Raw genomic sequence first — 144,179 nt, 5'->3', positions numbered from 1 at the left:
CAGTGTTGAACAGGAGAACCTGTGAAAATTGATTTACTACCACCATAGCTGGCATTGCAAGTACTCACTATTGGCCAAGTGCCATCCTGCATATTTTACCTCCTTAAGCCTCGTAACTATCCTGTGAGGTAGATACAATTACTGTCTCTATTTTACAAACAAGGAAACTAAGGCAGAACAATTGCTTTGCTCAAGGTCACACAGCTGGTAAGTAACATTCAAACTCAGGCCCTCTGCCTCCAGGCCTGTGTTCCTAACACGATACTGTCTGCCTCCAAATGGAGAAGATACTTCAGAAGAGGGAAAGTTGTATACATGAAGATGTCCAATACACAGTTACTTTTAATAAGTTAAAAATAACCTTAAAAAGAAGTTGAAAATAACCTAAACATCCAACAGTTGGAGAGTGATGAGCTACATAGACAATAAATCAGTGGAATATGAGTCAAACTATTAAAACGATAATTGTAATGATTCTGTTGGCAGTGTGGAAAGTTGTGACATATGTGAAAAACAATGCGAGGGCATTCATCTCCAGTGTGATTTAACCATGACTAGAAGAAGACTTCAGAAAATGAAATCAGTGTATTAAAACGGGGATATATGATTTTCTTCAGGTTTTTTTTTTTATTGTCACACTACTGTTTGCGCAATGAATAAAAAAAAATTGTGTCCTTAATCTTTATAATTCTATAACTAGTAGTCTGTGGCCAGCAAAGATTTCTGGTAACCTTATGTTCCCTCCATCCTCAGTATCTAATAAAAGTTTTTATACTGTTTCTCCCCTTTTTTTATGCCTTGGACATAAGGTAGGTGAGAAACAATAGAAGGAATAGCAGTAAACGACAGTGTTAAGATAGAATAATAAAGTTTTACCTTGAAAGTTGCCAAATAATATATTCCCTAGTTTTGGTAAATATTTTATATGCAAACAAATATACAAAAAGCATTCTTTGTAGCTTACTAGCTCATCTTAGGTATCATTTTTCACAGTTTATGGACTGGGCAGGAAGGTTACTTGCTCTAAATCAGAGTAAGAATAGAGGGAGCTCTACCCTCCTTCCTTCTTCCATTCACCTTCAATCTACCTTCACTCCAGTGTGGAATTTTTTTTTTTTTAAGATTTTATTTTTCCTTTTTCTCCCCAAAGCCCCCCAGTACATAGTTGTATATTTTTAGTTGTGGGTCCTCCTAGTTGTGGCATGTGGGATGCCACCTCAGCATGGCCTGCCGAGCGGTGCCAGGTCCGTTCCCAGGATCCAAACTGGTGAAACCCTGGGCCACTGAAGTGGAGCACGCAAACTTAACTACTCAGCCATGCGGCTGGGCCCCTGGAATCTTCTTAATCCTTTTCTGAGCTGAGTCTTCATAGCTGTTAAAAAAGAAATGGCTGCACACCCATGTTCATTGCAGCATTATTCACAATAGCCAAGTGGTAGAAGCAACCTAATGTCCATCAACAGATGAATGGATAAAGAAATATACATACAATGGAATGTTATTGAGCCATAAAAAAGAAGGAAATCCTGTCACATGCTAGAGCATGGATAAACCTTGAGGACATTATGCTAAGTGAAATATGCCAGTCACAAAAAGATAAATAGAGTCATGCACTGCAGAATGACATTTCAGTCAATGACAGACCACGTGGGACAGTGGTCCCATAAGATTAGTAGCATATAGCCTAGGTGTGTATTAGGCTACACAATATACATTTGTGGAAGTACACTCTAATGTTCGCACAACAACAAAATCACCTGACGCATTTCTCAGAATGTATCCCCATTGTGAAGCAATGCAAGACTGTGCGTGTGATTCCACTTATATCTAAAGGCGGTATGTAAAGGAGTAAGACTCATAGAAAGTAGAATGTGTTGCCAGGTGCTGGGAGGGAGGGGGAAACGGGGAGATGTTCAGTGCATATAGTGTTTCAGTTTTATAAGATGAAAAAATTGTAGAGATCTGTGCACAACAACATGCATATAGTTAACGCTACTTATTTATCTCCTTGCTCAAGATTTTGTAAACCTTTGCTTTTTAGTTTCGATGGGAGGGCTCCTTTCAATGTTTTTTGTAAGACAGGCCTAGTGGCAATGAACTCCCTTGGCTTTTGTTTATCTGGGAAAGCTTTTATTTCTCCATCACATTTGGAGGATAGTTTCACTGAGTAGAGTATTCTTGGCTGAAAGTTTTTGTCTTTCAGTATTTTGGACATATCATTCCATTCTCTCCTAGTCTGTAAGGTTTTTGCTGAGAAATCCACTGAAGGCCTGATAGGGGTTCCTTTGTAGGTTATTTTCTTTTGCCTTGCTGCCCTTAATATTTTTTCTTTATCATTGGCTTTTGCCAGTTTTAATAGTATATGCCTTGGAGAAGGTCTTTTTGCATTAATGTAATTAGGAGTTCTAGATGCTTTATGTACTCGTAAGTCCGGTTTCTTCCCCAGGTTTGGGAAGTTCTCAGCTCTTATTTCTTTGAACAAGTTCTCTGCTCCTTTCTCCCACTCTTCTCCCTCTGGAATACCTATAGTCCTTATGTTGCTTTTCCTAGTTGAGTCAGATATTTCTTGAAGAATTTCTTCATTTTTTGAAAATCTTAGTTCTCCTCCATCCTGAAGCGTTTCTATACTTCTTTCCTCTGAATCATTAATTCTGTCCTCCATAGTGTCAGCTCTATTTTTATGGATTCTAGATTATTTTTTATCTCATTGTGTTCTTCATATCCAGAATTTGTTTGGTTGTTGTTTTAGAGTTTCAGTCTCTTTGGTGAAGTATGCCTTCTGCTCATTAATTTTATTCCTGAGCTCACTGAACTGCCTTTCTGAGTTTTCTTGTAACTTGTTGAGTTTCTTTATAACTATTTTGAATTCTCTGTCATTTAGACTGTAAATTTCTGTGAGTTCAGGATTGGTTTCTGGAGACTTGTCATTTTCTTTCTGTTCTGAAGTGTTAATGTATTTCTTCACGGTGTTTGATGAATTGATCCTTTGCTGGCGCATTTGTGGTAGTATCAGGTCACAGGTTCTACCTGCCACCATGGCAGGGGGGAGTAGGGGGGCAGCAGGAGCTGTTTTCTGATCCCACCCTGTCTGCTGGAAGTTGTGCTGGTAGGGCTGCTCTGAGTTTGCGCACTGGCTGCAGCCACTTGGCAGGTCATGCACATATGCACAGGCTGGGCCTCTGTGCTCCACTGGTAGGTCACTCTGGTACAGGATCACTGCACTTGGCAGGGGACCAGCCAAGGTGATGTGCTAGGTGGGAGGGAAGGGGTGCCTTCTTTTGGGTGTATGTGCCAGCTCTGCACTTATGGGCAGTTCAGCTGAGCTGCTGCACTTGGTGGGGGCTCTTTTGTAGGGCCTAAACTGCACCACTCAGTAGGGAGCATTCCCATGGGTGGGGCCACTGTGGCATGGTGGGTGCTCCCACAGGCCAGGCTACCACTCAGAAAGCATACATGCACAGGCCAGGCTGCCCCCGCCTCCTCTTACAGTTGTGCTGGCCACTGTATAAGGACCCACAATCTAGATCACTGCTGCCAGGGAGGGGGAGGGGTCTACTCACCCAGTTCCACTGCTTGCTGGGGATCCAGTCCCCCCACCTGCAGATGTATGACTGTGGATCTCTCAGATGTCCTATCGTGCTGTGTAGGGAATCCTCTGTTGGTTAGTGAATGTCCATCCAATTGTAATTTATGGGAGAGACAAAAGGAACAACTCACTGTGCCATGATGCTATTGCTCCCTTAACACTGCATATTGTGCTCTCAAAAATGGTTACAATGGTAAATTTTATGTTTTTTTTTACCACATTGAAAAGAAAAGAAATGACCACTTCTACTAGCACCAGCCTTTATATGTGCAGAATAAGACCACCACTTGAATTCTGTCCCCTTAATCCTTCCCGTATGGGTTTGAGCAGTGTAATTCATCATCTCTTTCCCTTCTTGACATGTCTGGGAACGTCTTTGCTCTGAGGCCCTCCAGCTATGCCATGGTCTTAGTCTTCCATGAGCTTAAGTTCCTCCTTCCCTAATAAGGAAGAAAATGGATGTGAAACCAGCAGTGAGATCATTCTTCACTAGATCCAAAGAAATCAGATAAGTGAAAGGCAACTTGTCAGCTATTAAGTGGCTAAATCTCCACTCCTTAACCAGCATGCCATGTCCGGAAGAGCTGCAGTCAGTCACTGTAGCCCACGCGAGAGTCAAGATCAGGTGTGTGGCCTTAGTGCCCAGCAGTAATGCAGCAGTACCTTTCAGAGCCACTAGATGGCCCCCATGCTCCACACCTGACTTCCTTACCTCGCTGGAATTGCAGACAAGCCAAACCTCACCTCCCCACTTTGTGCTAATCACTAGCAGATCAACAGTGGTGGAGAGTACAGCATTTACTTTTTCAAATGGCTTATTCTCATTTTCAGCATCATTCTTACTTTGTCCTTATTTTGTTACAGGTGTTCTCTCCTAACCAAACTTAGGTTCCTTCAGGCTGAAGCTGCATTGTATCTACAGTGATGGGAAAAGAAACTGAAAGCACTGAGACAGTTGGTAGGAAGAGAGAGAAAGGGAGAGAATGGATGTTTATTGAGGAGCCAGACAAGGGAAAAAAATTTAAGGTCAGGGCTAGGACCCTGTGCCCAGGATTAGAGGCACAAGTAGTAAGGACAAGAAGCAGATTGAATAGGAATTCAGTTGGAAGAGGAAACTCAGGGGATGATAAGCCATTGGCAGCCACATTGACACACATGTGGCAGCCCCCCTGAGGTGTCATCCTCGTGCCCTGTCTCAGCACCAGCACTCAGACCTGGGTCACTTCAGGGCCAAGCCACAAAATTCAGCAAGCCACTAATGAAGCTTTGAGGACATGTTCATAGGGGCACAGGCCAGAGTGATGTGTCATCATGGCCACAGTGCAGCCTGGACCCGGCAGATGACCCTTGTGAGGATTCCAAAGTCTGTGACTAATGCTAATTAACCCTGATTCATTGTAGCACTGAGCACAAAGAGGTCATTGTCTCCGCTGAATCAAGTGGGGAAACTGAGGTGTGGAGTGGGGAAGCAGCTTGGCTCCATTAGTCAGTGGCACCAGGCCACGAGTTTATCACTGTCTTGCCCAAATGCCCGTGAAGCTGCCCTTGATAACCAGGAGTAAACACTTCCAACAGGGCTGCCCTGGGAGGAGAGGGACCTTGCCTCAGTGCCGTTTCCACAGGAGGTAGAGCCACAGAACTAGAAACTCCCAGGTGCAAAGACTACTTGGCTTAACCCTCTCCCCTCCCCCCGCTTCTACAATGAGGAATCTGAAGGCTAGAGTCAGGGAGTGACAGCCGGGATCACACAGAGGATGTCGTGCCTGGGCCGGGCCTAGAATCCTGAGGTTCCGTGCGCGGTCCTCTTGCGCTACAGCCCTGATGACAGTGCAAGAGAGGCAGTATCCCGTGAGAGTTACGAGTGCTGGCTCCAGATCCAGTACTCTGGGTTCAAATCCTGGCTTCACTGGTTACAAGCTGTGTGCTTCTGAGGCGGCTACCCCATGCCTCAGTTTTTCCATCTCTAAAATGAGGATAATGATAGTAGCTATGACATAGGGATGTTTTGAGAAGTAAATGAGGTATGTGAGTGCTTAGAACAGTGTCTGGCACATAGTACTCAGTAAATAATAGCTATTTTTTTAGTATTATTTAAATAAGTCAGGTATGACAATCCTTAGCTGCACACCTGGCCACTCAGCTACCCTGTTGGCTTCAGCCCAATCGTCTCTCTGGTCAAGTTTCTCCTGTCTGCCTCGTCTTTTGGGTCTCCTGCGGGAAGGGAGCACTGAAACAATAGGTTGGGATCAGGAGCGAGGGCTGTACCAGAGTTTCTTCACCATATTGCCCCTGCTCTGAGTAGGGCTCTTTTAGCCCAGCAGCCTCCGTGACATCATCAGACTGTTGGTTCAGCTCCAAGCCCAGCTCTGGAAGCATCAGGAAACATCTTGGGCAACAAGACACAGACCAAGACAACCACATTCCTGCCGGTCTCCTTGGGCCCTGGCTCCGGGCCTGGCAAGCCCACCCTCAGAAGATGGTGGTACAATGACGACAGGAAAGCTAATTACCGTCATCACCCTGCTGGGTTGAGATCACTGGTTTGTTTGTCCAGCACAGCTCACCTGAGTCATCCATCCTGTAACGTGTAGCCACCTGGGCCTGGAGGTGGATGAGCAGGCTGCCAGGAGGTCGTGCCGAGCCTGGCGCGTGCCGGCACTTCCTGCTTATTCTCCCCTCAGAAAGCAAGTCGAGGCATTTTGGCTCCAGAGACACAGCTCCAAACCGACTGGAGCTTGGCTGGGGCTTGACAACAGGCCAGGGGCCATTCCGGGGCGAGCAGAACCAGAGTAGAGGCCTCAGAACCTTTGGAAAATCACTTCCCTGGATCAGAGACGAAACCAAGAGGTAGAGAATGGACAGGGCAACAGCTTCCTCCCCCTCCACGCCACCTACCACACTATTGAGCACTCCCTTTGCCCACTCAGGGGCCCTTCCCAGGCCAACCCTCCAGGACAGCAGTGATCTGGGCTCAACTGCCACTAGCTCACCCTGGGGTTTTTCCAAAGTAAAATGAGGAAGAAAATACGTGTGATATTTCACCAAAAAAAATTCTAAAATTACAATAGAATTAGAAAATACTTTTTCAAACAGGTGGAAAAAATGGGAATGAAAGTCCCCTACTCTCTCTCTGACTCCCTGGGTGAGGGAAAAAAGAAGAATGTGCCAGAGGAGAAAAGACGGGGGTCCCTTCGGCGAGACTGGGAGGGAGAAGTTGACAGCGGTGAGGTGATTTCCACTGTAGGGACTGTCTGTGGCACAGCTGGTAAAGGGGAACTGGAGAAGGCCAAGTGGGGACCCCTGTGGGTGGGACTGAAGACACTGGAAGCAGTGTTTTAAAACAATCCCCTAGGCCTGGGAATGTGGCTCTCTCCTCCTCCAAGAAAGAGAGCTAAGGAGCCCCATCGAATGAAGCACTGGCCGGGAGGCCAGCTTCCCCCGCGCCTGGGGACCTGGGAGAAGGATTGCGTCAGGCCTCGCCTCCCCACAGCTGCACTGTTGCTTGTCTCCCTCTCCCCCTGTAGCTTCCCAAGTAATTGGAGGCTTGGCGGTGGCACCCTCTGCTTTACAATGTGTGCCCCATTAAAGCCTCAGCATTCCTGTGGCCACTCGTGGCCCCTCGTGCTTCCTAGTTTGGCAGGAAGTGAGGCTGACTACAGACTATCTCCTGAGGGAAGGGAGAGGCAAGAGGGTGGAGGAAGACCTAGTTCTGGCCTTGCTCTCTGGAACGTGACCTCAGTGTCATGGTGACGGGCTTTCTGGTTAACCTGCCGACCTAGGGTGACTCTCAGCTCCGACCCTTTGTAAAGGGTATTGTGGGTCCTGGTGGGCAGGGCGCAGTCCAGGCCTTCACATAACAGAGGTCAGCCAGGGTGGTCCCAGCACTCTTCATCCATTAAACAAGGCCTGGTGGCTTGACTCTCCCAGGACGGGCCCTGAACCCCGTGACTCCAGAAGACTTCTTCCTCACCACATATGCTGAGGGAAAAATTGGGGCATGTGGTCTAACAAGTGGGACTGAGTTCGTGAAAACAATATGACCATTTAAAGATGGGACCTGTCCTAGAAAACTCGGGACCCAGAATCTGTGCATGCCCAGTGCTCTGCACACAGAAGGCAGTGTGGTGCAGGGGGCACCAGAACTGGAATAGGGAGCCTGGCTGTCCCAGTGCCCCCACTGTGGCTCAGTCACACTGGTGACCTTCAGCAAGTCAGTCTCCATTTTAGTCTGTCTGTCTAGTGGAGTAGTAATAAATATCTGACTTCTTTAGAACAACTCACTGATGAGGCCAAAAAAAAGTTAGAAAGTCTATTGTAAGCACACACACACTCACACCATATGAGATGTGACAGATTATGTAAGGACTTGATTTGGGGATGGGAGGTGCTACCACGGGGGTGGAGGGGTGGGAACAGTGGCTGGTATCTGAGTCAAGAACAGGGAAAGAGCAGAAGTGAGAGATGGGGGTGGAAAGTCAAGGACCAAGGAAAAAGCCCTAACAAATCAGGCAGAGATGCTCCGGGGCTGTGGTTTGGAGGAAAGAGGGGAATCAGGTGGTGACGGGGAAGAGAACGTTCTTTCCCTCAGTGGCTGACGTCTCCCGCCCCTTCTGGGATGCCTGCCGGCCTGCAGTCAGTACCTGGCCTGCCAACTGAGGAACAGGATGTTTGGGCTCTGGGGCTGTGCCCTGCCTCTGAACCGCTGCCCATGGGGCCAGAAGCAAGCCACAGAGGCCTACAGACTGTCGTGAATGCCAGAACTGGCACTAAGTCTGGGAAATGGGTCGCCACGTCAAGGTTTTTGGCCCATCCTAGGCAAGTACAGCAAACTTTTGAGAACTCTATCTGATTTTTCCCCCTGGACTGCCCAAGCAGGAAATTAGTGGCACTCAGGGTCCCCAGATCTTTTGGGAAGTCCCAAAGGGTGCTTCACATGTGTCCACAAGCAAGTGTGTCATGGGGCATCTTACATCAGGTTCTCTGTCTCCGGCTTCGGCTCCCACTGGTTGGCCTCACACACCCCTAAGCCACTTGAGGGAGCCACAGCTGCCATGCTTTTGGGTGTCCTGAGGAGTTGGGTTCCCAGTCTATGTGAGGATGATAACCTCCTCGTCAATTCAGTGCCAGATGTTGTCATTTGCACCCCAAAGCTGGAGTGCACAGTCGAAGTCTCCCAAAGCCGTCTGTGAACAGTTTGGTTAACTCTGGCCCTTACCCTCAGACCACGGGGGCCTGACCCGAGACCAAGGACCTGAGCGGGAGGGGATGCCTGCCTGGTCAGCCATCTTCTCCACTGAGGTCCTCCTGCGGCCCTTTTCCTTTGGCACCCTACAGCTGCCATAGCTTCTTGGAACCAGGAGGCATCCAACGTCTCCATTTCAGAAGAAGCTGTTCCTTTATGTTTCCATATCTCCAAGATCAAGTTTAGTGCTTTTTCCTGAAACAAAGGAACTGGGAGCTCTCAGGGTCCGCGGAAGCTTTATACCGGAAGAGCTTCCCAATGAGACATCGGTTTTGATTGTCCCCTTGGGCTCTGAAAATCTTAGCACTAGTTTCAGCACGGCACAACATTACATAAGGGTATGAGGAATAAAGAAGAAGACATAGGCAATGAGGTGTTGAAAAATGTGAACTCTTCTGTAAGATAACCTTTGATCTCTCAGAACTTCGGAAATGCTTCATCTACCCTCTGCCACGCAGCTCTTCCCCAGCGCTGGATCCCCCGGCACAGAGAAGGTGCCCAGGAAAGGCTCGTTACATAAATGAACACATAGATCTTCATAGCTGGAGCGGGGGTTTGGAGGCAGAGCTAGCTTTGCCTTGTAACCCTCGGGTGGGGACCAGGGCTTCCATTCTGGTACCCTGAGGAACCTGCTTTGATAGGGGTCTGGAAGACAGGATTTGCCCCGCTCTTGATGAGAAGAGGGCAGACCAGTGTAGGAGCTGGAGGCGGAAATTACCAAGGGCTGGAAAGGGGAAATTGGGGGCTATGTTTAGGCTGAGAAATGAAGAGGGAGACCATGTGCCTCAGCAAGTATATGGCCTGACACCGATAACATTTAAAAAAATTGACGTAACACACACTCCTGTAGGTCCTCTGCATCTCCTTTGATATTCTCAACACGGGACAGGTGGATGAGAAAACTTAGATGCAAGCGCTTGGGTTTATTTTTTATTAAAATAAGGGTAACTAACCTTGTAAGGAGTTTATCCTTCACAAAGCCTTACATGTGCATCATCTCATCTGACCCTATAACAACTCCATAGAATTAGGTAGACAGACATTAGTCTCAACTTCCTTTTACAGATGAGGAGAGTGAGAATTGCAGAGTCAGCAATTAGAGTGAAGACTCTAACCTGGGTCTATCCAGCTCAGGGCCCTGGACTCTTTCTACTATATTTTACTTTTCATTGATTGCATTAAAACACTACAACAGGAAATTAAAGAAATAGTTTTGAAAGCACTAGTAAAACATAAAGCTTTATGTATACAAAAAGTATTTTTTTAATTGTGGTACAGCATATGATCAGGGCTACACCTGATCCATAGGAAGTCTTTCTAGCAGAGCATGAGCTGTTTGTATGGTGAACAGCCTGCCCAACTGTACATGGTGAATCTTTAGGGAAGGTAGCAATAGATTTGAAGTCACAAAATCTGAGGTTTAGTTCCAGTTCTGCCCCTGTTAGCTTTGTAACACTAAGCATGCCTCTCTGAACTTTAGTTTCCACATCTATAAAACGTAGATATTGGCCAGCCCCGGTGGCCTACTGCTTAATTTTGGCGTGCTCCGCTTTGGAGGCCCAGGTTTGGTTCCTGGGCATGGACGTACACCACTTGTCTGTCAGTGGCCATGCTGTGGCGGTGGCTCACATATAAAAAAATAGGAAGATTGGCAACAGATGTTAGCTCAGGGTGAATTTTCCTCAGCAAAAACAAAACAAAACAAACTTAGACATTACTTATGCTATTACCTTTATCACAGCATTATGAGATTTAAGTAAGGTAAGATACTATATGAATGTTGTTTTACAGATGAGGAAAAACTTGTCCCAGTATTTAAGTAAACATATATATATATATATATATATATATAGTGATCCATAAACTATAACTGTTTTGTTTTGTTTTTTTTTTGCCTTTTGTTCCTATTTTGGTTTACAGTGAGGGGAATGTTGGTGATGGGCATATTTCCTTTAGTTTTCTAGGATAGCAGGCTAGGCATCATCCACTCAGCACCCATTTCCCCTTCTTCCTTCCTAAAAGGACTCAGCTTTTCTTGGATGTGGGAGTAGGCTTGTGTCTCTAACCCCCAGCATTGGGAGGTGTGGGCTGTACAGTCTCAGATCTGTTGAGGGTGTGTGTTTCCCATGTGGGCAGAGATGAATGGGTGGCCCTCACCCACTTCAGGGCTGGGATTGTGCAGGGTGGGTGTCTGAGGGCCCGCATGGTCTGGGCCTCGCTTCCCCTTCATTCATCAAAGGATGACAATCAGGGTTTGGGTCTGAGCTCATAGAGAGGAGAAGACTGAGAGAGGAGCATTTTGGAGGGGGAGTCAAGTTTGAATTCAATCATAGATAACTTTGAGATACTCATTAGAAATCCTTGGCAAGACATCACGAAAGCACTGAGGACCATGGGCTTCACCATTCTGTTCTCTTTACTTTTCTATACACTTGAATTTTTTAGTAAAAATTTAAAAGAAAAAGAAAAGGGAGAAAGCAGCTCAGCCTCTGAGTCTGGAACTCCAGGAAGAGTTTGGGTTAGAGCTGTAAACTAGGAGGTCGTCTGAGTACACCTGGTATTAATGTCCTGGCCTGGAGAAGGTCACCCAGGAGAATCAAGGAATCAAGCCCTGGGAACCCTGGTATGTAAAAGTCAAGAAGAGGTGCTGGCCCCATGGCCGAGTGGTTAAGTTCCCGCGCTCCGCTGCAGGCAGCCCAGTATTTCGTTGGTTCGAATCCTGGGCACAGACATGGCACCGCTCATCAAACCATGCTGAGGCAGCGTCCCACATGCCACAACTAGAAGGACCCACAATGAAGAATATACAACTATGTACCGGGGGGCTTTGGGGAGAAAAGGAAAAAAATAAAATCTTTAAAAAATAAATAAATAAATAAAAATAAAAGTCAAGAAGATAACAGGTGGGGGGACATGGGACATGAAGCGGGCTTGTTCTGAAAGACAGGTGATGAAGGAGTTTTAAGAAGGGAGTAACCTACATTGTCAGGAGCTCCTGACCGCTTGAATAAGATGAGAACTGAGGGGCTGGCCCGGTGGCCAAATGGTTAAGTTTGCGCGCTCCGCTGCAGCAGTCCTGGGTTTCGCTGGTTTGGATCCTGGGCACAGACATGGCGCCTCTTGTCAGGCCATGTTGAGGCGGCATCCCACATGCCACAACTAGAAGGACCCACAACTAAAATATACAACTATGTACCAGGGGGATTTGGGGAGATAAAGCAGAAACAAAAAAAAGATGAGAACTGAGAATTGACTATGGCCCTGGCAAGCTGGAGATTGTGGTTTCAGTGGCGTGATGGGGGCAAAGTCCTGATTGGAAGGGATTAGAAAGACCAGTGAGGAGTGGTGAGAAATGGAGACTTGTATAGGTGACACTATTGATGGGTTTTTGCTGTAAAGAGAAGCAGATTGGTAGCTGGAAGAGGACTTTGCCTGTATTTGTTGCAAGACAAAAGATACTACCAAATGTCTTTATAGTCAGTAGTCTCAACGATGTCCTTTAAAGTTTTTGTTTCCTTAGTGCAGGATCTAATTCAGGAGGACATATTACAGTTAATTGTCATATCTATTTAGTCTCATTTAATCTGTAACCATTTCTTAGCCTTTTTTTGTTTTTGTCTGCTTTTTCCTCCCTACGTAGTTGAGGAAAAATCCCCTCAGTACGTAGTTGTATATTTTAGTTGTGGGTCCTTCTAGTTGTGGCATGTGGGATGCTGCCTCATTGTGGCCTGATGAGCGGTGCCATGTCCATGACCAGGATCCGAACCGGTGATACCCTGGGCCTCCGAAGTGGAGGGTGCAAACTTAACCACTTGGCCACGGGACCAGCCCTCAGCCTTTTTTTCTTTTGTGTTTCATGATTTCATGACCCTTTTTAACAGTCCAGTTATTTTATAGAAAGTCCCTCATTTTGGTTTGTCTGATGTTTCCTCATGATTAGATTCAGGTTGCATATTTATGACTGGAATATTACATTAGTGACGTGCTGTCCTTCTCAGGGTACTATAATTGGAGACACATGGCGTCTGTTTGCCTCACAGTGAGACGTTAGTTTTGATCACTTAGTTAATGTGTTGACTGGTTCCTCTACTGTATGGTTCTTAAAATCCTTTTGTAATTAGTAAGTAACTTGTGGGGAGATAGTTTGAGACTATACACAAATATCCTCTTGCTCATCAAACCCCCCTCCCCCATTTAGCATCGACTGACCACTCTTGCTTGAACCAATTTTTACTATGATGGGGTTTTTTTGTTTTTGTTTTTTGGTTACTTGTGGCCCAAAGCTTTCTAACCAACACATCTTATAAAATGTTTGGTATGAAAAATGCAACCTTGTCCTTTGGAACTAAAGAGAAAAGGAAATTTTTGCCTTCTAAGCCAGGCTAGGGAGGGGCTCGGCTCTCCAACTGGGTGGCTGCATGACAGTGTCAGTTTCTGTCTGGCTGAAGGCCTGGGACCCTCTGGTAAATAAGGGCCAGAGAGCATTGCAGCTGTGAGTGGGGCTCAGTCTGGGGTGTTGCCCCCCAAGCTCTCGGTTTTCTTTATAAGAAGGTTTCTTCCAATTTTTCCTTCCCTAGCCCAGAATTTTTGCCCAAGTCTTTGCCTGCATTTCCAACAGCCTCCTAGATGTCCTGTTGTCACCTCAGACTCAATATGACCAAAAGTCACTTCTATCAGTGTCTCATAATTATCTCTGTCTTTCAGGCTGGAAGCCTCAGGGTCATCTTTGGTGTTTGAGGTCTCTTCCTCTCTTGCCACCATCAGTCAGTCCCCAAATCCTGTTGCCTCATCCCTCCTGCATCTCTCGCAGCCTCATGTGTTTCCTTCCCCACCTGGACTGCACTCCCCTGGCCCCTGCCCTCTTGACATCCTGTCTAGACTGCTGTCCGGGATGGCGCTGCCTCCAGACTGCACCTGCTCTAACCCATCTTGCACACACTCCTGCCGGATGAAGAACTTCAAAATGCTGCTTTTACCAAGCCACCGTCGTTCTCAGAATCCTTCAACGACTCCCCATTACCTGTGTAACTGGGGCTTTCTCAGTCTGATTTCAACAGCCTTTGTAAGTTTAAATTCCTTGAGAAGAGTCTGCTCTGGCCAGGCTGGTCCACATATAAACTTCCTGAACTAACCATACTCCATCTGGCCTCCATGCCTGTGCCTTCCTTTCTCCCAGGAGTGGACTGCCTTTCCCTGTGTCTCTCTCCCTGTCTAGATTGTGTCCACTCTTTAAGACTTAGCTCTAGAGGCCGGCCCCATGGCCAAGTGGTTAAGCTTGTGTTCTTCACTTTGGCGGCCCAGAGTTTCACCGGTTCGGGTCCTAGGAGCGGACATGGCACAACTCCTCAGGCCATGCTGAGGTAGCATCCCACATGGCACAACCAGAAGGACCTGCAACTAGCGTATACAACTACGTACTGGGGTGCTTTGGGGTGAAGAAGAAGAAAAAGAAAGACTCAGCTCTAATCTTAACTTCACACCAGCTCACATGATTCATTGCTCTAAACTCCTATAGTGTTTATTGCCTGTAACACACACATTTATTTCTTGCTCACTTATCATCTTGCAACGTATTTGCTCTACCACAGTGATTAAGAATGTAGTGCTGGGGGCCGGCCCGGTGGCGCAGCGGTTAAGTGCGCACATTCCGCTTTGGTGGCCTGGGGTTCACCAGTTCAGGTTCTGGGTGCGGACATAGCACCGCTTGGCAAGCCATGCTGAGGTAGGCATCCCCACATATAAAGTAGAGGGAGATGAGCACAGGTGTTAGCTCAAGGTCAGTCTTCCTCAGCAAAAAGAGGAGAATTGGCAGCAAATATTGACTCAGAGCTAATCTTCAAAAAAAAAAAAAAAAGAATTAAAAGCAGAGACTCAAACAGATACTTGCACATCAATGTCCATGGTAGCATTCTTCACAATGATGAAAAGGTGGGAACAACCCAAATGTCTACCAACTGATGAATGGATAACAAAATGTGGTCCATCCACACAGTGGAATACTAGTCAGCCTTAAAAGGACTGATATTGTGATACATGCTGTAACACGTGTGAGCCTTGAAAACATTATACTAAGTGGAAGAAGCCAGACAGAAATGCACAAATATTGTACGACTCCTCTTGTATGAGGTATCTAGAATAGGCAAATTCGTAGAGACGGAAAGTAGGATGGAGGCTACCAGGAGTTGGGGGAAGTAGAAGTGGGGAGTTACTTTTTAATGGGTACAGAGTTTCTATTTTGGATGATGAAAAACTTCTGGAAATGAACAGTGGTGATAGTTGTACAACATTGTGAATGTACATAATGCCACTAAATTGTACACTTAAAAATGGTTAAAATGGTAAATTTTGTGTTATGTATATTTTACCACAATTTAAGCCCTCTCCCCCAAATGCTTAGAACAATACTTGGCATATAGTAAGCATTCAATGGTTCTTAGCTATTATCATCATCCCTCATGTTACTGTCTTTGTTAAAGCTTAATAGCTGTCAAAGGGAGAAGGTGGCTCTGGTTTGGGGATCACTGTGGTCCAAGTTTTCATCAGCAACACGCTTACAAACCTACGTCCAGGCAGAATGCTTGTGCATCTGGCTGATTGTGTTCATTTTCATTTCCCTGCGCAGGTAACCATCTGCAATCTCTGAGGATACCCCACAGGCATACACTGCCTGTCTTCCTTTGCTGGATACAGCTCCTGTTATTTCTTGGTGTATCATTTCATTCAATCATTCAACAAGCATTTATGCAGCACTTACAGTGGGTCAGGCCTTGTGCTGGGTGCTGGGGATACAACGGTGGGCAAGTGGACATCTGCCCTCCAGAGCACACAGCCTGGTGGACAAAAGGGGAACACAAGGCAGCGAGACTGGTTTTCTAGCAAACATGCAGAATTGAGACAGCCAGAGGAGTCCTTCCTCCAAAAATCCCAATAGGAGATGGTACCCTTCCGCCCGCCTCTGACAAAGCTGCCACTGCTCAGGTTGTGTATGTTTCGGTTTGTTTTTTAGCTTTTCTCATGAAATAGCTTTTAGAGCCTCTGGCACATTCTTTTGAATAACTTCGGTGGTGGCAAAGCTATGAGTGGTGTGCAGCAGATCTGACTTTCAGAAATACTGTTAAAAGACATTCATAGTTAAATCTGACAAATAATTTGTGTGATACAGCTGGGTAATAACATTGTGAGTAGAAAAATAAAAAAGCCAAACGTGACTCTCTGGAGACTGATTCTTCTCATGCTCCAAAACTGCCCCTGGAAGCAACTCCAAAAGTGGAGAGCCAGGAATGTTTGGAGGCACAGCAGCACGGCTAGTTAGCCTTCCAAAGGTGAAAAGGGCGACACTTATTTGGATGGGAAGTTCCAGAGAATGGCTGGGTTATTACCCTCCACAACCTTTGAGTTCCTCTTAAACTTCAGAGCCTCTGGTTCTATTTTTGTATAAAAACGATCTCATTACTTTGTAGTTTTGCACTCCCAGGAGGAGGGAGAGGCCTCAGGCAGCATCTTCCCAACCCCCCGTCTGTGCCAACCACATCGAGGACAGTTTAGGGCCAGGGTGATGGCCCAGCCTTGGGTGCTGGCGCCTGGATTCAAATCCCAGCTCTGTCCGTCACCAGCAGTGACCTAGGACAAATTATTTAGCCTCTCTCTACCCCAGTGCCCTCATCTTTGGAGTAGGAATAATAATAATTGTGACTACCTTGTAACCACTGCATAAGATAGTTGTGAAAATTAAATGAGTTAGGACACTGTGAGGCGTTGAGAATGGTGCCTGGCACATGGTCAGGCTCGGTAAGTGATGAGTAATTTTCCAACAACATTATTAGTTCTTCAGGAGCAAGGACCAGCCATGCTCTTTTGTGTCTCATAGTTCTTAGCAGGGAGCTATCAACAGGGTACGTGCTCAATAAAAACTTATTCCAGAATAAAGCAAGAGCTCTGCGTCCTGACATGCACATCTACTTAGACGGACACCAGCCCAATGCCCGCTCCCTTCCTCTTGGGTACTTTCACTGTGACGGTGTCTCCCCTTCCGCCTTGGTTCTCTGTGGAATGAAGACTCAGGGGCAGTTCTCTGCTCTCTGGCAGGCGGACAGCCGTGGGGGCTGGGAGCAGGGTGAGGCAGGGGTGGGGTGGGAGCAGGAAGCAGACGCCCCTCTATTTTAAGCACTTGCTTCAGCTGTTCCATGGGGACATCCTATCACAATTTAAAATAGAGCCCTCCTGGTGGCCAGGGCAAGCTAACAAGGCCCACTAGGGCCCAACGGACCCAACGTGGCAGTGGGGCTGAACTCTGCAGCGTGTGCCCAGACTGCTGCTCTGGAGAATAGTGACTTTGTTTTGGGTTCAAATGGTAGCTACCTGATGCATGGGGAGCTGGTAGGGTTGGTGCTAAAAAGAAGGCTGTGGTTCCCAGAGGCCTCTCCATCTCACAGGAGGGCCTCAGGGTCCCTAACCAGCTGGCTTCTTGCTGGCTTGGTTCTATTTTTAGACACCCATGGTAGGTTGGATTATCTCCAGTCCTGAACAGACTCCCAAGCCACCAGCAGAGTTTTCGGTAACTCAGGGCATATCTGTCCCTTCCCCAACTGACCAGAAAGCAGAAAAAGTAAAGGTCACAGTAAAGGGTAGCAGGTCAACGTCCAGCTGCCTCTTGGAGGGGGCAGGTCTTGGCCCGAGGTGACCGTCTGCTCTTCATGCTTGATCTGGTCGAAACAGTTTCAGGCCCAACTGTAACTAAACAGAGAGGTGGTCAGTCTCCCAAGCCTTCTGCCCCTCAAGGGCCTGACTCCAGGCCTCGTCCTAGCCCTAGGCCTCTGACAGCTGAATCCCTTCCCTTCCCCTGCCTTCCTCAGTCAGACTGCTGCTCAGCAGGCCCGAGTCAGGCAGGTCTCAAAACACAGTGGCTGGTCAAAACCACCTGGATGGCTTGGAAAAAATACAGATGCCTGGGCCCCACGTTACACCCATTAAATCAGAGTCTATGCGGTGGAGCCGGGCATCTGAATTATTTTAACAAGGTTCCAGGTGACTGATTCACACCAAACTCAGAGTCAATGCCCTCATCAGTCAGGTTCTCTTTGATCCTCACTTCCTTGTTTGATTGAAACTGGAAACCCCTGAGGCTCACACGGGAGTCATATACAATTTCTGCCTCTCTAAAAAGGAAGCTTTCGGGACCAGCCCTGTGGCCGAGTGGTTAAGTTCTCATGCTCCGCTTTGACGGCCTGGAGTTCACCGGTTCGGATCCTGGGCACGGACATGGCACCGCTCATCTGGCCATTCTGAGGCGGCGCTCCAAACAGCACAAACGGAAGGGCCTGCAACTAGAATACACAACTATGTACTGGGGGACTTCAGGGAGAAGAAAAAAAAAATGAAGAAGATTGGCAACAGTTGTTAGCTCAGGTGCCAATCTTTAAAAAAAAAAAGCTTCTGTTGAAATTATGCAGACACCAGGTCTTCAAAATGAAGGACTTCCTATTTGCCTAGGATTGGCATTTCTCACATACCAGACTCTGCTTTTTAAATATAAAATATGAGGATTATTATCAAGAGTAACAGGGTCAGGAGAGGTGGCTTGGTATAGTTCGTTTATGCAAGAAGTGTTTCTTGAGCAGCTATTCTAAGCCAGACGTGATTCCAGGTCCTAGGGATATAGCACAGAACAGGCCACACTGCGTCTCTACCCTCACGAAGCTGACATTCTGGTGAGACAGACTGTCAACAAACAAGCAAATGAGTAAATAAGATAATTTTAGACAGGAAGTGAATCAGGACATTCTTAAGCACGAGTAGCAGAAGATCCCAACTGAACCAGCTTATGTGATAAGGGGATTGCTCAGCCCCCTGTTAGGAACTGAGTTGTCCCCCCGAATTCAAATGTAGAGGTCCTAACCCCCAGGACTTCAGAATATGGCTGTGTTTGGAGATAGCGCCTTTAAAGAGGTGAGTACATCAAAACAAGGTCATTAACCCGGATCGAATATGACTGTTGTCTTACAAGAAGAGATCAGGACACAGACAAGTGCAGAGGGAAGGTCATGTGAAGACACAGGGAGAAGACACCATCTGCAAGCCGAGGAGGGAGAGGCCTCGGAAGGAAGCAACTCTGCTGACCCTTTGATCTCAAACTTCCAGCCTCCAGAACTGTGAGAAATGAATCTCTGTTGCTGAAGTCACCCAGTCCATGGTACTTTGTCATGGCAGCCCCAGCAGACTAAGACACCCACCCAGCAAGAACTGAGGTCACACAGCACCAGGCTCAATAAACTCAGGGACTCAATGGTTTCATCAAAGACCCAGGTCCCTTTCGTCCTTCTGCTCTGCCAACTTCGGCCTGGTCCTCAGCTCCTCACATGGTTGTACGTTGACTCTTAAAGTTCCAGGCTTCCCGCTCAGGCAGGACAACATTCCCTGGAAGGAAAGAGGGACTGTTTCCTGCCATGTACCCCCTTTTCAGAAAAATAAACCTTTCTCCCAGCAGTCCCCCAACAGATTCCCCTCACATTTCATTGGCCAGAATGTCATCACATGCCCAGTCCCAAACCAAACATGGCAAAGGCACTGGGAGCACCATAGTTGGCTGCGAGTAATTAGGATGCCCTCCTGAGATGAGTGGTGAGGAGGAATGGTCACTGAACAAGATCAGAGTTCTGGTGGCAAGGCAGGAGGGGAAATGGCACTGGGGAGGCAGCCAACAGCGTCTGCCCTGAAGAGCTCTGCAGAAAATAAAAGCGGGCTGATGTGATAAAGAGTGGTGGAGGTGGGGTGAAGGTGACAGTGTTCGACTGGGAGCTCGGGGAAGGCCTATCTGAGAAGGTGACATTCCAGCTGATCCCTTATTGATAGGAGGGAGCCAACGAGAAAAAACTGGGGCACAAAGCATTCCAGGCAGTGGAACTGCACAGGCCCAGGGGCGGAAATAATCTGGGGTGTTCCGGCATCAGAGAGAAGTTGAACTGCAGACCTCTAACAAGACCTTCCCTCCTCTCCTCTCCCCTTTCTTCCTCTCCTCCCTCTTTGCCTCAGTCTACCTTCCTGAAAAATGGGGCTTAATGAAGATTGTCAGTCACCTCCATGTGCCCGAGTCATCACCAGGGGTGGACACCAATTTAGCTGCTGCCACAAGCATGTCACAAGATCGGAAAGCCATGGAACAACCAGGCAGATGTTCTCTTCCCAGAGGGATGGGAAAACTCCAAATGGAAGCCTGTTCAAGTGTCCTGGTGAGCAAGTACCACGGAGCTTTGGGCTTCTCTACTGTGGGAGAATTGACAGAGTTTGAAGAAGAGGTGTCTACAAAGAAGGCATGTGCCTCGGGTACATTGAGAAACATGTGCCAGGTCCTCTGGGAAAGTAAATTTCATACACTGGCTGCCTGCATCCCCCTCCATCTCATTCACATCACTTCTGCCTGGGCAGGGAGTCAGTGTGAGTGCGGGGAGCCGACCCCAGGCTCTCAGCAGAAGTCAGGAGTATATATGTGGCATCAGGGGAGAGGCATAACCTCACCAAATGTCAGGCTGGCAGGGACATCAGAGGTTATATGTCTATCTGCTTCATCCATTATTTTTCTTTTTTCACTTAAAAATATTTCTTTGTATTCTCATTATTCAAAATTGAGCATAAAGCGGTCATAAACAGAGTAAAGAAGGTAAAGTCCCATTGGCACATTGGCACAACCCCTTTGGAAGATAACTGTACCTCACCACGTTGAGCGTGTCCACACCCTGTGGCCCAGCAATTCCATTCCTCGGTATGCACCCAGAGAAACTTGTATACACTTGCACAGAAGATGTGTGCAGGAACACTCATGGCAGCTTTGTTCCTAGGAGTGCAAACTGGAAACCATGCAAATGCCATCAAAAAGAGAATACCTATGTAAATTGGCATATTCACACAACGGATCACTATGCGTCAATGACACGGATGAATGACACCTGCACTCATGAGCATGGATGAACCTTACAGTGCACTATTGAGTGATAAAAGCTAGCCAGGAAATACAGTATGATTCCAATTACACAAAGTTCAAAAATAATCAAGTATTGTTTAAGCATACATGGATATGTGGGAAACTATAAAGAAAGTGGAGGGAAGAGGTTCTCACTGGGTGGAGGAAAAGGGATGCATCTGGGAAGGGGCAGCCAGCGGCACGAGATATTGGTGGTGCGCTCTTTCTTAGGCTGGAGAGAAGGCACGTTGGTAGTCATTTCATAAAATTATTCTTTAAAGAACTGCTTCTGGGAAGATGGAGTAGACAAACTTACCCCTATTCCTCCTGCTACCATAACTAAAAGCCCTGGGCATTAAATGTAAAAGAAATATAAGAAAACCTTGAGGGGCCAGCCCCGTGGCCAAGTGGTTAAGTTCACACACTCCACTTTGGCGGCCTGGGGTTTCACCAGTTCAGATCCTGGGCACGGACATGGCACCGCTCATCAGGCCACGGTAAGGTGGTGTCCCACATGTCACAGCTAGAAGGACCCACAACTAAAATATACAACTATGTACTAGGTGGCTTTTGGGAGAAGAAGAAGAAACAACAAAAAAAAGAGACTTTGAAATGTGGAGAGAAGGTGGCAAGCTGGGTAGAGACTTCTGGTCCCAAAGAATGACACCCTGGTGAGTTCCCTGGATCTTCTCTTTCCTCAGATGTCCCAGAGACAGAGCTGAAGAAGCCAGCAACCCAGAAACATGAAAGGGTGCAAACAAAAGTCCCAACAAAAGCCCGCTCTCTCTAGTCAAAAGAGCAGGAAAGGGACATCCTAGTAGGATAGAAAACTTTTAGATAATAACCACCACTCCAGGGCAACACTCCAGCCCTCAGTCCGGGGGAGGAGAATGTTTCAGAATGTTCTTTTGGTGACAAGGCACAGATTTTTTCAAGAGAGGGGAAAGGAGGAGTGTCTGAAAGAGGAACTCAGGAGAAACCCAACCAGGCCAGAAGCTGAGGGAGCCCTCTTTCTTTTCCCCCCAAATCTCACAGCATCTCTGTCTCTCGCCCAGTCTGCTCTGTCTTGCCCCACCCCTGGCCCTGCGGCCCCAGCCTTTTCATGGTCCCAGCTCAAACATGACCCCCAGTGGCTCTCCCACTCTGTGACTGCTCTACATGATGGCAATTCTTGAGACAGTCTTTCTTTCAGCCTCAGTCCCTGCGGCCAATTGGCTCAGTCTCTCAATTTTCCAGTTTCAAACTTCCAACACAGAAATATGACCGGTTTACTTTTTTGAGGCAGCTGCAAGTCACAGGTTGCTGGGCAGCATACAGAATGCCGTACTTGGTTCAGTATCCAGCTCCGGCCCAATTAATTGTGGGCACGGGTAGCAGAGTCTTATCTGAAACATGGCTCCTTCAGTGCCTGTGAGAGCAGGCATTTCCTCAGAAAGGGACACAGAAGGATCAGTCCTTGAAATATACCAAGTATAGAGATAAACAAGTAAACACATAAATTACAGTAAACTACAGCTGGTGCCAAACCATGAGCCAAGGTCTAGGTGAATCCAGGCCTGGGATTTGGGAAAAGTTTCACCGAGGAAAAGATAATCTGAAGGAGGAGGAGGTGTTTGCAAGGAAAATATGGAAAGGAGGGCATTCTGGAGGGAGGAATATATGGGCAAATGGAAGCTGCAGTAAAAGGTCATGGCCTGTTCAGGGCAGAGAGAGAAGCTCAGGAAGACTGGATGCAAGTGTGTGGGTGGCAGAGACGGGGGAGGGAGGCTGGAAAGATAAGGTGGCATCAGACTGCAAATGACTGTGCGCTGAGCTAGGAAGTAGAGGTCTTATCCCATAGGGAATGGGAGCCAGCCTACATTTATTAAGCAAGGAGGTGAAATGATCCGATGATTTCTACAGTCAGGCTCCACGTTGCACGTAGAATCGCCACTTCCTGCCATGACTGGGCTCTGCTACTAGATCAGGGCTCCTGCACTGGGCTCTTTATCCCACTGGAAAATGGTCTTTCTTTTGGTGTGGGAGCCTTCTGTCCCCTCCCTCAAACCCATCAGAAATATCTACACAAGTCTCCAATTGTGGAGGGGATCCTAGTAGATAACCAGGAGGAGAGATTCACAGGACTTTTGACCTGAGGGATGGGCACCCCATCTTTAGGAAGACGGTGAGCTTGGTAGCAGTGTAAAGGTTAGATTAGAGGGGAGCTTGGAAGAAGAGGGGTCGGTTAGGGAGCTGCTATAAAAGGTGCAATCCAGGCAAGAGGTAAGGAAGACCCAACCCAGGCTAGCGGGAGGGAGGGTTGACAGGCATTCCCCAGGTGGAATCCACGGCACTTGATAACTGATGGGGTGAGGGTGAGGCGGAGGGGAGAGGCATCAAACCTGGGTGGGTGGGAAGATAGGGTGCTGGAACACACACAGGGGACATGGGAGAAGGAGCAGGTTTGGGAGGAAGGTGGCGGACAGGGCTCTGAGCATGTCGTCTGGAGACTTCTAACTGGCAGTTAGAAATGTGGACCTGGCACTCAAGGAAGAAGTCTTCTCCTTTGCACCGCCTGCCCACTTCAATCCATTCTACATGTTCAACAAAGATGTTACAGTTCATTTCCTCTGTGAGTGTAATCATGGCTGGCCACCTCAGTACCCTCCAGGTTGTGACGTCATTTCAGATCCTTCACTTAAGCTAACGTCTGGACCTGGTCTCTGCCCAGGCGTGATTGTCATTCTTTACCTTATCTTTCAAAATCTCTCTCAACCTTCAAGGCTTTTCTGTTCAGTCAGCTCAGAGTACTCACTCATATCCTCCCAAATTACCTGAGTGACTCGCCTTTCTGTGACCCTTCTCTTGAGTAATAGTCCTGTAGCTGAGGTGAGGAGCTCTTCCTTTGGCCCAGAGGATGAGTCTCTCTCAGCCCTCAGGAGAAAGGAAAGGAAGGAGCAAGTTTAGAGGGTAGAGGTGGGAGTACCTGGGACTCTAATTCCCTCTGCCTCTAGCTGGTCTTGAAACCTGCACCCCTTGCCTCCCTTAAGTCCATGATGGAGATGTCTCTGATGCTTGGGCAGAAGTTCCACCTTGAAAGGCTCTACTCTACCACCTCCCTTGCTCACAAGGAATTCACACACACACACCTGGGATGTGAAAGGAGGTTATAGCAGCTCTTAAATCAGGTTCTCCAGTCAAGATTGGGAGATGGAAATAAGCGTTGCTCCCCCCTACCCCAGGCCCCTATTAAGACTCTGTGCTTTTGTTGCTTTTACCTTTGGTGCCTTCCCGTGGCAGAGATATCTCCCGACCTCCCTGTCCTCTCCCTCCCCACGCCTTCTGTAAGCTTCTCCAGCCCTAGAGGTCCATTCCACACAACTGATTCTGAGGAGGCTCAGTGTCTTCGTCAGCTTAGGCTGCTAGAACAAGGTGCCATAGACTGGGTGACTTAACATTTACTTCTTATGGTTGTGGGGGCTTGGAAGTCCAAGATCAAGGCACTAGCACATCGGGTGTCTGTTGAGGGCCCTCTTCCTGGTTTGCAGATGGTCACCTTCTTGCTGTATCCTCATATGGCAGAGAGAGAGTGCTCTGGTCTCTACTTCTTATGAGGGCACTCATCAAGGGGCCCCATCCTCATGACCTCATCTAAAGCTAATTACCTCCCAAAGGTCCCACCTCCACATACCATTACATTATGGTTTAGGGCTTCAACATATGGATTTGGGGTAGACACAAACTTTCAGTCCACAGCACTCAGGCTGCTAGGTTGAGCATGGGAGGAGAGCAGGGTTGCAAATACTGGTGCTCTAGTCATATTCTATGTGCAAATTTGTTATCTCTGCACTTATTTCTAAAACCATATAATAACCTGCCTTCAATTTTTCATCACAAGATTGAAAACTCCTTGAACACAGGTAATTATGTCTAAAGTAAATACGGTCATGGGCCACATAATGATATTTCGGTCAACAGACTGCACATATGATGATGGTCCCATAAGATTAGTACCTAGGTGTGTAGTAGGTTATACCATCTAGGTTTGTGTAAGTGCACTCTGTGATGTTCACACAATGACACATTTATTCCCATCATTAAGCAATGCATGACTGTACATTTGAAAAGCCGAGTACACGGTCACCTCTCAACATCTAAGTGGACGGAGATCTGGGTCATGGCCTTGTTGGCCCTTGCTGACTCACGTGTGCCCACAGTGGGAAGATCTAGGCTCAGATCGGCTCTGCCACTCATAGTACGTGGTGGGCAATCCACTTTCTCTCCTCATCTAAAAAATTAGCATAAATAACACCTGTCTTGCCTTTTCACAGGATTCCTGTGAAAATTAAATATGGATATATTTGTAAGAGCCCTTTGTAAAGTGTGTAAAGTCCTATACAGCATGAGAGAGTGTGATCATAATTTGGGCCACCAGCACTAGAAAGGCAAAGTTCCGCAGTCTTCCATCTCTTTAGGGTTGTATGGATACCCTGTGTGACTCGGTCCTGACTCCATCCGGAGTGTCTGTTTGCCTATTTTCTCAGCTTGCTAATGATCCAAGGCAGTACCAGCCTGGCTAGTGTTTGGCTGGAGCCTGAGAGAGAGACAAACAGAGAGATACAGGGAGAATGAGGAACTGAGGCGGAGAGGAATGGGCAGCCTGCACCTGGCTTCAGGGCTGGCACTTTTCAGGGTGGGTATCTGAGGACCTGCATGACCTGGGAGTTGCTTACCCTTCATTCAACAAAGAATGACCGTCAGGGTTTGGGTCTGAGTTCACGGAGAGAGGGCTCATGGTTAGCTTTGAGATACTCATTTGGGAGAGGTCCTGGGTTACCTGACCTACCTCCAGACCATATGGCCTATGGGGTGTGGAACCTCCTCTGTCTCTCCTCCCTCCCTGCACTCCAGCCACACGGAACTGCCAGGAGTTCACTAACTCGTGCTAGGCTCTCTCTAACGTCTTCAGACCATTGTGTCCCCTCCTTCCCTTTAATTGTCCGGCTTCTTCTTCCTTGAATACCTCCTCCCCCACCCGGAATCCTGACTTAACTGGGCTCACTTATCTCTTCTTAAGTCTCAGCTAAATGATTGCCTTCTCCAGGAAGCCCTCCCTGAATTCCTCATTTTAGCGTACGTGTCTGGACTGAGCATCCCACACATGTAGCAGTTATGATGGCTCAGCAACGATGAGGGCACCAATTAGGCTACTTTAAAAAAATGTTCTTGGCATTAATTAGAATCAACTCAAGCCCACCCACTTGGATTGGAGAGAAGTTCAATATTAACTGTTCCAGAGATGGGTTCCACTCCCTTGGATCATCACTCAACCCTGGAATGCTTGGAAAGGGTCCCCCAGGCTCCCAGTCCTCCAACAGAAAGAGGCCCTGGTGGGCTCTCCTGTTTCTGCTCTGTGAGCCAGAGCTGTGCTTCACACCCTGTTCCTGACGTCTCTCCGTCATTGCTGTCCCATGGGACCCTGCAGCCGCCCAGTCCAGCTCCCTGCTCAGAGTTGGAGGACTTCCTCCATGGAGGCCAGCTCCACAGCGTCCCCATCCCTCCCAAGGCCCCAAGGCTTCTACCAACCTAGTTCTTCCCAGGACTTGAGGCTCTCCTGGGGTCTGGCTGCTGCCCCTTTCCAACCCCCTGAACATCACACCCCTTTCTTAGATGATAAAATCCAATCTCACTGATAGATTACACGATTGACCCTCACCACCTCCTGTCATCACCTCCTGGAGGTAAAGACTTCCCTGGAATCAGAATGAAAGCCTGCCTAACATTCTGGGAGGGGAAAAATTGCCTTTGATTTTTCTCCTAAGGCATCTACAGCAGCAAAGCAAACACAAGCTGATTCTCAATAGATTACTCTGCTTCATATAGCGTGCATTTATATTTCATCCTGACCAAAAAATGAAAAAGAAAGAGAGTTCACCTCTTCTGTAATTATGTATGTTTCAGTCTCCCTAATAGCCTTAGAAATATCTTGAGGACAGGTACCCCATATTACAAATCTTTATATTCCCAAGATGAGTACATATAAATGTTGGGTACATGAACAAATTGCCTGTGGAATGCAGAACCCTCAGTACAATACTGTTCCCACTGGCCCTGTTACAAGGCTTAAATACCAAAGCCTCTGTCTAGCATTCTTTTTTACCAACAAAGAGTTCCTGATTTTCAGTGTGATAGCAGTTCGTCCTTCTAGACTAGGGACAAGTTTGTATAAGATGGAATGTTTGTACTGGAATTTTCTATCCTATGTGGCCAAATCTTGGCCAGTTTATGAAGATCAGTTCCCTGGTCAGTCAATAGACTGTACCTGCCTGACTCCAGGCAGTTAATAGCCAAAGTGTTAATAATTTAGCAAATACAGACTTGAGAACATTTTCACCCAAGGAAAGCAATGGAAGGTCATTTGTGTAATTGGGCAGGTTTTTCGTTTGTTCGTTTGCTTAAGAGTGTGTGTGTGGCGGGTGAGGGGGTGAGTTGTTTTGTTTTTGTTATGCTTTGTTTTGTTTTGTGCTCACTCCATTAAAACTTTGGCTTCAGGGTGTTAATAAAACTGATCAAATAATAAACAGCTGAGTCAGCACTGCCCCAGAAACCGAGGTACCACGGGATGAAATGTTTCCACCTGTGCTGAAAATGAACCTATTAGCACGACTGACCACCGCAGGTAGGGTTATTCCATTCCGGAAGGCACGCAGCCAAAGGAGGGCTCCTTGGCACACTCTTCTTAGCACGCTTCTTCAAGATCTCCTTCCTTTCTCCTAGAAACAGAGAAGGGCTTGCAAACATACTCAGTCAGCTCAATAACACACAAATCGTTATCCCTCAGAGAGAGAAATTTAATTCCAGTGATCTGTGTGTGGGAGCTCAATGGACACCAGTCAAAACCCAACAGGGTGTGAGAGAAAGGTATCTAATAACCAACCAATTTTGGAGAAATAATCTCCAAAACAAGTCGTACCCAACACATTTATAGATTCCTTTTTTTTTCTCCCTGACTTAATTACTGATCTGATAGACAGTTGGAATGCAGTGCGAAGCAAAGCCTCGGACTATAATCGGAAATATTCCTCTCTTGATGCTAAATCAGCCCCACTCAGGTTAGACGCCCACTCAGGGCGGCTGAGGGGAGGATGAGCACCATCGGGGGCTGCCAGTGGAAGACTCCCGATGGAAGGGAGATGTAAGAAACCAGTTCACGGTGGGGACACCGTGTATCTGTCAGAGACGGAATCCAATGGTGAGGGAATGGAGCAGAACAGGGAAATGGGAAGAGGATGGGGACTAATCCGGGGCATTGAATGCCTCTGTGCCGCAGGAATCCCCAAGAGCTACCTTAGATGGCAAGGAAGGCCGGGAGAAGAATTCTCCACATAAACCTGGGCGACGGCCACCTGAGATAGAACTGGAGAAAGGGGCCTAGTGAAATGAGAAAGGGGTGAGGGACACCATCTAAGCATTGATTAACAAATTGTTTGGGCTGGCTGGTGGCATAGTGGTTAAGTTTGTCTGCTCCACTTCAGTGGCCCAGGGTTCCAGGGTTCAGATCCCAGGCACGGACATACACACTGCTCATCAAGCCAAGCTGTGGCAGCAGCCCACGTACAAAATAGAGGAAGATGGGCACAGATGTTAGATCAGCAACAATCTTCCTCAAGAAAAAAAAACAAACAAATCATTACTGAGCACTTGACTATGTATGCCGGTGACTCTGTTATCTGGTGTATGGAAAGATCTGGTTTTCACCCTCATGGAGTTCTATTCCTGTGAGAGAGATGGACAGCAATCAAGTCATTCCATAAAGGCGATCATGAACTTTGACATTCCACAAATATTCTAGTCTCCTGGTACTGGCCAGGGCCATGACTTGGGTTCCACTCTGTGTATGGTCCAGCTCCAACCAAAGATAGAGTCAGCCCTAACACAACATTCTGGAGAACTCAGAGGACATCTCCTTTTCTCCCTCAACATTCCAGAAAGGCAAAGTGTTGTTAATGAACAAAATTAAGTTCATTTTTGGGGGAAAGGGGTGTGGACGATTTATTCAAATATTACTGCTGGTAGCTGTACTTGTTTTCCTTCTGAAAATCAAGAATCTTACAATACCCTTAATACCCTTTGCCCAGGAGTTCCACTTTATTTGTAATTTATCCTAAGAAATTTTTAAAAATTAGAGTCTTACATATAAGTATGCAGTGTGAATTAGAACAAGAAAAAAAAAGGGATGCAACAAGTATCCATGAACTGATCATCAGTTAAACACATCTTGGTCCATCCGTATGATGGAAGAATTTGCAACAGCTAAAAACAATGATGGGAACAGGTGCATATGATAAGTGAAGAAAAGTTAATACAAACTCATATACACAATATGCTTCAACTAGGTAAAAACACGTGAACATAGAAACGAACATATGCCCAATATTAAGGAAGTTTTCTGTGAGAGGTGGGATTGTGGATGACTGTTATTTTCTTTACATGTTCTAAATTTCCCCCACTGGGAAGATATTACTTTTAAAATCAGAAAAGGGTTATTACCACTGAAATATAATCATTTCATGCCTATGAGAGCTGTGGTTGAGTTTTGATTTGAATTCTAAATTTTTCTTCTGTTTTCCTGCCAGTCTCTCTTTGTTGTCATTTGAGGAACTAAGGGCCTGCAAGGTAGGGGTGAGCGTTTGGTTCAGTAAGCTCTGAGGGGCCTCCCAGCACCCCTCGGAAATAGCTCCTCCCCGAGCCTTGGAGGCTCTGTGAGGGAGAGGCAGGCACACAGGTGAACGTAGGGACCTCAGGAGGAAGTGAATGGCTCTGAGGCTAGGGGGCAGTGGGGGAGGGCAGCTGAGGCAGGGAACTAACTGTCGGGGGGGTGCGGAGCAAGCAGAGAGGCCTCTGGAAACTTTGTCTGGCACCTTCCCTGCGCTGAAGACAGGCATTCCCAACAGCTACTGCACCCCTTTTCCTCCCTTTCAAGGTGGGGGAGGAATATTTGAGAATTTGGGGTAACCTAGAAGTCAGGAGTTTAATAAGAGAACTATCAAGGGTGATAGGCAAGTCCTGCCTGGGTCTGGATTGGACAAAGTGTTGTACCCAACTGGTCATCATTGGTAACCAGTACCAGCCTTGTTGGTAGGAAGAGGCCAGGTCAATGGTGGGGAGGCCCTTAGTGGATTTCAGAAGCTCCTGGGTAAAGGATGTTGGAGGTTTATCCCTGTTTGTGCACTGGTCAAAAATCCTAGGCAAGGAGGTAGTTTAGCCAATGTAGCACATACTAGGATCCTTTCATGCTGCAAGAGTGTTCCCTGTCTTATTCAGCGCCAGTGAACACTAGAAAGTTTCCTCTTCAAGAGTTCAAAATTCAAGCAGCCCAGAGGCGAGCAGAGCAGCAAGCAAGAGCACAGGCCCCTGTGCGCATCCCACAGCGAACAGCTGGAAGGTGAGGACTAGGGGCCTCCTGGGGACACTGAGGATAATCTATTTAGAGGTGGGAGGAGAAGGGAAATGGCCTCAAGGGACCAGAAAGTCTACCACTAACATCAGGAGAGGCAGAGACAGAGCCTCTGAGGTGAAGAGATACAAACAATGAAGGAAAGGAGAAGGATCTTTCCGGGGCCAGAGTGGAAAGGCCTGAGGGGAAAACTTGGAACATTCCACTGTCCTTCCTCTGGCATGTCCAATTATTCTCTCTTGTCGCCCTGTTCTAACTGGTCTCTCTACTCACATAAATCGGGTTTCCCACCTATTTCTCCATAAAGGACCCCAGGAAGACCCGGGTTGTCTTAATTTTCTTTCATTGATTCACAGATTCATTCAACATATATCCCTCTGACGTGTTTCTTATGTCAATACTTCCCAAACATTTTCAATTAGCAGGCCACTTCAGAGCAGGCAAAATATCCCTTATCAAAAGCGTGATTTATCACAGTGCTTCCCAGACTTTGTCACATCGTGGTGCACGTACTATTTGTGTGACACATGGGGTCAACTGACAGCTTAAGGCTGGAAGCAGTCAGCAGGCGCCAGCTGCTCCAGGGCTGCAGGGTCCATCTCTCCTCCACACACCTGTAACCCACTTCTCGGCACACTATTAGGAACCCCCGATCTAACTCTTGGGGCCTAGCCACTAAAAAAAGACCAAAAATTCCCTAGAATTAATAAATGGAAGGCATGTCTGTCAGTGACACAATGATGACCTAAACTATATGTCTTAAATATTGTGGACACATTTTAAATTTATGCCCATAGCAAAATATGGACATTTTAATATGATGCTGTCATCACTATTACTTGCGTTATTCCTATGTCGTCCCTGCCTGCCCGCTATGCCTGGACAACACTGGGAGAGCCACTGGCTAGAGGCAGCATGCTCTGGGTCATGGAAAGACTTGGTGGTCTCTAGATGTCTATTCTAGTCTGGGGGGGTCGGGGGTAGGTACAAGGGCTCACTTTCATTATTGTAAGACCTATAACAATATCCTCCCCAACTACCGCAGGTTCTGAACCAAATGAGAACAAGGCTTAGGAATCAGATAAAAGGAGATGAAAATACAGCTTTATTACTGATAAAGCTGGTTTGGAAAAAATGTGGCTGGTACCTATATCCAAACGGGCTTCCTACGTTTTCCTCCCAGAATTAAACTTACCCACAAAGACTTCAGTAATACAGCTAGATAACTGCAGAGCAACCCCCCACCCCCATCCTTCCTGCTAAGACTGGTGGCTCGCCCCATGGAGTGTGAGGATTAAAGTAATTTTTCCAATAGCGTTCCCTCCCAGAGAAGCAAGCAGAAGTTTCTATTTAATGGGGCAACGTAGGAATGCAGGGTGATGAAAATAGCCCAAGGAACCTTTGAAGGATTAGAAACCCTTCACCTTCGAGTAAATACGTAAGTTTGTCTGTCTCGGCTTCCTAGAAAAAAGAGCTGGAGGCAAAACCTAAGGATTAATGCTTCACTGGGGAGGTTGCAAATACAGGGCAGCAAGAGTGAGGAAAAGAGAGGTGAGGCGGGGAAGGAAGGAAAGCAAATAGAAAGTTGTGTGTTATCAAACTGGCAACGGCCTGACAAGGAGGTGCACGTAGTTGTTCACTCACTCACTTGGGATGTCTCCAGGGATTGCAAGAGTGAGTTGGGGAGAAAGAAACCGAGTGAGCAGTTGCCAGCTCCTCCCAGTCCCTTTTTGATCAAAGTTTACCCCACGGGTTTAAGTCCTCCTGTCTGGATTGTGTGAGCAGCTGCTAGGAGGCCAGAGGCTCCTGGAGTCCAGATCAGCTGGACTTGGGTGCTGCAGCTGCTGTGCCCTCGCTCCCCTAGGGGAGGTAGAGACAGCGCCTGAGCAAGATGGAGCGGTGACAGCAGCTACGACTGTAGGGTCGAAGAAAGAAGCCAGTGCTGCCGCCTTTCTAGCTGGGAGGCAGGGCAAGACCAGGCAAGATTGAGGCTTAAGAAGGGGTGGGACTTAGCCATACTAGGAAGGTGTATAAACTGGGTCCAGCTCACTAACTTAGAAAAAAAAACTGTCTTGATTCTGAGTTTGCTCACGCCTATGATGATGTGGGCAGTCGTAGTTTGATGATGTGGGCAAATGTAGTTTGACCGCAACTTTGGTAAGGACTGGTTAATAAAAAAACAATGTGAGTTGAGCGATATGTTGGGCTCTCACCTCGTGATGAAATGATGCAACTGTCTGCAAGGGCCCAGAGGCCTTGCAAGTTTGAACTAGGCCTGCAACTGTGCAGAAGGCCTGGGTCACCGGGCTAACAGTGGACTAGGTAGCCAAAAGCAATGCATTGGAACAGCACCATTTTTATTTATTTTTAATTTTTTTCAAGCTGTATATGGTTTTATTATTATCTATTGAGATATAATTCACATACCCTGAAAATCACTCTTTTAAAATGTACACTTCGGTTGTTTTATTCACAAGGTTGTGCAACCAGCAGCACAGTTAATTTTAGAACATTATCATTACCCCAAAAAGAAATCCCATACCTATTAGCAGTCACTTCCCATTTCCTACTCCCCTCAGGAAACCACTAATCTACTTTCTATCTCTATGAATTTGCCTATTCAGGACATTTCATATAAGTGGAATCATACCATATGTGGCCTATTGTGACTGGCTTCTTTCATGTAGCCTGTTTTAAAATTTCATCCATGTTGTAGCATGTATCCCCACTTCATTCCTTTTTATAGTGATTATATTCCATTATATGGATATATCACATTTATTTTTCCAGTCATCAATTAGTGGACATTTGGGTTGTTACACTTTTTAGCTATTATGAATAATGCTGCTATGAACATGCATATACAAGTTTTGTGCTTTCATTTCTCTTGGGTACACACCTAAAATGGAATTGCTGAGTCAGACATTAACGCCATGTTTAACTTTTTGAGGAACTGCCAGACCGTTTTCCAAAGTGGCTGCACCATTTTGTTTTCCCACCAGCAGTCTCTAAGGATTCTAATTTCTACACATCCTCACCAACACTTATTGTCTGTCTTTCCGATTATAGACACTCTAGTGGGTGAAAAGTGGTACCTCATTGTGATTTTGATTTGCATTTCCCTAATGACAAATGATGTTGAGCACCTTTCATGTGTTTATTGGCCATGGAGAAATTTTTATTCAAATCCTTTGCCCATTTTTTAAATTGGGTTATTTATCTATTTATTGTTGAATTGTAAGAATTCTTTGTATATTCTGGATAGTAGGAGCTTGTCAGATATATGTTTGCAAATACTTTCTCCACTCTGTGGGTTGTCTTTTCACTTCCTTGATGTGTCCTTTGAAGTACAAGACTTTAAAAAGTTTTAAATATGTTGATGCATATCTTTTTATTACTTTGTGTATGCATATATCAATGTGTACTTTTTAAATTGAAATATAATTGACATATAACATTATATTAGTTTCAGGTGTACAACATAGTGATTTGAGATACATATGTGTGTATATATATATACATATACATATAAATATATGTATACATATATACCTATCTCAAGAAGAATGGGACTGAATCAAACCAATCATTATAGAGTTTGGTAACAATCCTCTTCCCTCCCATTGCCCACCATCATGGGCCAGTCAGCTGAGGGCACATTTCCTGGATCCTTTCCATGTGACCACTGGAGTAAGGCCAAGGCAGCCAGCGTGCCCTGGGGAAAACCAAACAGCCTCTTGAGACACTGGGAGAAAGTCAGAAGGGGAGAAATTTAGGAAGGAAAAGGAACCAGGAGTCCCAGTTTCTCGCTTGAGCTTTCTTTTTCTTTGGTCACTAAGCAAATTGATACATCTCACTTTTCCCTAATGCTACTCTGTTTATCCTCCAGCAAAATTAGCAGAAGAGACCTAGCTGGCATCGAGAAGAATAAGAACAATTTGGTTAAGTCTTTTCAGACTTGACCAAAATGTTTTAAAGGTCCTGTTGATGTAAGCTATCCCAAGTGTAACCTTCCTGGTATGAGCCAGTTCCCCAACCCCCCCCCACCCCCCCGCCCCCAGTCTATCAGGGGAGAACAGATGAATTCCCCAGGTGCTCTGTGACAGCTGGGATTGGAATTCAGAACCCCAGATTTTGAGGCCCTCCCCATCAGGGCCACAGACTCCCGGTTCCTTCCTAGAGAGCCAGATCGGAGTTCTGGATGCAGAAGCCCTGACTCCACACATTCTGCCTTTTAAGTGCAGATGGCTCTTTTAAGCACAGAAAGTACAAAGATGAATAAGACAATTCTACTCACAGTGCAGTAGGGAAGCTGGACCGGAAACGAGTAGCCACTCCAACCACGTGACACCCACAAAATAGAAGTGCTGTGTACACATGGAACCTGGAAGGCTGCCCTTGACTCCAGTAGATGGTCTCAGATGGGCAGCTGTGTTTGCCCTCACAGGGGACCTTGACCTGCAACAGCCTCACAGACCGGAGGATAAGGCTAGCCCCACGTTCGGTGGGACAAAATTGGACTCTGCCCTAGGGAGGGAAAAATAGGACATTTATTGGAAAGAAAAGTTGTGGTTCTTGTCAGTCAGCAGACTCGAAGATAACAGGCCTTTTCACTAAAGCAGGTGAAGCTTCCTTCTGTCCATTCCTCAACCCCTCTGCTGGTTCAAAGGCAGGAGAGGACAGAGGAGAGAAGATGGAAGAGGAGGGAACAGGATGTTTGGTCAACATTTGTTTTTCTGTGATCGGGAGCAACCAGGAAGATAGGACTTTTTTTTTTTAATAATATCTTTATTGAGCTATCATTCACATACCATACAATTCGCTAAAAGTGTACAATTCAGTAGGTTTTCGTATATTCACAGAGTTGCGCAACCATCACCACAATCAATTTTAGAACATGTTCATCACCTCAAAAAGAAACCCTGCACCCCTTAGCAGTCACACTCCATTCTTCCTATTCCCCAAGCCCTAGGCAACTGTCAGTCTACCTTCTGTCTCTATAGATAGTCCTATTCGGGACATTTGATATAAAAGGAATCATAAAATATGTGGTCTTTTGTGACTGGCTTATTTCTCTTTACATAATATTTTCAAGGCTCATCCATGCTGTAGCATGTATCAGTATTTCATTTCTTTTTATTGCTAAGTAATATTCCATTGTATGGATATACCACACTTTATTTATCCATTCATCAGTTGATGGGCATTGGGTTGTTTCCACTTCTTGGCATTATGAATAATACTGATTACAAACATTTGTGTACAAATTTTTGCATGGAAGAGTAAGACTTTTCAGTTAGTCATTATCAATCATTTATTAACTTCCTACTGTGTACATAGCACAGGGATGGGAGTAGGGGTGAGGGAGGGGATGCAGGAGGTCCAAGACCCAAAGAACTATAAATATAAAATGTAATTCCCCAACTGTCCTCTGACTAGTTGGGGGAGCCAGACTAAGCTTTTAAGAAATATTTAAATAACTAATGATAATCATTACTATTTATTCAGTGTTTATTTAATTCTGGCGATCAGGCCACAGTGGTCCTGCCCTGTTTTGCAGAGGAAACTGAAGCACAGAGAAGTTGAGCAGCTTGCCCAAGGTCACGCAACGGGGGAGGGGCAAGCCAGGATTCAAACTAAGACAGTCTTTCCCAGAGCCTCATTCTTTTTCAAAAAGCATATAACGGACATTTCAAACACACAGGAAATTAGAGAGAATAGTATAATAAACTCAGTATATCCATCATGCAGCTCCGATAATTATCACTATATGGCCAATCAGTGCTAATCATAACTATCACGCTGCACTGACCTCTGTAAGCAATCAAACGCCAAAATGAGTGGTAGCAGGCATAGTTCTGGTTACTCATTCAACATATATTTCTTGAGCACCAACTATGTGCCAGGCACTGTTTCAGTTGCTGAAGATTCAGCAGTGAACCAAGTGAACCAAACCTCTCTCCTATATATATGTACAAATGATCGATCATGTAATGAAATATCAGGAGGTAAATGCTATACCAAGAATGAAACGCAAAGGGGAAAGAGACCCTTTGCAGTCACAGAGAGAGCTGGAAGTTGGTCATCACCTTAACCAAGTGACGAACATTAGCTTCACTGATAGAGGGATAACCTGGCATGATGTGCCTCTTTTTTTTTTTTTCTTTTGAGGAAGATTAGCCCTGAGCTAACATCCACTGCCAATCCTCCTCTTTTTGCTGAGGAAGACTGGCCCTGAGCTAACATCTGTGCCCACCTTCCTCTACTTTCTATGTGGGAAGCCTGCCTCAGCATGGCTTGCCAAGCGGTACCATGTCCACATCTGGGATCCGAACCAGTGCACCCCGGGACGCTGCAGCAGACCGTGTGAACTTAACCGCTGTGCCACCCGGCTGGCCCCTGAGGCGCCTCTTCAAGTGAACAATATGAAGTGCCCAACCTCAACCTATGAAGCACTGTGTCTTTGCCCAAAACATTTATCCTAAATGTAATGAGGACTTTAGACCCTGTTTCCAGTTTACAGGAAATATACAAGATAGAGGAAAGCGTTAAATGACACTACCAAGAAACCATCAGACAACGACAGACTGGAAGACCTTCCTCAAGACAACTGGCTTTGTTACTTCAAAAAATCAATGCCACGGGAAAGTGAAAAAACTGTGTGTGTGTATGGGGGGCTGTTCTAGATTACAGTAGATTAAAGAGATATAAAATCAAAATACATTATGTGAATCTTCAATGGATTCTGACTCAAAAAAAGTGATAGAGGGGGCAATTAAGAACATCTAATTATGGACTGCAAATTAGAGGATATTACAGAATCATTGTTCATTTTCTTATGTGTGATAATGATATGATTATAAAGGAAAATGTCCTTAAGTATGTAGGTGAAGTGTCATGCAGTCTGAAGGTTCTTTTCTTTTCTTTTTGGTGAGGAAGACTGGCCCCGAGCTAATGCGTTGCCAATTTTCCTCATTTTGCTTGAGGAGGATTGCTGCTGAGCTAACATCTGTGCCAACCTTCCTCTACTTTGTATGTGGGACACTGCCATAGCATGGCTTAAGTATGTAGGTCCATGCTCAGGATGCAAACCCGAGAACCCTGGGGCTGCTGAAACAGAGCCCATGAACTCAACCCCTATGCCCTGGGGCTGGCCCTGAAGGTTATTTTCAAAAGGTTTAGCAAAAAAAAAAAAAAGTCCACACGCTCACACACACGGCTACATGCAAGTAAAGCAAATATGGTAACATGTTAACAATTGTTAAATCTGATTGGTGGGTATTTGGGTGGTCATTGTACTATTCTCTCAACTTTTCAGCATATTTAAACATTTCCAAAATAAAAATCTTTTAAAAATGACGAAAAAACTAAAGCAAAGTAACGAGATCAAAGTAAGGGATGTACCTTTTAAAAAATACATTTTTCTGGGTGGCCCAGGAAAGCATCTTTGAAGACAGGACATTTGAATAAAGACCTGAGTGCAGAAGGGAGGGAGTTGGCCATGAGGACCCACGGGAAGGGCATTCCAGGAAGAGGGAACAGCCAGCACAGAGGCCCTGAAGTGGGAACCAGCTTGGTGTGTCCAGGGCCACAAACTTGGAGAGTGGGCGAGGGGATGTGAGGGAGGCAGCAAATGAAGTTGAAAACGTACCCTTACCCCCAAATTATACAGTATCACAGAGGCCGCAGAGCTGAGATTTTAGTCTGAGTTTAAGGATGACCCACTGAAGGACTATGAGTGGGAAGTGACTTGGACTGAAATATATTTTAAAACATCTCTCTGGCTCCTGGGTGGAGAATGGACTGTGAGGTGAGGGTGGGGGCCTGGCGGGCAAGAGTGGAAGCAGAGAGGCTAATAAATAGGATTTATTGCAGAGAGGGTGGTGCTCAGATTAGGTGACAGACGTGGGGAGGAGGGCTCAGGTTTGGGAAATATGTCGAGGGGAGTTCTCGTGGAGTTTGCTGATGGACTGGGTGTGAGGATGAGGAGGAAAACAGTCAAGCGAGACCCCAAGGACAATTTGAGCAACTGCCTTTTGCTGAGATGGGAGCACTGGAGGGGAGGCACAGACTTTTGTTTTTCAGAAGAACATTAATTTGGTTTAGAATGGCCTGGAATTTGAGTTGGGCCTTAAAGACAATGAGTTCAATTAAATGTTTCCTTTGAGTTAAACAGAGGGACACAGCAGATGGCAAGTGGCACGGGTTCCGAAGTTGGGGACCTGGACCCGAATCCTGACCCTGCCGTTTACTGGCTATGTGACCTTGGGCAAATTCCTTAACTTCTTTGAAACTGAGGTTCTTCATCCATAAAACAGGCCCAGTAACCTCCGTCCTGCCAGGTTGTTGGGTTGTAAGTAACACAGCTTGGCACAGGGCCTGGCACAGAGCAGGTGCTCAGTGTACAAGGTTTCCTGCCTCTCCCTGGAGACCATCAGGCAGAACTACCTGTGAGCTTCAAGGGGCTGCTTTAAGATGTTAATCTCCTTGCCTTTCTAATCTCCTTGCCTCCTTTCTTCCTTTTATTCATTCAGACTTGAGCACTTACTGTGTACCACATGCTGTTCTAGGTGTTGGATGTATAGCAATGAATGAAACAGACAAAATCCCTGTCTTCATAGAGCTTGCATACTGCTGGAGAAAGAAGAGGACAGATAACTAAGTAAAATACAGTATGTAGCATGTGAGATGGTGGTTAGTCCTAAGGAGAAAAGCAGAACAGGGAAGGGGAAAAAAAGGTGCTGGGGTAGAGTTGGGACTGCAACTTTAAATAGGGTGTTCAGGGAAGGTTCTTACTAACAGTTCTGCAAAGACCTAAAGAAGATGAGGGAGTAAGCCATGGGATTAGGTGAAGCATATTTCAGGCTAAGAGAGTGGCAAGTGCAAAGGTCCTGGGGCAGGAGCATGGTTGGTGTACTTGAGGAGCAGCAAGAAGGCCAGTGTAGCTAGAAAGGAGTGAGGGAAAAGGGTAGAGGCAGCTTCTGTAGACCTTGGAAGCCTGTGATGGCTTTGATTTTGATGTAGAGTGAAAGGAGAAGACCTTGGAAGGTTTTGAACTGTTGGGAGACCAGATCTGGTTTATGGTTTAAAAGGATCACTGGTTTTGATCCGAGTGAACTCAGGGGCTGAAGAGAGGATGCCAGCTGGGAAGCAACTGTAGGAATGATGATGGCTTGGGAGAGGTGGTAGGGAAAAGATTCTGGATATATTGACAGCACAGCCAACAGGATTTCCTGGTAGATTGGATGTAGGGTGTTAGGGAAAGAGAGGGGTCAAGAATTGCAGTCCCAGGCCTTTGGCTCCAGCAGCTAAAAGGATGTATTGGGTGGAACCAAATGAAATTGCCAATATTTAAAATAAAAAAAAATAGTAATTTCATATGTTTCAACTTAATAGTTGCTGTTTACTGAGATGGGGAAAACTATATGAAGCAGAGGTAGGGGGGTGTCAGAAGCTTATCTTTGAACTCGAGGAGATGACCAATGGGTAGCTGTATAAGTGCATCTGGAGTTCAGGGGCGAAACCTCAGTCAGAAATATACCTCCGGGAGTCAGCATATAGATGGCAATAAAGCTCTGAGACTGGATGGGGTTGGCTAGGGACTAAATGTAAAGCACAGAGACTTGAGGACTGAGCCTGGGGTCTCCAGCATTTCCAGATCAGGGAGATGAGGAAGCAGCAAAGGAAACCCAGGAGGCCACAACTGGCAAAACAAGGGCGCCAAACAGGGGAGCCGGCCCAGGTGAGGGCCCCTGGATGCAGGTGTGAACAATTTCCAAACTCGCTCCCTCCTTGAGCTGGGGCATTAGGGAGGCAGGGAGGGTGTGTGTGAGAAGATAATATCTTACACATGACTAGCACTTTAAAAGTTGCAGCATCTCTTCCCCTATTTGATCCAGGCAAGGGTGGCGCAGGGGCTTCCAGCCCATTTTACAGAGGTGTAAACGGAGACGCAAAGGTTAGGTTACTTGCTCAAATTACATCAATAATAGGTAGTAGACCTGGGACTGGAAGGGATCGTCTCTCTCTAGGTTCCATGCCCTCACTGAATCAGGCTGCTTTTGGCCCCTTGTTGTTTGCCCAGGGAGCCGGTTCCCAGAGTTGGCGAGCAAAGAAACCTGTGGGAATGATAGCCATACAGGAGATGAAACCCTTCCACCCTTGCTGCTGTGCGGCCTGCACGTTCCTGAGCCCCCACTGACTGCTTCTGTGGGGACAGATTGTAACAGGGTTATAGGGAGATGACTTGAAATGAGTTTTAAGCTTTTATTTCCATAGCAGCAAGGAAACTGCTGCTATTATTGCCCTCTAAGGGGTCTGGGCCTGTGATCTCAGATGCCAAGAGTGCCAGCTCAAAATGAACCTCTTTCCTGATAGAAATGGTGAAATGGAATCAGGAGGCCTTATTTTGGGGACTTTCGCATTTGGTGGGGACAGTGATAAATTCACTTGGGTCCACAGGTGCCTTCAGAGAGAGAGCAACTTCTGGGCTGGGCTCTTCAGCTGACTCCACCAAATGATGGCTTTCATCTTACTCCCTCGTAGTGTCTCGCTCAAAGCATTATGTTCTCTCCAAACTTATTTTCTTGCCTTTGAGAAGCTGCTCCTGAAATCAGAGGCTCCACTGGTCAAGCTTGGCTCTGCCCTGGGGAGAAATAAGCAGGCCCGAATACATTTCCCAGATTGCAACACTCCTGAGTCAGGCAGGGTCAGACAGCTGTTCCCTCCCAGCGCCCCTGGTTGTACCTGATAAGGAAGCACACGGCATCTTCCAGCACACTGCCGTGTGTGCACACATGTAAACAGACACTCCCAGGCCCCACTGTTGTCTTAGAGTAAATTATTGACATCCTGAATGGCTGAAACATTGGGAAAAAGGTGAGTGCAAACTTACCCTGCTCAAGAGGAGCTTCAGGTTTCCTAAGCCAAGAATAAGTAAAACCAGGGCTGCCATTTGGCACCACTTTGGAGCCACCTTTTGAACCTACCTGGTGAAGGGCAGGTTCAGGAGACCTCTGAAGCTCTGGAAAGAGGGTAGCATTGCAATGGAGGGAAAAGGAGGGAGCCAGAATAGGGGAGATGGGTTTATGAAGGAGCAAATGGCGAAATGCCCAGAGAGAAAAGGCATATCGTAAAAACGTGAGCATACCTTCACCCCAGAGAGAAGGAATTGATGCTGTGACATGAAAAAAAATACCAGAAAGGAGTGAATGCCCTTCTCCTTAAATGATATCCAGTCTATAAGGAGCAGAGCAAATGAGGGTTTAATATTAATAATATAATACTGCCACCAATATATTATACCTTATAATCAACACTTTATGTTACCTTTATGAAAAGCAATTTAAAGTTTACAAGGGGCCTTCACATTCATCTTTACCATTTACTCCATCAACCCACTCAAGTGGGTAGGGCATTATGAGCCACATTTTACAGATGAGAAAACTGAGGCTCAGGGAGGATATATGCAATTAACCGAGGTCTAATTAAGAGCTGGGGAAGGTCAGGTTTGTCATAAGTAACCCAGAGCTAATATACTTACTAGACACAATAACTGTTTTCTAGGAAGGAAGGGTGATTCCTTTTCAGTGATGGCTCAGAGGGTTAAATCTCCATTACATTTCTAGGAGGAGCAGCCCCACCTTCTCCAGTGTCGTCCAGAACACGTTTCTCTAGCTAAACACTCCTCTGATTATTTTTGCTTACTACTTAGATCACAGCAGTATAGCATCTGTGACGATTAAAGCACCAGGAAAAAATTTATAGATCTACCCCATGCCTTTCTTTTCTCAAGTTTCCCATCCTTGACCAGTTCTTTCTGTTCTGGAAACAGTACCTTTGTGTCTCCTAAGCGTGCCACCTTGCTCTCAGGTGGGGAGGAAACATTCTTATTTGCATAGGACATTATGGAAGCACAGGACCCAACTAGAAGTGTCGGGGCAGGTGTTTTGCAAGTGCTGATGCCTTTGGAATCTCAAGCAGTGGTTCTCAAACTTTGGCCTGCATCCGAATTATCTGGGGAGCTTGTTAAAGACAGGACGTTCAAGCCCCACCCAGACCTTCTGAATGAGAATCCCCAGGGGTGGGGCCTGGACATTTGTGAGCTTAACAAGGTCCCCAGGTGGCTCTGAAGTACACCAAAGCTTGAGAACCACTGTCTTAGCACAGGAGTGGGAGTTACTCAGGTGAAGGAGAGCGGGGAGCCCTGCTGGGAGGGGAGGGAGCAGGAACAGGAGCCCAGAGGCATAGAGGAGACACAGTCAGGAACAGTTTTCTGCACTGTCCTTATCTCCCGTCAACAAAGTGGTCTAGTGAAGAGAGAAATCTCTTCATTCAGACATGTTTTCCTTCTGACAGAACAGCTATGTGCAGTAGGAAAGAGCAAGGCACTCCTTTCAAAAGGAAGCAGTTAAAATAGCCCATCTTTTATAGAAAGTAAAATAGAGCTTACCAGGGGCTGGGGGAGTGGGGAATGAATGAGGAATCAACGTTCAGTGGGTACAGAAATTTCTGTTTGGGATGATGAAAACGTTCTGGAGATGGATAGTAGTGATGGTTGCACAACACTGTGAATGTATTTAATGCCACTGAATTGTACACTTTAAAATTGTTAAAATGGTAAATTTTATGTTATATATGTTTACCACGTGCACACAAATAGTGGATATTTTTGAGGGACAGAATGACAAGAGCAAACAATATTCAACTTGAGCTGATTGCTGCTGCATGGGGGGGGTGGTTATGTAAGGAGGCCCAACTCACAGCACGTGGTCTGACAAAGTACAAGTGTATTCATGGGAACAAGGGAATAGATAAAAAATTTGAAACTAGTTGGCAGCAAATACATGACATTAATACAGCAGATGCCTAGGATGCTTTCCTGCCCCTTTGCCTGGTTGACTCCTGGGCTCCATGTCACTTCTTTTGGAGTGCCTTGTAGAGCAGTGTCTCTCAAACTTCACCACATACAGGAATCACCTGGGGACACTGTTAAACTGTAAATTCTAATTCAGTAGGTCTGAGGTGAAGCTGTAGCCCGAATTTCTAAGTTCCCAAGTGAGGCTGATAGGCTAGATCCACAGACCATATTGGGAGGCTGTGTAAGTTTAAAGTCTTTCTTAGTTCATCATATTATACTCATGTCCAGCAGAGTGATTAGTGCACAGGTGATCAATAAATATTTATTGAATGAATGATGGAGTATATAGGATTGGTATAGCAGTTTGGAGGGTAGAACTATCTTTGCCCTGACCTATAGTATATTTGGGGTATTTCCGCTTCTATCAGTCATGTTTTTGTGAAATTATCTCCAGAGAGGAAGGATGTCAGTCCTAAATTATTTCTGGCCTTGCCACCTTGCTGCCTCAACTCTAATCCTTGAAATAGTGGTGCAGTACACATGCAGGGTAATGAACTTTGGTGTGCAAGCTCTGAAGAAGCCTTGCTATAGTCTACAATCGCTGCAAACAAATCTCGCCATCCAAGGAGGGAGCAGAATGTCGAGAAGCTGGTGTTGTGGGAATTTGCAGATTTTGTTGTCTGAGTAATTGCCCCTTTGGCCTCCTCAAATCAAATAAACAGCCTTTTTAACAGTGTATGAGAAAGTGGTTCATTCGCCTAAAACACATGAATGTAATAATATTGCCATTATTTACTATTATCGTTTATGGTGATGGTAACGACGCTGGCAGTTGAGCGATGATATGTGTGGGGGTGTTGGGGGAGGGGGCAGAGGGCTGTGGAGGCAGGAGAAAGAGGAACTACATCTCCCAGAATCCCCCGGGAAAGTCCACGCCGCGGCGGCGGCGGCACCCCACCCCTTTCGCCGGCTAGACCCGCCCCGCCGATGACGTCACAGAGGTGACGTCACGGCGCCCAGAGCGAGGCTCGGGTAGAGAGGCCGACAGAGCAGGAGTAGTCCGCTTGTCGTGGTGGCTGCCAGGGAGCCGGCGAGAGGGTGAGCGGGCGAGTAGGCGAGGGAGCTAGAGCAGTCAGGAGGGAGCGTCGCGCGGCGCAGAGGAGCGCTGGGGCCGGGCCGCGGCGGAACCACAGCCGGAGACGGGCAGCCCGAGCCGGGCGCTGCGGGGTCCCCACCCCCACTCGGCCGGACAGTGCCCGGTGTTCCCCCGTGCGGGGGGCGGCGGCGGCGGCGGCGGCTGACGGGACCGGACAGGACCGCGGGGGTGTTGCCACCTCCATCGAGGAGCCGGCGCGGCCGCGGGCTCCTCAGAGCCGGGGCCCAGGGCCCGTGACAGACGGGCCGAGGAAGGCAGAGAGGCGGCGGCGGCGCAGGCGACGGGGAGGCAGCGGCGACACCATGTCATCCCCCAGTCCGGGCAAGAGGCGGATGGACACGGACGTGGTCAAGCTGTATCCTTCGTGGAGGGGCGATTCGAGCTGTATGTGGGGGCGGTGTAGGGATGCCCAGGGCACCCCCTGAAACCCAAGCGGGGCCCTGGGGCAGTCCAGGCCACTGTCCGAGGCTCCCCCCCCCCCCCACTCCAGTGCCTACGGCGGCTCCTTGGCACCTCCCAGGAACCCACAGCCTTTTAAGCTCCCCCTTTATCTACAGCACCCCGAAATGTGCGTTGTTCCTCGGTCTTCCTGCACCCCCAGTGCCCATGACTTTCCTCTACGACGTTTGGACTCCCAGGACGGCCTTTTTTTTTTTTTTGCGGGACCAGCCACATTTTCACCGCCGAGCCCACCTTTAGGGTCTCTCTCTCCGTTTTGCTCGCTCTGGATTTAGGGAGTTGAGATAAAAATTCCCAAGGGTGAGGCCTTTCTCCCTTTCTTGAGATACCTCCATTCCCTCCACTCACATGCTTCTTGAACTGGGGTAACTCAAGTGACCTCCTTTATCCCTAATTCCTTTCTATATTAGGAAGAGAGTAGTCTGCTCAGTGCCCCCTCTTGTAATAAAGAGCTCTGGGTGTTTTAAATCAGGGACCCCTTTTCAGCTTTCTGGGCCCTAGGAGAACCCCACTGTGTTTCTTTTCACTGACAAAGCCTGTCCCACCCATAGTTGTATGTGGTGAGGACCCCCAGGCCCTCCAGCAAGCCACCTTACATACTGTGGATATGACAGCTGGGGGGAGGGAGAGAAAGAGGATCTCTGACAAAACAGCCCCTGTGCTAGGCACTTAAGCCAGCTCCTTCTATGAGGATACAGTTCTTGGGGGATAATTGCCCTGGTCTTGCCAAGTGACACCCTTTATTTACCTACCCCCCCTCCCCCCAACTGTATATACTCTGGAGGTAGCAGTGGGAAAGCTCTAACTGATAAGAGTCCTTCAGGCAGTGGTTTTGGTTCGAGTCCAGACTGATTATTTCATGACCAGCTAGGGAAATTCGCGAAGGTTCCTGTGACAAATTGAGACCTTTTTTTGAGGGGTAATTTACAGGGTGGGGGGAGAGAGGAAATGAGCCCAGTGTTCTGAACAACTAATCCCTGGGGGGTGGGTAGTGTGTGAAACGCAGTTAAAAAGTCCTGTCTCCTGCTTCTCTTTCTCCTTCCCACCCCCCATCCCCCCACCATTTCCCCCTGTTGCAGGATTTTGTTTATATAACTCAAGTTGTTTGGCTAGATTCTTCAGGTGAATTCTTTCTTTCTTCCTTTTATTTGTTACTGTTTTTGATTGGATGTTTTACCTCTCTGTAGAGATCGATGATTATTGTCAAATTCTCAGGGGATTCGCTGAAGTTTTAAAAAAGTAGTTTTTGCATTTGGTTTGGAAGTGGGGGATGGGAGGGAAGTTGCCTGGGCAAGATAATTTTTTTTTTTTCCGTAATCTTTTCAGGAATAAGAAGGTGTTTTTCCTCTCGCTCAGGAAAATTTGCCTAGAAATTAGGAACAGTAGATAAACTTCTAAGTTCCAGGGTTTCAAGTTTAGAATTTGAGGGAGGTAGAAGTGAAGATTAGAGAGAGGAGCAAGTAATAAAGTATATGTTATGTACCAAATATATGTCTAGGCACAAGTGAAATTGACTCTTTATGAGCTCTTTGTGGCTGTGATTGAGTTTTGTAAATGTGTGAATGATAGTAATGTTGACTTTTCTTAAGGCTGCAGGAAAACTTGTAACTATGGCTGTGTGTACATTTTACACAAAGCAGTTTCGAATTTTATTTTTGTTTAGAAACTAGGAAATGACATAGTAGCAGAATCTGAGTTATTTTTATCTTGAATTGAGAGTTACTGTCACACCTAATGCAAATTTCTACCTAATGTTTAATTGGGATGGGGGTGGGAGAGAGAATTCCAGCTGTTTTTGATCAATGTCAGGTTCTCAAATTATGTACATATATATTTTTAGAAGATTGAGGATAAAGGGTGAGGCCTAACTTGACCTGATGCCTTTTCTATACAGTGCCTTTTGTTCATTTAGTAGTTGTGGCATCTAGAATGATTACCGCATTTAGGAGTCAGGGTGTGGGGGGTGGAGAGGGAGAGGAAAACAGACAAAGAACAGCAGGGTGTCTTTCTTTTTTTCTTCCCCTAAGTGGCTTATTTCATAGCTTATTTTTAGTTGAAGATGAAGAAAGGCAAAGATGCATTGGCCTTCTGTTCTTTCCCCACCTTCCTCCTTTCTGACAAAAGAAAGCAGAGGCGCTTTAAAATCGTAGATCTCCGAGATAGGAGGACAACAGTCTTGGAATTTAAAAGCTAGAGGTTATCTTTGTCTCGTGTTTGTTATTTTCTGGTCTAATGTAGTTTGGAAGTTAAAATTTTCGTATTTCCTTTTGTTTGTGCATGTGTGTTGTAGGGGTGAGAGATTTTGTGGCCTCCTTTCTCTGTTGAATTCACATCCGTAGGCCCAAATGGAGCCGACACTCTTTGAGCAAGGTATATTTAGCAAAAAATTTAAGGAAAAATTCCGCAACCCACTATTAAAATGAGTACAATTTTGTGAAAGGGCCAGGGGTTGAAAATGAAAGATGGTGGAGAGGAAGTAGAAAAGATCTGAAGGAATGTACTTGCTTTTTGCCCCTTGGTGCCCCTTGATGGTTTCTTTGGTGTGGAGGCCGATGGCTGGTTTCATTGCAATCTCCTGTTTCAGCCCATTTTGGGATGTCTCCTGAGCATAATTATGCCACCACGATTTACAGCCTGGCAGGGAACCTGTATAGTATGAAAATAGTGTGGGGGTAGGGAGAGAAGAGGATGTGTAACTAATTGGCTGCTGCTTTCCACCACCTCAGTAGGTTCTTTCGGAGACACCATCTCTGGTTGTTTGGAGTCGGTGATATTTCTTTTGTGACCGGTTGGTAGGAGGAGAGCTGACTCCCAAGTTATGCAGGGAGTGAGTGTTTTGCACCAATGCACTTAATAATCTGCTGGGCGATTATGTTCTGAAACTCTGACTCATTCATTGTTTCTCTTCTGATCCTTTGCTGAGGGTTGTGCAAACCTCTCCAGGAGCCTACAAACGATGTACATGACTTTTGGGCCCTGTAGGAATGTGTCCCAATCAAAAAACTTGCGATTACCTCAGATCCTGTGGAATGGCCATAAATAGTGTGGCCATTTGTTTGCAAAGTCAGGTAGATTGGTGATAATGTGCTGTTCCAGCCTGGCAACCCTTGCGGTTTCCATCTCAAACCGGGCTGATTATTTAGATTTTCTGAGAACTGGGACTCTGGTGACCTTAAAGCGTGATTTGCCCTAAAGGAATATCGGTTTAAATTCTCCCTGGTGGAGGAACAAACAGCTCAGATTACACGGGTTTCCTTGTTGGTGGGGGTTACTGGACTCACCCTGTTGCACAGCCTGGTGATCCTTTTATCTGTGAACCAGTGGCCCCTGCTGAAGGCTGGAGCTGCTTGTTTTGGAAAAGCGTATGCAGGCAAAAGGCCGCAGGCACAGCTCCTCTCAGCTCATTGGCTGCTCTGTTACTACCCGGAAAAGAAGGAGGGGCGGAGCTTCCAAACAGCTGATGGAGTGTGTGACCAGAGTGTTTATATACAAAAGAAGAAGGGACTGGGGAGGCCTTGTGAGTGGTGTTACAGGATCAAGTGTATTTTCAAGGGGTAAAAAGAGGAGAGGAAAGCCTGACTTCTGAGTACAGAAATGTTCAGAAAAATTAAGGTTAAATCAGAAAAGTGAATCTGATAATAATGGAGACTTGGCATACACTGTTGGTTATTGGCGTGAGATTTTGGAACTTATAATACCAAGAGTTTTCAAAGATTCCCTTTTTCAGAGGGAGTGCAGTAACTTAAAACAGGATACACTCCCACTTTAAATGTGCTTAACTGACTCATGCAGGGATTCAAAAGTGTGGTAGAAATGTAAGCTTCCCCTCCTAAAGTTTAAGAATGATAGTCAGAAAAGGGGCAGTGTCTTATATTAAATTCGTTAACAATATTAGTGAATCTTACAGAATCCTGGATGTCTGCTTTAGAGTTTCAGAAGTTTTCTATTACAAGTTCCTCCCCGCAAACATTTGAACACCCACTTTGTGCTACGCTTGGGACTAGGTGCTGGGGGTTCAGTAGTGAAAAATTCAGTGTGGGTGGTCATGGTGCTTATGTAACTAGTTAAACAATGAAAAAAAATCAGCACAGGCTGTATTTATAGCAGGTCAGCACTGTATGTATCACCTTGCTTTTTGCATAACTTGTATTTACTTTCAGAATTGACTTTTCAAGAAATGGAAAGGTTAAAATGAATTTTATGTGATGGGATGTGGATGTATGGGGATCTATATTTCGGTTATTTAAAAGATAGTTGCTGAAAAATGGAAACAAGAACAAACATTAAAATGTGTAGCCATTTGTGACTTCAACTTTAGTATTTTGCTGTCAGTAGTTATTTTATCCCTAAGTTAGTAGTCTTTGTTACTTTTTAATTTATGCTCAAAGTGTAGACAATTCTGTAATCTTTTCACTAGCTCCAGTGTCACTTGGGAACCTGTGATTTGTCTTTTATTTCCTATGGCCTCTGTTGTAGTGACTTGATGAGGTGGAACGGGGAACAGTTTTATGGTCTTCAAGCTAAAAGTTAAAGCTTTAGCAACTCCTGGTGTTCTGAATTTGTCTTCTCTGCCTAGATTTTGGTGACAAATATAACATACTGGTTCTTATTTTGGTTAAGCAGGAACCTACGTGAGTAAGAATTCACAGCTTCAGAAAATCTGACTCCTGTAGTGTAGTTCTAGTAAATTACACACAAGCCTAAGAATTCAACTTTTAGAGGAAGAAGATCTTTCGCATATGCAACCCATAAAAGTCCCTTACCCTGTTTGTATGCATGTGTTACAAAGACCTGGATTGGTTGGTTTTCTATTGTGCAATTTTTCCAGCACCTTGACCTGCATTTTATTTATATATATATATATATATTTTTTTTTTTTGGAGGAAGATTAGCCCTGAGCTAACTACTGCCAGTCCTCCTCTTTTTTCTGAGGAAGGCTGGCCCTGAGCTAACATCCGTGCCCATGTTCCTCTACTTTATATATGGGATGCCTACCACAGCATGGCGTGCCATGCTGTGCCATGTCCACACCCGGGATCGGAACCGGCGAACCCCGGGCTGCCGAGAAGCGGAACGTGCGAACTTAACCGCTGCGCCACGGGGCTGGCCCCTATATATATTTTTAAATTTATTTTCTTATTCAGGCTTAACAGATTGGACGGTTCCAAGAATCATTGGATTTTTAGGCATGCAATTCAGACTTGCAGAAGTGCTTACCCTGTAATAGCTTTTTAACTGTAGACCCACAGTATATGTTTTAGTAAAATACTTTAATGAAAAAACTTACTTGGATTATAAAAGTAGTAGGATAATTGAGGAAAATGTATGTTACAAAAAGGGAAAGAAAACTGGCACTCATAATCCTATCCTGTAAAGAGTGGTTCTGAAAGTTATTGTGATCTTGATTACCTGGAGGGTATATTAAAACAGGTTACTGGGTCCCACGTCTGGAGTTGTCTGATTCAGTAGAGCTAGGGTGTGGGGCCTGAGAACTTGCATTTCTAACAAGTTTCCAGCTGATGCTGATGCCATTGGTACAGGGACCACAGTTTTAGGAACCATTGTCCTCAAATGTTAATACTATGGTATTTTTTCGTATCAGTTTTTTATTCCCCTCAGGGTATGTTATTTTCAACCTGTTGATCGTATTATGTATGCCTTGTTTTTGCTTAATATTTTTGCAACTGGTTTTTCCCAGTTAAAAACATTAGACATAATGAATAGCTCATGTTATATGCCATTCTGTTCCGGTGCCACTGATTTAATTCTCTGCCATTTTTCTGTGATAAGATTGAAATTAACATCCTTGTGTATAAGACTTTTCTTGTATTTTTGGCTTATTTCTATTTTCCAAAAATGCGATTCTAGATCAAAGAAGGTAAACATTTGAATCAAAACATTTAGTAAAAAGCTTGGGGTCCCACACTCAGTTGGCTTTCATTTTGTTCTGTTTTGTTTTAGTTGGTGTCGTTTCAGCTCTGAAGCAGTCAGCCTGGAATAGTGATGAAAGAGGAGTAATGATCTCTGTTTAAACTTTCATGTTTTTGTCATACTGGTGATCCTCAAATTAGGGATACTTTTTAACTTCTTGAAGTGCCTACATTGAGTTGGTAGATTAAATATATTTGTGAGCAGATAGATCTGACTGGCAAGAGCTGTAGAATTAGTTTTGATATCTTAAGTTTTTTCTTTTTGGTTTTTATTGAGATATAAATGATATAAAATAACTGTACATATTTAAAATGATAAATTTGATAAGTTTTGACATTAGTATCACCCATGAAGCCTATCACCACAATCAAGATAGTAAACGTATTCGTCTTCCCCCAAAAGTTTCTTGTGCCCCTAGGTAGTCTTTTCCTCCCTCTCCGCCAACCATTGACCTGATTTCTATCACCATAGATTATTTGGCATTTTCTAGAATTTTGTATAAATGGAATCATACAGTATATACTCTTTTTGTGTGGATTCTTTCATCACATTTTGAGATTCACCCATGTAGTTAACATGTAGTTCTTTTCTTTTTATTGCTGAGTGGTATTTCATTGTATGGGTATACCACAGTTCGTTTATGCAACACTTCTTTCTGGACATTTGGTTAGTTCCAATTTGGGGCTATTACAGGTAAAGCTGTTAGTAACGTTTGTATGGACATATACTTTCTTTTCTCTTGAGTATATATATAGGAATGAATAGCTGGATCATGTGGTAGGTATATATTTAATTTTTTAACAGGTGGCTTGAATTTAACTTTTACTGACGATCTGTATTTTATACACAATTAGATTGTGACACAAAACTCTTGTTTCTATTGTGTATTTTAAAGGCGTCCCATTAAATAGCGTGATCCTAAAGCATTAATTTCTAACCTAACTCTGTCAAAGCTAGTTTTGTAGCTGCTCTTCCCTCTCCCCCTTTCAAAATTAGTGAATTAAATGTTCATTGTGAAATATTTTTATTTTGTGGCCCTTTGAAATGGTACTTTAGGAATTATGGTTACAAATAACTTATTTTTGCATTGGCTGGTAAGACTCTATACCTTTTTGAAAATGTGAGCACAGTTTTTGTTGATGGTACCCTTTTCTTTTTGTAGGTTATTGATAAGAATTTTTTTAATTGAGTTCATAATAGTTTACAGCATTGTGAATGTCAGTTGTACATTATTTCTTGTCCATCTCCATGTAAGTCCTCCCCTTTACCCCCTGTGCCAACCCCCAGCCCACTTCCCTTGGTAACACTGAGCTGTTCTCTTGGTCTGTGTGTTTATCATCTTCCACATATGAGTGAAATCATATGGTGGTTGACTTTCTCAGCCTGGCTTATTTCACTTAACATAATACCATCCAGGTCAATCCATGTTGTTGCAAATGAGATAATTTTATCTTTTTTAATGGCTGAGTAGTATTCCACTGTGTATATAGTACATCTTTATCCCATCATCGCTTGATGGGCACTTGGATTGCTTCCACATCTTGGCTATTGTGAATAGTGCTACAATGAACATAGGGGTGCATATGTTACTTTGGATTGTTGGTTCAAATTGTTTGGGTAGATACCCAGTAGTGGGATAGCTGGGTCATATGGTATTTCTATTTTTAGTGTTTTGAGTAATCTCCATACTGTTTTCCATAGTGGCTACACCAGTTTCCATTCCTTCTAGCAGTGTATGAGGGTTCGCTTTTGTCCACACCCTCTCCAACATTTGTTCTTTTTAGTCTTAGTGATTATAGCCATTTTAACAGGTTTAAGGTGGTATCTTGGTGTAGTTTCGATGTGCATTTCCTTGATGATTAGTGATGTTGAACATCTTTTCATGTGCTTATTGGCAATCTGCATGTCTTCTTTGGAAAAATGTCTGCTTATATCCTCTGCCCATGTTTTGATCAGGCTGTTTGTTTTTTTGTTGTTCAGTTGTATGAGTTTTTTATGTATTAGGAAGATTAGCCCCTTGTCGGATATATGATTTGCAAACATTTTCTCCCAATTGGTGGGTTGTCTTTTTGTTTTGATCCTAGTTTCTTTTGCCTTGCAGAAGCTCTTTAGTTTGGTGGAGTCCCACTTGTTTATTTTTTCTTTTGTTACCCTCGTCTAAGAAGACATGGTAAGTATTTTTTATTTTTTTTATTTAAAGATTGGCACCTGAGCTAACAACTATTGCCAGTCTTCTTTTTTTTTTCTCCCCAAAGCCCCCCAGTACATAGTTATATGTTCTAGTTGTGAGTGCCTCTGGTTGTGCTATGTGGGACGCTGCCTCAGCATGGCCTGATGAGCGGTGCCATATCCGCGCCCAGGATCCGAACCGGCGAAACCCTGGGCCACCGAAGCAGAGAGCACAAACTTAACCGCTCAGCCACGGGCCGACCTCAGAAATTTTTTTTTAACATTAGTTTTACTTAGCACCTCAAGTTTACATTTACAGCAGTTTACAGATATCTACATAGGACTCTGTTGAGGTCTGAATAGTATCTTCAATTTTCATATGGACTAAGTTCAGGTAAAAGGAACCAACAGCACATCAATGGCAGAACTGGAAGAGGATTCAAAGAGTTAGGATGTCCCTTAATATATTTTCCTGGCATCTTTTTATTTTATTTTATTCTATTTTTTTAGGTTGGCACCTGAGCTAACAACTGTTGTCAATCTTTTTTTTTCCCTTCTTCTCCCCAAAGCCCCCCAGTATATAGTTGTATACTCTAGTTGTAGGTCCATCTGGTTGTGCTATGTGGGATGCCACCTCAGCATGGCCTGACGAGCGGTGCCATGTCCGCACCCAGGATCTGAACCGTCAAAACCCCGGGCTGCCAAAGCGGAGTGTGCGAACTTAACCACTCGGCCCCGGGGCCTGCCCCCCTGGCATCTTTTATAAAGTTAATTTTTAACAAAATGGTGGGATGTTTTGTTTGTTTTTTTAGTTTTTGGCATCGTATGTGGGTTATTTCATAGGTTAAATTCATAGACATTGAGATAAAAAATTAGACTGCTTTGTAAAAGTTATGATCACATTCTCATAAATTACAAACATTTGAATTTATAGATAGGTGTTTACGTGCATTGTGCTTAAAAAATTAATACCTATTACTGATAGCTGAAACTTTTACCTTGGCTAACAAGAAAAAAGACAACTTGGTTTATGGCTGTTTCAGGTTGGAGTCAATGACAGTTTATTCGGTGGGTAGACTTTGGGTCAGTAGTCACACACAAGGACGGGACTCTGAGCATGTCTGTTAGTGTATTATTTTCTGATTGCCATAGGGTAGTGCAAGTGCGTTCTGGAAACCTTTGAAAACACAGAAAAGTTAGTGTGTACTTTTGAGAGGCAGTTGTTCTATTAGTGATTCTCAGGTAGGGCATCACATTTGAGAAGAATTGTCATATTTTTATGGGCAGGTACTGTGGTTATTGTAATTCTCTGTACCTCACCAGATACTTGGGAAAGGTGGCTGGTGGTTTCGTATTAAGCAAAAGGTTTCTTTTTCCATGTATCTTTTATCTAAACACTTTTCAAGGTTTCTTGGGTTATAAAATCTTAGTTGAGGTAATATAAATAGAAAGATACAGAGTGCGCCTGGTTCGTGTTACCTCAGAAGCAATGGGGTTACTACTCAGCTTAGTGAAAATAAATTGAGTTATTTTGTCCAAATGGTGCCAGTGTAACTGGTTATCTGAATATTGCTTTTCAATCAGTTGACTTTATATTGTGTAGATAGTTTCTGAAAGGTTAATTAAAAAATTTGGGTAAACATTTCCATTGTAGCATCTATCTATAGAAGGTTGATTCGGTTGGAATAGTGTCCATAATATAGTTGGAAATATTGTTTTATGGCCTTATAGACTGCTGAATGTTCAGTACCTTTTGCTAATCTACTTACCTAAATCTGTAAATAAATTAGTAAGTCTCCTTGGCAACAAACTTGAAACCACATAACCTTTTTTGTTTCACTCCAAAGGAAAGAAACTGGATTTGCTTTTTTTCATTAACACACGGTCACTTTTCTATGTCCTTTAGGTCCTACAACTGTGAGTTGGTACTTGGTCAGATCTCTAAGCCACACAGTGCCATGATGTAGATCCTTGGACACTGTGGATTTTTATTATAAATTATATTTACATTCTTTGGGTAAATACAGGAAGGAAATGCATTTTAAATGCTTGTAGCATTTTCTAACAAGGAGTTTTAGCTCTTTATCTTAACTTGGTGGCTGATCTTAATGTTGCTTAAAGTATATTTAAGTAAGTATATTAAAATGTAGAACATAATACATGTTTGATGACAGAATCACCGATCTTGGCAACACAATTTGACATTATTAGCATCTGTTAATTTTACCAATTCAATTCACAACCGCCATCATCTTGATAATAAATAAAGAAAAAAACCCCTATATTTTGCCTCTTTATTCATTTATATCCTTAGAGATTTTTTAAAAAACACCACCACAATATTTTTCTTTTAAGTCAGTTTTGTTTGGGTGGAAGAAGGAGAGGAAGTAGACCTTTCAGTGTGTTCTTTAGTCTGATTATCTAGATTGCTGCCCATTTCTCCTGGCAATAAAGAAAGGCAGCTCTTGAATGCTCTCTTTGATTATCAGATGACATATTTTTGAGTATACCTGTATTGAGTCATGCATGATCTTGTGAACACTTACTTGCTTTTATCTTTTCTTTCTACAGGCTCTTGAGTAAGAATAGTTAGGTACCAGATTCTCTCTTTGAGTAATTAATGTGGCTTTTCCTTTGTTTGAGATTTAGCTAAGAGTTTTATAACATGTAAACCGTGATATAACAGGAAAACTATTGGTGGCTCATAAAGACTATAATTTCATTTCATATATTTCAGTCTATATCAGTTTTTTATTAGTGTTCCTAGCTTATACTTTGACTAATTTCTAGAAATTGAACAAGACAGTTCAATTCACTATCAGGAAAGTACATAAGTAAACCTTTGGAGATATGGTATTTCCAGATCCTTTATGGTATCTTACATTCAAGCTTAATGAAAACTAGTAGTGAACCCCGCTTCTTTTTTCTAGGAGTTTGAAAAATCAGAGTATACTTGACCTGTTTCAGTTTGTGCAGTTTGGCAGTTGTTTATCAAACTCTAATTTACTTATGCTAAAAATGTATAGTTGTTTACAGTTTTGCTTTGCAGCGTCTGAGTGTAAAAATAGCCTATGCCTTAGATTTGCCTTGAATCTGTTCAGTGAAGTCAGACACAATGAAACTTGGCACCTGAGTTTTGTGTGCTTGTGTTTTAAAGGTCCTAGTCTCTCCTTGCCTCCTAAGAATTTGGTTTTTCCAAGCCAGTTTTGTACAGTCTGGTCAGTATTTATGAGATTCAGAAGATGCTATTTTCTTTTTTTAAAGATTTTTTTTTTAATTTTTCCTTTTTCTCCCCAAAGCCCCCCGGTACATAGTTGTCCATATTTAGTTGTGGGTCCTTCCAGTTGTGGCATGTGGGATGCTGCCTCACCATGGCCTGATGAGTGGTGCCCTGTCTGCGCCCAGAATTTGAACCGTTGAAACCCTGGGCTGCCGAAGAGGAGTGCGCGAACTCAACCACTTGGCCACAGGCCGGCCCCAGAAGATGCTGTTTTCTTTAAGTCTTCAAAGTGGGCAGTCTAGAGGTCTCTGTCACCCAGCATCCTCCTGTGCCCCTCAGGCAAGATACTTGGGCGTAGTCCCCTGCCCCATTGGAGCTTATTCCCAGGGTGACTTGTTAGTCGCTTTGCATCTTGTAATTCAAAAAACGACTAACGAAATACCGTGTCTGCTTGTGCTTATTCTCATTTATTTTCTTATCTTTAAAAATTTTTTGTTGACCTGGTATACATACTCAAGCCTTTGGACTGGATTATTATCTTAATTGACAGAGATATGTGTCTTGTCTTTCTGTTTGCTTAGTAGGAAGTAGAATTAGAAATTCTCTTTTTTCTAGAATCAGAAATTAGTGTATGACTTGTGTGCTTTTAAATCAGGACTTATTACTCATTTGAATGAATTGGATAAAATGTAATGATTTTAGCCTGTTAGTTCTGGCTGTTCTATTTCTTAAATGTCATTCCTGGAGTGTTTTGTCAGCACTGATGAAGTTCTGATGACATTTTATTATTTAAAGTTAAATTTTAGTAGATATTACCCTTACCTAGATTTTAGCATGTTTTTCTACTTGGAGAAAACCTGGAATGCAAATAATAATATTACAAAGCAATAGTTGCTTTCTGAATATAAGAGCTCTTTGAGTTGAAATGAATAATTATATTCTTTCTAGGCGATAGCATTTGTGGCCTTAAGTAACAGTTTAAGAAATACTAATGGCTGGCTCTACTACTTCAGATTAGGAGAGTAAACTACTGTAACTTTGTTTTTATTATTGATATAAAAAAATAGAAGCCAAGGTTGAAATAAGGAGTCTGCTTTTCATCTGTGTTTTATAAAATCAGTTTTACTACTTAGTAGCCACATTTGTTATGTGAAAAATAGAATTAAAACATTATAGCCTAGTGTTGCAGTTAATCCTATTTATGAATGTAAAAATCATAAAGAAAAAATTAAAATGACTTAGTAGGTTTTGTTTTTTTTAAAAGATTTTATTTTTCCTTTTTCTCCCAAACCCCCCAGTACATAGTTGTGTGTTTTTAGTTGTGGGTCCTTCTAGTTGTGGCATGTGGGACACTGCCTCAGCATGGCCTGATGAGCAGTGCCATGTCTGTGCCCAGGATCCGAATCGGCAAAACCCTGGGCCACTGAAGCAGAGCGTACAAACTCAACCACTTGGCCATGGGGCCAGCGCCAGACTTGGTAGGTTTTAATATAAATGTTCTGGTATCTCTTTACAACAATAGATTATATGCCATTGCATTTTGTATTCTTGAGGTGTCTGAATTGTATGTGCTCTGTCAATAATTTAAAAAATAAAGTAAGCCCCGTAAAGAGTCCCTGTCTTATGGACACTTTTATCAGGATAGAATGGCAGCATGCTGTTCCTTTAAAATTTTATGTATTTAATTACCTAAATTATGTTTTGGTTTTTAAAAGGTAAACCAGGGAATTGGGAGTATAATTGAGTAGAAGAATATGCCCAGAGCTATGATAGGATCTTATCAGAGTTTGAAACAGTTCGGTGCTTAAGTATTTGAATATTTCACCTTTATGTCTTTTAATACTCTCCAGATATTTTAAATATATCTTTGGCAGAAATTTAGTTGCCAACGTTTTCGTTGATATTTAAACTCTCTAGGTCCTATAGTGGATCAGTTTTGCTTCGTGTTATAGTAATTTTAATTATTAGTCTCAAGACAGCTAAGCATGTATAAAAACTTTAGGTGCTTAATTTTTTTTAAGTTGGGATGATTTTATAAAAGAAGCCTTGGTGTGTAAGCATCCCTTCTTCTTTTCTACTGTTTTTGCCTTAATGTTTGATAGCTTTTGCTTTTTTTAGGTGGACTTTTATTTTAGATTTACAGAAAAGTTGCAAAGATAGGTCAGAGAGTTCCTGTTCCTCACCCAGTTCTAGTTATCACTCCGTCATCTTTTTGTATCACTGTGGCACATTTGTCGAAACTAAGAAACCCACGTTGGTACGTTACTGTGAGCTAACTCCAGCCTCTATTTGGATTTCACCAGCTTTTCCATGAATGTTCTTTTCTGTTCTAGCATTCAGTCCAGGATACCACATAACGTTTAGTGGTCATGTCTCCTTACTATTTTCTAGTCTGTGACAGTTTCTCACTTTTTCCTTGTTTTGCATTACCTTGACAGTTTTGGAGTACTGGGCATTTTTTGGAATGTTCCTCAATTTCATTTTATCTGATTTTTTTTGCTTGTGATGAGACGTCATAATAGTGAGGTATCAAACTCATTGTGAGTTTTCGCAAAGAATACCACAAAGGTGAAGTGCCCTTCTAGTCGGTTATGATGTGTCGGGGGTGGGGGGATTCCTGTGTTCTCGTGGTGTCACTGATGGTGTTAACCTTGCTCCACTTGGCTAAGATGGTGCTTGCCAGCTTTCTCCATTGTGAAGTTACTGTTTTTCCCTTCTGTGTTCTATTCTGTGGAAGCTAGTCCCTAAGTGTAGCTGACACGGGCCAGAGGAATTAGGCTCTACTTCCTGGAGTGAGTAATTGTGTTTGACTTTTGGTTGTAATGTATTAGTGCATTGATCTTAGTTAGTGTCTTTTGTACCAAAGTTACGTTTGATTTTGAATGAAGTGTAAATTGGTACTACTTTTTTGGAAACAAAATGGGGTGTAAATTTATGAGGATATTTAGCAATTTGTATGGCAAATTTAACACTCCATTTGGCTATTTTTAGATCTATAATAACATTTCTGTGTGACAGTGAAGATAAATTTAGGATGAGTTGCAAAGGTATTAGTGAAGAGCCTCATAACTCAAGGAATTCTATAATCTTACAGAGCTTTAGCTCAGAAAGAACTTGGAAGTGGGGTAGTGATGAAATGCTATTATAGTCTGCATATCTTCTTCTTTTTTTTTTTGAGGAAGATTAGCCCTGAGCCAACATCTGTCAATCCTCCTGTTTTTGCTGAGGAAGATTGGCCCTGAACTAACATCTGTGCCCATCTTTCTCTACTTATATATGGGACGCCTACCACAGCATGACTTGCCAAGTGGTGCCACGTCTGCACCCGGGATCCAAACTGGCGAATCCCAGGCCACCGAAGCAGAACGTGCGCACTTAACTGCAGCGCCACCGGGCCGGCCCCTGCATATCTTCTTGTTATTAACTTGTTATATAATTAACTCAAAAGAGAGAGGAATACTGGGGCTGGCCAGGTGGTGTAGTGGTTAAGTTTGTGTGCTCTGCCTCAGCAGCCCAGGGTTTGTAGGTTTGGATCCCTGGCACAGACCTAGCACTGCTTGTCAAGCCACCCTGTAGTGGCATCCCACATAAAATAGAGGAAGATTGGCACAGATGGTAGCACAGTGGCAATCTTCCTCAAGCAAAAGAGGAAGATTGGCAACAGATATTAACTCAAGGTCAGTCTTCCTCACGAAAACACCCCGGAAGGATATATTCTTATCAGCTGCTAATTGTAGCAAAGAGTCATTATGTTGGCTCTTAGAAACATTTTATTCTGTCTTAAAGGAGTACATTTTTCACTATTTTGACTATCTTTTTTTCTTTGTAGCAGTTTTATATGTAATTTCAATGAAAATCTTGATGTAATTGTAGTTGGCAGTTTTAACCAGAAACTCAGTTATTATGGGAAGATTAACTGTGAGTAGAACTTCACTTTATTGACTTCAGAATTTTCTAAGCAATTGAAGCTTACTCTTTTAAATGAGAAAACTTGTTTACTTTGACAGTTTTTGGTGTATTTTTATTTTGGCTGATGTTTTTGCCATTTCTCCTTTCTTCCTAGTAATAATACTGATTTCATATGATGAAAGTTATAAAATATGTACAGCACATTGTTTTCTTGAGCAGAGTATATTTATATTTGAGGCTATTGGATAAGTGACTGCTGGAAAAGTAATAGTGAGATATGAAAATCTTGCCAAACCCATTTCATTTCTAGGCTAAAAAGTTAAGCCAAGGTATTTATCTCTCAAGGGCTTCCTTGAAAAGAATGAAGGAGAAAGGTAGAAATTGGATGTTAATGGCAAAAATATCACTAGTTGTAAATAGAGCGGTAATTCTTTAATTTGAGATTGTAGAGGACAGTTCAGAATTTATAAATCAACTCATGGGGACACCTGGGTTTTTGTGCAGTATATAAGTCAGAAGTGTTTGTAACCAGCTGTTTATTAGTTTAGTAAACCTGGTGGTGCATTTTTAGACTTTTGGCCTTAAATAATGCCAGCATCTGGATGTCATGTTGGTGCTAAGAGTCACTAGTGTGGCACTTAGGGCCATCTTACTAGCTTGACACTCTGGGCAGGTGTTCAACTGGTTCTTCTGTACCGGTTTCGTTTGCTGACTTTCTTAGGTTTGAGTGCCTTGTGGGCCCTTTTTTCTTTCTTTTCCAATCAAGACTATTTTTTTAGAGCAGTTTTTTTTTTTGAAGATTTTATTTTTTTCCTTTTTCTCCCCAAAGCCCCCCAGTACGTAGTTGTATATTCTTCGTTGTGGGTCCTTCTAGTTGTGGCATGTGGGACGCCGCCTCAGCGTGGTTTGATGAGCAGTGCCATGTCCGCGCCCAGGATTCGAACCAACAAAACACTGGGCCGCCTGCAGCGGAGCGCGCGAACTTAACCACTCGGCCACGGGGCCAGCCCCTAGAGCAGTTTTAGGTTCACAGCAACGTTTAGGGGGAGATACGGAGATTTTCTATACCCCCCTGCCCACACTCATGGAAAGCCTCCTCTGTCATCAACATTCCCTGCCCGAGTGGTGTGTTTGTTACAATTGATGAACCTACATTGACACATCATTATCACCTGAAGTCCATAGTTAACATTAGGGTTCACTTTTGGTGTTGTTTATCTATGAGTTTGGACATATGTATAATGACATGTATCTATCATTATGATATCATACAGAGTATTTTCATTGCTCTAAAAATCCTCTGTGTTCTGTCTATTCATCCTTCCCACCCTTACTCCCTGGCAACCACTGATCTTTTTAGTCTCTCTCCATAGTTTTGCCTTTTCCAGAATGTCATATAGTTGGAATCACACAGTATGTAGCCTTTTCATTTCATGTTGGCTTCTTTCACTTAGTAATAGGCCTTTAAGGTTCCTCCATGTCTTCTTGTGGCTTGATAACTCATTTCTTTTTAGTGCTGCGTAATGGACACACCACAGCTTGTGAATGTATTCATTCACCTTGGTGGGTCATTTTTAGTGAACAGAGCTGATAGTAGTTTAATAGTTTCTAACTTTTTGAGATTCACCTTTGTACTTTTTTCAAAAAATCTTAGTAGCAAGTAGCTTAATTCTATATTTCTGGCCCATTCTATCCTCAATTCTACCTTTCTTATCCCCTGATACTTGTTCTATAACGTGCTACTTCTCATTCTAATATGTTTCATGTTTATTGTAGCATTCTTTCTTTGAGATGTCATAGCCCACTTTTTATGGATAAAAAACCTGGGCTACACAGGTTGGTTGAAAGTGCTGAGATCATAGAATAAGTCCCTCTAGTGATGAGTCTGGAGCTGACTAAGGTTTCTCACGCTTTTGTCCCTTGTAGCACAGATTTAACTTTGCACGTGAAGCAGGTCCTCAGGAAACACCTGTTCAATGAATTACACTAAATAATACACCACAGGTTTTTTCCACCAAGGCCTTGGGGCAGTTTTAGACTAAACTTTGGCACCTGTGTAGAAACGATATGGAAATCATGCTGGAGAGAGGCAAATCTTCCTCAAATGTTGGAAACTTCACTTCTTTTATATGCAGATGTCATTTGCCATTTCAAGTACACTGTTCATTTTTCTACACATAACATGTGTTTGTGTTCTTGAGCGGTCCTAAGTGCTAATTCTTTAGTTTATTAAATGCCATTTTCAGGTGATTTCTGTTTTGAGCTTCTTTGACTGCTGGTTTTATTTAAGATCAAAGGAAATTAAGATTGTGGATTAGGGAAAGAAACAGCTGAAACTTCTCTTACTTCACTTTAAAATGGAATACTTTACACTCATACAGATCATATAGCTTGTTAATACTCTCTTATACTTTGTGAAGTGTTTCAAGTTCCTCCACACAAACTAGCTTAAGATTTGATACTATCAGCGTCTTTGTTCAGGACTTCGTTGAAGACCTGTCTTTATTTTGTGTTTATTTTTACCCTTCCACCCATACGCTCTGAGGAAAGAAAAGATTTTATTTAAGAAATGTTTTAACAGCTCACACCTTCTATGAAAGTTATATGTGGCCTGTTTTTAGTTACTCAGAATAATGAGGAAAATACTTTATAGTAGCCAGATATTTAAAATCTCATTTTATAGATGCCAAACTTGAGGTTTTATGATATATTTTAACTGTATATACACATAAGTACAGCTGTTTTTCTTTGTGTATTTGCTTACGGGCAGTTGGGAAAGGAGATTTTTGCTCCTTAGGTATTGGTAAGTTCTTTAATTATTTGAACCCTCTAAAACAAGTTCTAAAGTGTTGCCTGCAGAGCCCTGGGGATCCCCGAGACACTTTGAGGGGGACCGGTTAAAGTTTGTTTCCTAGTTATATTAATTCTTTTTTTTTTTTTGGCCCTTTTTTTTTTTTCCCCTGTATTGACATTTGTACTGATGGTGCAAAACCAATGGTGGATGAAACTGTTGATGCCTTAGCACACCAAAACCGTGTTAGTGGTGGTCTTATTCTTCATCACCACATATCTACAGTTTAAAAAAAGGGCAGTTTTACTTGAGCATGACCTTGATGAGGAGTAAAAACAATTAATAAAATTTGACCCTTACGCACATCTGTTTAATATTCTGTGTGATATAATGGGAAGCACTTTTCCTGCTTACTGAAAGTATGGTGGTGGTTTCTAGAAAAAGTACTTATGTGATTTTTGAGTTGCCAACTGAACTAGCTACTGCTTTTATGGAATGCCATTTGTACATGGAAGTGTGACTGACAAACTTATGATTATTCAGACTTGGATGTTTGCTAGTCATTTTCTCAAAAATGAACAAGGCAAGCCCAGGACTTCAAGGAGAACTGATAGTATATATTGCCAATGATAAAATACAAACTTTAAAGTGAAAATTAGGATTTTGGAAAACTTCTGTCTGCTACCACATGCTTGACAGTTGTCTAATATTTATATTTCTGGAGATCAGTGGTGATATTAACCAGCAAAATTTTTCGATATTATGTGATGAAATGTGTCCACATTTGGAAGATCTGTGTAAGTCAGTGGACCAATATTTTCCAAACAACCAGTGCATGATGGAAAATCATGCTTGGGTAAAAGATCCATTCAAAATGCAAGGTAGACCATTGGATTTTAATGTACAGTATGAAAAGTTCATTGTGCTTTTTCAGATTCCAAATTTCAGTTAGCCTTTTGGAAACTACCACTTGTCAAGGTTTGGTGTAATATCAGTGAAGAGTGTCCAGAATTATGTGAAAAGCCTACTAAACTTGTCTTTTCTAACTACATTCAGAACATATTGTAGCAGATTGAATGAAGAAGCACATATGAAAATCCAGCTCACTTCTGTTAAGACGACATTGAAGAGATTTGCTAAATAGATTTTTGTTTGGGAAATTAGTTATTTTTCATTAAAATGATATATGTTAGTATACATAAGATTTATTATTACTTTTAGATGAATCAGTGTTTTTTATTTCTAAAATGATAGATATCGATAAATATTACCACATAAAAAAGCTCTTTGGGGCTGGCCCTGTGGCACAGTGGTTAATTTTGCACATTCCGCCTCGGCGGCCTGGGGTTTGCTGGTTTGGATCCCGGGTGTGGACATAGCACTGCTTGGCAGGCCATGCTGTGGCAGGTGTCCCACATATAAAAGTAGAGGCAGATGGGCACAGATGTTAGCTCAGGGCCAGTCTTCCTCAGCAAAAACAGGAGGATTGGGAGCAGATGTTAGCCCAGGGCTAATCTTCCTCAAAAAAAAGCTCTTTGGGGTGGTCAGTCTTTAAGCGTAAAGAGTGCTGAGACCGAAAAGTTTGAGACCCCACTACTCTAAGAAATGTATGTTTGAAGAGAAGTTGTCGCATTGTTATGAAAATCTAGGACTTGCTTTATTTGTACCTAGCATAGTGTTGGCATAATAGTAGGTTCTTTAATAAAATATTTGAATCAGATTGTATTAAATTATACTGTAAACCTTGTAAATACACATTTAGTCAAGAAAGAAATTGGTGTTGTGTGAAGATGGCAAGTGTTTTTATGTTAGTAAGGAATGTCAGGTTTACACCATATTTTATAGATTCTAAGATATTTTTTCCTCTATCTTACCGTCTTTGAAATTGAGATGTCTTAAAATTGGTGGTGAGTCACAGTTTGATTATCAGCTTTTTTCTTTCTTCGTGTGTCGTAAAATAATGGCGGATCGTAGATGTGATGAATAAGGTGCGGCCTCTTTTTATGTGGAGACAAGGAGGAAACACACTGGATAGCAGTTTACTTCTTGGGCTACAGGATATGCTGCATTAAGTGTTATTTTTCATCAGGCACTGAGTTGCCTCTGGGCAGTTGACATGGGCCCATTGTTAAAATATTCCCTTCCTAAAGCATTTATCTTTCTTCCAAGTTAGAAGACTAGACTCTAATGCTGTAATTCAAGCTTTTAAAATAAAACAGAAAATGTGATACAAATTTTGTTTTTTTAGCTGCAAACCTTGTTGTTTTTCTGTTTAATCGTTTTGTTGATGGGAACATAATGGTGAGTGTTGTCTTCCCATTTCTATTGTAAAGGAGGTCTTGGGAGGTTTTACTGTGTAGCCCTTGCAAAATGAATGAAGAAGAGTAACAGAATTAAAATTTTTTAAATTTTCTTTTCATTAAAAAGTTTTTAAATTCAGTAACACTGTGCTGAAGCTTGAGGAATTCACAAGTTTACTTTTGGCTTCTGTTATTCTGAATCTGAGCACTATTAATGTTTATTCTGCATGGTTTTATGGGGATGTAGGAGGTACAGATACTTGTTTCTTCATCTTTAGAGCCTTTTCTGTTCTCTTGAATAGGTCTATTAAAAGAAGTTATTGGATTCTATTATTAACCTTGTGCCTCTTTAATTCTGTATAAAAATAAATAGGACCATAACAGGGAAATATAAAGATTTATATACAAATAAATAACATAGGCTCCCTTAAATATGTTTAAAGAGAGGGTAGGCCTCGGAAATGTATGGAGTTGACTCTATTAGAGAAGGCTTCCTGGAGGAAGCTGAATGTCATAGAGACAGGAGGTAAATAAGCAAGAGGTCACCCGTGAGGATGGGAGGTGGTTGTTGGCTGAACTTGATTAAAGGATCAGAGGTTGTAAATTAGTCACTGTAAAGTATGTGTCTACTAGAGTGCTGTGTTTCCGAAATTATGTGGGTTTTTGTAAGGTGAATAGGCTCAACTTTTTGCTTTTTATGATCTAATGGACACTCTGGAACCAGTAGGACTGGAGGTTTGATCTCGCATCATCTGTCAACCAGAGAAGGACTCTTGGTAAAGAATTTACCCACTGAGGTTGTTGAAATCTGATCATGAGTTGGCAAGGTTTTAATGGTGTTTATAGAAAATTTGGAATGCTTGAATTTGTGGCACATTATATGAGAATGATTAAGATAATATTTTGAAATGCATATCCTTTTTCAGATATGTACTACATTTGAAAAGTAAAACATAGTAGAGTGACCATAGGCTTAATCACATATTTGGATTTCCATCTACATTTGGTTTCCTTGTCCAAAAACTGAAGAAGATACCACAATATGGGATTGCTTGAAGGATTGTATGAAATAATGTATGTGAATGCATTTATTATGTAATTGCTTAGTGAGTAACTCAGTTAGGAATTGTAGTTGGCTGCTAGTAACAGATATAAAATAATGTAGCCGTAATATGGAGTTAGCAGGTAGACAGATAAGAGCAAGGTTGTTGTTATCAGGGACCCAGATTCCTTCTGTCTTTTTACCCAGGCATCTTTAGTATATGGCTTACTTCCTAAAGGGATCGCTCCTACCATTAATATTTTATGCAGGAGGAGGAATAAAGGGGTGAATAGGCAAAGGGATAAGACTGCCCTCCCCCTGCCCCAACTTTTAAGGAGCTTTTCTGAGTGTCCCTCCCTACAAATTCTACTTATATCTTAGGCAAGAAATGTCACTTGACCAACCCTAGCTGCAAGAGAGGCTGGGGAACATTGTTTTGACTACCCTTAAGAAAATCAGAGTTTTAGTAGTAAGAAAGAAGGGGTGAATAGATACTGAGTTGGGTAACCAGCAGTGCCTGCCGCAGTGAATGTGAAGTTCTATTCTTTCTTTCATTTACATATTTGGGAGTATTAACATTTCGGTCTGGCTTCCCATGAAATGTCCCATGCCTTGAATTTTGGTTTATAAAATTTATCTCTTACCTTTATTCCGTACCTTCTAGGGGGACTAGGCTTATATGATAAAATTATTCCATGCTTTGCTGGGGGACTGGGCTTATATGATAAAATTATTTACTCTCAGGCATTAAGGGAAAAGAAAAAACATTAATTTGGCTCTTTTCATTTATGCTTTAGCTAGTATCTTTAACCTTTAACTCAGAGGACGTAATTTGGGGGTTTGGTCACTATTGGAGGTTGGTAGAGGTGAGGCAGCATGTTAGTATGAAAGAAGACTGCTTGGAAGACCATCCAGGCTTCTTGTCCTTGGCTCTGCTGCCCGTGAGACCCTGTGCCTTTCACTTCCTTCTTGGGTTTCTGTTTCCTTATCTGTTGAGTAAGGAATTGGCTTAGATGATTCTGAGTCTTTCAACTTGAATATTCTGATTTTATCTGTCTACGTTTTCCATATAACTCAGTGTGTGTGTAAAATGTAAAAGACCTTCATAGCCGTATGTATACCTGGCATTGCCTTCTAAGGCATAAAGAATTGAAAATAGCTTTATAATATAAATTTAAAATCTTATTTTGAATTTTAATAACTTTACAGATAGATGTGGATAGTAAAAATAAATAAGTTCAGCAGTTTATTACTTTCTTGGTATGAATTTTTAGTAGGGCTTTTTAGAAGTATGAAGTAGGAAACCTTGACAACTTCATTTCTGACTTTGAAATATGGTAGTAATGATTGTTGCTTCATGTTTAGAAACTTTCATTAATGTTAAGTTTGAGTAGAAAAAGCCTCTATCTTATACCAGTAAGTCGTTACCCTTTCATTTCTAGAAATGGATTCCTGGAATTAGTTGAAGTTTTATGAAAGTATAATTATTAAAATACTAGCCAGTGTTAACTCATCATCTGCTTACCTGAGAATTCAAGTGCTTTGTTTACCGTATTTAAGTCAAACTTTGACCAACTCTGTGAATGAATCAGTTGTTGCCATTATTAAAGATGGTGGAATTAAGACAAGATGTTACTGTCCTTGTCTGGTAATGAGAAGCAGCCAAGTTAAGAATGCTTTCTGATGGGGCCAGCCCCACGGTGTAGTGATTGGGTTCTGCGTGCTCTGCTCTGGCAGCCTGGGTTTGCAGGGTTCCGATCCCGAGCATGCACCTGCACCACTCATCAGCCATGCTATAGTGGTGACCCACATATAAAGTGGAGGAAGATTGGCACAGATGTTAGCTCAGGGCTAATCCTCCTTAGCAAACAAAAAAACAACAACAAAAAACCACAGTGCCTTCTGATTTTTGTCCTGTGGGGTGACTGTGTTTAGTTACATGTTTCAGGAGAGGGAAACTGTGGTTCCCTCATGTCTTGTTTCAGTTTTATTTTTCATGTAGAGTACATCTAGAGAGGCAGTATGGTTGAGGAGATGGGACAAGGCCCTTGTTAGAATTCTTTCAAACAATTAATATAATTTCAAGCCAGTATATTTCTCCTTCATCTTTGTTTCCTGATCCTTTGGGTTATGAACAGTCGATTTCAGAATGCTTCCATGTTCTAGAACCAATCTTAGCATCAGTCACCTTAGATGTTTCTGGTTGGTATTGGGATATTTCAACTAATTATTAGATAGTTTTAAATTATAGATCCTTTTACTGAAGTTCGGCTTATTGGAAATAATTATGATTGAGGAAATTGGTTATCAGTTTTGTGATTTTTCTAAATTGCTGCATAACTTCTAATCACATAAAAAGTGTCTATGCTTATTCAGTAGCAAAATTGGGCTACTTTAAATTATGATTAATAATATTACAGAATCAGTTCTAGGTTGGCAGTAATATTTACTGGTTAAAATATAGTAGTAGGCCTTTAGCTTTGCCATATTGTAGATCTTTTTCTTTTTCAGCTGCCACATTTTTATGAGTAAAACTACAAAAGCAGGTAAAATTTCATTTTATTCTGGATGTTAGTTGGTAAGGGTAATTTTCAGATAGAATTGCATGTTGATGGCAGTATTAAGTTTTCTGCTCAACAGATATTGACTGGGAAATTTTCTTTGTAGTTTACTATGAAAAATCTCAGATACATAAAAGTGGAAAGAATAATATAAATGCATACCTGTCTATCTTCCCATGATGTAGACTCAATAATAAATATTTTGCCATATTTGCTTTTTCATATGTATTTTCAGTTCAACCATTTGCAGATAAGTTGCAAATGTCATGACACGTCAGCCTAAATATTTTAACATATGTCTTCAAAGAGGCAGGACTTTTCCTATATAACCACGTACCATTATCACACCAAAGAATATTAACAGTAATTCCATTTATATCATGTAATCTCCATAGAGGAAATATTCACATGATGAGATTGTTTATCCATAAACAGAGGAAGACAGAGTAACCATATAGTCTTACTCTTTAAACATTTTAACACAGTATTAGACAAAGTTAGTACCTAAAAGATTGCTTTAAAACCCATGTTATCCTAGTGGGGAAAATATTTTCACACATTCTAATAATTTATAAACTCAGCTTTTAAATTAGAGTTTAAATTGGTTAACAGTGCATTTTTTTAAAAAATTAGCAATTTGTATATAATGTACTTGAAGTGGACCCACATTCATTGAATTGATTTTTTAAAGCAAAGTTACCAAATGGAGCCTAGGTTGGCATTCGTTGTATATGTATTTATTTTATACAATATTTTATATATTTATTTAACTGCAGAGGCTACATTTTAGTGTGATTTCCGTTGTATGTAATTCTTGGAATAAATTCTTTGGATTAACTGAGAGTTGAGCAGAAGAAATCCTTTTGATTTGAATCCATGTTAAAATCTTTCAAAAAGATTAGTCCATTTTTTGCCCTTAGAAAATGTAGAATGGTGAGTACAATTGGACCCTCAAGGTTAAAGACCAGAGACAGTGATGCAGTCAACGTAGCAGAAAAATAATAGAACCTGCCACTGAGGGCTGTTGCACCAATTAAGTGAGACTGTGTACCTAGGGCTTAGTACAGTGTCTGAAATGTTAGCTTTTTGTTAAAAAATACCAAAAAAAATATGTGTTGACTTGGAGCTATAGACACCAGGACATTTTCAAGGTTGCTTTTCTTTTTTTTATATTCTAGTCATTTTCTCATTTAAAAATGGTTTTAAAATGATAAAATATTTTGAGCACCACAACAAATATGAGGAATAGGATAATGATAATGATAATAGAACGGGATCTGTTACCTAGTTTTGTCAGATCTTAACATTATAGTTTATTTTTTTGCTTTTGCTTCAGAAATTCTATTTCTTTTTTAAAGAAATAGGGCCTGAAGTTACATTGAAGCCCCCTGTGAAACCCTCCCTGATCCACCTCCCTCCCTCTCTTTGTGAAATAGAGGTAACCATTTTCTTGAATTATCATCTTACCAATCTTTTTTTTTTTAAATTTTTTATGTATGTACATATCCACAAGTAATATGAGCATTGTTTTGCATGTTTAAATCCTGGTGTCATCACATTTTAGTTCAGTATTTTGAGATTTATTGATGTTCCTAGAAGTAGCTCCACTTCATTTGTTAACTCATTTATAGTAAGTTACGTACATTACTGTATTTTACTTATCCATTTTTAAATGTACATTTAGGTTCTTTCCAGTTTCTCCATTATATATAGTGCTATAGTGAACATTTATAAATGTCTTTTTGTTCATTAGACGTAATAAGAAACATACTCTACATTGACATTCAGCAGATACCTATGTATAAATGCATACTGGAAACTATAGTTCTATAAAAATACTTACCCTGAAAAAATATTTACCCATACAATGTGAGAGATGCACAATTGAAATATCTGTATCTACGTATATCCCCTTACTTAAAAAAAAGCTAGTCAGGACCCACATTTGTTAAATAGTGTATATAACCTGAAGCAGAATTGTTGGTCTTAATGGTGCACGTCTTCTGCTTTGGTAGAGGTGAAAAAATTACCAAATTTGTACTAAATTTACACTTCTATCAACAGCATTTAAAACTACTTCTTTTTTTTTTTTTTTAATATCCACACCCTCATCTAGCTTTCTAATATTTGTCAATCTGATGGATGTGAAATCGTATCCCAGTGTTTTCTCAGTTTGTTTTCTAATCATATATTTTGAGTTCCTTTTCTGTCAGACCTGTTGTGAAGCAGTGAAGATGCTACCAGGAGAAGCGAGATGTAGCTTCTCTATCCTGGAGATAGAGGTGAACTTTGTCAGCCTATGAATGGTGAAAGGACAGAGGAGGGAGCAGTGTATGGCCCACTTGGAAACATGGCTGTTGTGAGAGCTGATACTTGACCTTGGTCTTGAAAGACGAGGGGGCATTTACAGACAGCAGTGGGGTTGAAGGACATTCCAGGTGGAGCGGAGGGGACTGGGCAAAGGCATAGAGCTGTAAAACCGCATCACTCAAAGAATTTATTGAGTGTTCATGACTGTACATAGAATCCCAGGATTGGGGAGGCCAGGGGAGAAGCAGAGGAGAGTATGCAGCCGTGTGGGCGGGCGGAAGGAGCTTTAGACTGTGGCACCAAACCTTCCTTGGTGAAGTTTAAGCAGGGTATTAACAGGAGCCCTTTTTTTTTTTAAGTCCAGAAATGGATTTTGGTATTTTAAAGATTATGGTCAGTCATAATTTTGTTTTCATTTCGATTTCAAACTTATTAGCTTGGCTTTTATTTATTATTGCCCTTTTGAAACAGGTGGATGGTAGAAATTGATGTTTTTCCTTTGAACTGGAGTTGATCATTTGCTTTCCAAAACAGAAATAATTGTAGCCTAGCAAGTGACACATTTGCTGTCATCCATGCTTCTTGATTTTAAGTGGGACAACAGATAGTCTTCACAGTATTTCCTTTCTATCATCAAATAGGAATAGGTATATGTTTGGACAGGTTCAGTAATTTTAAGAACTTGTATTTTTGCACAACATCTTTCCTGAGGATATTTATAATCTTTGTCTCTCACCCTTGCTACATGATAGCAAGTATGAATATAGTTGAAAGAATTTCCTTAAGAAAGCTTGAATGCCTCTTGTTCATCAACTCTGTGTGTGTGTGTGTATGCTATGAGAGATGATGCTATGAGAGATCTCTTTGGGGTCCTTGCCACTTTTCGCGTTCCTGAGCTGCCAGTTGTTCTTTTTTTTTTTTTTAAAGATTTTATTTTTCCTTTTTCTCCCCAAAGACCCCCGGTACGTAGTTGTGTATTTTTAGTTGTGGGTCCTTCTAGTTGTGGCATGTGGGATGCCGCCTCAGCATGGCCTGATGAGTGGTGCCATGTCTGCGCCCAGGATCCAAACCAGCAAAACCCTGGGCTGCCAAAGCAGAGTGTGTGAACTTAACCACTCGGCCACAGGGCTGGCCCCTGCCAGTCCTTCTTAATAGGAACATTTGTCTTGCTTTAAGGCATGAAAATTGGGACCTGCCAGCACCTAATTTAAATAGAAGCAGTTTTAGAGACCAAGTTGGAGAGAGTTGTAGTATTTTTAAATTATTAATGCCTTAAGAGAATAAATGTTAAACATATAGCACAGAACAGTAAACCCCTGTAGGTGTGTGCGTGTTTGATATCAACTCTTGGTGATAAATCTCACACTGTGTTAGTTAGTGTTAAGGAGAGTATTCATGTGCTACATAACAATGTTTTTTGGTCAATGATGTACGGCATATAAGACGGTGGTCCCATAATATTAGTACCATATAGCCTAGGTGTGTGGTAGGCTATACCATCTAGGTTTGTGTAAGTATGCTCTGTGTTTGCGCAATGACAAAATTGCATAATGATGCTTTTCTCAGAATGTATCCCTGTCGATAAGTGAGGCATGACTCTATGTTCATTGAAATGCTGGGGTAACACTGGCTACTGCACAGATATTATTTTTAATTTAGGAAAATTATATGCAAGTAGATTTTTTTAAAAACTTCTAAACCTTACAGTTCAAAGTCTTAGTTTTTCTTAACTACTTGATACTTAAAAAAATACACACTTCCCTCAACGATATCTCTAAAATAAAGGCTTTTTATTAGTTTAGGACCTAATCCACGGAGAGCTGTTTTTGAGAGAACCATGCCTGGGATTAAAAGAACTAGACAGAAGCTTGTGTGGCCAAATATCCCTGCCTGTGCCCTTCCCTCTCAGAAACCCCTCTGGTGTTGATTCTCTCAGCCTTGTCTCCTGTCACCCACCCAGCTTCCAACACACACACACACACACACGCGCGCGCGCGCACACACACGCACGCTGTTTCACAGGTGGGGAAGAAGTAGGGATGTGAGGGTCTGTTCTCAGGGTGGGGAATGGGACTATTGTATTTACTTCCTGCCTTGAGCAAATGTAATACATGTTAACACCTTGGCAGCAGAAGTGGGCTGGATCAGATGGATACAAGGTGACTGTTCTAAAATAAACAAAGTGAGGCAGCATAATCTTGAATTTGTGGGCAACATGTGAGACTGGGCAAATGAGACTTTTCCAGGTGGTTTGTCCATTAGCTGTGAGCATGCTAGCAGTGTGTTAGGCAAACGGACAGGATGTTCTCTGTGTGTACTGTATAACCTTGAAGCCTTGCATCTATTTCCATTTCCCCAGGAATGAAATCTAAAACAGAAAGCTACTTTCCTTCTCCTTAGCTTTCGACACAAAAGTGAGGCTTGTACACCTGAATCAGACTGTTGCTGTTGCGTAGTGCTGGAAGCATGGCTCTTGTTCTGGATTTGATTTTTGGTGAGGATTTTTTTTTTTTCTTAAATTGTTAGAACTTGAGCATAGATAAATGGTTAAAATATAAATAAAAAATAAAAAAGTGATATTTATTTATAAGTTTGTTTATAAATAAAATAAAGTGAGAAGAAAGCTCAGAACATTAACCACTCATTGTGCATATTCTGTAGCAAATGGCTGAGAAATTTAAAGCAAATCTGTTAAGGTCCGTATAAACTGAGCATGTTGATTTCTGTGGTGGGTAAAGCCAGTGCTGTATCTGAAGACTTTTTCCCTTTTTCTTACATCCTCCTTGAACTGAATATGTTAAATGACAGAGGACTTCTATGTTAAGCTGGTTATAGTGTCCATTAAAACTTTGTGTTTAGGGTATTAGAGTCCTGGACTAAATAAATCTGGTTATCCACCTATAAAAAAAAGCTGAAGTCACGTGAAGAAAAATTAAAAAGTGCAGCAATATAAGCCCTTTGAAAGCTTAAAGTGCATCTGAGAAAGCCTAGTGAGAGTCAGAGGGCTTTATGCCTGTCTTCTGTCTTGTCATTAGTAAGTGAACTTGTGTGAAAGGTACATTTTAGCTGGATGGACGTACAAAGAATTGTTATAGATTGTCTTTGTGTTGTCTGTGATCTGTTTCTATATCCTGAACTAATGATTGAAAGAAAAATGTGTGGAACCTCAGTATTTTTATGGCTTTTGAGATGGAGATGGGGCTCAAAGGTGACTGCATGTTGGAGGGGGGAGTTCTTTTGAAAGATTGGGGTCGTGGGCCCCTCAGCCTCTTTGCTTCTGCTTTGGCCACAGGTGCAGGCAGGCTGTTTTACAAAGAAGTTAAAGTTCTCCTTCCAAACAGATGCCTTTCCAGTGTTTGTTCCTGGTGCTGTGAAAACCGTATGTGGGGGGAGATAGTCTTGTTCTGTGTAGAGCTTAAGAGTGTTGCCTGTCTGAAAGCCCCAGTAGTATTATTTAATATTTATTTTAAAGTTTGAGGCAACAAATGAAGACAACTTCCTGCCATTTAACAAGTGGAGCCAAGCCACCAGTTTTTCTTGGGAAATGTATTTCTACCACTCCTTTAAAGCTATAGAAGTCATTTTCATAGCTTCAGGGAAAGATACTGCTTCCCCTAAAGATCACTTCTAGGAGGATTGGAAGTCCAGTTGTCATTGGTCTATAACTTACACTGATAAAAAGCCTCTTTGAGTGCTTACCTTGTGCCAGGCACTGTGCTTTTCGCACTTGAGGTATCTTATTTAATCCTCAAAATAGCTCTGAGAGAGAGACGCGCTTGTCATTTTTCCTGTTTACAGATGAGAAACCTGAGGCTTAGGCCCCAATCTCATGCCAAGTAAGTTGCCGGGCTGGGCATCTGACTCTGAAGTACTGAGTTCTACATTACAGTACTGATACTTCCCCGATGCATTGTCTCCTGGCAGCGGTGCTGTACCTGGTTGTGGTTCTGAGGCCAGAGCCCATTGGGACAGTTGATACACTTCACCTTCTTACGCCTGTGATACCAACCTGGATTCTAAGACCTGCTCTGAGTTCCAGTTGAGGACGAGAAACAGCTGTATGTTCCTAGTTGTTTCCAGATTGCATTTGTCCCTTTATAGAAGTTATCTCCCTTGTTGTAGGTAACAGACTATAAAGTATGGGGCTGAGGACGAGACAGAGCCTCTGAGGTCAGACCTGGTTCTGATAGTGGCTGCACCAGCTACCGGTTCTCTCACCAACTGTCTATTTGGTGACGTGAGATGAGGCGCTTAACCTTTCTCAGATTCAGTTTCTTCATCTGTAAAACAGATAGATGTCCTCATGGTTTTGTAGGGTTTGAATGAGACAAACAGGCATTAGGTACTCAGCATGTTATCTGGACATGGTAGGTGTTCAGGATTTGATGGCAGTGTTGGTGATTTATTCTGCTTTGTGGTCCATTTCTTCTGTGACCAGAGGTTTTTGTAGAACTGAATGCTTTCTGGAGTAGACTGTGATATAAATATTCTGAATTGGTTATAAGGTAAAGTTTGAGATTCGCTTTATTTTGTAGTCACTTGTAAATCAGTAAATTGCTTTGTAATTTAAATACTGTGTCCTCATTATACGTTGTAAATTTTTGTATACTTTAAAAACTTGACTTTAATTGGAAATACACTTGGTTGTGTTGAACAAAATTTTTTAAGAGTTGAACATAAATTTTGATGAATGACTTTGATATTAACAACTTTCGTAAGACTTTTAAGTTCTTTTTGCATTTAAACATAATGTACCTTTTTTTTTGGTGAGGAAGATTGTCCCTGAGCCAACATTTGTGCCAGTCTTCCTCTATTTTGCATGAGGGATGCTGCCACAGCATGGCTTGATGAGTGGTGTGTAGGTTGGTGCCCGGGATCCAAACCAGTGAACCCTGAGCCACAGAAGCAGAGTGTGCAAACCCAACCACTGTGCCACCAGGCTGGCCCCAAACATCATGTACTTTTTGTTTCTCAGATGGAGAAACTGAGGTAAGAAGTAGGGGTGGACTTTGCCCAAGGGCTGTTGATTTAAAGCAGGGGTGGGCCAAACAGTAAATATTTTAGGCTTTGTGGGCCATACAGTCTTTTTTGCAACTACTCAACTCTGCTGTTGCAGTGCAGGAGCAGCCATCAACAATACATAAATGGATGGGCTTGGCGTGGTACAGTAAAACTTTATTTACAAAAACAGATGATGGGCCATAGTTTGTGGACTCCTAGACTAAAGGCACATACTCAATTCTGTCTCATCATGAAGCCCTACCTTGGTTCTACGTCTCTCTCAAGGTTGATGTAGATTTATTAAAAGTTGGTTTTCCTATGGGCTTCGTCCTCAGTTTTCTTTTCATGTAACACATCCTGTGCTATAAAATAATTCATATATATACATCTTCATTTGAATTGTTTCCAACTCTAGATTAGTATAGCTGCCTGCCTTCCAAACTTCTATCCAAGAATATCCTATCAGGCCCCTAAAACTTTAACATGTGTGAGACTGATTTCAGTACTACAGCCTCCAAAACCAGACTGTAGTCTTTTTGTGTGTGTGCGCTTACTCATCTGGATGTCCCCTTAACTCTTCCCCCATCCTGTTTGTTCTGCCCCCTTGAAACTGTTGCCTTCCCCACCTCGTCTCCATCAGTACCACTGCTGCTTTATTCAGGCCCTTGTGGTCTGTCTTGGACTGTTGCAAATCATTTCACAACTTCAGGGCCCCCTGTGTCTAGTCTGTCTCCTTCCAGGCTGTCTTTCATTTTGCTGCTAGAGTGGTCTTGTTTTTAGTACATCTCATCTTGCCATTTTCTGCTTAAAACTCCTTAGTTGCTCTTCTGTGCCTGTTAGTTGCTCTTATGCCTAACCTTGGCATAAAAGTCATTTTGATAGAGAGATAGTGCCTTCCTACCATGAAGGTCCGCAATGTGGTGCTGCGTCCACCCCTGCAGCACACCAGCCTTCTCAGAGAACAGTTCCTAACTGTCCTACATAGTCCCTTTCTCCTCTTTTGGCCAACTTTTGTTTATTCTTTAAGATTAACTTCAAGCTCTGCATCTCCCTAAAAGCCTTCCTTGAACGCTCCCCCTCCAGTCTCCGTATCTGCCTTAGATACTTTCCCTGTCTCCTGCATGCTTTAATAGCACCCTTTGTTGCCCCCTCAGAGAAGCAGTTCCTACTTGATAGTCAGCTGTGTGCTTGTGGCTCCAACTCCCACCTCTTTCAAGCTGCTCCTTGGAGGATAGATCCTCTGTCTTTTATGCCTTTGTCCCCAGTGCCTAGAACTGTGCATTGTACATCTGGCCTGGACATTTTGAAGAATGGTAAATACTTATGAATAAAGAGGTGGGGCCACACATACATTTTTCTTTCCTTTTTGAGAGGTTCTTATTTCTACTCCAGGGGAATTAAAAGCCTAAGGAAAGTAGCAAAAAAGAAAAAACACTTAGGCTAGGGTCTGTGGTACAAAGAATGCTCAGTGGACAGGCCTGGGGCCCAGAACTGTCCCCTTGTATTCTTCACGACCTGGCCACTCACTCCCTAGAGCAGTGGTTCTTAATTTGTAGTGTAGATCAGAAACTCAGGGGGTGCTTCATTAAAGTGTACATGTGTAATGAACACCTACCACCCCCTCTCTTCCTGCCTAGTTATCACTGGGGCAGGGGCTATCAATATCCTGGTGATTGTTAGACACCTATATTTCTTCTTCCTGTTTCCACTCATTTCTCCCACCTGATATTCTCACCCTACTTATTATATTGCATAGTTCTTCATGACCATTCTTCTTCGTCTTATTTCCCTTCCTATGAGAGAGGGGCTCTAGGTGCAACGAGGTTCAGATGATGATGTTAGCATCTCAATTTAAAAATCCAAATGCATTTATATTTTCTGGTAGAAACATTGGTATAGATGAGGATTAATATTCTGAAGTAAAGTAGTGTACCTCAGATACAAATGAGTTAAACTGGCTTTTATTTGTGAGAAATTACATTGAGTTCTAAGTAATGGATTTAACATTTGAAACAAAACTTAAGTCTGTTAGTTAAGGACTCATGGAAACCTGCTGTACAGATCATCGTGCTATACCTCTTGCCATTCCCTCCTCCTATACTCTGATTTCTTACTTTTATAGATAGAGACCCAGGAGCTCTATAAAAGCAGCCTTTCTTGGGAGGAACCCCAGGTTGGCCCCTGGAAGATGGGTTGGAAAATGGTGCACGTTTTGCTGGTTCACATTTCAACAAGGTGCACATTTCTCTGCAGCTAAATCCAAGGGTTCAAACAATTATTTGCTGTCATATTTAAAAATACACTTTGCTGGTTTTGAGATTGAGCCTATGCAGATAGTTAGCTGGAGCCTCTAAAGAAGAAACCTCTTTATTCTTAAGTGACTGCTTAGTAATCTACATAACAAATGAGCTGTTTTGCTTCAGAGATGTGAAATAGGCATCTATAAATGAATAGTTTTTTTAAACTAAAGTTGTTAAGACAAAGTTCATCTTTTCACAGTAGGGTTTCTCCAGAAAACCCTCTTTACTCTATTGAAATGCAGCTAGTTTGAACTAGGAAAGCATATTCCAATAATAGGCCCATGCAATTAGCCTTCACTAGAATAGAGTGAATGCTGGAATTTTTTGTATTATTATCATCAATTGGTGTTAGTCTCAGGGGAACCACATAATAGTTAGAAAACCTTGATTGAGAGACGAAAACAAAGGTTTCTGTCTTATTCATAGGCATGCTTTAGTTCTTGAAACTAATAAAATGTTAGGGTCTTAAATGTTATACTTTTTCGGTAACCATCTGCCGATGGTAAGATTAAGAAAAGGTGCTTCAGAACTATGTCATTATTTTGAACTAGAAGAAAATGTTGAGGGACTCTTAATTTAGTGCCATATTCACACTAGATCTTGTATAGAAATGACATAGTGTGATGTGCTGGTGAATGTTGAACAACTGTCCTCACGGGAATAAAGCTCTGATTTATAGCATTTGCTGATTTCTGAGGTGTAAGTTCTCCACCATGACTAGTTTCAGGCTATGTGATTCACTGAACTTGGAGTTGGGAAGAGATGCCATAATCAGCTGGCTTCAGCACACTGCTGAATTAACCTCAGCTATCAAATGTTGAGAATTTTACAACCTCTATTTTTTTCTTTTTACAGCCTACATTTTTAATACTTATCTCATTCCTGTCTTTACGTTTGCCCTTTGTTTTTTAAAAATTGGCCTTATTGGGCTGGCCCCATGGCATAGTGGTTAAATTCATGTGCTCTGCGTCAGTGGCCTGAGGTTTTCTGGTTCGGATCCCAGGTGTGGACATGGCGCTGCTTATCAAGCCATGCTGTGGCAGGTGTCCCACATATAAAGTAGAGGAAGATGGGCGTGGATGTGAGCTCAGGGCCAGTCTTCTCAGCAAAAAGAGGAGGATTAGCGGCAGATGTTAGCTCAGGGCTATTATTCCTCAAAAAAAAGATTCTAAAAAAAAAAAAATTGGCCTTACTGATGTGTAATCTACATACAATACAATAAAATTCAGGAATTTTAGCATATAATTTTGATAAGTTTTGACAAATGTATACTCCACCACAGTCATGATACCCTATAACCCTTTCTACACACAGTTACCAGATTAATTTTTCCAGAATCTTACTTTGCCTTCACCACTCACCTGTGCATAAAACCATCACTGGTTATGTGCTGTCCATAGGATAAAGTACAAAATTCTGCGGCCTGCCCCTCTGCCATTTTGCCTGTCGTCTCCTTCTCTGGCCTTATCGGCTACTACCTGCCTACGTAAATCTCTTATTCCAAAAAAAGTGTTGAGCTGGTTCCTAGCACAGTTCCTGCATCTGTGTCTTTGCTCATTTCTGTACCCTGCCTGCAGTACTCCTGTTACCTCATGTTCCTTCTTGTCTTGACTGTCTTGCCTTTTCTTAAAAGTCTGGTTCACACCCATTTTTCTTCTTATACAATCCAGTCTTTAGTGATTACTCCTGCATCTCACCTGTGGTCCTACGGTTTGGCACTTAACTTTGCAACTTGTGCCGAAATCCCAGGTTTTTTATGGAGTAGTTGGGTCTTCCCTGATAAAGTTGTAAACTATGATAGGGTAGGAAATGTACAACTCAATTTTTAGCACTTGGCTTTCCTCAAATAAAAGGGACAATAAATGGTTCTCGATGACAATAAACTTTTCAGTGGCTCTTCCAATTCAGTAAGTCACAATCTCAGTGACACTGTTGGGAAGAATAGTACTGTGCTGTATCAGACCTCTTGGAAGAGGAAGGTTTGGTTTGTTATGGAGTATAAATGTGTAGTAATGTCTCTCAAAACTAGTGGTAAGTCATTAAAGTACACGTTGGAGCTTTTAGCTCTGTCTTGAAAATTCATCCAAAGGTAGTTAGCATCACGGACTTTGAACTCTTGGCAAGCTTTTAACATTTAAAGTAGGTCTCCAAAGAACATTCTTTGTTCCTTTCAACTAGCCTTATTTCACTTTTTGAAGTACTGGTAAGAAGTCAGTAGGGTGTATCTCATTGATTTCCTTCCTGTTCCAGGAAGCCATATTATGGTATTCTGAAAGAACTTTTGTGTCTTTTTGGGTAACTTTACTATAAGCAAATTGTTTTTATTTTAAAAATTGTACTCTCTGTAAAAAAAATTGCAGGTGTACTTGTTGAAATTTGGCATTGAATGATAACCTAACAGATATTTAGAGGAATTCTAGATGCCTATCTTTATTTCACAGCCTACCTTGCAGGTTCCTCTTTTTTTGTTCTTTAAAGTGTGGGTTTACTCAGGTTCCACAACTGGTCTTCATCTCTTGTTAGCTGATACACTTTTCTTGGGTGATTTCATCTATCATTGCCCAAATGCAAGTGTCTCCAAAATTTCAAAATTCCTTGTCTCTTTTGTTCCAGTCTTAGATGGCCAGATGCCTACTGGACATCTCCACGTAGCTGCCCTTCAGAGACCACAGATTCAGCATGTCCCAAATGGGACATCTCTCTATAAGTCTTGCCCCTCTTATTGCTGTTGCTCTCTTGCTGAGTGGTATTGCCATCCCCAGATCACTGAAGCCTAAAACCTTGGATGATTGGCTTCACCCTCTTCCTGCACCTTCTGTATCTGTCAGATCCACCTCAAACATTTCTTTTAAATCCTTTTCCTTCTCTCAGTTTGAAATCAGGCTAACCTTATCCTTTGTTGGGAGTGGGGCTCCCTCACCCCCAACTATTTAGTTAGTGAATTAAGAGCAGGTCCACTTCCCTGGCCTCAGATTAACCAAACTCATGAGTTTGAGAGGTAAAATTGGAAAGCCAGTACGTAATTTTCAGTGTGTACTAATGTGTTCCTTCCCTTTAGGTACACACAGCTGGGAGCCCATAGGTTATCTGAGAAGGAATCAGAACAGAAGCAAACAGATGAATCACGTGTGTAATGGCCATAATTAAATGGTGCCACCATCTCATAATAGGGAAATCCCTCGTGACCAGAAAACTCATGTCTATGAGCAAAGGTCCTCCTCCCCTGCCCAGTTGCTTTATTGGCCCCTGCTGGCCTTTCTCTTTTTAATTCTTCTTCAGTGACTGCAGGGCAGACCCTTGCTGTTGGATTCCATGTTTCTTTATATATATGAAGACATTCGTTTTGGGTCTGCTTAAATCTTGCTACACAGAAATCAAGCTTTCTCTTTCAAATGGCTTTCACTCCTCTCTTCCGTCATTATGTGTTGATCTCAAGTTGAACTTTGAGGGCCATCTTAGTTCATGTGTTTGGAGAAGATTTCATTGTAGCTGAAACGTAAGAACAAAAGGCTAATCTCCCCCTTGCGTTCCACTGGCATCACTACCTCCTGAAACACCCTTTCCCCTTCCCCACCCCCCTGGGTATCGAGCACCCTTGGTATGCCTCTTTAGCACCCTCTGGGTAACCCTTATTGTAACACACATATATTTCACTGTTTGGTAATTGTTTGTTTATCTGTTTCCCCATTAGAACTTGAGCTGTCCAAGGGCAGGCACTCTCACTTCCAGATCCCACTGTCTAGCAGTGCCTGGCACCCATTCATGTTACTCGCTTAATCAGTCTTTGTTGAACACCCACTATATGCCAGATAAAGAACAAGTCAGATCCATTCCCTGTCCTCTTGGAACTTGAATTTTGTTGGAGGTGAGGGAAGATGTAAACAGACAATATAGTACCTATGGTAAGACCTACAAGGAAGTGTACAATAGGCTGAAGTAGAGAATATTTAGGGGTTTGTTGGGGTGTGTACTTCTAGACAATCAGAAAGATCTCTGAGCAAGTGTCATTTAAGACACACCATAAAGGATAAGAAGCAGCAAGCTGTCTGTAGAAACAGGAAAGTCAGGGCTAGTCGAAAGTAGCCATCACAAAGGCCCTGAGGAAGGTGAGAGCTTATTATGTTTCAGGAAATGAAAGACCACTGTGGCTGGAAGGGCTAGGAGGAAGAATGTGGCATGAGAGGCCAGTCCCGTGGCCGAGTGGTTAAGTTCGCGCACTCTACTTTGGTGGCCTAGGATTTCGCTGGTTTAGATCCTGGACGTGGACCTAGCACTGCTCATCAAGCCATGCTGAGACTGCGTTCCACATAATAGAGCTAGAAGGACCTACAACTAGTGTATACAACTACGTACTGGGGGGCTTTGGGGAGGAGGAGAAGAAGAAGAAGAAAAAAGATTGGTAACAGATGTTAGCTCAGGGCCAATCTTAAAAAAATGCAACTTTGGGAAACTATTTAAAAAAAAGAATCTGGCATGAATATACTGTGCCAGTTATATTTTGGGCTTGGATGAGTGAAATTAGACTTTGATACAGTGATTCATGTAGGTTAAGATTTATTTGGAACTAGTACTTGATTATCTGTTAGAATTTGTGATTCTAAATGTTCATTTTGCATATTCCTTTCTGGTAGTTAATTTTCACAAATAATAACTGAAAGAAAACCTGGAATTTCAGTTTTATGTGAAATGTATCCTACAATAGGCCAGATACTCTTAGGAAGTTCCTTTCCGTGCCTAAATTTCTATCCCTAGGAAACCTGTAATATAGCCACATAAGCCTTCTGTATCATATTGAGAATTTTCACTTAGTCTTATTGACCATCATTATTTTCTGCTGGTTGAGCTACTAACTATTCAGCACAACTGTTGAGATAAATACTGTTAATTTAATGTGATATCCTCATCTGAAAACCAATTCAGAATAAGCACAGCTGAGTCATTTAAACTTATATGAGTACAGTTTTTGAATTACGTTCATTGATGTGTTAACTTATTTTAAACTATTGTTTCGATGGAAGACTCCTCTCCTTCCCTTTTCACAAACCTGTTTTCTGCCGTTCACTGCCCTAGGTTGCACAAACATTATTTGGCTTAATCGGAAGCAGAATGTTGAGTAGAGAGACAATGAGTGGTAGCTCCACTACTTGCCAACAATCTTAGCTTGGAAAGTGTTGCAGACTGGCCATTTCTTTATATCTTTATATCTTCCATCTTTATAATGGAAAAAATACCTGCACAGTAGGGTTGTTGAGGGGATTAAATGAAGTAACATATGTAAGACTGAAATCTCATGGTAGAGGCTTGGTGAACACTTGGCACCTGTTAATCTTCAGCTATCCTGTGGGGTAAATATGATTATCCTGACTTTTGTAAATGGGGGTAGAAAGCAGGAGTTAGAGAACATTTCATGTGCTCTGCGCTGGTGCTTCTCAAACTTCTGTGCATGCTAGTCGCTGGGGGATCTTAAAATGCCGATTCGGATTCACTTAGTCTGGAATGGAGCCCAGTTTCTGCATTTCTAACAAGCCAACCACCTTGAGTAGCTAGGTGCTAGGTTACTTACCTAGGAAGTGGTGGAACTGGGTCTCAAACCCAGGTATGCTCCACTCCAAAGCCTTCCACCGTCCCATAGACCCTCCCTAACTCTTACCGGAGGAACAGAGATTTTGTGGAGGGACCTGTAAGTTAGTTATTTAATAATTTCTTAAGCTAGTTAATCTGAGGTTGCATTTTATTCATTCGTTCAGCATTTACTTAGAACCTTTTATGTGTCCCATCTCCTTTTTAAAGATCCTACTTTTAAAAAAGTGTAGGGCTAGATAAAAAATGGGGGCGTATTACTTAATGTTGTCTATTGGACAATTATTTGGTGTCTCATCACCTTACACTTAAATGTCCTGTATTGCTCTTATCTACCCCATCCCCAACCTGCTCCTTGTCTTGCTTTCCCTTTTGTTTTTTTGTTAGAACAGTGTCCTCTACCTCATCTATCAGATTGGAGATACCAGATAATCTTGAGTCTTCTCTCTCCCTCATATACAATTAGTCATGAAGTTCTTTTAATTCTTAGAAATCTTATTGAAATGTGGCTTTCTCTCCCAGCCCTTTGCTGCCTGTCAGCTCTTACCTGTCCTTGTTCATCAGACCCCAGCTGGCCTTTCTCCCACCACTGTCTCCCTGCAGTCTCTCTGCAGTTAATCTCCCTAAACCAGCACAAGTCTGAGTGTGCTACACGCCTCTCCAAATGCTCTGTGGTCTATGTAGAGAGGCAGTGTAGGGTAGCTAAGAGCACAGACTTGACCTAGACTGCCTGGGTACCCACTCTAGCTCTATACCTTATTGGCTGTGTGAACCTGAGCGGGTTACTTAACCTGTCTTTGTAGTAATCACTTGTCTCCCTGGGCTGTTTTGAGGGTTATGAGTTAGTACAAAAGGCTTAGAACTGTGCTCAGCACATTGTAAGTTCTAAAAGGGCTACCTGTGTTAATATTTGTGACTAAAAAGTGGAAGAAGCAATTTAAAACATCGGGAAAGGGCTGCACCAGCACAGAAGTTGCGCTGAAGGCTCTCTTTAGAATAAGTTATAGGTTAATAAACCCCTCATTAGCAATTGATAACATCAGTATAATAAGGACCTAAGCATATTAAAGATGAAAAGTCACTTACTTTTCTCAAGATTGAAGAGATGTAATTTCAGCTTTATAGGTTTGTAACTAAGGTAGTTTAAACTAATAGATGTACCCTCTTTAAATCTGAGGATACTGTTTTTGGAAAATTAGTGATAATAGTAAATACTGAGCCTTTCCTTAATCCTGTTAATATATTTACTATTACTCCCTTTTACATTGAAGAGAACCAAGGCACAGAGAGGTTAAGTGACCTGCTCAAGACCATATGGCAAGTAAATGATCAAGCTGAGATTCAAACTAATGAACCCACTCTCTAACCACTAGAATTCCAGACTTACTGTGAAATTTCTGTTCTTGGAAAAGAACCCTCTTCCTTTGGGGAAAGGGAACTCTAAACTGGGTGATTGTGTAAAACTAAGTGGCAGAGAGGTGGTTGGGTAGGACTTCTTTGCTGTCCTCTGTGAGTCTCCAACATGTGACTCTTTAGTCCTGGATTTTACTGTCTAGACAATGCTGATATTGAATACTTCTGGTTCTTTTTAAGTGATGTTACTGGTTCCTTTTTAACTTAAATTCTTAAGTACTTTTGGGCAGATTGCAGTCAAGTATTGATCCCTGTCTGGCTGCCTCTGTCAGCTGGCATATTCATGAGTCCCCTTCCTGTGCCATCTAGCCAGCATGTGCTTAGGGAATGCATGCTACCTGATCACGCTCAAAAGTGAGAAAGGTAAATTTGGGGGAGGAAAACACTCAAATACAAATATTCATCTTGATGTGTTTAAACTTGTTGAGACAGTTCTGTCATAGTTGAGGGACAAATTAATGATAGTTACATTGGGTTCTTCGTTGCTTAGTTTTTTAAGGCAGTGATTATTTCCTTTGGGAAAAAATAAGAGAAAAAAACTGAATATCAATTTGACTAGCAGTGGTAATATAACAATATTCCATGGATAGGGAGAGGAAATGTGGGGGTAAAGGTGAAAATCCTGATATTCCATAGTGAGAAAGTCATTTGATAATATTTGAAACTAGAAGATCAAGTAATACATAAGAATGTTATTTAGATATGTGGAAAGTAAATACCATTCCATATATTTGAATTATTTTCTACAAGATCTCTCATTTGTTTTAAGTAGTCAAGTGTAAACTCTATGGCTTTTAGTAAATTGGAGACTAATATATTTCTTTAAAAGTTGAATGTCTGTTGTTGAGGGATTCAAGTCTATAATTCTTTTGTCAGAATTCATTATTTTGTATGCTATAATAGCATAAGTAGTTTGGTCTAAGGAGCTATTTAAAATACTAGATCCACTCAAGACATATGAAATTAACCTCATGTCCTGTTTGGGGCATAGATTTAGAAGTACAGATACTTTAAATGTTTAGAGAAGTAGGTAGGATACTATTTCTATCTTTTAATTGAGTGATGCCATGGAGTTAACCTAGCTAATGAATTAAGTGAGATTTAATTGGCTAGTCTTGTCTTTGAGGTAGTTCATGAAAGGTGCTTTGTATCCTAGTGTGTTTTTGTTCATGAATCCTAGAGAGCCACCTTCTCGTGCAGGTGTTGTGTTAGAGAGACAAGAAAGCAGGTGACCCAGCCTGGGCTGCAGTTGAAGTGATGAACAGCGTGAGAGAAAAAAGCACTGGGTAGTTTGAAGTGCAGATAGCAATTGCAGAAGTGTTTAAAGATGAACTTTTTTTGACTATAAAAGCTTTAATTTGATAAGAGTATGAGGAAAACAGCTTGGCTCATATGATGGTGGTTAGAAAATAACTGTATGTGAGCCAGCCCTGATGGACTAGTGGTTAAAGTTTGGCGCTCGCCACTTTGGCAGTCTGGGTTCACTTCCAGGTTGCAGAATCACACCACTCGTCTGTCAGTAGCCATGCTGTGGTGGAGGTTCACATAGAAAGAACTAAAAGGACTTACAACTAGAATATACAACTGTGTACTGGGGCTTTGGGGAGGGGAAAAAAAAAAAAAAGAGGAGGAAGATTGGCAACAGAAGTTAGCTCAGGGCGAATCTTTCCCTGCGAAGAAAAAAAGAAAAAGAAAGTCACTCTATGCAGCCTTTTTGAAGGACATTTAGGCACTATTTATCAAAATTAACTATATAGCCCTTTGACTCAAAAGTTCCACTTTAGAAATTGCAAACAGCAACTGAGAAAGTTTAGTGAGAGACTATGCGTACTGAGATGTTCATTGTAACATTGTAATGGCAAAAACCTGACAACAACCCACATGTTCACTAGTGGGTACTTAGTTAAATTATGGTACATCAGTATTGTACAGGCATCTTTTTAAAAGGACCTTAGACCTGTATGTACTGATAAAGGAAGATGTCCTCCACATATAATATGGAGAAAGGTGTTTCTAGAACAGTTTAAACCTGTGTGTCTGTGATGATATGAATGTGTGTGTATATATAAACATTTCTATATAAAGCACACAAACAATGGTAATATCTGGGCAGAGGGGCTGGAGAGAGGGCAGATGGGAAGGCTGTATTAGGACCACTCACATTTTAAAAGGCGATTTTTTTAAAAGCCTAAAACTCAGTACTTCCCCAGATGAGGTTATTTAGTTGTATTGAAAAGTGTTCTCAGAACTGCACTCTGCCCTCTGATTGTGGCACCAGCGAACTGTTTGTCTCACTTAGTGGCACCTGAGCCTATCAGTCCTACTTGTCCCCATGGTACAAACACGAGAGAGGGAAACCTAATAGTTTTGTCACCTTTTGAATGCCAAATTTTCTTACTATATATACTCCCACTGTTGCGTCTAGATTTGTTTTTTCTGGTTTTGCTAAATAGCTTTGATTTTTTTCACATTATTTAATTAGTCAGGAAGCATTCCTTGTCAGAAACTTAATTTTTAATTTCCTTCCAGCACCTCATAACAATACAGCCTTTATTCTCTTACTGTTTATGCATATTTAAATCTCAGACTTCTGTTTACTTTAAATTATTAGGCTAAAGTGATAAGCTTCCATGTCACTTACTCATCACTTCCATATCTCTTAATTGTACCTGACAACCCATTTCTTACTGTGTGTTAATCGTCGATACTGGTCTTGAGCTAGCAGTCTGACTGGCGTGGCAAGAAAGCTTCCTCTCTCAGCTCTAGCACCTGTTACTTTTATGTTGCTTAAAATAGCTTGAATCACTCTGGTTGTTGTATCACATTGCACACCTAGTTTACAGTCCACTTTCACCTCACATCTCTTGACTTTCCAGGGTTTTCTGCTTATTTGATCATATTGGAGTTATTTTCTTGTGGTAGGGTGTTTCTTTAAAAGAAACTTCTTTTCTGTCTTAAAATTTCGTTTCTTTTGCTTTTTTTCACTATGAATTTCTTTAAAAAAGCAACATTCTGGTTTCTGTTGAAAGTTTTCACCCCAGTGCTTTCATCCCAATTATTCGTGAAGATAGTAAAGGCAGTTTGTGATAGGTCCTTGAACGTATCAAATAGGATATTTGCCTGCAAACTACTCTTTCCTATGGTTTTTAAGCAGAATTTCAATCAAGACGACACTGCTATTTTCCATATCACTTTAGATTACTCTTTAATCCTTTTTTTAAACACTTTATCCAGGCCTCTATTAAATTTCCAACAGATAATTGCTACTACCTCTCATAATGGAAACTGGGCTCAATAAATAAAGGCATATTCATTTGTTTTGGAATCCAAAATTCTCTACACAGTAGGTCATGCTTTAATTTATCCTTCTGTCCAGTATATTCATCTGTAGTTCTACTTTTTTCGGTGTAAAATCGTGACAGTGGTCTTGAACTTGTAACCCTTTTGCACATGTATTGCTTCAAAAAGCCTGAGTCTGTGCTGCTCTCTGTCCCTTTATAATTTTTATGAAATCAAGGTTAAGTTATTAGTATTTGCTATATCTAATGAACATGGGGTTGTAAAGAGAACAGCAGGCGTTCATGTTTTGGAGGAGAACTGGGGAGTGAAGAGGCACTGTCACCAGAGCTTTAGAGCAGTGATTTGTAAGGGCAAACCAATTGTATGTGCATGTGTGTATTTTTCCCCCCTTTCCTCTGGGCTTACAGGTATTTGTATTTGAATTTTAAAGAGTGTTAAGAAATTCTCCTTGAAATTATGAAGTCATAAAATTATGATGGGACACAAACTCATAATTAGCCAGTACGGAGAAGAGAAGGAAGAAAAGCCGTGGCCTGTGTTGCTGACCTGGGTCTTTTGGTAATTAGCTCCATGACTTCAAGATGAGTTGACTGTTCTATACAGAGAAGAGGATGACCACATGTCTAAGATCTCCCCCTACTCTTTTTCTGCAATCCATCGTTTTTCAGTCTTCCATAATCTTCATCTGCTGAATGGGTACCACTGCTTGGTATTAATTAATTTGTACATATCACTTTGCAGTTGTAATATGCTACATGTAACTGGGAGAGTGCCAAAGAAAATATTTCCTTTAAAATGTCACCGCATACTGTGACTGATTTACATATACCTTGATTGGAACATCTTGGGTAGGGCTTATTAAACCCTCAGCTTAATTCTGTTTTCATTGAGTGTCATTGCAGTCTGTGTGTCGGGTGTTAGAGTAAAAACTGATCTACTGTATTTAAAACAAATGAAGGAAGTAAAGTTCTCAGAGATTTTCAGAGAAGAGAAGAACATTGGAAATGTGAATACCAAATACACTGTATAGATATTCCATAAAGCCTTATTAAATTTAGCTTAGTAGTAGTACTTAGAAGCCGCTTCGTAATGCGCTTTGTCCTAGGCACTGTGGATGGTACAGCGAAGAAGCATACAGCCCAGAAGGGGAGGTAAGGAGATAGATGCTTCCATTAGGATTTTCCAGAGCGCCACCTGACTGTTTGTTTACATGTTTCCATATCATTTATGGGGAAATTATATGTTGCCTATCACTTCAAAGTTCTCAAGTTCAGGTACTATTGTCATCCTTAAGGTTGTGATTGGTTCGTTTTTCTTCTCCAGCCTACTGTGATTAGGTAGTCTGACTTTGGAATGACAGGGTTCTTTCCGTTTTTCTGATGCATGGACAGTGGTTTCCTCTGCCTCATACTGAGGACAGGAAACTGGAAGTTGTAATTAGTCCCAGTATCTTTTAATGTGTCTTACCTTCTAAAATTTTTCAAAAAAATTTTTTTTTAACACTTTTTCCTGATCATTTGTTTGGATTTTCATTGTGGACTTTATGTCTCTGGTGTGTCTTGTGTTTTGAGAATCTTGCAAATCTTTTCTCAAGTTTTTTCTCTGTGGATTCAACCAACCATGGATCAAAAGACCTACGATGGTCGCATCTGTACTGAACATAGACAGGCTTTTTTTGTTATTATTCCCTAAACAATAAGGTGGACCAATTATTTACATAGCATTACACTGTATTAGGTATTATAACTAATCAGGAGGTGCTTTAAAGTATACGGGAGGATGTGCATAGATTATATGCCAGTACTATGCCATTTTATATAAAGGACTTGAGCATCCACAGATTTTGGTATCTGCAGAAGGTCCTGGAACCAATCCCCTAAGGATACTGAGGGATAACCGTACAGTCTTCTGATTAAACAAAAAGAATAATAGGTATTGGAAATTAAATGTAAATAATTTATTTTTATTATGAAATTTTTCAAGTATACACAAAATTAAAGATTAGTTTAATGAATCCCCATCACGCAGATTAAGATTTTGCAATTATCTGTATTTCCTCACACATCTATTTTTCTTTCTTTCTGAAATATTTTAAGGCAGATCCCAGAAATTGTTGTCATTTAACACATATATCAGTAGAACCCTCTTAAAAATATGGACATTTTCTTGAATAACCATAATGCCATTATCACACTTAAGAATACAAGCAGTTCTTTGGGAAATTGATTTATTTTTAACATACCGTAGGTTTTACCTTTGAATCAAGCTATTACAAACCAAATTGTGAAAATCAAGCTTTTCCTTACCCTTTGAGTTATTTAAGAGTAGTATACTGTTTAATTAGGTATATACCATTAATTTATGTATGTGGATTTGTGCATTTTCAGTTAAAAGTAAACAAAATACACTGCTGCCATAAAAGAGCAAAGCAGTGGAGTTTGTTTATTAAAGAACTGTTTCTATTTCATTGATAGTCTTCTAATATTTTGAGGTGCTTAAGTGGAATTTGAACTTTTTAGAAAATATAAATCTTATTTCTGTTTTGACTGTGTTACCTTGGTCTCAAGATGACATCATTATTTTTCCATATTTCCCTTTGCTTTTCTCTCTTTCTCACTTTTTCTGGAACTGGCTATCTGATTTTGTAAATCTGCTTTATAAAACATTTTGTTGAGGATAGAATGGGGCCTAGATTTCCTATATATCTTTCTGATACACTTCCTTTTTCTAAAACCTATTTGAAAAAAATATTTTCCATAACTTATGACTCTTAATTTTTTTTGAATTTTTTATTTTTTGGGATTCTGGTAGCAGATAATGCATCCAGGGGAGAACTAAGTTATAATGATTTTCCCACTTGAAAAAATAACATTTACTTAGATCTTGCCAGTGTTTACTTTGGTTTCTGACATGGAAGCTTTAAATGAAAGTATAACACTTGAGGAAAACACTCTCTCCTAAGGCCAGTGTGATTTATAGTCTGCTGGCTGGTAATGAGCATGCTTGCTGTTTAACCTTACTCTTACCTGTTTAACTAAATTTTTTGACTATCTCTGTAAAATTTTAAAATATTTGCTAATTTTTACCCCTTAGATAATGAGTCTTTAAGTGTTCAGTGTATCATAGTAAGTTGTCAAACTTTTTTCCTTTACTTACTTTTGGGCAATACATATTTATTTTGAAGAGGCTATTTTTAAATAAGTGATACCTCCCTCACTCAGAGGTTGTTTGGCAGCTTCATCCAACTAACTTAGTTGTAAACCTGCAAACAAACAGCTAAAAATTATGTATTCTATGTATTGGAGAATGTCTTTCTTAGAATGTGTTTACTCTTATTCTTTTAAATAAAATTTCATGAACTTTGGTTTTCTGATTTTTATAACCCACCTTCGGTACATTTTAAGGGATGGTAGCTCAGTGACAGCTCTCAAACCTAGCTAAAGATGCAAGAGAAACTAGGGAAAGAACCTGCCAATCTCTTCAGCATATAACAGTATGGGAAATTTCTATTTCAGGAAATAAGTTTATACCCTATTAATTCCTAAGGGTATCATTGTATTTTGGGTATAGCAACTATTATTCATAATGATGACTTAACATCAAGAAAGGGTGTTTTTGTTTTTTAGTATTCTGCTTAAGAATGTAGAAGAAAACTTAATTTTTCAGATCCGATAAAAGTGTTGCTTAAGTAAATTTTAGTCGTGTAGAAATTTAGAGTTTTGTATATTTATTTTACATTTAAAAAAATTGAGTTTCTGTTGTGTCAGATGCTGGGCCAGGTACCTTTGTAGATACTTCATTTCACCCTCAAAAATCCTATAAGTGGGATAGTAACCCCTTCCCATCTCCTCCCCCCTTTTCTTTTAGAGATTAGGAAACAGGCTCAGAGTTAAATGATTTACGGGTGGTGCCTTTTAAATCACGAGTTTTCCAACTGCTTATAATATATCGCTGCTTGGTTTATCCATTTATATGTTAAATTTAGCGTGTTCAAAACTGAACTTAGTGTCTTCCATAAAAAACTACTTTCCTCTGTCCTGTGTTCCACTTTATCCTTAACAGTATCACCTCACCTGTCTGACAGGCTAAAACTGTACTTAGCTCTCAGACAAGCAGCTTCAGGCTGTGCATGTCTTGCAGCTTCATTCATGTTTTCATTTTATACATATTGGTTGAGTACCTACTATGTGCCAGGTATTCTTCTAGGTTCTAGGAATGCAGCGGTGAACAAAAAAGACAATCCCTGCCCTTACGGAGCTTGCATTGTAGTAGGAGGAGAGAAGTAATAAACCAAATAAAGTAAAATATCTGGTATATTAGTTGGTGGGAAAGGAGCAGTATGTCGTTATAAATAAGGTGGTCCCAGAAGGCTTCACTGAGAGAGAGACACACGTTGGAGCATATGTGCTTTGTTTACCTTTAGAAATTAGGAGATTGACCTAGAAATCTAGGTTTTTGGTTTCTCATGAAAATGAGATATTCTAGCAATGCTGGCACTTTTTACTGGCTGTGTGATCTCTAGGCAGTTGCAAAGCCTGGGAGTCTCCATTTTATCTCTCCCATAATTCCCATAACTGTTACCTTAGTTGAGGCCTTGAATGTTTCTTTTCTCCTCTTTTGCTTTCACTCTATTTATCACACCGTCAGTTACACAACACAGCTTGGTTATCTTTGTAAAGCACAGTTATGTTGCACTGTGCATAGAAATACCAACTGTCTCTCTGTTCACCAGATAAATCCATGCTTCGAGGCCCTTTGTAATCTGGTCTTGGCCTACTTTCTAATACTCCCCGTAGTCCACTTATCAAAATAAAAATACAGTGGTCCCTATTCTCTGGACTTATCCTGTGCTTTTCTGTCTTTGCTTTAAATGCCTTCTTCCCACCTCTACCCATCCAAATCACTCTGTTCTTAAGGCCTGTGTAAATCCTTGCCTTCTATAGCAAACCTATCTGTCTCTAACCACCAGATCTTTTCTTACTCTAGGCTTTAGTAGCACTTTATGTAAATTCTTTTTTTTTTTTGCATGTACTCCTTAATATACAGATCTCATGCTCCCTTTCTAAACTTTAAGCTTCTTGAAGGCAGGCTCTGTTTAAGAGTAGTTTTTGTTTGCCTAATGGCACTTATGTGGGAAGTGTATAGAATATTTAGTAAACCAACTTTTTTTTTTTTTTTAAAGATTGGCACCTAAGCTAACAACTGTTGACAATTTTTTTTTCCCCTGCTTTTTCTCCCCAAATCCCCCCAGTACATAGTTGTATATTTTCAGTTGGGTCCTTCTAGTTGTGACATGTGGGATGCCACCTCAGCCTGGCCTAACGAGCAGTGCCATGTCCGCGCCCAGGATCCAAACCAGTGCTCTGTTCCCCATAGTTCAGCTTAATGGATTACTATTAATTCATGTGGAAAGCTCAGAATATTTTTTGGAGGGATACAGGGAATAAAACTGCCTGAGTTTAGGAGATATGACATGTATATATTGTTTTGTTGATTGCTCTTGGCATTATATTATTGCTTCCCAAATTGAGATAAATGAATAAAAGTATATCCTCATTCTTTATCTATATGTATTTCATCACTGGTAGACGCCTTTTTTCCTCCCTATTACTGCCTTTCATCCTTTTTCCAATGCTTATTTTCTCAAAGCTTTTATTTCTGCTATTTTTTATTATTTCTCCTTTGAATAAAAGTCCTCCTTCCTCCTAATATGAAGAACACAAACATTTAAGAACCTTTTTTGAAAAGTTTAAACTTTCGTCTCACCCAGGAGCCTTTGCTATTACACATGACCATTTTGCTTTACTTATAATTTAAACATCTATAATTATTATTTTGCCCAGAGGCTAATTTTCATGGGTATGCAAAAGCCATGCTCATCTTCCTTCACTGTGGTTAGATTTTTCTTAGATGTCCTTTTGAATCCACTTAAATTTGATTCTTCTAGGATGTCAGCTGTTGATTTACTATCTTGGCAGAGTATTCTTCTCTTCAATAGGAAGTCTTTGTTTTCTTGAATACTGGATCACTTGCTATTTTTTTCTTCCTCAGACTGAGTATTGGACCTCAGGAAAACGTTGGATTGTTTCATGAGCTCTTAAGGGTGCTGTAGGAGCTGAGTTCTTCTAAACTGTTATGCTTGTTAAATGCTAAAGTTCTGATGATGACTGACTACATTATTAATTTTTTTAGAACTTTATTATGGAAAATTTCAAACATAAACAAAAGTAGAACATATAATGAATTCCCATGTACCCATCACTCAGATTCAGTAATTATCAACTCAAGGCTAATACCATTTCTTCTTCTGCTTTTTTTGCTGAGGAAGATTTGCCCTGAGCTAACATCTGTGCCAGTCTTGCTCTATTTTGTATGTGGGTCACTGCCATAGCATGGCTGCTGATGAGTAGTGTAGGTCTGCACCTGGGAACCAAACCTGGGCTGCCAAAGTGGTGTGCACCAAACTTAACCACTTAGGCCATGGGCCAGCTCCTATAATACCATTTCTTCTATACCTCTTTCTCCTAACTCTACCCACTTTGGATTATTTTGAAGCAAATTCTTGACATTGTTTATTTTAATTAGTAAATGTTTCATTTATCTCTAAAGGAGAAGGATTCTTTTATAAACATAATCCCAAAGTATTATTTTTGTGATATTTTGCACATTAGTGGATTAATAGACATACCGTGTTTTTACCAAGAAAACTAGGTAGTGACGGTTGCGGAGGTTCTTCAACTTTCATAGTGTGATTAATCTCTAGGAGAGTTGGAAACAGGTCTAAATATACAGAGAGAAAGCCACGCAGATTGCTTCTGCCTTCTGCACAGAAGCACATTCTTCACCCTGGTCCCTAATACCCATGGATATAGCTTAGGGAGGCCACCCTCTTTTATTTTATAAACTCATCGTCAGTAAACCTAGGAAACAATGATGTCTGAATCCTAGGTCATTGACCTGTTAATGTCGATCTTGTGGCACAGGCTTAGTCCTTCGGCTCTTTCTGGAAAATTCCAGAGCTGTAGAAAAATCATTTCTAAAATCCCGATAGACACGTTTTGCCAAGAATGTCAGTTATCTCTTGACAGTTTGGCATTAACCTTTAAATATTAGATTGTGTAATCATAACGCCATTCAGGAAAAATAAAGTGGTAGGTGGCTGGCATTTTAAAAGTGAATTGAACTTGGTTTCCTGGGAGTGTTAATCATTATTCTACTGAAAATGCTGATAGTAGTGAAATGCTAAGTAGGGAAGAAGCAGTATTTTGCCAATAACTTAGATCAGAGGTAAATAAAATGTGATTTTATGAGTTTATTTAACATATTTTTAGCAGAACAGTATCTGAAGGATATTTTATATTTTCAAGCTTTGAAAGTGAGAAAGTAATGAAGGAACCTTGTAGAGAGTTCAGCTAGTCTGCTAGCCTGACCTGCAAATCTGAGGAATAGATCATTATTTTTGTCATTGTAACCTGCCTTCTTATTTGCCTTCCTTGCCCTTGACTTTGCAGCAGAGAGGGGAAACTCATGGCCTCTACCATAAATACACATGGTAACAGCAGTCAAGTAATTTTATATTTTTGGTAGGTAAGTCATTCAGTCGTGGCAATGGAATGGCTTATTTTTAAATGCAGTGTTTTTCTTTCAACTAAACTTAAATTCTTTTTTTCCATCTGATTTAGTGTCTGTATCATTCTAAGGCAGCATAAATTTAGCACAACTTTGTCATTTTACCAACTTGTTAGAGGGTTGTAAAGGTTTCATTCAGTTTACTTTTAGCTTTTCGTATGAAATGGACTATAGGAAGTCTTTAATTTACAGTATAATGTGTAATTAAAGACAGACCCAGTGTGCTGGCCTGTGGGTTGTAGCAGGGATCATGGGAGAGAGGAGGTTTGGAGCATTGATTTCTAATCTCATTTTAACGTGACTGGAAAGGAGAAACTTCTTTGGAAAGTAGATGAAAGCATGGACTAACTCCCAAACACACCATGAAATGGAAGAAACCCGGGTTTATAGCATCCCCATAGAGGATAGAAAAAGATATCTTCAGTTTTCCAGAAGAGACATCCATGTGGATAACTCATAATTTTCAATGAGTAATTAAGAGTAACTGCTATAGATGACTGTCGTTCATTGCAAATTAGTTCTGATTGATGGGGAATGCCGCTTCTACATATTTTTATGTTATAAAATTAGTTTTATATGACTTCTTTCATTTAACTCTTTTAATCCTCTCCCTTACTCCATTCTTTCATTATCCTTGGGAATTTATTAGGTTTTTTATGGTTTGGGTATCTTTACTACTATATTCAGTTGACTACTTCTGTGTATACCCTAGGTTGAGCAGAAACAGACATTGGAGGAGCTGTGGATGGGGAGAGGGCACTGGTAGACACTAGTAGCAGCCTGTTGTATAAACAGCTTATAATTAATTTGACCAGTTTCCTATTGATACTCAGATTATTTCCATTTTTAAATTTCAAATATTCTAGTAAATGTATTTACACTTTGTTGTTTTTAGTAAACTTTATTAAGCAATAACATATATACAAAAAAGTGTACATTTTTGTAGCTCAGTGATAAATGGAACAATAAATAAAGGTGTAATCAGCACCCTAGAAGTCCCCACAAACACCTTTCCAATTATCACATTCCCCACTAGGGTAACTTCTGTCTTACTTTCTAATACTGTTGATTCAATTAGCCTATTTGAAATGTGTGTAAATGGAATCATATCATATGTGCTCTTTGGTATCTGGCTTCTTTTTTGTTTAATGTGTATACTTCTTTTTTTTTTTTAAGATTTTATTTTTCCTTTTTCTCCTCAAAACCCCCCAGTACGTAGTTGTGTACTTTTAGTTGGGGTCCTTCTAGTTGTGGCATGTGGGATGCCGCCTCAGCATGGCCTGATGAGCTGATCCATGTCCGCGCCCAGGATTCGAACAGTGAAACCCTGGGTCGCCGAAGCGGAGTGCAGGAACTTAACCACTGAGCCACACGGCCAGCCCCATTGTATCTGGCTTCTTTCACTCACTGTACTATATGTGAGGCTCCCATTTACCTGTAGCAGTTCATTTTTTATTACTGTATAATAGTTTGTTGGGTGACTGTACTATGATTTATCCTTTTTATCATTGATGAACCTTTGGGTCGTAACCTATTTTTTGGGTATTACAGATAGTTAACCATGTGTTTTCATGAACAAGGCTATACATACCTATTGGGAGTAGCACTGATGGGCATGGGGTATGCATTTTTGCAGCTTTACCACCCAAACACTTTTCCAGAGTGGTTGAAACTGTATCATACTCCCACCAGCAGTCTGGTTATTTTTAAAAAATAACTTCATAGAAGTGAAATTTGAATAAAAGTAAATTTATTTTAGGTTTTGAAATATAGTGCTGAATTTGTCCTCAGGAGTACTAATTTATACTCCACTGAACACTAGGTTTTATCCAGCTCTTTCATCTTTTCAATTTATAGTGAAAAATGTCTGACTTTTAAGCTAATGAGTTGAACTTTTTATATCTTAATTTTACTCATTTCAATTTTCTTTTTAACTTGGCTGTTCTGACTTTCCTTTGTTGTGGTGTTTCTAATTTTGCTTATCGCTTTGTAATAACTCATTTTTTAAAAATTCACTTTTTTTGTCATATGCTATGTTTTTGTTCCTAGTTTGTCCTTTGTCTTTTTTTTAAGAGCATTTTTTTATTTTTAGTATTGGCCCTGAGCTCCCATCTGTTGCCAGTCTTGCTCTTTTTTTTTTCTCCCCATAGTCCCAGTACATAGTTTTATATCCTAGTTGCAGGTCATTCTAGTTCTTCTATGTGGGATGCCATCACATCATGGCTTGATGAGCGGTGCATAGGTCTGGGCCCAGGATCCAAACAAGTGAACCCCGGGTCACAGAAGCAGAGCGTTCAAACTTAACTACCACGCCGCCACCAGGCTGGCCCCTCTTTGCCTTTTAAAATATGGAAGTTTTGGGCCCGCCCGGGTGGTGCAGCGGTTAAGTTCGCACATTCCACTTCAGTGGCCTGGGATTCGCGGGTTCAGATCCCAGGTGCAGACATGGCACCGCTTGGCACACCATGCTGTGGTAGGCGTCCCACATATAAAGTAGAGGAAGATGGGCACAGATGTTAGCTCAGAGCCAGTCTTCCTCAGCAAAAAGAGGAGGATTGGCAGAAGTTAGCTCAGGGTTAGTATTCCTAAAAAAATTAAAATATGGGAGTTTTAAATGTGTGAGCATGCTTGCATCTGCTAATCTTTTCATTTGTGGTTTCTGGCTTTAGTGTCATTCTTAGGAAGGCTTTTTTACCCCCAAGTTTTGTGTTTTCTTTGGGACTTCATTGTTTGTATTTAAGTTGTTTATTGGAACTGGACTTCTTTTTTTTCCACTAACACAAGGGTGGGTTTTTTGTTTTTTTAGTTTTAAAACAATTATGTTGTACTTTCATTTGTTACATTAGCGTGAGCTTTGGTGTGTTTTGCAGAGTGTCAGAGGGTGACTGGTCGGGAAAATTTAGTACACCAAAGCATGGATGCATGTATGTTGTCATTTACCATGAGAATTGAAGCCAATTTTCCAACATGGATACTAGTTGAATCCTTTCAGTGTGGACTTTATTAAAGTAGTTAGTTTTCATTTAGAAAAGAATGAGATCAAATTAGTGTAGACTAAATTATCTTATCTCCAGTGGATGCTGTTCAAGGCTCTTGAACAAGGACTGTGCCAAAAATACACCTGACCTCTTGCTGTGGCCTGCAGGACAGAGGATCTTAATTTTGAATATTTAAAAATACACCATTTTTATCTATTTAAGAGATCATTTCAAAAAATTTTTGGCTTCTTTCTCTTTCATATAATAGTATATGTAATTAATATAATTTGCACTGCTGATTAAGAAAGATGAGGTAGGTCTATCATATATAATTGTTGTTTTTTTGAATGTTACAGTGGGATTTCAGAGCTCCCCAAAGCCCCCACCACCTAAAATTTCTATTAGTAGAGTCATTTTTGGGTTAGACCACAAAGCAGAGACATAAACCAGATATTAGACCAGTAGCCCTCTCTTCTGATGTGGATTTGTTTGGTTTCTATAATTGAATCTTAGTATCTTAAAGGGGTTAGAGTCTCAGGGACAGGTGAGTTTTTGAGGAAGAGAAGACAGAAGTGTTGCTTCTCTGTGATTAGAGCCCCAGAGCACACTGGAACCTAGAGACCAGTCTAAGGGGGATGGAGGTTTGGGAAGGAGGGGAATAGAGTAGGTGAAAATAATACTATAGACAAGATTAAAAAATTCTTTTACTGGTCTTTTGCATTTGGCAGTACTACATGTAGCAAGGTTGTATCGCTAATTATTTTGATTATTCCCTAAGCCAGGGAGAAAATTGTGAGGACTTTACTTAGTAAATCCATAATTTTAGGAGCACAGCATTTCCAGTTGAGGAGAATCAGTGTTTTGCCGACTATTTGAATTTGACTAAAGGGAATACTGGATTTATGTTAAAGGCTCATGGGGATAAAGTTGGGGAGGAGAGAGTACAGAGGGGAGAAAAAACTAAAATGAAGGTCCTGTTTTTCATTTATATATATATAAAATGCAGTCTTACACATTTTACATGTTTAACGATTTAATCCTCACAGAAATCCTATGAAGTGGTGTTTTCCTGATTTGCCAAGAAAGAACGAGGCACAGGCAGTGAGTTTACATTACTTTATCTAGGCTCACAAACCCAGTAAATGTCAGTCCTGGGCCGTGAACACCAGTCTTTCTGAATCTAAAGCTAATTCATGTTCCTTTCATAAGAGTACATGTTGCCTTCTAGATTACCAGAATTATGTATTTTTTATATTTTATTGGTTTCATAGCAAGTGTCGGTGACACTTTAAGTGGCATATCTTGGGGATGTCATCTTTAGTTCTTTCAGGTAATAGAAAGCCTGTGTAATTTCCTTTACCTTCCACCTTAGCATTGAGAGTAAGCATGAGGTCACGATCCTGGGAGGACTCAATGAATTTGTAGTGAAGTTTTATGGACCACAAGGAAGTAAGTACACTTGTTGGTATGTGTTCTATTACAGTGTTTTACTCTCTTCCTTCACAGACAATGAGAATATCAAATACAGATGGTGGTTATGTATAGTTTTTGAAAAGTAAATTTAATTGAATTCTAGAACCAGTGAGGAAGTCTTGTTCTTATCATAATTTCTTTATATGCTTTTCTCTTTTATCTCTATGTGACAGCATGAAACATGGATTGTGAATTCTGTGTTTTGTTATGGATGGCCACATGGATGGTTTTGGGAAAATGTTTTTTGTTTTATTTTTGTTTCTGTTTTTTTGTGAGGTGGGCATGGGGTAGATTGAGATAAGGAGGCTGTTATTTACAAAATAATTGGATAGTGTTTAATACTTTAAAGAATCAGGTAAATTTGTGTGGGGGGTGGGGAATGAATCTTTGCTGGTTTTCTTTTTTTTTTAAAAAAAAGATTTTCTTCATTTTTTTTTTTCCTTTTTCTCCCCAAAGCCCCCCCGGTTCATAGCTGTATATTCTTCGTTGTGGGTCCTTCTAGTTGTGACGTGGGACGCTGCTTCAGCGTGGCCCAATGAGCAGTGCCATGTCCGCACCCAGGATTCAAACCAACGAAACACTGGGCCGCCTGCAGTGGAGCGCGTGAACTTAACCACTCGGCCACGGAGCCAGCCCCTTTGCTGGTTTTCTAACTGTAGATCTTTTAAAGAAAAATACGTTAATCTGAACAGAGTACCTACTGATTTGTAAGAGGTCCCTGAGTATTGAAGGAATTAATATGCAAGGTTTTCAAAGGAGATTAGGATTTAATGTTTGTTACCCTCAGATTTATTTCCTAGTTTGAATACAGAATTCTAATGTTTAACATTTTTACTTTTATTTCAGCACCATATGAAGGCGGCGTATGGAAAGTTAGAGTGGATCTTCCTGATAAATATCCTTTCAAATCTCCATCTATAGGTATGTAACCACCCAGCTTCTCTCCTTAAGAGAGTTTCGAAATCAAAGAAAAAAAGAAAAAAAAATCCTACATTTGTGGGAGATAATTCCAGCAATGGTTATTTAACTAAATTTTTCCCCTTTTTGCCTTTGGTTAATTAATCAGTGACTTTTTGAGGGACTTCCATATCATTAAATATACCCTTTGCATGATTGTAATGACTATAACCCCAAGTTTTTCTCTCTTTCAGGGTCAGATTAAACAAGCAGTTTTAAGGACTACTGTTCATTCGGGCTATTAGTAGTAAAATAATGTATCTTAAATTTCATTTTAAATGCCGTATTGTTGGAATAAATATCATATAGTGTCTATTCTAATTCTGTCATTTAAAAATCCTCTCTGTATCCTACTTGGCTTTTGTTCAGCCCAGCTCTGGATACCTAGCAATGAAATGATCCTTTTCTGTTCTCTCCACTCCCCGTCTTTTTAGCCTTCTAAATAACTAAAGAAAGTAGAGTAGAAACCTCTGTGGGGTTGTGTAAAGAGGTACTTTTTCCTCACCTTCGTCTTCCTTCTGCCATAATTGGTGATATTATTAACCTGTCACCCCCCCTTAAGGCACTTAGTGACAGTTTAGGTATTTTACCATCGGGTGCTGTAGAGGTATATCTGAAGGGTGATATCTTTAAATATTTTGACATTGTAGAATGGTAGTAATTTAGCTAACTAAAGCCAACTTTTAAAAATTTCATTCTGTCGATTTTAAAATAGTATAAAATACTGATTTCAAAAAAGAAGAAGAAAATAAAATTGGGATATATTGAACAGTCTCTGCTGGTCACACTGGGCCTCCTGTTCAGAATTGCCAGAGTTCAGACATCTTGCTAACTGCCGTGGGCTTGTCTGCAGAACTAATGCCAGATCTCTTGGAGTTTAGATGTTCCCCTACCCCGGAACAGAAAGGGTTTTTTAAAAGAGGTGGACCGAAGACATTCTGAGCTATATGTTTTGATTCTAGGCCCCCACATTTCTGTCTAGAATAAATAACGCAGAAAAGTTAGGATAGTCACAGACTAATTCCCAATCAAATGCAGTAGGCTTGCCTCCAACATAGCTGTTTTACATGCTTTAGAGCTTTATGTATAAAAACACTACCGAGCATTTATCATTCCTTCTTAGGCTGGGAACTCTTAGTCTCATTTTAAGGATAAACTGATGATTTCCTCTTAAGGCCCCTTAGGTAAGGTTTCTAAACTCAGTAATCAAGAAGATACTTTATGGATAACTGAATTGGAAATTTCCCCATTGCTTCAAGGGCCTCTGAGTTTTAGAATTATTGGATGGTGAAACAGGAAGGCACCTGTGGGTGTTGCGTCTTTGAGACAGTCCCCAAGTCTGAGACTTAATACCTGTGTAGTTGGGGCGGCAGCCCTTGCCCAGTTCCATTCCAGGGAGGTGGGATGTAGGTTTCACTCAGTTTGGGAGGGCTTTTCTGTTGTGTGGTGGTTCCTTGTCCCCCCATTTATCTCTTATCTTTCAGATATTTCTTTCTATAGCGGTATCTTCAACTTTTATGTAATTATGATCTTTAAACCTTTACAAACGGAATGTCCAAACCATATAAATTCATTCAAACATATTTCATAAATACCTATTTACTTAAAGACTAGAAATTGACATGTTAATTCTAGTTTTGTTCCCCTTGATTCCTGCCTAGTCAGGAACCTATAGAAATGCAATTACATATCCTGTAGAAATGTAGTTATTTCTCAAACCTTGTCTTAACATATTTTTCCAGGTAATATCATTGTTTCATCGTAACTTTCAAAATAAAAATATCTAAACTTTAGACATTGTTTATTTGTTAACTAATGACACAACAGAACCCTATGCACTTTCTTAAATTAATGATGTAATATGAAATTGGTTGGGACAAATGACTAAGCTAATTTAACTTCTTCATAATTTTTCCTTTGCCTTTCTGTGTGCTTTTAGAACTTGGCAATACCTGTGAATGTGTACCATCTTCTCTTAGGGAAGTAGATCTAGTTGAAATATTTGTACAAGCTGTCCTTGTTTCCTCCAAAGGAAGATTGCATAAGAGAGTTTGAATCAGTTGTGTGGGGTGACCCATTTTCAGGTTGTCAACAATGTAATTACTGTTGGAGTGTGCTTTAAACATTTTGAGAGGTAGTGGCTCACTTAGAATAGGCAAAGTTTCCTTTTTGAGCTGTACAGATAGTTGTAGAATTATACAGAAAGTTAAGAGAGATAAGATAAACCCAACCTCAACATTCTTTTAAATCCTGCCTTTATAGTATTTTGGCAGGTGTACCCTTCTTCCTGAGACAAATTTGGAGCTCTTAAATATTAAGATGTGCAAATTTAGATTAAGCACATTTAATGTTAGATCTTGGAATTTTTAAATATATATGTATATAGACTTTTTTGTTTGATGTTTCTATGTGTATGTATGTATATTTTTTGATTGTATAAATGCTGCATATCCACAGTAGGAATGTAAGAATGTCCAGGTGAGCAAAAATAAAGAAAAATTAAAATGTCTCATAGCCTTATCCCTCAATGGATATCATTATTTACATTCTAGTGTATGTACTTTAAAACATTTTCCTATGTATATTTAAGTATATATTCAATATAATTTGACGTGCTCATCTTTGGGATATCCTCCAAATATAGTTTTAGAGAGTTTTCAGTAGTTACATGATTGCATGAAGTGTAACTAAAAACATCCTTTTAAAAACAGTTTGCATCTTTAAATAAATGTTTTTTTCAAAATAATAATAAGGCTTACCTCGAATCCTCTTTGGAAAGAGAAGGAATATAAACAGACACCTTGGGAGGTTATGAACTTCCTCTTACAATGCCATCATTGTTTCAAATATCTTATGCTCATCTTTTGGAATTTTGCATTCTCTTTGACTATCATAAGTGATGGCAAATCTTGATGCCTTGAAGCTGAAGATAAATTTTTGAAACGGCTACAGGTCGTTTAATCCCAAGGAATAAGATGAATAGAAAAACTGAGTAACATCAATTGGAGGGTAAAATGATATATGATTGTGAAATTGACTTAAGTTTAGGCACTATGGTTCTCTTGTAATCTAGCCCTATGGGCACTTTCAAAGAAGAATTATAAAACTCTTTTAATCAATTGTAACATCACTGTAATATTTGCTTAGTTTTCCAGAGATACTGCTTTGAAATAAATCATACTGAATCTTTAAGTTCTGATTTATTTGAAAGTTCAGACTTACTTTTATCTTTTTCATTCCGAAACTTTCCTAGAATGCTTAGCAGTGCTGCTGAGTGTCACCAACTGTGTAGAGTTAGGAGAGAGTGATAGGTCAGTGGACTGGTTATCAGGAAAGAGTGGTTCTGGCTTTGGTTCTCCTTGACCATGCGAATGATACTCATCTGAACCGTTGTTTCCTCTTCTAGAAAATGAGATTGGGATTAAATGAACTCTGCATGTTTGATATTGACCAATGCATTAAGTACTCAGGTTATATGGCATTCCACTGCATAATTAGGAGGGCTGTATAAGGCTCTCACTAGTTAGAAGAGAAGGTCAACATAAATAAAATGCTGCATATACTTTAGTGACAGCATTTCATTGCTTTTTAGGAGAGGGGTGAGTCAGCGCCTCAGTCAAGGAGGAGAAAGTGTATGAAGGAGATACATTTTTACAGGGGAGATTGTGTTTCATGTGTTGAGAATATAGTCTTTACAAAGCTTCAGAGATGTGAAGCTGCACATAAGGACTTTAGAAATACTCCTTCAAAACCCCAAGTAATCCCCAGTCTGTGGAGATTTTGTTCTATGCAAAGAAGTTGCTACAGAGACTGTCATATTCCATACTTTTCCAAATTCACAGTTTTCAGCCGTTACACATGTGCTCATCTATTAAGAGAAAGCTTTTACCAGTCAGAGAAAACACAGACTTGCAGTTGCTGTGGGGGTGAAATAAAGATGAATGATATCATGTATAAAGAGAGTAATTGAGAGCAGTTTTTTTTTTTTTTTTTTGAGACAGTTTAGCCCTGAGCTAACAGCTGCTGCCAATCCTCCTCTTTTTGTTGAGGAACGCTGGCCCTGAGCTAACATCCGTGCCTATCTTCCTCTCTTTTATAAGTGGGACGCCTACCACAGTATGGCTTGCCAAGCGGTGCCATGTGTGCACCTGAGATCCGAACCAGTGAACCCTGGGCTGCCGAAGTGAAACATGCGAACTTAACCGCTGCGACACCGGGCTAGCCCCAAGAGAGCAATTTTTTATAAAAATAAAAACTAACCAATAAGCATAGGATACAGAATGGTTTTATGTCTAATCCAAAGAATACAGATTAGGAAATGAGAGAACATATGATTTATCAAATTGGCAGGTTAAACATTGCTGGCAAAGGTATTATGTAGGATATAGCCAACCTACCAGTATATGTTGATCAATAAAGATTTCATACTCTTTGAGTGATTTTACTTAAAAAGTTATCTTAAGGAAAAATTCAGAGATGTACACTAAGATTAATGTACAGAAGTATGTAAATTGCAGTTATTTCTAAAACTTAAAAGTTGGAAGCAACCTAAATGACCCAGCAGATAATAAAGTAGTTAAATTACAGTACATTTTAATGGACAAAATGTTTTACAGCTATTACTCATGTTTTAAAACCATCTTTTTAAAAAAACACAGGAAAATGTGTAACTTTATATAGTGTAACACTAATTTTTTCCATGAAAATTCCAAGAATGAATGCCAAAATATTGAATATGGTTATCCATGGCTGTTAAGGGGGTTGAAAGCATTTTTCTTTAATTTTCAAATATTCTACAGTAAGTTTCCTTTTATTATAAAAGTAAATATTTTTAAATGTATGGCAAATGCATGTCTTTTGAATGTCCCATCTATATCTTTGAGTCTACACTTTTCCAGTCTTTTGTTCTAGAAGGGGCCAACAAGCTATCCTTGGCTAGAATTTCTACCTGGTAGCTTGCTAAGGGCCTACTGGCCCTCATATTCCCCACCAGCCTCCTTTCTTTTTTCCTTTCAGTTTTAGTTACATGTGTGTAAGTGTATGTATATTGTTCTTTCCTTGGTCTTTCTGCTTACGGTTTAGTTTACTCTATCTTGGGTACTATCTTTACACCTTTATACCTAACTGTTCACTCCTTTTCTTGCTTCCCTTCTTTTCCTTTCTCTTGGGCTGTACCTCAAGCATTTCTTCCCTACTTCTCTTTTTAGCTTCCACTTGTGTTCCCCTTGCTCCATTTTTCTTTTCATATAAACCAAAAAAAGCTCCTGCTTATAGCTAATAATAATAACAACAGTAATACTCTTGATAAACCTAAGCTAAGGGGAAGACATCTTCTAGTAAAATACAGACATGAAGTATTAGATTTAAGGCTTTCAGCCTCTAAAGTTTTTGAAAGTACTCTGAAGTCCCCTTCAGGATCTGCGGTAGTCTTCATTAGATCATACCTACTTTACTTAAACACTCGCATTCGAGAGAAAATTAAGTTGTCATTTTCTCTTATTTTTTAAATGATTACTGGCTAGTATATTAACAGAACTGCATTCTACTAATTTCAGATAGAACTAGAGAGTATTTTAGAATCTTCTGTAGGTAACCTTAAGACCAGACTGGGAACTATGTTACCATGTATACTTTTTTTTAAAAATGGGAAACTATGTTCTATGATCCAGCCAACAAGTCTAGAAACTAACTTTTGAGATACTGCCTATATATATCAACATATTAACAGTGAGGAGGACCCTCTCCCAGGAGCAAGCTGTATGCACCCTGTATCTGGATTGCAATTTGATGGTGCCAAAGCTGAGCATTTGAGAGGAATGGTTGGTTGAGAACAGGATTCTGGAGGGATTGCTTAATGGTTTGCTGAATGTTCATAGAATGGCCAAGAAGAAAGCCAAGAACATTCTGCAGTGGAATTTGATGTCAGTAGGATATAGCAAGAGCTAGCCAAGTCCCATTGAATAAATGAAGACAAAATGAAAAAGTCATGAACAGTAACAATAGTTAGAATACTCTCTTGAGGTATACCAATAGTGTTTACAATTAGATCAGACTATCATCTAAAGAGGACGGTTTGGGTCATCCTGTTCTGAGGGAAACTAAACTAGATAACCTGTCAGAATCCCTTCTGAATCTTCCAGTCTGCTGCAGATTCTTATTTGAAAGATACTCTGATGATCAATGCAGCATATTCTTTTTACTTGTACCAGCGATTAATGGAAATGATTTAACCTTTTTCATTGTCAAAATAGCAAACTCTTCTGACATTATAAATTTTTTATTTCACATAACCAAAAATTGCCTCACAATGTTTTTGGAATGGAGTTCTGTAATAGGATACGACTAAACTAACTATAGAGCTTAGAATAGTTACCGTTTTACTCTGTGTCCTCCTAGATGGAAACATTATACAATTACTCCCTCAGGAACCGGTGTGACTTAAGAGGGTAGTGTTTAGTCAGAGGTGGACCAGGATTTGGAGTAGAGAGGAGTGTGTCACTTATGAGAGATTTGGGGTTAGTTGTTTAACAAAGGGCTACTTGGACCACTGTATTTCCACAAATAGGATGAAGTCTTAGACTGAGGAAGCAAAATTCCATTAAGAGCACCTATATATTTCTCTACTGTCATGACCTTGAGTTTGAATTTAGTTCCCATCTCAAACAGTTATATAATTGCTACTGTGTGGTGATCTGTATCTTTTGAATTCCAATAGAGAGAAACAAGGTTATAGTAGGAAAGTTTTGGAAAAATCTTTTTAGATAATGCTATGAGAACATAAGCAATTGTTAAAAGCTCTCTTTTTACTGTTCTGAAAATGAAATTTTTCAGGATGGATTTTTTGAAAGATTATGTCTGGCAGCTGAGGCAGAACCTTCTTTCTCAGAAAATGGTTACATCTTACTAATCAGCTCCACAAATTTATTGGATACCAGCTGTGTGCTGGGCATTATTCTAGGTGCTAGGGATACAGAAGTGAACAAATTGCTCTCTTGACCCTTATATTCTTTGTGGGGAGAAGATAAAGCAAAATTTTAAATGTCTGATAGCTTTATGCAGAGAATTGATGTGATAGGATTGATACAACAGCTACCTTAGATTAGGTGTTCAGGACGGGCCTTTCTGACAAAGTAAATTTAAGCTGAGGTATAAATGAAAAGGGAAAAAAGAGCCAACCCAGATCTTCCAAGATCAGAGATGAGAGCATTCCAGGCAGGAGAAATTCTAAGGGCAGAGACCCCAAGGCAGATAAGAGCTTAGCGTACTCAAGGAAGAGAAGGCTAGGAGGCTGGGTGAAGAGTCAGATATGAGAGAGGATCCAAGTGGTAGGCAGGTCGAGGTGCCATAAGGCTTGTAGGCCAGGTTAAAGGGTTGTGTTTTATTTTTAATGTAATGGAAAAGTCATTGAAAGGTTTTAAGCATGTTTTAATGATCACTCAACTGTTGTGGAGAAAGAATAGAGGTACTGGTGGTTTAGATCAGGATGCCAAGGTTAAAAACTCAATGTAGATATATGTTGCTTTGAAGAAATTTGGCTACATTAAGGAAAACATACAATTGGTGGTGGTACCTGAAGGAAGATAAAAGGAAGGTTCTGGGTTTTATTTCTTAAATGGGAGATTCTGAAGAATGTTTATGTGCTTGTTGTGGGGAGTTGTCCAGAACAGAGGTCAGAAGAAGGATGGAAGGAGCAATTCTGTCGAGACATTTGAAGGGACAAGATCAGAACACAAATAAAGAACTTGTGTTTGAGAAGGGTGAATATTTGAGTGAGCTGTTAAGGCAGGAGAAATGAACTTGTGTGGAAGGAGGATTTTTTTGGGAAACATGAGGTATCCAGACACTTGGCCCCCATTTTTCAAAGAAAATGGGCAGAGCTGTTAAGTCAAAGTGAGAAATGGAGGAGCAAGGGGAATGGGAGATTTGCAGAGTAATGGTAAAATGGACAAGTCCTTGGAGAATGGGGGAGCAAGTTACTAGAGAAAGGAGAGAGGAAAATTATAGGTGATGTTGAGTTGAAGCTTAAGGAATCGAGAGGCTTGGGTGTCGGGAGTGTGGTCTGTATGGGTGATAATGTCACTAAAAATGACAGGAGCTGTGGGGGGAGAGACTTGGGCACCAGGTGCTGAAGTTCTCAATGATAGAAGCAGCCTGTGGTCAAATTGGCCTTATTAATGAAAAACCTGATGTTAGTAGTCTATGATATCTAAATTCATTCACCTTCATCTTGGTATTAGCCATAGTGAAAACAGTTGTAGTTAGCTTTCCCTTCCCCTCCCCAGACCACCTCTAAGGGTAGCCTTGCCTTTGTACATGCTTGCTTCCATCACATTTGTCTATTTCCTTCTTGAAGCTGGCTTTTGTCACTTTTAATTCTGCCTTTGGCGATTCATTGTTATAAAATCTTTCCATTTACTATATAAAAATTCCATCTAACTTGCTGTTTAGCTTAGTTCCTACTTTGATTATAGTAGATGACCTCCAGCTTTTGAGCTGGTTATTAATTCTGACATCTTTTTGGCATTGGATCCATTCCTTTTTTCCCCTTTAGGATTGGTATCATAATGAAAACATGTATTCTTGGCTTCCTATTTCTTTAGTTAAACTGAGATTCTTTTAAAAACAAATAAGAGTAATGTCTTAGTTCCCTTTGAAAAGCTTGTTCACACAGTTGAAGATTTGTTCATGTTCCTGGAATGGTGAAAACCATATTGCTAAGGAACTTGAGAGATTATATCATCTAGTTGCCTCATTTTAAGGATGGTAAAAATGAGACTCAGGAAGACAGAAATATATCACTACTAACTAGTTGCAGAGTCTGCCTTCTGGCTTCCAGTCTAGAGTTTTTTCCCCTATACCAAATGCAATCAGAATGGTCTTTTTAATAATAAATATTAGAGTGACTGTATTTTCCATTTCTGGTGTGATGGGGTAGCTAATAATATTGTTGAGTGCTTACTGTGTGCCAGTTACTAGTCAAATGCTGTTCTAGATATTAATTCATTTAATCTTCAGGACAGTCTTATGATATGTAAATACTATTATTTAACCTAGATTTATGAATAGGGAAACAGAAAAGCAAAAGAGATTTCAGTAACTCTAGCTTGCCCAAGGCTGACGGGAGCCTGATCTTTTAACCATGACTTTGTTTAATAGGAGTGGCAGACTTCAGATTGGGTCTTGCAGTTTCAAGTCCAGTGTGTTCTATACTTTACTGCCTCTGACTGTGAATATAAATACTGCGTGATTCAGGTAGTGTGGTTATATGAGTGACCAGGAGAGTGAAAGATAAACTATGGAAACAGCAAAGAGATTCCAAAAATGAAACTACAGGAGAGTAGATTTAAGGCTGCAGGTTTTGGTTAATCCTCTAGGTTGATGGAAGGGTTATGCTGTTGAAGGATAATACTTCACCTTTTCTTAGTTATAAATGAACTTTTCTTATCCATCCAGCCCATTCCTCAGATTCCATATATTCAGAGAGAAAGGAAGAAACAGAAAAGAGGACCCCTTGTTGAGTTTAGATCTCCTAAACACACACAGGATCAGTTCAGAAGTTCCCATGGCACAGGGCATTGAGAGTGAGCTCCTTGCTTGGTTCCTCACCCAAGAAGAGACCAGTCAGGTCCATCTCTCCTGAGTAGGAAAGGCTCAGCTCTATGAAGAGACTTCTGCCCGGGTGCAGGCTGCCACGGGCTGGGCCTGGCTGTGTGAGGTAAGACGAAAATCTATCCAAGTGTGCACTAATGCACAAAGCTGGAAGTATGGCTGTCACTAGTGAAGCTGGCAGCATCCCCACCCCTTTTTTAGCTGGAACACCCCAACTCTGGTCACCTCCTTCATGCTAGGAATGGAGATCCAAGTTACTGCCCTTAAAATATTTATAGTCTGAGATACTGCTGTGGGAGATAAGATTCAATCTTTAATAAATATATTTTAAACAATTATATTCACTTTAAAAAATAGAATGAATCAGTTTGATTCTGAATGGTCTACTTTTTGTAAGCATTTGTCCTAAAATAGAATATCAGAATATTCTATTTAATGTATTCATTTCCTGTTTTCTCATAGGAATTCATAAGCTTATAATTAAATTGCATCAGCCACAGCTGCCTCAACCATCTGTAATCCAGGCTCATTTTATCCCTGGGATAGAGCTACCATTTTTGTCTTTGGCACTTCTCACCTGTTTACTTTAGGGTGGATTTACCTCGTTTCATGAGTCACTTGTTTGACCTCTCATTTCTTCAAGATTATTCTGAATGGAATTTCTGGATAGATGACTGGCTGTAGATATTTCATTCTATCCACAAATTTGATCATTAAAAAGATCCTCACAAATAAAGGAAACAAAGGTGAAAAATACTATGAATTTTTGCCTCTTTTATTTACATATTGACCCCAATATCAGAAGTTACTTGAAAGTATGTACAACTCTGTACAGATCCCTCCTGGGATTGGACACACAAACAGGCTAAAATAAAAACTAGTTTTCAGCATGACTCGGCATGATATTATTTACTTTCTCTGCCTATTAGCCTATGGGTCAAGAGATTTGTTTTTCTAGAAGCAGTTGAGTATTGGAGTGGAACAAACGAAAAAGCATGGCATATTTTTCCATTTTAATCATTTATGCTTTTAGTTTTTAAGATACATAGTTTTGTTTCAGCCAAGCACAGTTTGGATTCCTCCTCCACAATTATCTATCACCTGATTCCCTTTTGCTAAAAGATAGAGGGCAGGCAGTGAGCTTTTTAGCTAAACATTTGTTCCTGTTGTCCCCATTTTTTTTTTTTTTACAATTGCCTGAGCCATGCTGGAGAATAATTGTTCAAAAAATTTAAACAAAGGAGTTCTGAATTTTATCCGGTCAAATCACTGAAGTAGATATTAGAAAATGTCTGGTAGTGAACAAAATCTTAAATCACGTAGATTAAAAATGACTTGCTGCTTCTACTTATCATGTTTCCATAAAAGCAGTTTTCAAAATATGTTCTCCTAAAATATCTTCAAAATAGTTCCTGGTCAAATGGAAACAAGTGTTGGGAAAATTCTCTTGTTGCAGACATATTCATTAGTGTGGTGATAGCATTGCCAAAAGGAAGGAAAACATGCCAGGGCAAACACGCTCAGTCCTGAGAATGTTCCTTCTCTGAATTCCTAGCCTGTTCTTTCTCAGTCTCCTCCCCTCCTTGCCCAGAAGTTGCATTGTTGCCATCAGTATTCAGAATGTGAATGGCTTTGCCAGAAGTGCTGTCCGCAGCTTGTCCAAGAACAAATGTAAAGGAGGTATATATGCTCCTTTCCATTTATTTGCTTTGGATATTTTTCTAACAATTGAAAAAGCCTGGTGTGGGAAGAGATCATTGTAGTCTGGAAATTGTTTTTTTGGTAGGATTGGTCTGACTGTGTTTGTTCCTCAGAGGCAGGGTTATAAACTCTGTTTCTGCCTACTGTAGAATAGTCAGGGCATTTTGTGTCTCCTTGTGAATTAAAGTGACCTGCCCAAGGCCTGCAGTTAACAGCAGAGTTGGGACTAGAACCCAAGTCCCTGTTAGTACTTTTCTCTTTCCAGTCTAATTCTGCCTTCTATCTCAGAGCTCAGTAGTGTGTTATCCTTAACAGAGGCCCTGGGGACTGGGCTGCAACCCATTTATTACTAAAGAATATGTCTACTAAGTCCTTTTTGGCCCTCTCTATTTTGTGCTCTTGGACTCAACCAAGCCAAAATCTAGATTTTGAAAACAGTGTGGAAAGGATATTGATTCCAAATGGAATCTCGTGGCCTTGTACAAGGAGGGAGGCACCATAATCTTTCAGAGACAATTTTGATAAACATTTAAAGCTTTTTTCACCATAGCTGTTTTCTTGATTTACATGTCTGTGTTTCCCTGTGACATCAAATTATTGAAGCTTCATTCTTACTGTAGGAAGACAGCTCATTCCATTTTACTTGAGATATGCCATTCCCCGTTGTTCTTCCCCCAGCACTGAGGTGCTGTGACCTGACTGAGCTATTCCTCTAATTAGTCTTTTTGGGGAAATAAGCCTTTTGTTAAAAACAAAAAAACTTAAAGAAGGATTTGTATATATCTCGGTTCTAGCTCTAGTCTAAGCGGCTTCCCACTTCACTCAGTATGAAAGCCAGCATCCTTAATAGGGCCTGCAAATGCTCATCACCTCTCTGACCTCACTGCTAGTCTTCTGCTCCTTATTCACTGCACGTCAGTTTCACTAGTCTCTTTGCTGGTCTTCAGACACATCGAGCAAACTCCTGATGCACTTTGCACTTGGCTGTTCTTGCTGTGCAGACACTCTTCCCCTAGATACTGAATGACTCCTCTCTCACCTGTTTCGAATTGGGTCACTTTCTCAGGCCCTCCCTGACCATCCTATTTAAAAGTGCAGCCCCCACCCCAGCATTCCTGTTGTGATTCTTTGCTATATTTTTCTCCACAACACTTGCCGCCTTCTAACTTAGCACTGATGTTCCCTAAAGAGCTCTCCAGGTGATTCTTACCTGTAGCCAACATTGGGAACTTTAGTTCTTAATTGTAGCTTCTTTTTAAACCATATAGTGGCTAAACATTAATGTTTCCCACTCGTTTCTTGGCAGTTGTGACAGCAGTATATTTCTCTATGTAACTATTCTTGAGAATTGAGTGCCTTATAACCTGGAAATCTGATTTTTTGTAATGAATTTGCATTATTTAAACAGTATTGCTACTGTTAATTTTTTATTTGAAAGATTTTCTCAACTATTAAGACTATACATTATAGAAATTTGGGGAAATCAGAAGAGTAGTGGTAGAAATAATGGGGGAGTCTCTCAAAGTTGACTACCATTGACACTTGTTTGTTTCCTTCTAGCCTTTTTACATTGCTGTGATCCTACTTCTTCTGGCACAGGGGTGGTGGGTGGGGTGGGGTGATGTGATTTTAAAAGTATAATGGAGAAAATATTCCCACGACTGGGAATTAAGCACTGTTAGCATGTGTACATATTTACTTCCAGTTTTTTTTTTAATCTATGTGCACACTTTAAAAGAATGGAGCAAATAATACACAAGCACGTTATCTCTTTTTAGTATATGTATTGCTGAAGTGAGCACTATCTCTTTTTAAAAAGAATATAGTTTTACAGATAAATTTATCTTTAATCACCTTCCCTGTTCTGTTCCCCATTTCCGTCATGACCTTGGCCCTTCAACCTCTCTGTGATAATACTCTTGTAAGTTAGGTATATGTTGGTCCAATACAGTTTTGTATGCTCGTTACCATAGAGGATATGTGGTGTTGCTTTGTTTTAGTTTATCTAAATCGTATCATGCTGTAAATGTATCATTCTGCAACTTATCTTTTCCTCAGCTTTGGCTGTGTCCAAGTTGATACATACTGACTTAGTTCATTACCTTGGCTGTGTAGGGACTCCCAATATATAGATGTACTATAGTTTCTCTAGTCCCTTGTTGATAGGGTTGAATTTGGTTCTTGGTTTTTATAAACAATGCTGCATCAAATATCCTCACAGGTCTTCTTGGACACGTGTATTAGCGTTTTTCTAGGGTTACGTAGAATTTTTATCCTTTTTCTCTTAAAATTAAGACACGAACGTTTCCATTGTCTTAGTATAATCTCCTGATAAACACATACCTCTTAAATCTAAACTTTGAAATGTCTTTAATTTCCTTAATGAAAAATTAATATGGTAATGGGACACAAGGCTTTTCTTTTTGCATTTAACCATTGCATGGGCTCTCTTGATAGTAGTAAAACATTAAGCTATTTTAACACAAAGGATTAAAAAAACAAAAATTAGAAGCATGATTAGTACTTGTTGGAGTGGCTAGAGCAAGTGAGAACTAGAATACCTAGGATTTTGTATTCTTTTTTTTTTTTTTTTTGAGGAAAATTAGTCCTGAGCTAACATCCATGCCCATCTTCTTCTACTTTATATGTGGGATGCCTGCCACAGCATGGCTTGATAAGTGGTGCGTAGGTCGGTACCTGGGATCCGAACCAGTGGACTCTGGGCCACGGAAGCAGAGCGCACAAACTTAACTGCTGCACCACCGGGCTGGCCCCAGGATTTTGTCGTCTTATCCCGGTTTTATAAGTCTAGAAAAGTTTCTTAGCTTTCTGGAAATGACCTTTGTTGCAACTCATCCTTGAGGATCCTCCTTCAACGCCACTTCTCTGCGTCTTTCCTGATGTCGTCCTCTTCCCATACGTACCCCCGGTGACTGTATCAACTCTTTGTGCACAGTGCAGTTATTTCTTCATGTCTCTTGTCCCACTGCTTCAGTGACTTTCTTGAGAGTAGCATCTTATTTTTGTACACTAAACAAACACAGTGGCTGATACGGAGATGGTGACCAAATATGTTTTAAATGAATGAATGAAAGAGAACATGTGAGGTGGGAGGTGAGGGAGGGTGGGATTGGGACATGGTGATGGTCACTTTAGGAAGGAACTTGAATTTATTGAAAGTATGGAACAGAATAAGGAAGTCTTAAATGGAAATGAGGTGATAAGGATGACAAAATGACAGCTTTGACAGTGGATTTCCACTTTAGAGTATTGTCATTTGCAAATATACAAACTGATTAAATCATTGGTTTTAAGTTAGAAAATAATTTCTCCTTGAAATTTCAATATCAGTGTATTTGTTAAAGTCTATACTTGTTTTTCTAGGAATGAATTTTGAAAACTTGAATCCATGACAGATATAGCCATCTTAAAGATTTTTTTTTGACTCTTTGCCTCATTTTTTGGTTGCCCCAATTTTAATCAAAAGTGGGTTTCCTGGAATGAGTAGACTAAACTTAAGGGAAATATTTTGGTTGCTGTTGTTATGAAATCCTTTGTGGTTTGGAAGCGGTGCTGCTTTAGCATTTCAACAGCTTCATTCATGTTCCGTACACAGTGTAGCAGAGTCATAGCAGTAACTGAGCTTCAGAAGGAGAAGTTCAAATGCAGAACCTACAGATTTAGAGACTGAACAATAAAACTTTAGGAGGGCAGTCAGAGTGCCTTTCTTAAGTTTTATCATGGCACTAGTTATAAACCATTTAGTACTATAAATTTTCTTGGCAAGTACCGTCATAGCTCAGAAAACAATTTCTTTTAATGATTATTTTGTATAAGCTGCATTGATCTCAAAGGTAGCTCATTTGATTAATAGAATTCTGATGTATTTTAAGTAATTGACACTGTCAGGAGAATGTAGCCTTATCAGTAACCAAAGATCTAAGATTGAAAATAATGAGTTATGGGTATCATCACCATTTTCCAGTACTGAAACTATTTCCAATACTGAAATACTTTAAAACTAATTGTTCTCTGGATACTTTTTGCTGCTAATTAACATCTCTTTTTACAGGATTCATGAATAAAATTTTCCATCCCAACATTGATGAAGCGTAAGTAACTATTTAAAAACATTTAAATCTTGGCAGCACCTGCTCTTGATTAGAGTTCATCTCTCTCTCCATTATTAAAAAAAAGCCTCAATTATCTTTTTGGATTTTACCAGCAGATAGAACTGTATGAATGGTCACTTAGACTGTAGAATCCCAGGAATATGATATTCTAAACTACTTAGTTCAAATTCTACTATTGGACTGCATAGTTTTCTCTGTTGTTAGGAATGAGTCCTTCATTTCCCTTGATATCTAGCTAGCATTTGTAATATTTCACATCTCCATTCTCTTTGTATGGACACAATTCAGAGACCTGCTTTCAGTATACAGATTTACTATTTTCAGTCCTTAAAGTATTTCTCAGTTCTTGAGAGTAAAGCAGACGTGAATGACTGTAGTTTCCTTTAAGTTGTGAATCTTAATTAGCTCTTCTTTCCTTCTATTTATTAGTGATATTTTAAAATGTGATACCATTGCCTCCTATTTTGTACTTCTAGTGCTGTTTAGAATGCATACTTATTTGTTGTGCAGTTTTTTCTTATCGTGGCACTAAATTTTGATATTACATGCATATACACACATGCATACATATGAGGTATTCTGAACCTGATGTGAGTAGGTTGTATACATACATCATGCCCTGTTGTCCTTTGATACTTCTGTGTATCAGTCGTCCTAACAAGGATGTTCTCTTATGTAACCACAGTATAGTCGTCAGATTCAAGAATTGAATATTAATCCAATACTTTTTAATCTACTGCCATATTCCGGTAATGTACTTTTTAGCACTTTTTGTCATTCAGTGAAGAATCCAGTCCAAAATAATGCATTACATTTAGTTGTCATCTTTCTTTAAACTACTTTAATCTGGAACAGTTCCTCAACTTTCTATAAAATTGACATTTTTCAAGAATATAGACCAGTTGTTTTATAGACTGTCCCTCAATTTGGATTTGTTTGATGTTTCCTTATCGTTAGATTGAGAGTATGCACTTAAGGCGAGAAAACCACAAAGTGAGATTGTGTCTTCCTCGGGGTATCCTGTTTGGAGGCACGCAGGTCTGTCTGCCACTGGTTACCAGTGTTAATTCTGGTTTCTCCATTGTAGATTGACTGTTTTTCCTTACAATCTGTAAGGAGATACTTAAAACTTTGTATATATTCAACTCTTCATCATACTTTCCCCAACTGGGATTCTTTTTTTTTTTAATGATCTATTAAAAGTATTTTTCTTGATAAATAAAATTAGTTGCCAGATACATGCAACTAACTTCCTGATTTTTAAAAAAATGCCATTCTTTCCATCTGTTTCAGGTCAGGAACTGTGTGTCTAGATGTAATTAATCAAACTTGGACAGCTCTCTATGGTGAGTTTGGCCATGGAATATTTTTTAGAGATGTTGAGACACTGCCTAAAAAAATGTCATTTGGCTTTTCTTCTCTGGTTTAAGATGTTTTGTTGGGAATGGGAAGGGATTTTGAAGGACTGGATGGGAAAGTTTGATCAGTGAAAAAAATATTTTCTCTTAAGTACAGACTCGAGTTTAGCAATGGGAGTTTAAAATAATCTTGTGAGATTCTGAAATTAAGGTATAGTGATATACATATGCAGACATACAAATATATTTGCAAACATTTTATATATGTGTGTATTCAGAAGTACATAGTATGTATGTTTATCTGTAAAAACTTTTAGTTTTGGAAAAACTCTTAGGAATGTCCTTATGAAATGAAATGATGTTTCTTTTAAGAGGTTAAGAGGTTTGGGGGATCATCTGTTTCAAAGCCCCAAGCTTCGTTATGAAGTGAATAATTCAGCCTTACCTTTGGTGCTGAAATTGACATCTCTTAAAGATTTTACTTTTCCTTTCTCTCCCCAAAGCCCCCCGGGTACATAGTTGTGTGTTTTTAGTTGTGGGTCCTTCTAGTTGTGGCATGTGGGATGCTGCCTCAGCATGGCTTAGATGAGTGCTGCTATGTCCGCGCCCAGGATCTGAACCAGCGAAATCCTGGGCCGCTGAAGCAGAGCACAAACTTACCTGCTGGGCCACGGGGCTGGCCCCCTGAAATTGACATCTCTTACAGTGAATCAACAATGAATTGCCTAGCTCTGCAAAATACTGTGCTAAATATCATGGAGAGGTATAGGATTATCAGTCTGTCTCACCCTGAGCTTGTAACTTGGTTGGGGAGCTAAAAATATTTTAAAATATATTTAAAGTCAATTAAGGTTACAACAAATCAATCTGTTTATTCCCTGACATGTCTAAGTCCTCAGGCGTCACAGACTCTCCCTGCTCTCATGTCCCCACCCCGTGAAGCCTCCCTTTGATACTCCAGCTGAAAGTAATCTCTGGCCACTCTTACATCTTATGGCTCTTTTTTTCGGCCTGCTTTTACTTTCTACCTTGTGTTTGTTGTTTATGCCTACATTTTTTGTACTACTAGATTATTTCCTGCTTAAGGGCCTTTGGGGTGCGTGTCCAATTTGTCTTTTAAGTCTCAGCACTCCTAGCAGAGTGCCTCACACCACTGTGTTTGAAAGAATGAGTGGTACAGACAGTGAACATTTGCTGAGAGGTACAAGAAGATGGGGGGAAAGATCACTTTAGGCTGGGGTTAACCAGAGATGGCTTCCTCTTGTTGAAGAGTTGTGAGACCTTTTAACAGCTTAAGGTACTTAAGACATCTTATTCCAGCCACAATCTGCCAGTCGCCTTGCCAGACATCCTTGTAGTAGGATGGTGCATGAGAATCACTGAGGAAGGTTTGTCACCAGCAGCACACAATTAATCCATTTTCTTTTCTTCCTCCTAATTCTGCCGTTCAAGAATCATTTCCTCTGCCTGGAGTCACCTTCCCTGGTCTTTGTTTGGCTGACACCTTGTTTTCTCACCTCAAACATCACTTCCTTAGAGAAGCCTCCTTTCCTAGCCACTCTGTCTAAAACAACACCCCTCCATAGCACAGCACCCTGTTTTAAAAATCTGTCTTTAAAACCAGTATTTGTTTATTGTTTGTCTTGTCCTGTTAGATTGTAAGCTCCACAAGAGCAGGGACTTCGTCGTGTGTGTGCTTATGTGTGTGTGTGTGTACACACACTTGTATACATACATATATGTATACACACATATACACACACACACACACACACACGTACCCAAAACAGTGCTTGGTGTACAATAAATGTTCAAATATTTGTTGAATGAAGGAGTGAATTAATCATGCCCAGTACTGTTTAACATGAGAGTGTTAGGGAAATGACAGCTTGTAAGATGAGGCAGTAAGAAGGAGCATATACTGAGGTTGATTAAGTGGATTCTTTTTCAGATGGTTTTTTGGTAAAAATGTCTCATGGCAGTCTGCCTGGAATATCTGATGGACTGCATTCACATTTTAGAAATGTACATAACAAAATACGGCAAGCTGGTTCCAATTACAGTAAAGTAAATTGGACTTTTAGTTTAGCTAATTTTTTTGCTATTGACCAGAAAAGCTTCGTGGAAAAGGTTTGCTGATTCTCAAGTACCTCACATCTTAGAACAGATTTTTTTCTTAATAACAACAGCTTTATTGAATTATAATTCACATACATAAAATTCACCCATATAAAGTGTGTAATTTGATAGTTTTTAGTATATTCACAGTTATGTACAACCATTACCCCATTTACATCATAGAACATTTTCATCACCTCAAAAAGAAAATCTGTACCCTTTATCTGTCACCCCCTTATCCCCCTAATCCCACTTCCCCAGCCCTAGGCAACGGCTAATCTACTTTTTATCTCTATGGATTTGCCTATTCTGGACATTTCTTATAAATGGAATTATATAATATGTAGTCTTTTATGACTAGCTTTTTCCACTTCATATAATGTTTTCAAGATTCATGCATGAAGCATGTATCAGTACTTCATTCCTTTTCATGGGCAAATAATATTCCATTGTACAGATAATCACATTTTAATCCATTTGTCAGATGATAGACATTTGGGTTGTTTCCACCTTTTGGCTATTATGAATAATGCCTTTATAAATATTGGTGCATAAGTTTCTATGGGGGCGTATGTTTTCGTTTCTCTTGGGTATGTACCTAGGGGTGGAATTGCTGAGTGATATGGTAACTCTTTGTTTAACCATTTGAGGAACAATTTTCCAAAGTTGTTGTACCGTTTTACATTCCCACCAACAGGTGTATGAGGTTCAGAACAGACTTTAAAGCAGAAGGCCAACATGACTAAGGTTTTATCATGTCTGTAAAATGTTAGGATATGTTCTTGCATTATCTTGCAAAGCATTTAGTAAGTAACAAGAATTAAACCACATTGATCAAAGTGAACTTTGACTTCAAAATCAAAAGTGAGTCAAAATCAAATGAATATTGATTTACGTGTGTATGAGTTATCCTAAGTGTTCCATAATACAAGAGCATGGACACACTAACATTACAGGTAAGTTCAAGAAACCAAGAAGAAATATTTTTAGAATATAGTCAAAAGTATACTCTGCATGAGAGAATTGTTTTGACATTTTGCTCAAACCCAAACTATTCCTCAAGAAAATTCAACATTCTTTCATAGAAAGCTTTAGGAGCAGGTAAACCAAATTTATGTAAAAGAATTGGTAGAAAGGGTTTGTTCAAATGACGTTAAATTTTCTTTTAGAGTTATCTGATCTTGAGATCTAAACTGAGTTTTTATTACAAACTGCTAAAGCCTCAGGCATTGAAGGTTAGTTCATAATTGTGAATTCTGAATCAGTCCATTTCTTGCTGTAATTCTTGAGAGAATCTTAGTTCAAGGGCCAAAAAAACCACCTAATTTAATATGAAACAACTAAGTGGAGAAAGTTGACTTGTTAACACACATATTTAACTGAAAAGCAAAAAGCTTAGCCTGGCAACCAAAACTTGTTTCAACACCTCTACTATATATATAATATGGTAAGGAGCAAGGGGTTACTTGTGAAATTTCCTGCAATGAACTTTGCCCCAGGGCGGGTACTATGCAATGTAGTATAGTAGCAATTCCCGGTTGAACTTTCAGATTTATACTTATAACTTGATAATAAACAATGTTCATGTTTGTAGCAAATTTAGTCCTCTATTCCACCACCCCCACCAAAAAACCCTTGATTTCTTGTATCCCATTTGACTCATTGCTTCTGTTCTCATCCTGTTTTTCTTTGCCAAGTGTATGTGCAGTTTGTTCATTCAGAAGCTCAAAATTGGTGTAACTGTAGTTTAATCACCCAGTAATTTTTAATTTTATATTATTTAACCTTGCAAGAGAGCTAATTATAGTGGCTAATATGGTTAATTTTGTGAAGATGCTTGTCATCAGTATGAAGTTGTCTATTGAGTATGAAGTTACTATTGTTACTCTTGTGACATTAAAAGAAAGTAACAGATGCCATCACACAATTGATTCATTTTAGCTTCCTGCATGATAGCATCTTTTTTTACATCCCTTCCTGCTCTTCCAGACAGCAATGATAAAAGCTCTGGAAAACTTAGAGTGCAACTAATGGGATCTGGATATCAGTTTTAAAACCAACTTTAATTTTAAAGACTGACGGAAGGAAGGTTCATTACGCCATAGGTAGCTTTTTAAGCTCCTTTCTCTTTTCCAGTTTTCCTTTTTACTCCAAGATATGTTTTATCCATAGTTGTCTTTTCAGCCCACACGCCTTGAAGCTCAGGTACCTTCACTGTAGTACTGCTTTAATTGCCCTCCCACCCTTCTGTGCCATGCATACTTGACCCCTCCAAACTGTCTTTATCTCTCCAACTTTCATTTTACTCATTTTTTGACTGACTTGGCAAATTACTTATTTTGTAGATTAAGTTGTGGACAAGTAAGGTGGAAGACAGTTTTATAAATTGGGAGGTTTACAGTTTTATTCTCACCCTTAGGGTTGCTAGCCAATAGACTGGATACTCCTCTTATTTTGCTGGTGAGAAAAATCAACATTTGGGAAATTACTTATCCTAGAGTTATCTGGGGAGTCAATAACAGACAAATGAAGTTGACTACAACAAGAGGAATGCTTAGGGGAATTTTAAGATTAGAATTAGACAAGAGAAACAAAGTTTCTATTGCTGGACATTTAGAAAAATTTTAAACCATAAATTTGTTTAATAGTACTATGCTGTGGCCCAATGAATTTAAGCTGCTAAATAAATTTCAGCTTTCCCAAGTTGGAAATACTTATTCCATTCTTCTTTTCAGTTAGATAGTCTGTAAATCTTTCCAAACAATTGAAATTTTGGCTGAAGGCAATTGTGTCTTAAAATAATGCTTTGTGTTGCCTTAGTGTTTGCTAACTATGTTTCTCGACATTTTAGTGTAGTTACACAGACAAGAGATATATGTATCTGTCTGCATGGATGATTGATTAGCTACAACTACTGTCTGAACAGGCTTGAGAACTCAGTATTGATCCATCCATGTTGGAATCACAGACATCATTTTGCCTTTGGAACAGCTGGATGTCATTATGAGTCTCCTAGACAGAGGCCAGGTAGAGCAGTTTCTTTCTAGTACTATGGGAGAAATGTCAGCTGTAGTAGATAAAGAATAAATAGGCTGTTTTGGATTTTATGGCTTCAACAGTACTTAGCTCTGTTATCTCCCTCCTTTATTTGTCTGCTTGGAGATATTCGTATGTGGTGTTGGTATGAGGCCCGAGTTTAAATAGCTATATGCAGAAAAATGGGATCTTCTTGGGTGAAAGAACTTAGTGGAAATTCGTTAAAAACACCACATTCACATTCACTGGTGGTCAACATTAGAACCATGGAGGGGTCCAGGCTTTGTGGATCATCAGACATGAGCAAGGCTGTGACCCTGAAAGACAGCCACAGCTGTGTTCTGCTTTCCTTGGGGCTGTAGTTTCAGGGCTCAGTAGTGCTTACGTGGATTTGTTTTCTCTTCATTTGCTTGTGATCACTGTGTATAGGTAAAGTCTTTCCCCATGCATGGCCACTTATCTTGTAATTGCGTGAAGTTATCTTGTTCTTTTCTGATGGTAAGGACAAACTAAATTATTGTCTAGTAATTAAACACTCTAATAATGAGTTTTAGTATGACTATAAGAATACCCAACTAGCTAATTATAAATTAACTGCCCTCATTTCTGGAAGGTTAATAACAAATCCTATTACCATGTTTTAGAATGCAGTCTTTTAAGGTAAGCAGCAAAATTCCAGGTTTGAACTAGGATGAAAGACCTCTAAAGAACATCTGTGTAAGGTGGGAAGTGTTTCAAGGTTGACATAGCAGCAAGGAGGATGTTTCTGATGAACAAGAGCCTGTTTTCTTCGTTCTGATCTGTGTAGTAGCATTCATTTTCTTCTGCAGATCTCTGCAGTTTAGGAGGTGGAAGCTACAATTAGGCAGTGGATGGGAGATGGCTTTTCTAAGTCGGTGGACTCCCCTGAAATGTTTCATGTTCTCTAACTACACACCTCTGGTTGGTGACCTAGTGATCTGGCACTTAGCAGAATGTATCTGCTCTTCCTCCAGGTTTTAGTACCCTACATCTTTGACATTGCCCTTTCCCACATATAACAGAAATACCTGTTTTTAGCTTGGAATACTTAAAATCTGTAATGCTAGCACTAGTGAGATTAAATATATCATGTATGTTGCAAAAACTCTTTGAATGTTTACTAATTCTTATTAATTCCTACTAATTGTTCTTTCGGGGTATTTTTGTGAGGATGATTGGCCCTGAGCTAACATCTGTTGCTAATCTTCCTCGTTTTTTCTCCTCAAAGCCACAGCACATAGTTGTATAGCCTAGTTGTAAGTCGTTCCAGTTCTTCTCTGTGGGATGCTACTACAGCATGGCTTGATGAGTGGTGCGTAGGTCTGCCCCCAGGATCCAAACTGGCAAACCCTGGCTGCTGAAGCAGAGCATGCGAACCTAACCACTAGGCAACGGGGCCTGCCCTGTTTATCTGGTTTTTTTGAGAGGTGTGGGGAGGGAGGTGCTTTGTTTTTTGCCTTCATGACTGTCTTCATGAGACCTAAAGGATGAGAACATACGTAAATCTCATGCATTCAGACCTTTTGTCTATTTTATCCATACAGAAGACCCTCTCAGTTGAGTAATTGGATACGTTCTTGAATTTATCACCTAGCAGATTGGTGGCTGGATATATTAATCCATTAGTGGCATGTTAGCATTTGGTAAAGTAAATACAATGCAGCAAGCCTTGTGGCCAGCTGGCTCCGTGCCATGGCACCACAGGAAATCTTTGTGGTGGTCTGCTTCAGCTTGCCATGCATGTGCCCTGAAAACAGCTATAGAAATAGGTTTTTCATCATTGAAATTGGATACAAATTAGTAATTTTAGAGAATTTTCTTAATCTCAAAACCGTTTATTCTTTCAAGTCCACTTGCCTATCTGAGGGCTTCCCTTCTGATTGGCTTTATTAATACTTTCCTCACGGGGATGTCTGTCGTCGTCTAGGGCCGCTGCCTACCATGTCTTGTTCATACGCATCAGCTGCTTGATCCTATGCAGTGCTGACCCTCCAGTTGATGGTGTGTAGGTTTCTGACTCCTCCTCCTTTGTGGGAGTAGAATTCCACTCTTTTTTAGTGTTCAGAGTGTAAGCAGAAGAAAGTTAAAGTAAGAACTCAGATCTATTATTAATATTGCAACTTCTTAGGAACTGGTAAAAGTAGAAAAGTAAAGATCTATTAATTAGCCCAAAGTTATTAAATAACTGAAGGAAATCTAGAAATTTTTTTTATTTGCCCAGTTTCAGTTATTAAAAAAAATTGGCTGCACATGTTTGTATGTTTTTATACATATAGTGGATACCCCCCAAAAAAATTTGTTGGTTTTATTTTGAACATATATTATAAATTCATGACTTGCTTAGCAGTTCGTGACAAATCAATCACAATTCCTCGTAATATGAGCAAAAGTTAAATCAGTGGGGTTGTGAAAAAGGTCAGCTGCTGATTTTCTCTAATAAATCAAGGATATAAATAACATGGTTGAAATTCCCAGGGGATCCCAACTTATTTAGCCATTAGTTTCAACTGTAATAGCCAAAAGCCGAGGGAAAGAGGAAATCTGTGGAAGTCATAGAGCATATCATCAGTTCTGGACCACTAGATTTACTCCTCATGATGTTTGTCCATCTTTTACCTCTAATGATGTGTAGGACTTTTACTTGCTTCTCCTTTCAGTCCTGCTCCCTATTGAATTTCAGAACAGATAAATACCTTAGGGAGTCATGGCTAGCTCAGTGATTCTCAAATTGGGGAGCCTCTCCAGAGGGAAGGGTGACAGTGAAATAGAAGTTTGTTTGGATAGCATGCTTCTGGAATATGAAGAGTTTTGAAGCAAAACAAGAGGAACTTGCTCTTGATGAAAAATAACCTGAGTGATTGTTTTGAAGAAGCTGATTACAAAGGCAAGGGTTTGGAGCCTAGAAGGCCATCCACGAGATGGTTGCCCTGATCCAGGGCTGGGGTGATATTTGGGGCTCGATGTGGTTACATGCCAGGGGAACCAGAAGAGGGACTAGAGGCATTTCATTAAGACAGTTAGGGAGTCTGGGAACTGACTGAGTGCATGGAATACAGGAGAAAGCCTAACCATGTCCTTCCAGAGGTTTGGAGCCTAGGGACAGAGTATTGGGAGTCAATCCTAGGTATTAGGAGAAAGGAGTAGGTTTTCAGGGAAATAATTTTAGGTGTGTCAAGTTTGATAAGACCAGAGACATAAAGGATCCAGCAGAAAGATTTGGGAGTTAACAATACAGACTTATTTCTTTAAAATTATAAGCTGATGGGCTTCCCAGAGTAAGAGTGTATGAAGCTAATTCTTAAAATACAAATAGGACAGAATTCACAGTGCTGTGCAAGTGACTGATGTCTTTCCAAACAAGGTTTTCTGTGTATTATTTGCTTGGCTTTAAAAAGAAGGAACCCAGGGCCTTGGACACCTGGGGGACAAGGAATAGAGTTGGAAAAGGAGTGAGGTAAGTGGCATTTGAGAAAGGAGGGTTGGCTTGGCTGCTTCTCAGCATCTGGCTGTGACTGTACTATGGGATGGTGGTGTTTTCTGAATTTACAGCATTTGGAGTGTTAAATCTGAAAAACAAATGAAGATTATGCAAGTTAAAGTCTCTGAGATGACTATCTGCTTGGTAATTGTGGTTCCTGGTAGGGCAGACCACGTCAAGCTTTGGGTGTCCACAGAGTTTTAACCTGAAGATAGCAGCATGCTTTAATAAAAGTTTCCATTTTAACGTTCAAAGGAAATAGAGGAAGAAGAAATAACCTGTGGTCACTGGTTCATAAACAGCCAAGAATAAAACATGAGATGTGTGATTCATTCATCCCCTCCTATGCTTTCTCCTTTAAGCCATGTGCCATGTTTTTGTGAGTCACCTGGAGTTAGGGTGTCTTTAAGAATTGGTGCTTTTTTTTCTTCAGTGTGACTCATTTTAATTAACATGAATTCCTTGTGGGATACAGGTAGCTGAATTTTCTACTCTAAGATGTCATATTTGTATTAATATTTTAGTCTAGTCCTTTGATGCAGTTTGAAGCCTATTTTAATCGTCATTTTTAGTTATATGTAATTTTTCCTTGTAAGGAACTGCAGTATTATACTTCTCTTTTTGCAGATGAAGAAATTGAGATACAGAGAGGAAGAGACCTGCCCAGGGTCAAAGAGCAAGTCAGTGGAAGGCCTGAGATTAGACTTGTGGTCTTCTAGGGTTTTCATCTGTTGTTCACCACTAAGGAGCCAGCTTCCCTTTTGCAGGAGACAGTTCAGCGTAATGGAATTTGCTCCACCTGGTGTCCACAGTCACTGCCTATTCTACTCTAAAGCAGCCCTTTAATGCCCCTCTAAAATGGATCCACTTTTTCATGCCTACAGTTTGGAATTCCTCCACTTGGAGGAAGTGATGGTGATTGCACTGTGCAGAAAAGAACGACAGGAAGGTCAGGGAGGGCCACCAAACTAGACCTCTTCAGCTTAGCTGCTGAGACCTGAACATTTTCTTGAATCAAAGAATCCACAAGCAAATAGCACTCTTCCAATTTGGTCTCTGAGAATGGGGCCTACATAGGCTAGGTAGTGTTTCCTGGCTGTGCATTTCTACACACACACACACGGATGCCAGCCAATCATAAATCAGAATCTCTGGGGTAGGTATGAGGCCTCAACCTGCAGATTTTGAAAAAACCCCATGGGTAATTCTGATAGACAAACAGCCAGGACCCAGACTCGCCCAGGAACCATTGCTCTAGACTGAGTGGGGTTAAATGATGCTACTTTTGATGAGAGATCAGTATGATTTGAGTGTTTTTAAAAATTAAATATGAATATAAATCATTAGTTTATGTGCCTAAACTGAGGTCTGAGTGTTGTAATATCGTTAACATTAATACTCCAAGATCAGGCTGCAGCATTGGTCCTATGGAGTGCAGTTTGGTAAATGCTGATTTAGTCCAAGGCAAAAGTAAGAGCTGTTTGCTCATCATAAACCCTTCTTCTCAGGGATCTTGGGACTTCCTTTAAAAATTAAAGCAGCCAGTAATGGAGCCGGCTGACTATAATCTCTAGATTGGGTGACCTTTGTCTGGCTCTCTCCCTTTCAAAAAGTGGAAGGTTAATGTTTTTTAAAAAAGGCGTTTAAACTGATAGATGTTTTTGCTAGTAATAGCTTTAGGAGAAAATCTTTATGATGATGGATTTTTCCAAAGAATGAGTATCTTTATTTCATTCTTGGTTTATAGTTTAGGTCCCTTCTGCCAACATCTTGATCTTGAAAGAAGATTTTTTTACACATCTGCAAGTTTGAGAGATGTTCCTTTGGGGAAGGCCCTCCTGGGAGTAATCACTCTGTTAGCCACTTTCAGGAATGCTGTACTGCTTTAAAATGGCCACAGCCACAACATCCTGGCTTTCAGAGGCTGTCATCTTCACCTGAAACTGAGCTGTGTACTTTTCTTTTTCTGCTCTTCTGTTTTACAGGTGTGACTCAGCACATCTGTACAATGGATCAAAAGTATGTTAATGCAGGAAGACAGTAGACACAGGAAGGAAGAACCAATAATTGAGGGTTCTTTTATTTGTTTGGAACAAATACCTAAGCAGAGCCACTTACTGGTAGCTTGAAAAACTTAAAAGTAGTGGGGAAGGGTGTAAAATCTCTTCCTGGAACACATGAAACACCTAGTTATGAAACATATTGTCTGCAATGTTTCTCGAGTCCTGAAGCATTTTGAACAGTCCTTAAAGAGAATAAAGCCTGTACTTTATTATTTTTTAAGGGTTTTTTTGTTGTTTGGTAGGAACATTCAGCTGCTAATCTTTTTGAGCAGCACCTATAATGATGACGTAGCAGGAGAAGCCTGGCCCAGTTCACTACGCATGGGTATCTGTGAACAGCTGTGAGCTGCTTCCTGTGGTTGAGCTACTTGAAAACAAGCACACTGACTCTGAAATATCAGACAGTTTCAACCACAGAAACTCCTGAACATGCTCTGCTTAGAGATCATCTGGCTGGCCTTGAACTCGTGAGAAAGGAAATCTTTGAGGTGGGGGTTGCCATTTCTGAGGGTATGTAGTTTGGATGCCGAGATGCAGGGAGCTTGTGCCATCACGAAGGTTGAGACGGTGTTCATTTTATCCATTAACAGAGGCCGCAGAGCAGATAAGCCCAGGTTTGAAACCTGGCCCTTGGTCAAGTTACTCAGCCTCTGACCTCTCTATGCCTCAGTTTCTTCATTTGCAAAATGGAGATAGTGATGGTACCTACCTCATTGGCTATAGTGAAATTAAGAGTGTTTATATAAAGTGTTTAAAAGTGCCTGGCTTGTAGTAGGTGCTATGTAAGTGTAAACTGTTGCTGCTGCCATTCTGTTACTGTTACTAGTGTTGATGTAACTCTTATTACCTCTTGCCTGCTCCAGGATCATGTTCAATTTGTAAAACTTCCACCCTGCTTGTTTTTTCTTCTTAATTAGCTTACCTTTTGGCATTTTCTAGCACTGCCTTAATAACCCACCCACCTAAGGATAAAGAGAGGAAAAGAAAAAATTTTTCAGAGTTAGCATGGTCTTTTATTTTTTTTTAATATTGGCACCTGAGCTAACATCTGTTGCCCATCTTCTTTTTTTCCTCCTTCTTCTTCTTTTTCCCAAAGCCCCCTAGTACATAGTTGTATATTCTAGTTGCAGGTCCTTCTGGCTCTGCTGTGTGGGATGCTGCCTCAGCATGGCTTGATGAGTGGTGCTGTGTCCATACCCAGGATCCGAACCAGCAAAACCCTGGGCCGCTGAAGTGGAACATGCGAACTTAACCACTCAGCCACCGGGCCGGCCCCTGTTTTGATTTTTTGATTAGGAATCTCTGCATTTGTCTCCTGGTACATGGGAGTCTTACCATAATGTGGTTCTTTGGGAAGTTAGTCTTATGAAGGTGAAATAGCCTCAGTCTGTGTAATAATACCAAGTCCATACCTTGGGGTTAGAGGTAAACCTGCTCTGTGTCAACATCTGTGCATGAGAACACAACTGTGCAAGCTGTCGGGACTCTCCATTGCATGACTCTCTAGACCTGAGTTGTCCAATACAGGATCTACTAGCCATATGTAGTTATTTAAATTTAAATTAATTAGAATTAAATAAAATGAAAAATTCAGTTCCTCAGTCACACCAGCCATATTTCACGTGCTCAATAGCCAAATGTGGCCACCACATTGGACAGTGCAGATACAGAACATTTTCATAATTGCAGAAAGTTCTATTGAATAGTGGAGCTCTAGCTTATTCTCTACTATTTCTTAACCTTAGAGTGACAAGGAGAAGCCTCCTCTTATTGTAGGGTTTTCTAGAGTAGAGGTTGGCAGACTTTGGCTGCCTGTATTTGTATATAAAGTTTTATTGGAACACAGCCACGCCCATTTGTTTACCCAGTATCTGTGGCTGCTTTTGTGCTACCGTGGCAGAGCTGAGTACTTACGACAGAGACTGAATGCAGCCCACAAAGCCTGAAGTATTTATTCTGGCCCTTTACAAAAAAAGTTTTGCTAACCTCTTTTATCTAAGCCAGAGTTTCTCAACCTCAACACTATTGACATTTTGGTCCCAATAATTCTTTGTTGTGAAGGGCTATCCTGTGCATTATAGACCATTTAGCAGCTTCCCTGGCCTCTATCCACTAGATGCTAGTAACAACACCTGCCCTCCCACCTCCCACCCCCAGTTGCGACAACCACAATTTCTCCATACATTGTCAAATGTCTGCTGGAAAGCAAAATGACCCCTGGCTGAGCACCACTGATCTAAAGTGATGTGGCTTGACAAAATGTTCATTTATAGTACTGGATAAGACTGCTCACTCTAAAAAAAAAAAAAGTCCTTTAAAAGAGCAGAACAAAGAGTAGTTCTTATGCTGCTATATTTTAGCCTTCCCTCTAGAAACAAATGTTTTCTATAAAACGTGATAGAGTAACTAGAGAGGGCAGAGAAATGGAGGCGTTAACTTTCCACAGTTAGGTCTGCTGAGAAGCACAGAGAATGGGAGAGCATCTCTGAATTTATGGGGATATGTAGTTTATTTTACAGGTTTTCAAGGCCTGTATCCTTTATAAAACACTATGCGGCTACAGAGTTTTTGTTGAACTGTGTGTGTAGATATCATGTGTACACCCAGCACCTTGTGCTGAATCTGACAAGGGAGTTAATAAACGCAGTAGATTGCTATTTAACTGTTTCATGGTTTTTTTATGATCTTAAAGTGGTCCGTATAGGTTCCTATCCTCATTACCCAGAAAATTGAGAAACTGGTTATATTTACCTTCATTAGAAGTTAGGAGAATTGAGTTAAATGTCAAGGCCTATAACAGGTGCTTGAATACTTGTCAGAGTGGGAGTTTTCAAAGCTGTAGAAAATTGTGATATCAAGTAATATTACTCATATCAATGATATTACTCATTTTGTTGGAATGTAGAGTGCTGTAGAGTATTGGGACACAAGTTTTTTGTTTGTTTTTTAAAGATTGGCACCTGAGCTAACAGCTGTTGCCAATCTTCTTTTTTTTTCTGCTTTTTCTCTCCAAATCCCCCCAGTACATAGTTGTATATTTTACTTGTGGGTCCTTCTAGTTGTGGCATGTGGGACGCCACCTCAGCATGGCCTAATGGGTGGTGCCATGTCCGCACCCAGGATCCGAACTGGCAAAACCCTGGACCACCAAAGCGGAGCACATGAACTTAACCACTCAGCCACGGGGCCAGCCCCAAGTTTTAATTAATAAACAATGTATGTAATATTTCTAATTTCTTGGTTTAGAAAATGAAGTGAATTAGAATTGGGACAATTGCCTTTCAAAGTGAGTATCAGATATACCTTTATGTGGTTCTTCAAATTAAACTTAAATTTAAAAATTGGCATTGAACGGAATATGTAATATAAGTCACATGTAATGGAGCACACTTTTATGGAAATACATCCATGTGGTTAAATATCTAGGAAGGTAAGCAGTTTTGGCTACTGAATTCAAGTGAATTTTAGGTGAACTTACTTGTTCCATGCATGACGTATTTCTGTTTACTTTTTCAGATCTTACCAATATATTTGAGTCCTTCCTGCCCCAGTTGTTGGCCTATCCTAACCCCATAGATCCTCTCAATGGTGACGCTGCAGCCATGTACCTCCACCGACCAGAAGAATACAAGCAGAAAATTAAGGGTAAGAAGGCAAATAGTTTAACCTTGATACAGAAGAGCTTAAGTCTATTGGGCTTTGATAATTAAAAGTCCTTCTGATCATTTTTCTCAGGCCTAAAAAGAGACAGCTGTGGGCTAGAGCAGAGCTCACTAGCCTCTGTCGTTCCAAGGGTCAGAGACACCTTTGAAGGCTGGAGGTACCAGCAAGGAAGAAGGGAGGGGGAGAGAGAGAGAGTGAAAGGAAAGATGAGAGAGTGTCAGGCTCATCTGTTGGGTAGTAGTGGATGTATCTCTGCCAGAAATCCCTGTGGACACCCATACAAAAAAACCTTTGCCTTCGTTTGCTTCCTCTTTTAAAATTAGAAATTTGGACTTGAGGGTAAAGTATTAATTGAAAGGCATAATCTCACATTTGTTTATAGATAGTGTCATCCTGGCCTTTCAGGAAAGCAGCTTTTTGGGAGCTGGGAAATGCCAAATTCATCTTTAGACTTTTTAAAATTATATTCTTTTACCTATTGAATTAAAAACACCCAAGTGGCATCTTTTCTTGGTCCCATACTGATTTGCCTTTAATTGGGGAAGTTTACAGCCAGGCACATTTCTCCTCTACTGCAGATACTTGGCCCTGGTATCCTGGTTTTATGGGATTTTTCTATTAAAACTTGAAATGTGCTATTAAAGTTAGAAGTTGGTAGTAGTAGTTTGCTCATCCTTTAAGATTCAGAATCCTATTTTCCTATTCTTAAACAGTTTATATGCCAATGGGATGTGAATTTCATAAAAATAAAAATATAGTTACGAAAGAACATCTAAAACTCCACACAACTTTAGCAATGTTCATCATATTGTCCTTTTTATCTCCAAGTATGTTTGAGAATTTTCATAGTGAAAAGTCTAGATATATAAAGTCCCACCAAAAAGGAAAGGAATTCAAAGTCTGTAAAAATGGGCCTGCTCTTTTTTTTTTTTCCCCTCTGCTTTATCTCCCCAAATCCCCGCAGTACACAGTTATATATCTTAGTTGCAGGTCCTTCTAGTTGTGGTATGTGGGATGCCGCCTCAGCATGGCCTGATGAGCAGTGTCATGTCTGTGCCCAGGATCCGAACCAGCAAAACCCTGGGCTGCCACAGCGGAGCACGCGAACTTAACCACTCGGCCAGGGGGCCGGCCCCAAGGGCCTGCTCTTCTTAACAAATGGCAGGCATTGGTATCTACCCAATTTTTAGCATGACTTGCCCATCTGCATAGCAATTCAGAACATCAACTTCTGCAAAATGTGTGGCCCCTCTGAGGTACATTTGCAAGAGATAGGGGTAGAAATAATTTATAAGAGCTTGAATATATAGGTCTTCAGTCTTAGCTGTGCAGGTAAGAGACAAACGGGAGCATTCGGGGCTATTTCTTGAGCAATGGTTTTCCTTCTGTTTTCTCATTCTTCCCAGGTCTCTATCGAGTATTGTCTGGTACTTTTGTTGAGATAAAGTAGAAATAAATCGACTCTATTTACTTAGATCTCAGGTGCTTTGCAAATTAATATCTAATTTATGTAGAATATCTATATAGCCAAACAAACATGTATTTCAAGAAAAAGGCAGTCAGTTTTAACCAGATAAAACTCTATTATGAGACTGTGTTAAAATTTTGACATAGAAATCACTTAACAGTGTCTGCAGCCCACAGATATCTTGGCGCAGAGCATATTTCCATAGTTGTTAGAGTCATTATGCCTCAGCAATTTAACACTATCCGTGTCTAGTACCTATCTGCTATAGCAGCAATTACAAAAGGGACCCAACCCACATTTTTATCTTAGACTCGCTAGCTCAAGCTTTCTGAAATGTTACTATTGTCTATCATTTTGTCTTCCTTAGTAAACTGGGAAAATCATGGCTATCAGACCTGAATCACCCCAACTTCCTACTGGACTTTTTATATGTACATATTCCCCCCATCTTTTTTTTGTTCCTCCTACAGGAAATAAGAGATGTCCTGTCTTATTTCTCAGATTCCCTCCCCTCAGCAACCTGTGAGCTTATTCCCCCATTTGTGCGCTTCCTCCTGGCACTGTTGATCCTCCTTCACCTGCAGACGTCAGAGGGCCATTTCACAAATCCTGTGGCCTCCTTTAGGAATCTTGCTCTGTATTTCCTTTCATTTTCAAATGCCTTGCTTCCTTGTCTTAAACTCCAGAAGTCTAGTTTGTTCTGGCTCCTCTCCTGAGTCTGTGACCTCATTTCTTCCTAATCATGTGGACCCTTCTCGAGACCCATTCTCCTGGACCTCTCTGCAGCTTTGGTATTTTACCCCTTACTTTTGTGAAAACTCTTCTCATTCTATTTCCTAAACATGGTCATTCTCTTAAGATTCCGTCCTTCGACCCCCTGTCTTCCTCCCCCACCCCTTGGGAGAGCTTATTCACCCCTCCCAGCTTTAGATGATCCCCTCTAGGTAGATGATTTCCCAAAATGTGTGTCTAGGTGTGACATCTCTCCCCAGCTGCCTCCTGGACATTTGCATGCCTAACATCACAGGTTGGTGTAGGCACCCTTTCTTACCGTGAACGTTGGTCAGCATTCATATTTAGGTGATGCTGTTTTATCTTCTAAATATTGGACTGCCTGTAGGACGGGCCACCTTGGAGCTGTCTAAAGACATGTCACTTCCCTGCTCAGAAACCTTCACTGAGTGGCCTGTTAGCCTGCCCTTCAGGACTCTGTTACTGTGAGTGATCTACATCTTTGCCTTTACTCCTCTAAATGCATCAATATGTGACAATCAAATTAGATGAGTTTCAGGTACCCAAGTGTATTTGCTTCCTTAGTTAGTCATGGAAGGTTTCAACCCTACAGAAGAACAGCATAACTTAACAGCCGTGTGTCTACCATCCAACTAGTTATGCGCCACATAACCTTTCAGTCAACGACAGGCCACATGGGTGACCGTGGTCCCATACGATTAGTACCATAAAGCCTAGGTGTGTAGTAGGCTATACCATCTGGGTTTGTGTAAGCTCACTCTATGGTGTTCGCACAACGACGAGATCGCCTAACAACATATTGCTCAAAACAGATCCCAGTCTTTAAGCAACATGTGACTGTAAAGCAAAACCTGTACATTTTTGCCTTATTTGCTTCAGATTTTTTTAAAGGAAGGAAACAACTGTAGTTCTCTCTTAATGCTGTGTCTTAATATCGCAACCACTTCTTTCCCTGTGCTTTTGGCCGGGCTGTGCCTTTCCCATGGAGTGGCGCTTCCTACAGTGCCACTGAGGACTTCTTCAAGGGTCAGTGCAGATGCGATTGCCTTCCCAGCTCGCGGCCGCAGCCCCTTCCTCCATCCTTCCCTCTGATGGGCTCAGCAGCGCACTGCTTTTATCTTTATCTGCTTCTCCTGCATGTTAGTGACCTTGCTTTGCATTTTTCTCTCTCCTGAAAGGCCTTGTCCTAGTAAGCACTTAATACATATCTGTTTCCTTGAATATACTTAAGGCTGATACTATCAGATTACAGTGTCAGAGAACAATGTCAAAGTGCAGCAACTTCTTTCTACAAAGGAAGAAGCAAGGTAGCCAGCCCCTTAGAGAGTAAAAATAAAATTTCAAAGGCTTTAATAAACATTTCTTTCATTCTAAAAGGTGCATTAGGGTAAGTTTCTTCCTTATCAGGGGCTTTTTAATTTCATTATCTCAGTGTAAAATTTTGTTATAATGAATTTGTAGAACTCTTAAGTCAGAAGTCTGCAAACTTTTTTGTAAAGAGCCAGATTTGACCACATGTCTCTGTCACATATTCTTTTTCTTTCTTTCTTTCTTTTTAACAACCCTTTAAAAATATAAAAAGTATTCTTAGCTACACCCTTGCACTAAGTTATTCAAATTGGGCACCCTGTTTGGCCATTTCCCTTATCTTCGTTTTGCACTTAGTTCCTCCAGCTCCGTAGGAGGAAAAACAAAGCATAAGAACCTGAGGAGTTGTTTTCTCCTGCCGGCTGTTCTGAAGAGGATTCTCACTGTCTTGTCTCTTCATATTGTGTGTAGGCTATTTACTCAAAAACACTATGCACTTAAAGAGTTTTTAGGAACAAGTTTAATTGTTTATTCAGCAGTTCTTACAATTTTTTTCAGCTAGCAGATTCAGCCTAGACTATAGCAGCATAAATTTTCAGGTAAATAATCAATGGTGAAGTTGCTCAGAGGTTAGCTGTGTCTCCAGGTAGCAGCTCATTCCTGAGCAGATTGAGAGACTGTTTTTACCAGCTGCTTCAAAAACCTGACAGGCAGGCTCTGTTTAGGCTAAAATCTATTCCTAAAATAATAGATTTGGGCTGACTGTAATTATATTACTGCAAATCTAAAAATGATGGAGGATTTCCTTATAAATTACTATGGAATCCTAACTAGTTAGTCCTCTTCTATCTGGGGAGGTGAATGGTTTTATTAACATAGAAAGTACGGGGTTCACATTTCCCCAGTCCACCAAGTTTAGAGGAGTGCGCCATGTTGGTAAGCCAACAGGGAAAGAGTTGGAGGACATGTAACACCAGGCATTGTCCTGGACATCTGCTGGCTTTCCCATGGCGTGCAGCCGAGGCCCGTGGTGGTCGGCTGCCTAGTGCACCTCCACCTGGGGTGTTCATCTGCCTGGGAGGTGATGGCCCGAGGGAGTTCTAGGATGGTGATGCAGTGTACTTATTCCCCTGCAAATCAAGTGTTCTGCGTTGTCTCTCTTACTAAGGGGGCAAAGTGCACGAACTCAAAAGACATCTCCCTGTGGGATTTTCCCCTTAGTTTTAGTGACTCTAACTGTCATCTTTGTTACCCCCGGGATGTAATGAAAGCTCCAGCCTCCCTGGGACTTGCCAGCTTGGGGGTCGCTGAAGCACATGCCTGCTCGCTCACGGCCCTTGTGTTTTCTTTATCCCCGCCCCCTGTGCAGAGTACATCCAGAAATATGCAACGGAGGAGGCACTGAAAGAGCAGGAAGAGGGCACCGGTGACAGCTCGTCGGAGAGTTCTATGTCTGACTTTTCGGAAGATGAGGCCCAGGATATGGAGTTGTAGTAGAAAAAGCACCTGCTTTTCAGAAAGACTATTATTTCCTAACCATGAGAAGCAGACTATAATATTCATATTTAAACAAAGCAATTTTTTTTATTACTAAACAAGGTTTTTATGAATAATAGCATTGATATATATATATTATATATCACCCTTTAGATCTTGATTTCTTGGTCATTTCTCAACCTGAGGTGCATAGCATATTCCCACATTCCATTTTGGTAGCAATATGCGGTCCGAATGCATGCATTCATAAGTCCATTTGGCCAAGTCAGCCTGTGTGCTACTGAACTGTCGAAAGAAATAGCCGCTCTGATAGATAGACTTGAGTTAAAATAACAGGAAAAAGTTGCTTCTTTTATTGATGGTTCCAAAGAAACAAACCAAACCAACCAGTTCTTGGACTGTTCTTGGAAGATAGAATAGTGCTTTTTCTAAACGGAAAGGAAAAATTGGGGAGGAAAAGGCTTGCTGTGGGAGCATGTAGAGCCAGCCCCATCAGAATCAGAGCTGCTCCTCCCTGCGAATCCTAGGTGGCCCCGTGCTGTGGAGTAACAGTATAAAACAGGGAGCTAGTGGGAGCGTTGAAACTTACAGCAATTTTTTTGACTCAGATTTTAAGTACATTTTTATGTGTAGATTCCTGCCCTTCTCGCTACCAGGCCCTGCAGCCACACGTGTTTGCTTTGGAGGAGCTTTTGGAAGTGTTTCCTGAACCTGATTCTTTTTCTTGGGTAGAGCTTTGTAATCCAGACCTTTTTTGAGACGACAGGAGGAGAAAAGGCACTGAGAAGATGTTTCCTCCCATCCAGCACATGCAGAGTCACACCCTCATCCTATTGTTGGCCACTTTGAGACCGCTACTCTGGACTGAGAGCTTTAAATTTGAGGGTGGTTGTGAGTTTTTTGTTTTGAGGTTTTTTTTTCCTTTTTCCGGTGTGTGTGTGAATTGTGCTTAGAAAGGTTGCAGATTTAATCTTCACCTACCAAGAGATGGCCTCTTCCTCAGACAGCCGCTCCGTGGACCATTAGCCTCGGGAAGAAGACCCGTCTGGCGGCTGGGACTCCTGGGTACTCTCATTCATGTTTTGGTTTTTTCTCCCTTCCGCTGCTGCTCTTGGCAGCAGCCTGGTCATCACCTGCTTGTGGGAGTGGGAAATGGGTATTTCAGACCCAACACGTATTCTAAATTTAAAATGAGTAATATTTGGAACAAATAAAGGTTCTTGTACCCAAAGTGACTCTACATGGGAAAAACAAACTGCTTTTTTCAGAGTGTGACTGAATAGGAGGAAAGGATTCAGAAATATGACGTAGTGGAACAGGTTTGGAAGGAAGGAAACTTTCTCTCCTGTATATGTTAAGAGGAAATCAGACAGTTTAAAATGCCTGCTAATCAAATGTTTACTCAGCTAACCATATGTCCAGGTTGCCGGCAGAGTTCCTTTCACATCTGAGCGTTGCCTGCTGAATTTGGAGAACTTTAGACAGCAGCTCTGTATTCTTTTTTTTTGCCACAACCAATAGGACAATAGCAGAATTAGCCAATCCTAAAACGTTCTAAAGACAATTTTTGAATGTCCCACTGGGATAACTTAATTTTTCTTTTTGATGTGTGTTTTTTAGTTTATAAGTGCTATATTCCACAAGATTTGAGTCAATGAGGTTGGAAGATATCCTATCTTTTTTTATTCAAAAAGCACAATCAATCTTTTCTTTGAAAATCTATTATAGAAAATACACTTGCTTTTAGCATGATTATTTTCCTAAATAAAAAGACAAAGAATTTACTTATTTTATGTTAATTACGGGCATGAAGCAAAAGGTTTTCTTTAAAGAAAATTTAAAAGTGCAGTTACGTAGGGCTGTGGTTAGTTAACCGTACTGAGTGTCCTATCTAGCATTTGTGGCTTGTCGGAGGGTAGTGTTAACTATTTAACATGTACTGGTGTACTTTAACTCTTATCTAGCACGTTGTCTTCTCATTACTCTGGGGGAGGGAGGGGCTGTGCTGGCACTGTCTAACCTGCTTACCTGCTGAACTAGCAGTCTGCTTGTGCTATAACCGTGACTGTAGGTGCGATTTAGGGTAGGCTTAAAGTGCTGGGTGGTGATTTGAGTTCAAACAATAAAAAATTGTATTTTTTCAATATTGTATAAACAATAGTGTTCTAATTACCCCTTTCAAAAGAATAATGTCCAGTAATAATTGCCTTTAATCTTTTCAGAAAAACTAGGAGAACCAAGTTTAGGGAAGTTATGTGAGCAGTGCCACAGCCCTGCTCCCCGACTCAATCCATATTTCTCTAATGAAAAGATAGCAGCTTGCCTCCGATTGAGAGCTCCAGCGGTAGGAACCTGGTGGTGCAGGCTTCCCACATGAAGACTTACTAGGGGAGGTTGTGGGGGTTAAGAAGCAGATCTGAGTATGGCTGCAGAGTGTGGGTGTGTGTGTGTCCATCCAAGTCTGTGTGATGAAGGTGTAATTTAGGCTTCAATTCTCTTAGCACTGGAAGCTCCTGGAATTGCTACCCAAGTCATGCTGTACCCTCTCATTCTGCGCAAGTCCGTCCTTTCTGGGCACTAACCTTGGTCCCATGCATGTTTTTGGTTCTGTGTGGGGCTTTCCATCTCCACTGGGAAATTGACTTTTGATAAGTTGACGAGAATTCCTTCTTACGCTAACTTTTTGTCCCTTCCCTGTACCTGGGAGAAGTAGGAGTAGAGACCATAGTTATAGGTACAGAGGGAGCTGGAAGAAGCCGGGCCGTGAGTCTGAGGACTCTGGGTCCGACAATAGATAGCAGAGTAAGGCTGGAGTTGGGGGTGTCACAACAGCAAATGCTTTTCCAGGCTGTCCCTTCATGACACTCAGAAAAACATCCAGAGCCTCTCAGAAGGGCTGAACATTATTGCTTTTAAAGGTGGTGATAGGTCAGAGCTGCTTCTGGCAGTTTCCCTTCCCTTCCCTTCCCTTCTTAGAATCTATAGTTTTTGAAATCCTACCTTGTGGTGTACCAGCACAAGCTCTTCTTTGCCCCCCGTTGAAATCACTGAGTTCGAGCTCTCGCCAGACACCAACAAGCAAGATGGCTGCATCCCAGCTGTGATGCACTGCTCGCGGGCGGCCCAGCACTGGCGCCTTGAGGTTACGTTTAGCGGTAGCCTAGCTAGACACTGGCATTTTTGCTCTTTTGTCTCCAGTCTCATCGCACTCCTTGAGGTTACTGTGCAGTTTCAACCAGCATTTTATACTAGTGAGATGATTTTCAGAAGTTGCCATATATCTCTCCAGTACCTAACATTTTCTTCCACTTCAAAAGATGTTCTAATTGCCAACTGGCTGATCTAAGCTCCTGAGGAGTGTCTCCCCTTGAAGGAATTTTTTTCCCTCAAAAGGCTCCCTGAAGCCATGGTTGGCCTTGGCCTGACACTTGCTTTTTATTAGGCCTCCTGTTGGGATGGCTGAGAATCGTGAAAGACAGATCCTTTTCTGGCCTCCGCGGGTGACGTTTCTAGACACCAAGTTTCTGGGAACTAGTGTTTGATTTTAAATGGCATGTGGCCCTTCTGTGTTGTAGGGACTCAGTCAGAAAGTGAAAGCCATTAACAAAAGTTAGCAAGAGTTACTTTCATCAGCTTCCTAACTGGGTCCACAGCCTTGTTGACTAAAATCAAATCGTTTCTGATTGGGCGCAAAATCCTGCATTTCTTTGGACTTCTGAATCCGTGTTCATATTTTCTCTGGCCACTGAACACCTTGGCGGTTCCATTAGGGATTGGATGGAGTGGAAGCCCCTTGGGGAAGGGGAAGGTGACAGCCTTCAGGTGTGCGGGTTCTCCGCTCGCCTGAGGAAGGGCCAGGACTCTTAATCCAGCAAATACTTGTCTTGGCTGTGGGCTTGGGAAGAAATGGCCATTATTTACTGATTGTATTTGGTACATATTGTGTGATACTTGAAGAGATAAAAGGGACGTACCAGCCCTTAATTGAAATCTAAGCTTTTTATCACTTATTTTTTCCTCGCCCTATCTCCTCCCTTCCACCTTTTTCCTTGCATTGTGATGATCTAATGGGCACTTCTGTCAACAGGACAAATGCCTCTGACTATAACCTCTTAATAGCTGTGTATAATGAAAACTGTAAACTTTTTTAAATAAAATGTGTATATACCTTGGCAAATGGCTGGACCTTGATCAATAAGTTAGCAGCCCCCATGATGACTGAGCCCGTTTTCAGAGCCCCTCCCTGATCGTCTGGCTCCTCTGAGCAGCAGACCTTGGCTTTTTCTGACAGAGAAGCTCTTACAAGCAGATGACTGGGTTAGTCTGGGAAGAGAATATCACCTGTAGGCAGTAATAGGTAAGAGGCCCTGCTCAGAGTCCCTGTCCCTGTCCCTGGAGGGCCAGGTGACTGCTGACAATAAACAAGCTTACTGTGAGGCTTCTCCACTGGAGCCTTGAAAAGCCATCTCTTCTGTGAAGTCCTGTGGCCTGGAGCACCCCACCTTCCCCCACATGGATTGGCAGGGATGGCTCCCATGCTGCTGTTAAGCTCAAACCTAGGCCATATCAACTAATGCTGAGCAAAGGATGCCCGCTCGGCCTGGAGTCCACACGCAGTGCAGCTTCCTGCCAGGGCCTAGCTGCCTCAACAGGTGCCCCTCTGTGCCAAGTGCCAACTTCATCCGGGATGTGGTGGGGGAGCTGTGGGTACCGCATCCGAAGCTGATCACTGGGTTAGCCCAGCGTTTCAATTCCTTTCTAAAGCATATGCCCTCCGTGGCCACCAGAGGGCAATGTTGCCTAGTCTCTTGGAGAATCTACTTGATTTTGTCAGAAGGCCCTGAAGACAAAGGGAAGAGGTTTCCTTTGGTCACGTTCTCATTCCCCCAACTCTCTTCCACCGTTTACTTATTCGTTTCCCTCACACCCCTTTTCTTCCTCACTGCACCTGATGTATTCTCCAGTAGGCCCAGCTTTGAGGCCACCAGGGAGGAGGGCAAGGCCACCCAGGAACGGTGCTCTGGTGTGAACACCTCATGCTCTCCCATGGCAAGGAGATCCCCAAGCTGCCCTGGCCGCCTCCGGTGCTCAGAAGCAAAACATTGAACAGCCTTTTTGCAAGTGGTCGTCATCAACCCCTCAGCTGAGGATGCAGGGGACCAAAGGACCGAACCAGGCTGTGAGTGCTAGTCCTGCCTCTAACATGAACCAGCTGTGTGTCTTCTGCTCTGTGGGCCTCGGGTTCATCTGTAAAATGAGGGCCCTAAACCAATAGGTTCTGACTCTGACACTTTGTGACTCAGAACTCCATCTGGGCTCTGAAACAATGCCACATCACAGGAGATGGTCTCCTGAGAGGGGATGTTACATCCCTGAGAAACACGAAGGTTTCAAGATCACAGAGTTTTGGGACACAAAGAGCTTTGGGAATTTAGAGCACCCATTTTCCAGCTGAAAGGAGAATTGAGAGATCTGTAGGTCATGTGAACAGTCATTCTGTTGATCTCACGTAAGGCAGCTGGTTGAAAACTGCCCCATGAAGCGTCTCAGTGCATTCAGTGGGGCTCGGGTCCTCTTTCACCAGTAGTCTCACCCAGCATCAATGCCACCTCTCAGCCTCAGTCCAGCTGCTCCCCCAGGGGCAGAGGGGCCTCTCCACCGCCTGCCTGAGGCATTGGCCCTTCCCTGAGAAGGGGATTGGGCATTTCTGAGGCATGTTGTCCTGGGGAAGAAAGTTGTGGGCCCAGAGCCCCAGAACTCTTACCTTAAATTCTCTTGCCATCTCTGGAAAGCTGCCCTCTACCCTGTGGAATGTGTTCCTGTGACGCTGGACTCTGGTGTTCCCTGCTCCTCACCTAGAACCAGGGCAAAGGATTTATCTGGCTCACAATCCTTGGACCTGCAGAGGCCTGGAGCCACCTGACAGACTGAGAGCAGCCTCCTCAGGAGGAGCTCACAGGCTTCTCAGGGACTCGGGTCCCTGCATGAGCCCAAGGCAGTCCACCTTGGGCCTGCTCTCCAGGGCCTCATGTCGAAGGATCGTGCACCCGGAACTTCTGGGAACTGGAGTTAGCCTGACTAGGGATTTAATGTTAGAAAATAAAAGACACAGGACTGTTTCCCCTCCTCTGTGAGGGGTGCGTGTGTGTGTGTGTGTGTGTCTATATCGGTGTTTATTTTTGAAAAAGGGCTGGGCACTTCGTGGATCTGGGTTCCTGAGAGCTCTTTAGGGCTCAAACTTGGCTCCTACGACCTGGTGTCAAATGGTTGGGCGTGGCAGGAACAGAGTTGGGCTCCCTAAGAGGAAAACTCTACCCTTCTGGCTGCCCCATCGTCGACAACCTGGAGAAGCGCTGGACAGCCCTGAGCTTTGGCCTTCAGCTCTCAGCTCCCCTTCCCGCAGCCACTACCAGCTAAG

The 144,179-nt window shown here is 41.2% G+C and overlaps 1 protein-coding gene across 3 annotated transcripts; it reads left to right on the top strand.

The window, feature by feature from the left end:
• The first annotated feature begins 44,102 nt into the window (after positions 1-44,102).
• On the top strand, positions 44,103-141,933 carry UBE2H (ubiquitin conjugating enzyme E2 H). 3 transcript variants are annotated; one of them, XM_046670507.1, is made up of 7 exons: positions 44,104-44,587; positions 100,498-100,574; positions 101,445-101,519; positions 116,938-116,977; positions 118,292-118,344; positions 132,589-132,717; positions 137,634-141,933. In XM_046670507.1, exons 1-7 carry the CDS (start codon positions 44,535-44,537, stop codon positions 137,756-137,758), a joined length of 552 nt encoding a protein of 183 aa, XP_046526463.1. In that variant the 5' UTR covers positions 44,104-44,534; the 3' UTR covers positions 137,759-141,933. The 3 variants fall into 3 exon arrangements, with proteins under 3 accessions (XP_046526464.1, XP_046526463.1, XP_046526465.1); XM_046670509.1 differs by lacking the exons at positions 44,104-44,587; positions 100,498-100,574 and adding an exon at positions 73,356-73,418; XM_046670508.1 differs by lacking the exons at positions 116,938-116,977; positions 118,292-118,344 and having other exon boundaries at positions 44,103-44,587.
• The last annotated feature ends 2,246 nt before the right edge of the window (positions 141,934-144,179 follow it).

Source organism: Equus quagga, chromosome 8 (assembly GCF_021613505.1).
Source record: "Equus quagga isolate Etosha38 chromosome 8, UCLA_HA_Equagga_1.0, whole genome shotgun sequence".
Classification (NCBI taxonomy): Eukaryota; Metazoa; Chordata; class Mammalia; order Perissodactyla; family Equidae; genus Equus; species Equus quagga.
The sequence above is the reverse complement of the archived record's forward strand: the minus strand, read 5'-3'. Positions and strand labels throughout refer to the sequence as shown.

Coding starts and splice junctions, on each gene's coding strand:
- UBE2H (XM_046670507.1), top strand. CDS start 44,535: ATGTCATCCCCCAGTCCGGGCAAGAGGCGGATGGACACGGACGTGGTC. Junction 101,520..116,937: donor TTTCAAATCTCCATCTATAG/GTATGTAACCAC, acceptor CTCTTTTTACAG/GATTCATGAATAAAATTTTC. Junction 116,978..118,291: donor CATCCCAACATTGATGAAGC/GTAAGTAACTAT, acceptor CATCTGTTTCAG/GTCAGGAACTGTGTGTCTAG.